Source organism: Gracilinanus agilis, chromosome 5 (genome assembly GCF_016433145.1).
Source record: "Gracilinanus agilis isolate LMUSP501 chromosome 5, AgileGrace, whole genome shotgun sequence".
Taxonomy (NCBI): domain Eukaryota; kingdom Metazoa; phylum Chordata; class Mammalia; order Didelphimorphia; family Didelphidae; genus Gracilinanus; species Gracilinanus agilis.
In genome coordinates, this window is record NC_058134.1 from 73,044,217 (window position 1) to 73,188,395 (window position 144,179).

Here is a 144,179-nt window from a genome sequence, read left to right on the forward strand (position 1 = left end):
TTATTCCTTTCCCCCTTCTATACTTGGAAATATGTTTGAATGTTTTGTTTGGTGAATGCCTTCCATGGACATAGAATTAAAAAAAAATCTCAGGCTTCAAAACACCAAAGACCATAATGCAAAAAATAAATTGCTTAGCAAAACTAATTTTCTCTATTGAAAGTTAATTGTTTTTAACAGCATGACAAGAGAGTAAGCAGCCGCTTCTACTATTTTAGTCAAATGTCATAATTAAAATTCACAGATACTTTGGGGATATGCGTCATGTCAGTCTGATACAGCTCAGTGAAACAAGCTGTAACCTCCTGAAAACAGAGATGGTAATCGAAAGGTTGATTAAGCTTCACTGAAGTGCTGGTACCTACCGTCCTGTTCACAAGTTAATAGCTACCCTGGGGCATCTTTCACATACATAAAAAGGTAAGTGGGATTTTCCTATAATGATTGCCCTAATATTTCAGAAAGCTCTAATTAGCAGCTAATTGTGATTGCATCCCATCATCCCAAGGTCCTCACATGGATGCTTTAGCTTCATCAGGTCTATCTTGGTGGAAGGAGATGCCAAGACTTTATAAAGAGGTTTCGGACAGTAGGTCGTATCCCCAAAATTGTCTGACTAAAAAATTCAGAACAGTTGCTGATCTGCATTGAAAGAAGTTTCCTTATAGAGTTCTTTTTATCAATGAAATCATAGGTTTAGACATATGTGTATTTTTGTAAGCACATGACCATGTGTATATATGCACATATAATGTGCAAGAGTCTCAGAACATATACATAATAATGTAATAATGTAATATCATAGTAATGCTAAATGCAATATATAATAGGATACATTCAGAAAAAATCCTTATAAACCACTCTAGGAAAATTTGGGAAAGAAGAGAATACTTTCAGAGAAGTTGTCCCATAGGCAGGAACACCTAGACTGAGCCTTGAAAAAGAGAAGGATTTGCACTCTTTTTTTTTTTTATTTACCTTCTGTCTTGGAACCAATACACAGTATTGGTTCCAAGACAAAAGAGTTTTTATTATTTTTTTTACACTCTTGATTAGAAAAAATGCAAATTAAAACAACTCTGAAGTATCTCCTCACACCTATCAGATAGGCCAATATGATAGTAAGAGAAAATGATAAATGTTGGAGGGGATGTGGCAAAATTGGGACACTAATGCATTGCTGGTGGAATTGTGAACTGATCCAACCATTCTGGAGGACAATTTGGAACTATGCCCAAAGGGCTATACAAAATGAATATTCTTTGATCCAGTAATACCACTGTTATTGGTTTGTATTCCAAAGAGATTTAAAAATGGGAAAGAATCTATTTATACAAAAATATTTATAACTTCTCTTTTTGTGGTGGCAAAGAATTGGAAACTAAAGGGATGCCCTTCCATTGGGGAATGACTGAACAAATTGTGATATACGATGGTGATGGCATACTATTGTGCTGGAAGGATGAACAGGATGGTTTCAGAAAGATCTAGAAAGACCTAAATGAACTAAATGATGAAAAGTGAAGTAAGCAGAACCAGGAGAACATTGTACACAATAAAAGCAATATTATGGAATGATCAAAAGTATATGATGATGTGAACTGGAAAGACCTCCAGGAATTGATGCAGAGTGAAAGGAGCAGAGCCAGAAGAACATTGTACACAGAGACCAATACACTGTGGTAAAATCTAATGTAATGGACTTCTGAACTAGTAGCAATGCAATGACCCAGGACAATTCTGAGGGACTTATGATAAAGAACGCTACCCACATTCAGAGGAAAAACTGCAGGAGTAGAAACACAGAAGAAAAACAACTGCTTGAACACACGGGTTGATGCAGACATGGTTGGGGATGTAGACTTGAAACGACCACCCCAGTGCAACTATCAATAAAATGGAAATAGGTCTTGATCAATGACACATGTTAAAACCAGCGGAAATGAGCATCAGCTATGTCGGGAGGGGGGTTGGAGAGACTAAAAGGGAAAGTAAGAACATGAATCATGTAACCATAGAAAATGTTTCCAAAAAATAAAATTTAAAATAAACTCTTTTTTTTTTAAACCCTTGTACTTCGGTGTATTGTCTCATAGGTGGAAGATTGGTAAGGGTGGGCAATGGGGGTCAAGTGACTTGCCCAGGGTCACACAGCTGGGAAGTGGCTGAGGCCGGGTTTGAACCTAGGACCTCCTGTCTCTAGGCCTGACTCTCACTCCACTGAGCTACCCAGCTGCCCCTAAAATAAACTCTTTTAAAAAAAGTATATGATGATCCAGGACAATTCTGAGGGACTTATGAAAGAGAATGCTATCCATCTCCAGAGAAAGAACTGTTGGAGTAGAAATGCAGATGAAAATATGATTTATCACTTATTTATTTGGGTATATGTTTGGGGGTTTTGTTTTATAAGATCATTAAATTACAAAAATGAATAATATGGAAATGTTTTGTGTGATAATACGTGCATAACCCAGACTGAATTGCTTGCCAGCTCTGGGAGGGAGGAGGGAAGAAGAGATAGAGACAATTTGGATCAAATAATCTCAGAAAACTTATGTGGAAATTTGTTATTAAAATAGAAAAATTAAAAAATAGAAGGATTTGGATAGCCGGGGATGAGGAAGGAGTGCTTCAGGGACAATCTTAGAAGGGGGCAAGTGGGGATGGGGGAACATTCAGAAGTTCTGAGCAATTCACTTTCTCTTCTGCCAGATGCTTTCTACCATCTTTCTGGCTGTGCCCTTAGTGGACATCATTAATTGAACTAAACCAGTGAGAGAGGAAGTAACTTCTTTTCCTATTCTCCATGTTGCACACTGACTCCAAATGGGGGGCAGGGGTGTTTATTTCTGTTCTGTATTGTTTGTCCTCAGTTTCAACTGCCAGAAGTACACAAGATGGGAGTTCCAGACATGGCAACCTTGGAGCCAAGAATGCAAGTGGGATAGTCTGTCCAATCCATCTGGCATGGAAGCCCTGAAAAGCCAGAGTGCTTGGGAAGCAAGCTCGAGGGAGGTTTTGGACTTGGAGCTGGGATTGTACTCTATGGCAACCAACCTAAACTGAGAGCCCAATCCTTTTTCCCTCCCCAGAGACTGGAGGAGATTAGGGGGAAAGGATTGCGTCTCCTGTGTGTGGGGTGAGTAAGTTTGTATATTTCTGATTATACCTTTTGAAGTAAACATTCCCTTTGTAAAAGCTAAAATAATAATAGTAGAACAAAGGAATTTGAAAAGCTTAATCATAGCTCAGCTCGTGGATTCCTTTCTACCTATTTGGGCCTGTAATTAGTTTTTTTTTTTCTTGGTAAAATGTTTATAGAATGTTCCCTGGACAGGAACTAGATAAAGAATTTTACAGAACATTCCTGTAGAGCATTGTTAAAATTAGATGAAAAACTGTTACTATGAGCCATCCTCCAGGATATAAAAATAGGGTTTTCATCTTTTTTAAAAAAGCCACAAGCAAACAAAATCCTTCTTTGGAACAGTTAGCTATAATGGCAGGTTACCTGTATTTCTCTTAGTTCTTTACTTTATGCCACGGAGTTCTCCAAATGCAGAAACCGAGAAGGGCCTCCTCCTCCATCACATCCTACATCTTCCATCCCTGGTGGCCTTGACAGCTGTTACCTTTTCTATACTATTCCTAGAATGAAACCAAACATGCACTATTGCTTCCGTGTGTTGGAATGCTGGTCTTGAGAAGAGCAAATATTTGGTTCCCTGGCCCCACAAAATCCCACCGAGGGCTAATTACTGGAAGATGCACAATAGAGCTTGGTCTGTTTCAGGAAGGTCCCACGGAAGAGGAATGGGAAGAGGAAGTAAGGACTTGGTCCTTCTTGACGAGGGTTATTCAGATCTAAGTTAGGATGAACTGACTGGCGTTAGCTCTGTCTGCTTGGTGTGAAACATCTATTTGGAACTTGAAAAATTCAGTCAAACATTCCAGGGTTTCCAAATGGTCGTGTCTTTAGCATCATGTAGACAGCTGCTGAATGATGTGTGTTGGGTTTTGCAAAGTGATTTGATTTAGTAAGTTCTGGGATGAAAAAGAGTGAAATATTAGAGCTAGGGAAGAAGAACCAAAATGAACAAATATCCTATGTGTGACCAAGTCATGAAGCTTCATGGGAGTAGTGGGTAGAGACCTACGGTCAAATCCTGCCACAGACACGAAGGCTCAATGAGATCCTGAGCAAGTCATTTCTCTGAACCTTAGTCGACATATTTATGAAACGGGGGTAGTAATATCTGAACTACATCTCTCACACGGTCTATTGTTAAGATCAAATGAGAAAGCTGTGTGACCCTGGGAAAGTCCCCATTGCCATCATATTGATTCTTTTTTTTAAACCCTTACCTTCCGTCTTAGAGTCAATACTGTGTGTTGGCTCCAAGGCAGAAGAGTGGTAAGGATAGGCAATGGGGGTCAAGTGACTTGCCCAGGGTCACACAGCTAGGAAGTGTCTGAGGTCAGATTTGAACCTAGGACAAGTCTCTAGGCTTGGCTTTCAATCCACTGAGCTACCCAGCTACCTCCCCATCATATTGATTCTAAGGTGAAAGGTAAGGTGTTTGTGTGTGTGTGTGTGTGTGTGTGTGTGTGTTTAGAATATTTTTTCCATGATTACATGATTCATGTTGAAATGTAAGGGTTTAAAAAAATCAAATGAGAAGATGTATATAAAAGGCAAATTTTAAAGTGTCATATGAATGTGAAACATTATTATTATTGTTATCATTATTATTATTATTGCATTCCAATAGGTAACATGTACAGGAAAAGACTGAAGATCTGTACATAGGATTGGTTTTTTAAAGAGGTTGAGAATATGACAGCAAAAACACTGAACTTGAAGTCACAAAACTTAGGTCCAAGTCATAGTAGAACTCCTTTACAACATCATCGAATCACAGAATTTTACATTTGGAAGGAAACCCTCTCAGCTACCATCTAGCCCAGTCTTTTCTCAACATTCCCAAGAGACCATCGTCCAACCATCCTCTCCATCTGAACACTAATCTTACCCATAATGCTTTACTTCCTTGGTCCTCAGTTTCTTCATTTGTAAAATAATACCTGAACCACCTATCTCACAGGGGATGACAAGAATCAAAAGAGAAGGTATGTTAAATGCTTTACAAGCCCCCAAACGAGAACAATAATGAGCATTTATCAAACACATACCATGTGTGAGGCAGTATGTTGCTTGCTGGGATATCAAGAGAAAGCTAAGCAGTCCCTTCCCTCAAGGAGTTTGCATTCCACTGAGTGGGAGGGCAGCCAGGTGTCGAGTAGAAGGGCACTGGGTCAAGTCAGGGAGACCCGAGTTCCAATCTGACCTCACACACTTTCCTAGCTTGGGCAAGTTACTTAACTCTGCCTCAGTTTCCTCATCTGTAAAATGAGCTGGAGAAGGAAATGGCAAAACACTCCAGTATCTTTGCCAAGAAAAGCCCAAATGGAGTCACAAAGAGTTGGACAGGACTGAACAACAACAAAAAGAGTCAGGTGGGGAGGGGAATGTGTGATATTTCCACAGATAAATAGTGCAAGATAAAACACTTTATATATAATGCCAACTCATGTTGTTCTTATTTAGCCTTAGAAGGCCAACATAAAACCCACCTTTTCTCTGCCTCCTTTAGTAAAGGAATGAGTGTCCTCCTAAAGAACGTGACTGTCAAGATGGCATCATCCATCTTCAAAGTATCCTCCAACACTTGTGCCATTAAAATGATTACTGGTTCTGCCCACAGGCAAATATTTAAGCTATTCATCACAATCCCAGGTACTCATCTTTTCACCATTTCAGGAGCGTGTGCTTCCAAAATCCCTAGAATTAATCCTTTAGTTATTTCATCCGTTTACTCTAACTCTTGTGGAAGAGACAGAAGAATCTTCTAAAGCTCCAGCCCAATCCAAGTTTGGACAAGTTCTAACAACTAGATTAAGTAGTCTTGCTTAATAGACAGCTGTCATGAAAGCACTCTGGAATTCATTATTAAGATAAGAGTCTTACTGATAGGACAATTTTGCATAAAGTCTTGATCAGTATTATAATTACTGAAATCCAAAAACTGGATAGGCCACAATGCAACCCTTTATCTTTTTATCCAACTAACATCAGACATCTTGCCTATTTCTGGACTATTTAATTTTGGTTTTTAAGAAACATCTCAACATTAGAAACATGGCTTGTAAAAACTAGAGTAGCTGCAGGCATTTCCTCATGTGTGGGATTTGTGCTACTCACTTTATGACAAGCTCATGAAATCTGATTATGTCATTGTTTTTATTGAACTCATAGAAATTAATGTTTGGCTGAAAAACATGGACTCATTTGGGTTTGTTGTAAAGGAAGTAGAGCCATGCTTGAAAATATTTTTCAAAGAAAAGTAAATTTAAGATTTAGAGGTAGGTATTTTTTAAAGCATTCCTATGCTATTTATCCTTGTGATGCTGATAAAATGAGGCTGACGAAAGATAGCTTTTTCTTAGATCTCTTCCTACCTGTTTGTCCACACCTTCTCAGTCTCCCTTGCTGGTTCATTATCTGTGTTCCACCTCCTAATTTTGGATGTCCTCTGTATCTGTGTTCTCTTTTCTTCTCTCCTTATATTCTCTCTCTCTCAGCGATCTCATTAGGTCCCACAAGTTGAATTATCTTTATGAAGATAACTCTCAGATCTGTATATCTAATTCTAATCTCTCTTCAGAGCCCTTTGTCCCACATCACCAGACTTCTAGGTCTGCTATTGGAGACCTCCAATTGGATGTTCTATAATCATCTCAAACTCAATATGTTCCAAACAGAACTCATTCTTTCTCCTCATACCTTCACTTTCTCGAAACTTTTCTATTCTTTTGAGACCAGTGCCTTTCTTTCAGTCACCCTGGTTTGCATCCTTGGAATCACTTTTGGGCAGCTAAGTGGCGAATTGGAAAGAGCACTGGGCTTAGAGTCAGGAAGATTCATCTTCCTAAGTTCAAATATGACCTCAGACACTTACTAGCTGATACTTTACCTTGTTCACCTCAGTTTCCTCATTTGTAAAGTGAACTGGAGAAGGATATGGCAAACTACTCCAGTATCTTTGCCAAGAAAACTCTAAATGGGTCACAACGAGTCAGAAAGGACTGAAAAACACCATCGCCAATGCTGCCATTACCGTCATTGCCACTATGACAATAATCACTTTTGACTTATTCTTCTCTTCCCCACTCCCAATCCAATCAGTAGTCAAGACTTTTCAGTGGAACCTCAGGACCATTCTCATGATTATCACCCTAATTCAGGCCCTCAGCACTTTTTATTTGTACTAGGATCATCCTCCTAATTGGCCATCCTGCCTTAATTCTCTCCCCTTTCCAATCCATCTTCCTAAAATATGGATTCAACCATATTAGTGCCCTTTTCAGAACTTTTTAGTGACTCTCTATTGCCTAGAGGATGCTGTATAAATTCCTGCTTGTCATTTAAAGCCCTTCACAATATGACTCCCTTCGACCTTTACAGACTTATTTTAATTACTCCATATTCATGAACTCTCAGTCAAACTGGCCTCCTTACTTTTTCCCCAAACTTGATATGTCGCCTGATTTTCCAGTCATTTATACAACTCCATCCCACAAAACCCATTTCCTTTTCACCTCTGCCTCTCACAATCCTTGATTCCCTTTAAGACTAAGTTGAGGGGCATCTAGGTGGCTCAGTGAATAGAGCCAAGCCTAGAGATGGGAGCTTCTGGGTTCAAATCTCAGATTCTGCCTACCTGGGTGATCCTGAGCAAGTCACTTAACTCCAATTGCCTAATCACTCTTCTGCCTTGGAACCAGTACTTAGTATTGACTCCAAGATGGAAGGCAAGGGTTTAAAATAAATAAATAAATAAAATCATGGCCCACTGGTTCAGAATTTCAGTTCTAGATGAGTCAGCTCCATATGCTTTGGTCCCATTAACATCAAGTAAGCTTTTAGGTATGAATCTGACTTCCTAGATACTTCACTGCTAGAATGAGGGTGGCCTGAATAGGAGACGTGAATTTCTGGTCCCTAAAAATGTATGTCCTTCATAGTAAATTAATAACTTTGCCTTCTGTTGTAAATCAGTGCCCTACAAATTTGTATAATGAAGCTATTTTCTCTAGGGCTCAGTTACCCCTGGATGCCCTGAAAATGGAGGAGCAGATATGGGAAATTACCTGAAGAAAGGTACAGAAGACATTCTGTCTTCTGTGAGTTGTCCTCTCTAAGAGGAATAGTTCTTAGGCCAGTCTGACTAGGACAGAAAGTGGTTGAAAGAAAATTAGAATGGAAAGGTAGATGGGAGGCATAGTGTGGAAAGCTTTTAATGCCAGGATATCGAGCCCCCTCAAATTCCAGTTTGAATAGAGAATTGCTCTAGTTTAGTGGGATCTATATTACAGACATATCCAATTACTGCTGAATGGAGAATGGATTAGGGAAAAGAGAGATGGGGTCCTAGAACTCTGGAAGTTTACTTAGGCACCCACTGTAAAAATCCAGGGAAGAGGTGGTGAGGGCTTTAACTAGAAGGAAAGCTCTGTTCTGTACCTTCAGGACACATAATAAGGAAGTCTGGAGGAGGAGTGGTTTTTGAGAGAAATATCAGCTTTACTTTGGACATGTCAAGTATGAGATGTCTACAGGACACTACTAGAAGAAAACCAGCACATAGCTACTGATGTGAGCCTGGAATTTCAGAGATATTAAGGCTGCTTTTGCAGTCATCCATATAGTGATGTTAATTGAATACATGAGAGTTAATGAGATCATTTACCCTGAGAGAGTCTGTAGAGGGAGCAGAGAAAAAGGTGTATGACATAGCCTTGGGGGATACCCGTGATGAGGAGAATACAGAAGATGATGTAGCAAGGAGGCAAGGTGCAGTCTGACCAGCAGCCAAAGAATACAGTGAGAGCAGGGTCACAGTAGTAAAGGAAGGGGAAAATCTATACAAGTGGTCAGCAGTGCCTAAAGCTGTTGAGAAGGGGCAGCTGGGAGGCTCAGTGGATAGAGAACCAGGACTGGAGATGGGAGGTTCTGGGTTCCACTCTGGCCTCAGCCTCTTCTGGCTGGGTAACCCTGGGCAAGTCACTTAACCATAATTGCCTAGCTCTTACCACTCTTCTGCCTTAGTAGCAATTCTAAGACACAAGATAAGAGTTTTCTTTTTTTAACAGTTTCATTTTTTTTTTACCAATTACATATAAAAACAGATTTCTACACAAGTTTTTCTAAGTTATATGACTGAACTTATCTCCCTCCCTCCCTTCCCTTCATTCCCCTGGTGCTGGCAGGCAATTCAGTCTAGGTTATACATGGATTATCATGCAAAATGTATTTCAATATTGTTCATTTTTGTGAGTAATCTTGAAAAACCAACCCCCCCATATATATATGTGTGTGTGTGTGTATATATATATATATATTTGTTGTTGTTTGAGTATATATATATATACTCAAACAACAACAAAAAAATCATATGCTTTGTTCTATATTTTGACCAACAGTTCTTTCTCTGGAGGTGGACAGCACTCTTTGTCATAAATCCTTCAGAATCGTCCTGGATCACTGTATTGCCAATAATGTCTAAGTCTATCCCAATTGATCATTTCACAATATTGCTGTTACTGTGTACAGTGTTTTCCCTCATCCTGCTAATTTTACTCTGCAAAGGGTTTTCTTTTTAAAAGCTATTAAGATATGGATGATAAGTTTGGGAAAAGACCATCAGAACTAGCAGTTTAGGTCATTGGTATTCTTTGAGAAAAAGTTTAAGTATAATAGATCAGAATCCTGATTGTCAGAAGCGGAAGGGGAATGTGTGTTGGGAAGGGATGAAGAAAGAACTGCTGTGCTCCTATTGGGCTGCTGGGCAGAGGGACAGGGCATGTGAAAAACGTTGTCAGGCATGGTGGAGAAAGGTAGGGGAACAGCTCCACCTGAGTCCCTCCACCTTTCTAATAATGAACTCTGGGGGTGGGGGAGGGTGACCACGTGTCCACAGAGATTGCTCTTCGTGCCATCTCTAGTACCTGTGTGATAGGTTCACCATCACTGGGCTAGGCAATGGGGGTTAAATGACTTGCCCAGAGTTACATACCCAGGAAATATCTGAGGCCAGATTTGTACCCAGGCTTGGCTCTCAATCCACTGAGCCACCTAACTGCCCTTTTGTTTTCTCTTGTCTTTCAGAAAGGGGGAAAAAAAAAGCTCCTTGGCCTTATTCTCATTCACTGACCTGATTAAGTTAACTTTAGTGAAGTTCTATCCATTGGAGGCACATTTAAGTTTTTTCTTGCTATTAGCTAATGTCCTTTTACAGAGATAAGTGAGAGTCCATGGAAGGCTATAGATGCCAGAGAGATATGTAGTGACTCAACAACTTCAAGTCAACCTACTATGTTCAGTTCAAAGTGTCTACTATGAATAGGGGAAGACACAGCTTGGCATAGAGGTCCAGCCTTGAAGTTAGCAGGACATGGATTCCTATCTTACCTCTGATTTGTCATAGCTGTGTGATGCCTACCTAGAGAAGATACTAACTTCTCAATGCCCAAGGAAACTTTCTAAGGTTACAAGGTACAGAAAAATTGCCAATTTGGAGGGAGTTTCTACACTTAGAATTTCCTGATGAAATCACATGGAAAAAAAGGTGAAGAGCATTGTGCTAAGGTACTGAAGTTATTGAAAATAATAGAGGAGAAATAACAATTCATCATTCTGAAGGGTTTCCAGTCTCATAGCCCAATAAGAAAATAATCAACCAGTTGATCAATATGTATTAAACACCAACAGTGTGCCAGGCACTGTGCTGATAGCAATTTAATAATAATAATAATAATAATAATAATAATAATAGTGTTAGGTTATGATTGCATATATAACAAGACAATGACGGAGCAATAAAAAAGGTTTTGGAGGAAGGGAATACTTTTAGTTTAGTCTGTTTTGGTTTAGTTTTTGATCAAAGAAGACCTTGTGAAAAGGTAGTCATCCCAGGTGTAATAAAAAGTTGGGAATCACTGCCCACTGGTGAACAGGAAGTTCCTTGCTGCTGCTCTACTCAGTCCTCCGGAGAGGCATTGAGATTCTGTGACTCCTCCACATTAAAGGAGGGGTGAGGAAAGAAGTCCCATGAGAAGAACAAGATCTGAGAGTAGAGATATAGAGAAAGAAGAACAGAAAAAAAATAATTAATCACCCTAAAGTCTAGGGTAGAAGCTGAGTCGTTACCTGAAAGTGTAACTGAGGGAGGTCCACTGAAACCTTTGTATCTGCCCCAGACGTGGGAGCAGAAATAGGGTCCTGGCAACTGCTTCACCAGAGTCTAAGAGCAGAGGAATGAGAAGCTGGGATGGACAGCAGAAGTCAGAAAATAATCACCATGGAAATGGGAGCAGAGCTGCAGCAATGAAGTCTCTAGTGCTGGACTGCAGGACCATAAGACATGTCTGGGAACATCCTGGTTTTGCCGACTTGGGGGGGGGGCGGGAAGGAACCAATCCAAGATGGTGATTCCATTTCCCCTCTTCTCCATGTTTATTCCAAAGCTTACCTCCATTTCTTTAAAGTTTATTTACATTCTTATTCACTTAAGTCTTTAAAGTAAGTGGAACTCGGGTAAATCTGCGATCAACCATGATGTTACTGATCTGTGTGTGTTTTCATTGCTTAAAGGCAGCTGAGCAAGAGGCAGTCAGTGGTGAGGTACACAGGGAGAAAGAACAGTTTTATCACTGATGGTATTTTTCCTAGAAAAATAGGGGCTCAGAACTGAACAGAAGTTATTGATTCCCCAAAGCAGGAGGGCACTGTGGATCCAGGCTGTACAGGTAATATAATACATATGTAGACTCACAATTGCACATATTGGCTCCCTTAAGATTGTGCTGATGATTTTCTCAGACAATTTTCCAACCTTGATCTTAGTTTCCTGAACTTTGCTTCTGTTTTCCCTTCCCCACGCTCCCCCCTCCCCCCAAACCCTTACCTTCTGTCTTAAAATCAATACTGGGTGTTTGTTCCAAGGTAAAAGAGTGGTGAGAGTTAGGCAATAGGCGTGATTTAAAGTGATTTAAAGTGATTTCAGAGATTGAGGATTTTGGTGATCTGGGGGGGGGGGTGGACAGTAAAAGCTAGGAGTTATTCTTGCTGAGGTGATCACTTTAGGCAATTCCTTTTCCCATTGTCTTCCCTATTTAGGTTTGAAAGGAAAACCTTTACTCTGGGGGGGATAAGTGGAGGGAGTTGATTGGAGAGAAAGTCAAGCCCAGAGGCAGGAGATGGGAGAAAGTAACTGCCCACACAAGAGAAAGTGTCTGCCAGAAGGAGCAGGTAGATAGATTGGCTTGGAGGTTAGGGGCTGGGGGATAGGGTTGATGGTGATCCAAACAAATGCACAGAGATGGGTGAGGACAGGACACTGGAACCCTTAGGGGGGTCAGAGACTCTCAAGACCAAAAACTTTATGTATCTCTTGGGGAATTTTCTCATTCAGGTGGCTCATACCTGCTATTCCCACCCTAGATACAATATTCTCTACACCACCAGCCTAGAAATGCAGTTTGAAACTAGGGATCTCCTTGCTTGAGGCTATTCCTCTTTCTCACAAAAACCTGTCCTAGAGCAAACTGTGAGGCTTCCTTTCCAAGAGAGTCCAGGTTGCCAATTCTGGTTTTAGCTATAGTAACTGTCAATCTTAGTGTGTTTTGTCCCTCAGACTCTTGGAAGTGGTGGTGCCCCCCTGCTACAGGAGAACTATCCACTGGCATTGGAGCTGAATTCCTCATTTCTCCTTGTCAGAGAGCTGACAGTTAGCAAAGAGATTAATAAACATTTTCATTAGTTAAGTGAATGAGACTTGCATCAGTCAGATGACACAAAATGGATATTATCAGGCTCTGGAAGTATTTGATCAGTGCCTCATTCCAGTGCTGAGATTTCAAGGGCTGACCAAAGCATGATGGCCCTCCAGCTCCTGGAAAATGATATTCCAGGACTCTTAAGCCGGAACCTTGCTACCCTGCTTGCTTGTGGATCTCTGGCCATGAGAAACAATGGCATTTCTACATTCTTTTAAAAAATGGTCATGAGTTAACTTCATGCTTCCTCTTCCCTTTAACTACAAATCTAAAATAAGACACTGACCTTGCAGGTCAGCTCTGATTCATGGTTCAGGGGGGAGGGGATGAAGAGAAGAAGAATGCTGCTAGAATGTGAGCTCTTTGAGGGCCAGAACCATGATTTCTTCTTTCTTTGGCTCTTGAGCACTTGGCAGAGTCTTTGGCACACAGTAAACACTCAGTAAATGTTTGTTGACTGAATGAGTGATCAAAAGTCAGGAGGCCTAATTTCGGATTGACTTTCAGGCCCTAACAGCAAAGTCATCTATTCTCTCATTTTTCTTATTTTCCTCATCTGTGAAATGGGGATAACAATTCTTGCACTTCCTACCTCAAAGATTTGAAGCACCAGAACCAAAAAAATCTAAGCCATTTTGTGAAAGCAGAATAGAACTGGAAGGTCGGTTTTACTTCCTCCCTATCATTGGCTATTTTGGAGTCATTGGAAAAGAGAATTCAAGTCGAGTGTCTTAAAAAAAACAACTGGGTGGTCTATTTCTCCTTTCTAGGTGGGCATGCTGGGAACTCTCCTGGGACAAGGTGGGCGGGTGATGAAGAGGGCCATTGACTTAGAAATCTGAATGTTTCCAAAACAGTTGGAAGCCTGCTTTTCATGCTGTTTTATAAAAAAAGTTTTTGTGTTGCTAGCACAACAGAACCTACTTTTTAAGTGTGCTGTGGGCTCACCTTATTTCTAGGGCAATAATCAATCACTACCTGCTATTGTGCTCAAGAGCCTGGGGTCTTAATGGGCTTCTCCAACAGCAGCTCTCCAGGAAAGGACTATTTTTTGTCAGTCCATAAAAGAAGCCTTTCCTCCAAACTAGAATGAGAGTTAAAAATTTTGACTCTTCTTTTGCCTCAGGATACATTTAATATAATTGGTGTTATTTAAAATTAAATGCAATATTAGTTCAAATCCCCCAAATATAGGCTATACTCCTAAATTAGACCTTTTTAAAAGAGAAAATGTTTGCTGAAAAAATTACATTGATTATAGGCTTCAGTGAGCTAGATTTTTTTTTTTGGTGGGGGATGGAGAATGGGGCTTATATTTGGACCACTATAATAGCTGTCCTTCCTCCATTCCTCTTTCTTTCTCTTCCTCCTTTCTTCTTTTGCTCCTTTCTCCCTTCTTCTTCCATTGCTTCCTAGAGGCAGTTAGGTGGCGTAGTGGGTAGAGTGCTGGCTCTGAAGATTTAAGAGAACCTGTGTTCAAATCTGTTTTAGACATTTATTAGCTGTGTAACCTTGGCCAAGTCACTTAACCCCTAGTTGCTGCATTAACTGTAAAAGGTACTTAACTGTAAAGTGGGGGTGATAATAAAATCATCTACCTCCCAGGGTTTTTGTAAGGATCAAAGGAGATAATACTTGTAAAGCTCTTAGAATAATGCTCAGTATATTATATGCACTTAATAAATGCTTATTTCCTTCTTTCTCTTTGTAAGAGTGGGGACTTTTGATCAAATCAAGGAATTAGTGGTACCAACTAGGTGTGAACAAGACCTACACTTCTCTATAGATTTCTCAATCCAGGTCTCTTTCCTTCTGGAAGTGGTAGTGGTGGTAGTAGTGGTGGTAGCATTTGGTCCACAGGGCCATCTTCTAGCAGACTTACCTCAGTCTCCTTCAGTGGAGAGAACTTGAGTCAGTCTAAGGTATTATCTATTAAAGACTAAAATACCTGAGGAAAGACCTCTAGTATATTTGGCAAATTATCTGAAGAAAATTTATAGAATAATATGGCTTTCTATCATTCAGGATGAGAAGGACACAGATAGGTAATAACCTATTCCTGGTGGAATGAATGCTTGCACATATGAGATGCCTGATCCATCCATATATTGAAGTATCTTTAGATCAGCAGCATGGATTGGTTACCTATAAGTCAAATCCCTATAATGAACTCAACTTTTAAAAATCAACTTCCACTACAAAATTTAAAATGTGTATTCCTAGAAAATTTCTAGAGTAACTCTACAAAGATTGCTATCTTGGGGTTTCAAGAAATGTGGGGAAATAGAGCAAATCAGAAGAAGAAAATATGGTGGCAATTCACCTATTTTATTTTCTTGCTAATGTGGTTGTAATTGGAGTTAGAGAAATTCTGGGTGCTGGGGAGCTGGTATGTGTGTGTGGGAAGTAAAGGAGAAAGAAGCTACAGTAGGGGACAGTTAGGTGATTCAGGGGATAGAGAGCCAGGCTTGGAGAGGAGTTCCTGCTTTCAAATGTGGCCTCATATACTTACTAACTTGTGACCCTGGGAATGTCACTTAACCCCCATTGCCTAGCCATTACTGTTATTCTACCTTGGAACCAATACTTAGTATTGATTCCGAGAGAAAGTAAGGGTTTAAAAAAAAAAGCAGCAGCAATAATGACAACAACAGCAGGAAGGCTAGTGTGACAAAACATGAAAATGGAGCCTTGTCTGTGTTGCTGCTCCTCCATGGACATTGCCTGGATGCAATGGATAGGATGAAAGCAAAAGACAGAAAGAAAAGGCCAGAGAGAGAGAAGATGTGAACGTACACTGATGATTCAGAGTTTCCATGAAAGTGAATCAAAGGAGATTAAGATGTTGAGTGTGGCTGTAAACCAATGGGTCTGCCTTCCAAACTCACAAAACCCCATCATATTACAGCCAATCCTTAGCTTTCCTGGGGGGAAATATTTCTAGAAAATGGTGTGAAAGTCAAAAACACAAATGTCAATATTGAACCTATGGGAAATAGGGTTCCCACATCCACCAGAAACTGTAATCTTTCACTAGAGATTGCTAAAAATATACTTTTCTGTATATAATTCTTTATAACAAAACATTAGTTCTGATAATGTGTACTTTTTCTTACACAGGAATTATGAGATAACCCATTTTGCTACATGCAAAATAAAATTGGTAACATGCAAAACATTTTCCTCATTAGTAATTCCCTAGAATTCTGTGACCTTTTGTGTAAACATTTCAATAAAAACCATTCATCTCAGATAAGATTCACTTTTCATTACACACAAAATCTCTAGTACCATAAAGACTACACAGCAAAGAAAATTCTGGAAAGTAGAACATTTTAAAGTTTGAATCTTACCTTCCTCTGTTTTAGATATGGCATTGTGAGGGCTTTTTACTGTGTAACAAATTCTCAATTTGTAACAATGGCTATAGATATACCTCCATGAAGTTTACCTAATGCTTTACATTTCTCACTAAGTCGAATCATTGACTTTGTATACTTGGGCTGAGAGCCCAAGGGACTTAACACTGTGCTTTGGAAGCAAAATTACACACAAAACTTGAAATTTATTTATTTTTAAATTAATTTTTATTTTAAAATATTTTCCCATGTTTGCATGATTAATTTTCTTCCCCTCCCTCCCTCCCACCAGAACCAACAAGCAACTCCACTGGGTTGTATAAATATTATCACTTGATACCTATTTATTTCCATATTATTCATTTTTGCTACAGAACGATCTTTTAAAGCCTAAACTTCAAATCACTGTTGCATTTCTACTCCCATAGTTCTTTCTCTCAATGCGGTTAGCATTCTTTCCCACAAGTCCTTCAGGAGTGTCCTGGCTTGTTGCATTGCTACTAGTGGCAAAGTCCATTACATTGGACTGTTCCACAATAAAACTTGAAATTTAAAGGTATTTTACAGTATATATACAGTAGTAGGGAAAAATAAAATCATTAGTGCACCTAGTAAGATACCAGCCTCCCCACAAACTTGTATGCATTTCATCTCTCATTTTTTTCTCTACTGAGCATAGCCAAGAATGTGCATGGTTGCCAACTTGAAAATTAAAATGAGGTTAAAATCAAACAAATGTTGGAAGCCATGAAAGTTAAATTTATGAATGTTGGAGACTGGCTGTACCTTAGAACTGCATGAATTTTTTCATGATCTAAACATTCTGTAACCATTAAAGCATGAGTAATATCTGTGACTTTTCCCTAGTAAGAAGAAATGTCAGTAATGATTGATCTACATTCTTCCATTTCAAGAATGGTTATCATTTTCTAAGCTTACAGTAAAAGCAAAGATCACAAATAGTATAATTACTTTGACTATATGCTAGGAGAGAGGGGCCAATCTTGATATGGAAGAATGTCAATCAACAGTTACTGATTGCTTACCTCTTCTTTTTATTTTTTATTTACTTTTTATAATTAACAGCATCCTATTTGCTCTCTCTACTACCTCCATCCAAATGCAATAAAAAGATAAAACCCTTATAATAATATTCATAGTTAAGTAAAACAAATTCCCATCTTGGTCATGTCTAAAATTAATAATGTCTCAATCTGCATTCTAAGACCATCACTGCTATCCAGAGGGAGGAAACATATTTCATCATGAGTCCTCTGGAATCATATTTGGCGATTGCATCGATCAGCATACTTTCAAAGTTGTCTTTAATGTTATATTGTATAAATCATTCTTCTGGCTTTGCTCGATTTCATCTTCATCAGTTCAGAGAAGTCTTTTCAGGTTTCTCTGATGTCATCTCCTTCGTCATTTTGCATAATATGTATTCCATTACATTTATAGAACATCATTGTTTATTTATTCCCAAGTTGATGGGTTCTCTGTTTTCAGTTCATTGCCACAAAATAATAATAGCTAATGTTCATAAAACACTTAGTATGTGCTGGACACTTTAAAATTATCACATTTTATTCTTACAAGCTTTGATCAGGTGCTATTATAATCCTCATTTTATAGATTAGGAAACTGTGGCAAATGGGTTAAGTGACTTGCTCAGGGTCACACAGCTTGTAAGTATCTAAGAATAGATTTGAACCAAGATCTTTCTGACTCTAGAACCCAGTGCTCTATCCTCAAGAATGAAACCCAGGACTTAATTATTACGAACATAACAAGGATACAGGACAATTCCAAGAGACCCCCCCAAAAAAGAGATCTACCACCATAGGAGGAACATTGCAAATTAAAACATACCATTCTTTACTTTATTGCCTCTATGACTTGGAAGCAATATGTGTTTTCTTTCACAATATGAAGAACCTGGAAATATGTATTATATGATAATATATATCCAATCTCTAACCTATTATTTGCCTTCTGGGGGAGGGAGAAAGAGAATTCAGATCACAAAACATCATAAAACAAATATTTAAAACTTATATTTATGTAATCTGGAAACAATAAATATTTATTATAATTTTAAAACAAGAATGAAGCCCAGGAAAATGGCCACATCTCCACCTGTGTGTTCAACTCTGTTGGGACGAATGATGAAGGAGGAACAATCATTAAGACACCTATGGACCAGTTTTAGCTAAATGTGGATTCAGGAAACCAAAAGAAACACTAAGGACTCAATGAAACACAGTCTCCATCAAAGTAGCAATGGCAGAGAGCGAGGAGAAGAACACTGAAGTTTCCTAGGACTCCTTTGTTCTTCCTGAGGCTTAGAGCCAGCAGAAAGTAGGCAAACAAAGTTACGGATTGCTTTTCAGATAAAGGACTCAGCCAGTAACCAAAAGTAACCAAAATCTTAAATGTAACACAACACAGAAACAAACCATAGAATCCCTGCTGGATAGGATTTCCGAGGTCAGTCTATCATTTAATCCAATTCCTTAAGCACCTACTATGTCCTGGAGAAAACAATAACAGACCTAACGTGTGGCTGCCATTGACTGCCCTGCACCAAGGGGAGCACACAGTAGATTGGCTCTGGTGATGGAGTCATACGGCAGTTTTCAAGTTTCAGTGTATTTTGCTCTCCAGCAGAGACCCCTGAGAGGTCTGTGGATAGACTTCAAGATTTAAGGGAACAGCAGACTTGGGTGGGGGGAAATCACCTTATTATTTTCCCTAGTCTCTCATTGAAATGTGGCATTTTTGAGGGCAGCTGGGTGACTCAGTGGACTGAGAGCCAGGCCCAGAGCTGAGAGGTCTTGGGTTCAAATGTGGTCTCAAACACTTCCTAGTTGTGTGACCCTGGGCAAGTCACTTAACCCCCATTGCCCAGACCTTGTCACTCTTCTGCCTAACCCATACACAGTATTTATTCTAAGACAAAAGGTAAGGGTTTTTTTTTTTGTTTTGTTTTTTTTTTAAAGAAGAATGAAAAGAAATGTAGAGCATTTCCTCAATTTCCAATGTAGGCAACAAAACATGATCCTGAGAAAAGGTCTTCAGGCTTCGCCAGATTTCCAGAAGGGTCCTTGACACAGACAAGAATAAGAACTGGACTAGATCTCTAAGGGTCCTTCTAGCTCAGAAATTATATGGTTCGGTGACAAAGGAGATAATACATTGCCATTCATTTCATATATGTCCTCTATAATTTAGGTTTTGCTAAACGAAAAAAGGATTCTCCCAAAGAGAACTGAAAAAAATAACATATATATATATATATATAAAACATTTTTTTTATCCTATATGTTTTACTTGTTCAGGTGGATAGAGCTGAAGACCTGGAGTCAGAAAGACCTGAGATCAAATCCTGCCTCAGATACTTTCTAGCTGTGTATCTGGGCAAGCCACTTAATTTGTTTGCCTCAGTTTCCTCATCTGCAAAATGGTGACAATAGAAGCACCTACCTGCTAGGGTTGTCATGAGGATCAAATGAGACAATAATTGTTATATGTTTTATCTCTACGGTCTATTATCACCGAGCCAGGAAGCTGAATGACTTCCACTTGAATCGTCTTGGGAAAATTCAAAAGGTCATTTGGCAAGCTAAAGTACCAAAGACTGAGGTCCTCCCTTGAGCAGAAGCCAAGCCTTCAAAGTCTACCGCCGAGAACACACCTGAGACGGGCTGGCCTCGTACCTTGTACCCAGAATCCAAGCGCACATTTATCATAAGACTATTTTATGGAGAAATTGAACAAGGGCTCCCGTGGAGGTCAGGAGCGATGCCAAGGACCCTCTCAAGGTCTCTTTGAAGAACCTTTGTGTAGATTGTGAGACACGGGGGACATCGGCATCAGAGAAGGTGATACGCTCCAGAGCACAAAGGAAAAGGGAGATGTGCAAATCTAGAGACACTGGCATTCCCAGTGTTCCAAAGGATGATTTGTGCCTGACCTGAGCTCAGCATAGCCTTCCCAGCTCGTATCAGATTCATCAGCCAGTTGGACAACTTTGTGATGTCCTCTTTGAGTAGGAAGGACAAATAACAACAAAGCATTTGGCACAGTGCCTTAGCACACAGTAGGTGCTACATAAATGTTAGCTATTATATTTTTATTATTAGTTTCCAAAAGATTAAATGAATGAGATAATTTATCCCCCCACCACTGTCCTTTCCCTCCAAATTAAATCATTGTTAGAGTATATTATTAAAAATTTATGGAAGAAAAAAATTGGCCATAGTTCAAAATATAAATCTGTAAATGCCCCCTAAAAAGATAGCTACTGTATAAAACATGCGAGGAGTGGAGCTAAGACAGGCAGGTCAAGATGCATGGGATATTGGGATTTGCTTCATATTTCTTAATGTGACAAATATTAGGGAAGAAGAGAGGGTTCTCTTTGTGGGTCATATTTCTCTTTGTCACTGTAACTGTTGAAAGCAAAAGTAGCCCTTAAGAGTACCCGATTCATCTCCTTGGCCTTGAAATATTTGTTGTTGTTGTTGTTCAGATTAATTCGCCCACATTTTTGTATAAAATAAAAATGCATTTTTGAAGCAACATGTAGGGTGAGGGGCATGCAAAATTCCAATTATTTCAAGAAAAGCAGTATGCATAATTCACCATTCAATGGGAAGATAATGTACCCTAGAGGTTAACGTGGGTGTTTTCTGCAGTTCATTCTGTTAGTATCTTCTCTATCTCCCAAGGGACAATGGACATTTATTTGGTATTGCTCAGCTGTGTTATGCTCCTTTCTTAGCCCTTTTAAAAAGCTCATAAGTCTAAGTGGGTGTAAAATGAATTGCTTAAATCATTTTAAAATGGTTGCTATGGTTTCTAAGGGCACATGCAGGGAAAACGAAACATCTCATGTTTGTCATATTAGTATTACGACATCAAGTTAAATGTGAATAAAGTGACTAAAGGTCATCAAACAGACCTACTCCTTTGGACCAGGAAGCTAGTATTTTTGGCCAGGGTTGTTTGCTTTCTTACAGGACTATGTTTATTGACTCATTATCAGTGAAAACCAAGATAGAAAAAATTCTCGTGAGACAGAGGGGAATCCTGACCTGTAAGCTGTTGGAAGGCAGAAGAATGAATGTCAGGGGGACACGTCTGAGGCTCCCCTGAAGAACAGGGAGCTGGATGTTCTGAGGAATGAAAAAGCAACTCCACAGATATCATTTGGGGAGAGACCGTCCAGGGAGGGTGTAAGGGAGATTGAGGAGTGGTGCTGACTTCCCCCATATTCCAGAATCACAGAAATTTAGAGTTGGTAACCACAGTTTCCCCTAGAATCTAAAGAGAGTGACATATACATAGGGGCAAACCTACAAGTGAAACTTAGGGGAGTAGCCTAGTGCATTCAATGTGAACTGCTAGGCACCAGTATTCTAGGGGTGAAAAATCCACACTGCACATAGGAAGAATGGACACTATAATACCAAAAGACATCAGTACTTAGTCATTCAATTGAGCAACTTTTATTGAAAAGAAATTTATAAAGGAAACACAGCAGAAACAGATTTTCTGATTTTAGTCTAAAGGAAAAGAAAAAAAAAGCTAATTTTTCTGTTATTGAGAAATGAGTCCCTACAGTGTTCTGGGTTATTACATTTGAACTTGTGGGTTGGCAGGAGGCAACTACCTTGGGTTCTTGGGATAACCCTGTGGGTCTATACTCTCAACACTCATGTTCATGAGCCCTCACCAGTGTACTTTTCATTAACAATCAGCCATTAGACACAATTAGCTCTCAGCAAAGGTATTAACTAAGAAGGCATAGAAAGATTGGTAGTTAAAATATTTATTAAACATTTACAGTGTTCCAGGCACTGTACTGAGTAGTGGAGGTTCAAATACAAGCAAGACAATCACTATTCTCAACAAGTTTATATTCTGTTGGGGAAGAATATATAAAAGATAGCTGGAAAGTGTGTATGTTTGCTGGGGGCACACAGTAGCATGATGGAGTGGTCAGGGAAATTGCACAGAGTCGTAGGTCTGGGCAAGGAGTCAAAAGCTCATGTGTTTGGTAATGTAGAGCTAATAGCTTTGTGAAATTTGTAGATCAGGTTTCTGGGTGAAGTAATATTTTGTCTGCTCTACTCATGTTTGTCATATTGGAGCAGACCACAAAATATTACTTGAAAAAATATTATTTCACCCAGAAGCCTGACATACATTCTTTTTTTTTTTTTAAACCCTATCTTCCATCTTAGAGTCAATACTGTGTATTGGCTCCACGGCTGAAGAGTGGTAAGGGTAGGCAATGGGGGTCAAGTGACTTGCCCAGGGTCACACAGCTGGCAAATTTTCTGAGGCTAGGACCTCCCGTCTTTAGGTCTGGCTCTCAATCCAGCTGCCCTCATACATTCTTGAAAAGCTGGTATCAGTGGCAAAAGTGGGAACAAGTTTAACGTGCAGTTGCAGTGAGGTGAGCCTGTAGGGAACATGTGTACCAAGTCAACTCAGGACTGTGATATTTAAGGCATGAAAGTCCCCTCTGCAACAAAATTCCTCATTGTCTTTTCTCTGTGACCAAGAGTCCTCAAAATTGCTTCCTTCTCCATTTTTGTTTATCTGGAGTTTCTCTCTGCTCACTTAATTGGGTCTGAAGTTCCCTTAAATAACTTGTCAGTTTTGGATGGGCAGTCTCATAGGTAAGGAAATCTGCTACTAGATCTTATGATTGATTGATAGAAAAAACCCTCCTCCCTTCCAGCAAGGATCTCACTCCATGACTTGTGTGAGTATTGACTGCCTCTCAAACTTAAACAACTTTCCCAAACCTTGAATGAAAACTTCATTTATATTACATTTGGAAATGGTTGAATAACCAGGCTCAAAGGACAGTCATTCATTTCTGGGCTTGGAGAAAGGTTTCAAGAATTGTCCTCAGGGATCTAACCTTGGCCCTATGCTAATTTAAAAATATCAACAATTCAAGTAAAATCATAGATAGAATGACTATTAAATTTATAGATGACACAAATCTTGAAGAATTAACATGTTGGACGACCTAAGACACTGATAGGTTAGAATGACAGGCCAAAGCTACACTTGACTTACCAACTTCACAAGTACAACAGAGAGGAGGTATGATTGGCTAGTCGTTCATCTCAATGAAATCTGGAGGTTTTAGTGGGCAGAAAACCAGTGTGACCCAGCAGGCAAAAGAGCTATTGCACTCTTAGGTTCTGTTAGAGGAGGCATAATGATTAGAACGTGGGAAGTGAGATTTCTATTTTTTTTTTCCCCTGCTTGGCTCACATGTGGAGTATTTTCAATTCTAGCGCCACATTTAAGAAAGGACGATGACAAGTTAGAAAGATGCCATCAGGAAATGAGGATGGTGAAGGATCCTGAGAAACTACTGCTCTATGGGAGCTGCTTTCAAGTATCTGAAAATATATGCAGAAAATTAAAAAAAGTAAGAATTGTCTGTTGAGGCCCCGGAGTCAAGACTGAGCAAATAATGCATGGCTTTATGTGAGTTTTTATAGAGAGGATTCACAGTTATTGTGAATTACCTTGAGAGAAATGTATGAAATGCCCTTTTTTTTAAGCCATTAATGCTCTGTACTGAGAAGGCACTGGGCTCAATGGAAAACCTGCTACTAATTAGCAAGGTGACTTTGGACAAGTCACCCAATCTCCTTTGGAGGAACCTGAGTTTCCTAATTTGTAAAATGGGAGATGGAAGAGGGATTATTTTATATCTTCTTAGATCTTTTCCAGCTCTGTCATTTCTGTATTATTTTTTTTGGTTCAAACCCCCTCCCCCAGAATTAAGTATTCATACTTACCAATTTTAGATCAGCATGTAGTAGCTGTGGAGGCAGGATGACCTGAGATCAAGTCCTGCTTCTGACACATCTTTGGTTGTGACCCTGGGCAAGTCGTTTAACTTTTCAGGGTGCTACATATTTCTCTAAGACTTAAACTTATGGAACAGTTGCTCATCTGCACTGGTTGAGGGAATGGAGAACCAGTTCTCTACTATATCTGAAATCACAGGCTTGACCAAAAATGTTCTGAGTGATAATACATGTATAACCCAGTGGAATTGCTTGTCGGCTCTGGAAGGGGGGAGGGAAAAGGGGTGGGAGATAACATGAATCACGTAACTTTGGAAATCTCATGTGTGAATTTGTTAATTGAATAAGATAAAGAAATTTTTTTAAAAAGTAATGCAATTTGACTGGAACATGATGCACAAATGGGATCAGTTAATTGTCTTATTGAAACTCAAAACTTGAAATCTTAATGTCACTAGATATAGAAGGATATAAATAGTAATACAAGTATTCTACATAAATGTGGATTTTTAAGCACAGTATATAAAGTGTAACCAAAAGTTATGGGAAGATAGACTATTTGACCTTTCCCATTTACTATTTCATAATTCTTCTTTCTCTGAGCACTCTAGGTCACATCAGATCACAGCCTTAGCATAAAATGGAAAAATATGCCAAACATTTTAGAATAACCCAAATTTATTTCATTCATGACTGCCTGCTCCTATCCGATAATTTTGGTTGGACTGTGTGAGGGGAGGCGGGATGCTCAAGTGAATCTCCCCAGCAATTATGTATGAGATTTTCTAGAATAGCAGCTGGCATTTATAGACCACTTACTATGTGCTAAGAACCACACCAAACACTTTACAAGTATCTCAGTGGATCCTCATGACAACTCTGTGAGGAAGGTGCTATTCTTTTTATTTTACAGATGAAGAAACCAAGGCAAACAGAAATTAAGACTTGCCCAGAGACACACAGCAAAGGGCCTGAGGCAGAATTTGAACTTAGGACTTCTCCTGGTTTCGAGTCTGCCATTCTATTTACTGCACCACTAACTGCCTCCCAGCTTCCAATCCTACTTCTAGAAGAACCTAAAAGGGATTTTGTGGGTTATTATTCTAGAAGTGGGAGACTGAATCACATGCAATTAAACAATTTGATGGGTCAAATTTTCCATGGCCTGTGAACTTTTTCTTAAACAGGTTCTTAAGCCCTGGTCTACGGTTCCAGTAACTATAGTCCAATATAAGTGGTTTCCTTTGCAATCTCATTTAAGCATTCAAAAACATTATTCCATGAGACATGCTTAAGTACTCCTGCTCTGAAAAGGGAAGAACTTCTGCTCTTCCTCCTTGTTGCTCCAGTCAGCAGGTCATGGCAAAAATGGACACAAACTGCCCATCATTACGGTGTAGTCATAGTTTGGGCAGTTTCATCCTTTTGTCTTTTGAGAGTTTAGTAGTGATGGGCAAACTACAGCCTGCGGGCCAGATGAAATGCTCTATCCTACCACACGATATTATTCCTAATCTGATGAATGCAATGAGTAGGATACAATACAATGAAACTTTGAAAGAGTTGCCTTAGAATCAGACTGAGAGATGAGCATTTCCTTTCCTTTGGCCCCCTCTTTAAAAAGTTTGCCCATCACTGGTTTAGTGGATTTTTGTTTTAGTGTTTCCCCTTATAGTTTCCCTATATTCTACTCAATCATTTGAATTAGTTGTCAGCTTGGGCTATAATTAAAGGGAGTTATAATAATAACCCACATTTATAAAGCACTTTACAGTTTACCAAATGCTCTGATAGCAATCTATTAGGTTGTTTTTTTCCAAAGAACCCTTGGAAAAGTTATTCTATGAGCAGTTCATTTAGAAATCTAACAATCTACTCTCTCAATATGCAAATTTAGAAAATTCTTAACTTTTTATCCAACCTTTATAATTTGCTTTGCAATGGAAAATAGAGCATAATGGTTTTGATGCCTGATTTAGGGAAAGCCAAAAACCATGTTTCCATGTGGTTTTCAACAATGAGTATCTAATACACAAAATAAACATTTTTATTCTTTTTGTCACTATCCATTTCTCAAGATAAAGACAAGATTAATTTAGAGGAAACCAAGTTTCTCTCTTAAAATTTGGTTTTCCTCTTGGTTTCTATGTCCATTCAAGATCTGAAAAATAAATCTTCAAGCCACATTCAAACCTGAAACCTAACAAAGTAAGTTGTTAAGCCCAAATGAACTTTTATAATGGGAAGTGCACTGAAGTGAAATAGGAAAAATTAATAGCATGATCTGTTGTGTATAGATGCAAAGCATGGAATCCCTGCAAAGGTACAGGGATACCGGATTCCATGCTTTGCATCTGCACACAACAGATCCAATAGTTCAAAATTCCTGAGACTAGAGACATTTGCCATCTGCTCCTCATAACTGCTACAATAAAATTTTAGATCATGAACGTAAAGATATGAGTAATCTGTATACAACTGCAATCCTGTCAATATGAAAAGTAGTTTTGCCTTACTAAAATAGGACAAGAATTTCAAGGTTTTAATAAAGTCACTAAATTTCAGTGTTTTGTTCTCTCTTTATTTAAACACAAATACATTTACAGCATGCAGGTTAAATTAAAACTATATGGCGTCTTCCCCAAACCAATTATCTTTGAATGTATCTTCACGCACTGAAATTAGGTCAACATATTCCACAGGTAGATTCAGACTCTTATTGTCATCTCATGTCAAATTTAGAGTTACACACAGTAGTGAGTCAGTAACCTTAAATTATGCAAATAATTTAATTGATCACCATGAATAAATATTATTCTTTTATTTCACTGAGTTTTTCTTCTAAATCATTTAAAGAGACAATTCAGAGGAACATAAAAATAAAATCCACTCCATAAAAGGAATACTGCAAATTTAAACAGCATTGCATCAGGGTCCTATTAGAGATTGAAAATATTCATTTACAAACAGTAAATGTTCTGTTCCACTGACCTACCATAGCAGAACCAAAGAGTATTTCCTTTTAAAAATTTTAGATGTAATTCTTGGTAAACTTTGCAAAAAGTTTAAAATTAGAAATTAAAAAATTATTAAGATATAAAAAGGTAATCTAAATTTTGAGCTACATGCTAGTTACAATTGCACTGTTACACAGCAATGTTCAGCACCGATACCCATGATACTTTACTTAACAGGAATGAAACTACCATATACAGACAAAAAGAGAAAAAAAATCTGCTTCATTTATGTATATTTCCAAGGAAACCAGTTTTCAGTCAGAAGTAAAATACAAATGTCTAAGCATATGCATCCATTAGGCAGGCAATGATAAAAGTGTTTTCTTTTAGAAAACTCTTGTCTACATCACAATTGCTGAAGGATTTTCTTTCTTAGCAAAATCGCCTATCTTGCTGCACACAAAAATTTCAGCTTGAATTTTGGAGTGCTTCTATTTTGAACAGTCCTAAAAGCAACAAAACTGCTTTAAGGGCTACAGACTGCAACAGCCAGGATATCTGGCTGCCAATAAAAAAATAAATAAATAAATTCAACCTTTAAATCAAAATTATTATAAAAAGTGGAAATTACAGTAGTTAAGGAAATAGAAAAATAAGCCAATTAGGGTCTGAAACTTCTGACAATGGCTCCAAATTTCATAATACAAATATTTGTATATAAAACTTTGCTAAAAAGTTATTTTGCTACCAATATCCTAATATAGAACTTCAGAGTTCCTATACTATCTGATAGCTCCCATGCTCTGACTTTCCCCTAAATCCTGCTAAAACCCCTAAAAGAAGCAAAGATTTGAAATTTGTTTTCCATATCACTGATATTACTTTCTAAATGAAATTGCTGATTCGTTTCGATCCTCTGAGGAAGAATTGGGAGTAATAGGTAAAAAGTCTAGAACTAATTACAAAAGCATGGACTAAAGCCAACAAAAGAAAACCATTTTATTTCATGAATATGCTAATGACTCTTGCAAACAAGGCCAAAAAGAAAAGATTCATTTAATATAAAAGGTTTGGAGTAAACATCCCAATATTTCTAGACTAAACCAGAAATAAATTATAGTGTACAACTCAGTGTAGAACAGGCTTAAAACACACCTCAGGGATAGGTGACCAAAATAAACTCATTCCTACTATTTTATGTGCATCAGTGTGTTTTATTTAATTATCTAACTGTAAGCTACTTCACATTTTCTCAATTTCCAAAGGCTAAATTCAGGTCATTGATATAGTACTGATAATGCGAGAGAATAAGAAATTAAATTTAATTCTAGTTCTTTTTGCTATGTTAGAGATGATAAATTAACTGTCAGATTTTCGTGCTAGCTAGCAGGCTAACCGGAATGAAGCAGGATATTTTCACCCCCTCAAACTATATTGTATATAGAATCAGAAATGCATAAAAATGTTCCTTTGCCAAACCAACTCTCTTGTGTAAACTCAGGTTTACTCGTTAACATATAGTATTTATTTCAAAGTAACCTGGAAACAGGCATTTCATCAGATTAACAGTTAAGCAGCCTTGTTGAAACTGAAATGTCTAGTTATGCAGTTTCAAGATTTCAGTGCCCAAGTAATTTTCAGAAGCACACTAGAAACTATACAAATAATTTTTAACTTTGATGTAATTTTCAGGAGTCCTTATGTGCTGCCCTGATACATATAGTGGGACACATAGTGTTATAAGTGGTAAAACTTAAAATATCCAATCTAAACTCCAACCTTGTTCCTTGTTTCCTAAAACAAGAAAACACACACAAAAGAAGGTAGGTAACTGAAATGATCTTTTTTTAACCTGTAGAGTACATTCAACTTGGCACAGTGCAGACTAAATTTAAGACATGAAAGACAACTTGTGTCATGAACAGGGCTACACTCTGAAATTAAACATCAATTTTCCAAGACGCCAAAATTGCACTCTAGTTGTGCTGAGAATCAGCAGAATTTGCAAGATGAGTTGGGTGGGAAACAGCTGTACAGGCCAGGTATAATTTATACATTTAAAAAAGTTATAATCCTATAATCCCTGGAGGGGTGAGATTATAAGTCATGGAATGAGGCTCTCTCTCTGCTTGATAACACATCAACTTCAACAGCTGAAAGGAAAAAAGCAAAGAGAAATTAGTATTTAAATTGACAAATAATTTTTGATTTTCTGCTGTAACTAGGAAGATGTTGTAACTAGGTTTTGAAACAGATGATGAAAACTGATCAATAATCAAATACTTAAAAAAAAACCACTATAATGACCATCTTACTCTCCAAACTTAAACAAACAAGCAAAACCCTCCTTTTATTTAGCATCATTTGGACAGCCTGGAAAGGGAAAACAAATAAGCTAACAAAACCTAACAACTCTTTTAAATCTCTAGAACCATGATCATTTTAGTTATGTTGGCAGGCATGGCAGAAGGGAAATGAAAAGGCAGAGACAATAGAGAATGTAGGAAGAGCAAAGAGGCAAATGGGACAAAGAGGGAGGAGAGATGAAGGAAAGAACCAAAGAAAGGGGGTAAAGAGGAAGAATGTTACCCACAATTCTATCTGGTGCTGTAGGCCTGCCTACCCCAGAGAGTAGTACTGACTAAATTTAGCCCCTAGATAGCTTGGCAATAATAGATTCAGCCATAGTGATGATTGTCAGTGAGATTTCGAATTGTTTTTTCTAGGAGAAGGGACAAGTCTGAACTATTCCAGTCACACTGGCATTTTAAAGATAAGATGATCTCAGGTTACTCCAAGAAAACTTCTGCACTGTTACTTTACAGCTATTCTTTAGGTTGGTGGGGTCTTTAATATAAAGAATCAACAACAAAATGAATTCAGAAATGATTATTTAAAAATAGCTGCAAGTGCCAATCTATCTAAGTATAGAGAGAGGATTCTATCTCCCTCATGTGGTAAAACTGCTATTACACTCGACTCAATACCACTCAAAACTCAATTTAAGCACAATATTGTCCTTTCCTCTGTTCACAAGAAGCAGTTGTCCAGCTTGTATGTGATATCCACTATAAGGTCTGTCCACAAAAGCTGAGGGGTTGTTTTTAGTGCAAGGAATTCTCAGGTTTTCTAAAGAGCAGCCCACACAGGAAGCAAGCAGTCTAAATGATCATGCATCTCATTCAAATTGGGATCAATAAGTAAAGGCAAGCAAATATCAGAACTGCTTAAAAATAAAATTCTTTGAATTCTTCCTTCTAATCAAACAGATCAAGAGATGCTTCTTTGAGGTCATTTCTGAGCAGATGGGATGGAACCTATGAGCTTGTTCAGAGAAGGGTGGTCAGGTGCTGGCTGAATTTTTCTAACCAAAATAACTGAGGAAATTAGCCATTATGTCACCAAGGGATTATTTAGGACAGTGGTTCCCAAACTTTTTTGGCCTACAGCCCCCTTTCCAGAAAAAAATTATTTAGTGCCCCTGGAAATTAATTAAAAAAATTTTTTTAATAGCAATTAATAGGAAAGATAAATGCACCTGTGGCCATCACTGCTCCCTGGATCGCTGCAGCACCCACCAGGGGGCGGTGGTGCCCACTTTGGGAATCACTGATATAGGATTTGTAAAGATGGGAGTAACCAAAGTGAAATTACATATCTTTAAAGCATTCATGATATATCTGATGATAGTATTTTTTTTGAAAGATTGTGAAGGTATAAGACGAGATACTGGGCAGGGAGTCAGAAGTCAAATGATACTGGCTCTGGCAACTAACTGAATATCCTTTAAAACCATACAACTCTGGGCAAGTTAGTTAACATCTTTAGGCTTTAGTTTTCTCATTTGTAAAGGAGACAAAATAATTTCAAAGATTCTGTCCTAAGGGCAGCAAGGTGGCTCAATGGGTTGAGAGCCAGGCTTAGAGACAAGAGGTCCTGGGTTCAACTCTAGCTCCAGACACTTCCTAGCTGTATGACTCTGGGCAAGTCACTTAACCCCCATTGCCCAGCCCTTGCCGCTCTTGTGCCTGGGAACCAATACACAGTATTGATTCTAAGATGGAAGGTAAAGTTAAAAAAAATATATCTGGTCCAGCCCTAAATTCTTTGACTAATTTTTCTAAACAGGCGAACTTCCATTCCGTTTTGCTTTGTTTCTTACCACAAATCAAACAATTATTAGGTGATTACCATGCACCTGTACAGCCCTGTGCCAGGTTCTGGTGTAAGTGCTGCATCCATGAACCGCATAGCCTAGTAATGAGTTACACCAAAGACATAAACTGTACAGTAAAAATAGTGCAAGTTGAGCATGAAAAGCACCCATTCTGTCCTATGTCCTAGGGTCCAAGAGGAAAGGCTACAGAGGAAGTGGCGTGACTGCAGAATTAGGAAAAGAATTGTGAAGTCTCACTGGAGCTGTTCCTGAAAGGTTCTGCAGGATTCCCACAGGCAGAGATGGGAAGGAGGAGAAGCGGTGAAGAGCCTGAGAATGGTGTGCACAAAGGCTGCCTGCAGGACAGTGAGGTGTGATGGGAGAGGGAAAGGAGTTCAGCTTCAGGGAAGTGCAACACAGAGAAGGAAGGTGGAAGAGAAGGCTGGGGAGGGGAGGCAGTCTCCATTTTGGAAAGGACTTTGGAAGGGTGAGAGAGATAGATAATTTTCCTCATATACAGTTCAGAGCCATCATTAGCACAAAGGATGGTTCAAGGGAAAGGGGAATAAAACTGGGAAGGCAGATCGATCAGTTAAGAGGGGACATTCAGATGTGAAGATCAAAGTTGCTTGCTAAGGTGGAGGCAGCAAGAACACAGGATTATCTGAGGGAGTATGGGGGGAGACTGACATGACCTGACACATGGCTGAATGTCTGGGAAAGGCAAATGCCAAAATGGGGAAGAAATGATTAGAAAAGAGCTCCCCCCTCCAGAGCTATTTAACAAGTTAAGGAAGTCTAAAACTATGGACAAGTAATTATAAGAAAGTCAGATGACAATAGTTGCCTGAGAGAGGTCATTAGGAAGAGCTCTAGGAGAGATCTAAGGAAACAAAGATCGCTTCTACTGGGATGATGAGGGAGCATCTGAGGCCTTAATAACAGACTCTATATTTTTATTTCATAAGTAGTCATTATCAAATGTTTTCTACTGAATTCTTATCAGATTTTTCCATTAATTGTTTCAAACCTTGACTCTGACCCTCTCCTCAAAAGTAATTTATTCTCGTTTCAAAGTATCTTTGTCAGAGTTGCCAGAGCATAACCATTTCAAAGATAGAAGTATTACTTCCATCACAAATACACATTTAATTATGGATCTCTCATTCAGTACGAAGTCTGTTTTTCCAAGTAAAAATTAGTTATTAGATAAGTGTTTTAAAAGTACCTTCGATTAGCACATATGTACTTCACCAATAATAAAAATTAGAATCTACTTAGGAATCTTGATTCTAACGAGCCTTCAAAAAAAGTTATTAAAACATTTCAAAATCAGTATCTCAATTAAGTTTTTCTTTTTTTCTCTGATTCCCAAATGAGCAAGCCAAAAAACAAACAAACAAACAAACAAACAAACAAACAAAAAACCAGAAAATTCAAATGCTTACACTTTGTCTTGCCTGCCTCCACCACCACGAACTGCCACCGGCTGGCTATTCTGAGGAAATGCACCTCCCCCACGAATTGCACTTGGATGAGTTGGAGAAGCAGCTGGATGCTGTCCAGGACGGATGGGCTTAGCTAAATGAGAATAAAGAATGACTTTAGAATAACATTTATCACAATCATTTATCACAATTTTTTCAAGCAACTAAATTAGCACAAATTTTTCCTCCATCAGAAAATATCCCAACATCTCTTCTTAAAGAGTCTTCGTGTCTTTTAAAGTTTGAGCTGGGGAAAAAAAAGTGTTCTACTAATACATCCCAAAGTGTCCCAAAAATCAATCAGATGAGTTTTTCATATCTACCTACACACTACTTAAGATTCTAGAAACAGATCAAAATCTTCTTCATCAACTTCAATATTTGAACCCTCCTAGATGAAACCACAGCTCCTTAGAGGCTCCTGGACTTCTTCAGTTTCTGCTTACTTCAATGAACCTGCAGGCTAGACAAGGCTTTGGAGCTGGGTAATGATGGAGTCACTTCTTCTAGTCCATACTCCGCCTCACTCCCTTAAGCTAGTTGTGTCCTCCTCTGAGTATGTGTATGTGTGTATTTATGCACAACTTGTTGCCCCCAAAAGGGGCCCTCCTTATGGGGCAGGAACTTTTACTTTATTTTTGTATGTCTAGTGCTTAGCATATAATAGGCACTTCATGCTTCCTTACTGATTGAATAAATCATGAAATTACTTTAGAGGAGGAATATACACAATTTAGATCTTCCTACTAGTAATGGTGATTATGGGTAGGTTATTAAGTGACACAGAAGTCAGACTTTTATGAAGTGATTACAATAAAAAAGCAATTCATCTTCCTTAGAGATTAAAACATAACTAAACATAGTCTAAAATGTTCTGCCACAGAGGTGCTGACCATGCAGTATGCTGCACAAACCAGGTTAAAAATGTAATTATAGGAAATACTTAACAAAATAAACATAAAACAGAATATTACTTAGTTTCCTAAGTCAATGGGGCAGGAGCCCAAGAGGATCCTTATTTATGGTATAGGGGTTGAGTTTCTTTGGAATTAACTGAACTCCTCTACTTTTGAGTAGTTCATCGAAGTTGTAGGATATGTAACATTCTAAGAAAGGTTCTTTAGAGGGAAAAAAAAATCCCAACCACTTTCTTTTAGAACACCTGCCAACATCAGCCATGCTCTAGCTAAGGCACTTTCACCCTCCAGGCCTTCCTGCCTACTTAATTCTTAGCCCCAAGTCATGTGGCTTCTCCCCTCATCTCTGTTGAAATTACTCTTCCAAAAGTGCCTCCTCCTGACAGTCAAATCCAATGTCCTGTTTTTAGGCCTACTGTCTCTGACTCAGTGCCCAGTCTCAGTTTTTTTCCTGCCTCATTTTCTCTCTGCTGGGTCCTCTCCTTTTCCTGCACTTGAAATGTGGGCATTTTTGGAAGTTCTGTCTCACACCCTCTTTTAAATCATTCTGTAACTTAGAGGTAACTACCCATAATCACCATTACTAGTCTCCCATTTTGTGAGGAGCTACATTTCATTTCCCTAAGAATAGAGACTTTGTGTGATTACAAAATGTATGTGGGGTATGATCCCTCTTACTGGAAGAGTATTTATGAGAAGAAGGAGGAGAGAGTGAAGTAATTAGTTTCTGTATCTGTTTATTTCTTCTAGATGTTTAGAAGGGCCACAAATGGCCCTTCACTATTAATAATAATCCATAACTCATTGAAGTCAGTGCTTCCTTGGCATGTACCCTCAAATATGCTGCTTTTGAATAGCAGATTTACCTTCAGATATAGCTTAAAGTTCATTTATTGATAGCTATGAAAACAAAGCCTTAAGAACTCTTGGCATAAACAGATGAGAAAAATGAACCTTAAGAGGGGATGGACTAAATGCAGAGTAAGACACACATTCTTAGACACGGCCAATGCGGGAATTTGTTTAGATTGTCTATGCTTATTTATTATAAGGATTTTCTTCTGCTCTTCCAATGGAGGGAGAAAAAACAAATGCTTGCTAACTGAAATTAATTTTTTTAAGCAAAAAAAAAAGTATGATATTATTAACAAGGGTGAAGGATCAGAAATAGAAAGAGAGCTTGAAAGTTGTACTGGTACCTTCCTATTTTATAAGATCTAAAGGAAGCTCTCCATCAAGCTGGATGAATTCTCCATAGAGACTTATGCAAGGTCTTGGGCAAGAATCACATGGCAGGAAAAGGCACAGATAGATTTCAAATTGCTTTGTTAAAGGGAATTCCTAAAACTGGTGAAATTAAAAATCCCTTTCATTGATGATCTATAATATCTGCCAGTGGAAAGCATCCCCACCCCACAAACAAATATAACCCACCAAATAAATATGTTGTGATTTCATTTAACACTGTTTTTAGAGAATTACAAATTCAAGGATTAACTAACCATTTAGCAACATGAACAAAATACTGATTTAACAAATTATTAAAACAGTATTTTTTCATGCTGATGATCCATTTAATTCCATAGCAAGATAATTCAGATAGATAAGCAAATAACAAAGCTTGATAACTTAAGCATACTCCTATACATATATGTTTGCATTTGGCTTTACTTTTGGCATACTTTCATAGTATTTACTTCTAGAATTTCTGGTTCTGGTTTTAGTTTATAGTTTTTCTACCCACTACATATTGCACTCTGACCAAAGACTGTAAGCACAGAGGGATGTGCTTTTTATTTTTAAATGGAAAAGTGTTTTGGTTAATATTTTGAAGGTTAAGTAAAAGTCCTCTGAGTTTTTGAGCACACATAGCATATCTGAAAAAAAATCATTACTTGGATAAATGAAAATTATTTGGTTTAAAAAAAAGTTAAAAACTCTTCTCCATGCTCTACTAACCAATCTGTGCAGAATGTCCCCTCCTGGCCATGTTCTTTGATCTGACTGCTTCCTTAATCCGATCGACTTCTTGCTGATACCGTTTACGATCCCGAGAGGCATTCTCTTTGGCTTCTTTCAGAGCAGACTCCAAAGCTTTAACTCTCTCAGCCGTAGCTCGAAGTCGTTTTTCCAATTTTGGAAGCTCACAGCGAAGGTCTGCATTATCACGTACCAACTGAGGGTAAGTCAAAGAGAATACATTATTCTCTTCAGAAAACTAACCACATTTTACTAAAAGGCATTAATTAAAAAAAAAACACAATTAGGGCAGGGGCACAGCTGAGGATACACGTCTCTCCCAGAGAAGCCCTAGGAATGGAGGAGGAAGAAGAGCCTTTTGGCTGGGGAATCTGAAGACCTGAGCAGAAATCTCAGCTCTAACATCTACCCACTGATGACTTTTCCCAAGTCCATTGTACTCAGACATTCATTTATCCCCAATATAAAACAGAAAGGAAGTGTGGCAAAACGGAAAGAGAGCTGGCCTCAGCTGCTGCCTGGGACTCATCCTGTGCCATCCTGGCTAAGTGCCCTAGACTCTCAGGTCTTGAGACAACTCTCCTCTCAGTGAGCAGGTACAGCCATGTTATCGCCATTTTATTACCTGTTTGTGCACTTTAGTGAGCTGTTCAAGATTATTCTCAAGAAAGGAGATCTTCTGCTTTTGAGCAGCACTTCCTCCTGTGTCATCGGAATCAATCTCTGCACTCTGAGGACAAAAAGACAATGATCCAAACATATTTACTTATTTATTAAAGCCCTTACCTTCCTCTTGGAGTCAATACTGTATATTGGCTCCAAGGCAGAAGAGTGGTAAGGGTGGGCAATGGGGGTTAAGTGACTTGCCCAGGGTCACACAGCTGGGAAGCACCTGAGGCCAAATTTAAACTTAGGACCTAGGTCTCTAGGTCTGGTTCTCAATCTACTGAGCTACCCAGTTGCCTCCTTTAGTTATTTAATAAAACTAAGATAAACTAAAAGCATAAGAGTAAAATTTATAGATAAAATTAAAAGCCATTAGCAGAATCTCAATGGTGTTAAATGTAAATTACCTTTTTAACTCTCGTGGCCAGGTCTTGAACAAAGAGCTTCCGAAGGTTGTGTAAAGTCTGGAGTTCTTTTGCCTTGAATATAAAACATTTTTATAACTTGATATTTCATACTTTGGGTAAGTGTAAAAACCAAAATTTTAAAAATTCTCTTACCACAGTCTCTTCTAAACCCTTCAGGTCTTGCCTAGCTTGTTCTCGCCTGTCTTGCATAACACTAAAAATATCAAATTAAAAAATATATATTTACATGTAGATATGCATGTTCACGTGTCAATTTAATCTTTTGCTTCAACAAAATCTGATTTTATGTAATAGGGTGAGAGAAAAAACATCTTTTTTTTAAATAGAAGCAAGACTGTTGAGTGAATAAGAAATTTAAGCTGAAAATCTTCCATTTTAACATTATAATTTGTTTGGAGCCTAAGACCCCTATGGGGTAAAATTATTTGATTGAAGTGGTGAACAAAAAGAACCAATAAACGGTGTGAATTAAGTGTTCTTAAATCAAAACAACGATTATAGAATGAGGTAGTTAACTGGGAATTAAACAGTTTTATTATTATTATTAATTATCAGATATTAAATTATCAGAGAAGAGTAAGATATGTTTTGCACTAAAACCATACTGAACATAAACCAGTTATCTTTTGATGCATCAGAAGGCTCTATATATATGCTCTTACATGCCTTAGGGTATTTATTGTGACTAGTCATAGTTGAATGGTAGTATAGATACATGAGATATGGGTGACTGGGACTAGCCCTGTCATTACAACCCACTCTAGAAGATGATGGTTTTAAAATAAACCTCCAATATCAGCTAGTCTGTTCTCTTTTTTTATAAGGTAGAGGAGCAAGAACACTGTAGGATTAGTTATGAGAGTTTTCTATATCACAGACTATTATTTCCAAAGGGACCTGGTTGACTTAAAGAATAATCAAGCACTAACTATATCTGCTATCTAGAGAATTCTTAAGTAAAGAAAAACACCTCTCCTTAATGATTCATGTCTGGGAGCAATCAGCTCACCCAATGGCACCTGCAGGGGGCAAGTCCATATTGCTTATTAGTTGAATGTATTAGTTAAGCAAAATAATTATTGTTACTTTAAAATCTAAGAGAAGTTCCATTTGCCTGGGGTCAGGTGAACTTCATTTTCCTGTAGTCTGTATATTGAGCCCAGCTTCAACTCATTATTCCAATTCCATCTCATATTTTAGGCTTTGCTAAAATTTGTACTCACGTAAGTTCATGTAATTTCCTGCTTTTTTCTTGATCTGTAGCTTTCAACTTCTCATGTTCAACTCTTAGGCGTTCCTGCTCTAGCATCATTTTCTGATTCTGGCTATTAAAAAAAAGATATAGGTAATATTACCATTTGATAAAATATATTAAAATACTCAGAAAAGTGTTAAGGCTTTTCAAAGTTTTTATAGTCAAATTTTTCCCAATATTGCTTTCCTATTTTACTACGTGGCTATGTATTTTAAAAAGCCAAATATTATTATTCATAGAGCCTACCTTTTTGACACATATCTCATACTGTTTTACACCCAGACATGCATAAATGGTAATATATAAGTAAGGACAATAGTTCCTATGCATTTGTTTGGATTCTAATAATTATTTTACTTACATTGTCCCAGGATTTTTTTGAGGAAATTCTACCACCCCATTTTAAAATTTAAAAAACTTTCAAAGTTTCAAAAATTTTCACTCAAAGCTTATGGTATTTCTTTCTTTCTTTTAAACCCATACCTTCTGTCTTAGAATCAAAACTGGTACCAAGCAGAAGAGTGTTAAGGGCTATGCAACTGGGGTCAAGTGACTTGCCCAGGGTCACAGACCTAGAAAGCACCTGAACTCAGATTTGAGAGCTTATGGTATTTCAATACAAATTATTTTTCAGAAAAATATCTTGCCTGCAGTTTTGATTTCTGCATTTGTATAAAGTTTCAAAATTCAAAGAAAAAGCTATCCTAAAGATACTTTTATCTATTTATATATCCAAAAATTATTCTACTTTCCTCATTTAATCTCTCTAAATATACTTTTTTGAAATAATTTTAAATATATAAGCAACTATATTAAAAACAAAAATCAAACACTTACTCTTGAAGATCAGTGATAAGTTTTTCTTTTGCATCGACTTCATCTCTCAGACTACTAATTTGTTTTTGATGAGTCTCTCTATGGCTTTGTATCTGTTGCTCAACAGCTTGCTAAAATAGTAATGGTTTTTAAAACAACAACAAAAAAATTGGTCAACAATAAATACTGATGCATTAAAACAATCAAGATTAAAAGATAAGAATGAGCTTACTTTAACTTCATTTGCAGTCTGAACCTTATTTAGATGCTCCTTTTCCATTTCATGGACTTTCTCTGGTCAGAGAAAAGGAAAACAATGGGAAGTTTCTAATATAGATTATATAGAGAGTATATTTTTCTGTGGAAATAATTCAGTCCACCCCAAAACCTTCTCGATTATTCACAATCTAAATTGCAAATCTTGCCCCAAAGACATTAATAGTAAATTTTCTGTTAATAACCACAATCTCTATTGATAAACTGAATTCCTTAATTTTTTTTTACTTTACATATACAAAGTCTCTTGAAATTCAAACACTTAGTTCCTTTCCTGGTTCTAGGAAGGCTGAAAGAAGACAGACAATTCTATTCAGGCTGACGCTGCTTCCTATCAGACTGAGAATTATTTATTCTAAAATGCAGCAGTAGGCTATAGGGAAAAGGAAGACTATAATTCTTTATGGCTCAAGTGTTCAAAGCAACTTCATTAATATGTTTGAATTCCCAGATTAGTTATAATATCTATTAAAATGTAATTTCAAAAAAACAAGTCTCTGCCTCTACTACCTTCCATTTATGTAAATAAAAGTTGACTGAATGGAAGAATTAACACGGATGGTTTCTGAAAAGCCAGTGATACAAGAATCAAAATCACAAACCTGGCTTTGCTTAGACAGAGTGGGTAGCCAAAATTCAAAGGATGCTGAGCAAGTGAAATTTCTGGGGCCTCAGTTTGTTGGCATGAAGGGAATATCCTCAAAATGCATATGTATAATCCAAAATGAAAGAAATATATCCACTGGATAACAAGGAATTAACATACCTTGTGCCCGCAGCTGGACTAATTCTTCATTAAGGGAGTCCACAGATTCCTCCAACTGCCTTTTCTTTTGCTCAACATTCTGAAGGTATTCAGTCAATGACTTGATTTTTGCTTCATGCTTTCAAAGGAAAAAAAAAAACATATTTGAAGACATTTGAAGAGGGGAAAAAAATCTCAACCATTTTGGTAGTAAAAGAATCTTTTAAAAAATCAGAGTTGGGAGCAGTTAGGTGGCTCAGTGGGTAGAGAGCCTGGAGAAGGGAGGTCCTAGATTCAAATCTGGCCTCAGATACTCCCTAACTGTGTGATCCTGGCCCAGTCACTTAAATCTTATTGCCTAGCCCTTTCCACAATTCTGTCTTGGAACCAATACAAAGTATTACTTCTAAGACAGAATGAAGAATTTAAAAAAAAAAAAGAGTTCAGGTGATTAGTTAATTAATATCGAGACATATGTTTTTGGACGTGGCCAACGTGGGAATTTGTTTTGCTGGACTAGTTGTATTTGTCATTGAGGTTTTTTTTTCCTTTTCTTTCCTTTTTAAAAAAATTTTCATTATCGGCAAAAGGAACAAGAGATAATAATAAAAGTTAAAAACAAAAACAAAAACCCAAAAAACAAATGTCTGGCAAACTAAAAAATTACCTAAATTTGAAGTCTTAAAGCACTTGGCATGTGCCAACTAGAAAACAATAGTCTTGAAGGGAGGTCAATGGTGATGTTTCTATGCTTTTTTCTACTTCTCTTCACCTTGAGAATATTCCCCTATGCCTTACTCATTCCATTTCCAGGAAGTTACCCCACAGTAAAGCATAATTTTCTGACAATAGTTCCGTATCACTGGTTGTTAATTTGTTTACTATGATTCCCAAGACCCTTTCTTACTCCTAAACATTCTGTTTAATAAGAATATGAAAATGGACACATGAATCTATTAGTATTGTGAAGTACTGAAGAAACTCTAAGCATTAGCAGCAGATTCTCATTTCAACATTTACCAAAGCAACTACTCCAGACCTTCTCCATAACCCTTAAATCCCTTTCCCTGACTTCATTGATGAGCCTGTCACTTCCTTTATTGCAGAGGCTGTCAACTTGAATTAACTTTAAACACTTTCCCTCTTTTCCTGTTTCAAAATATGAGGCTGTTCTTCTTGCCAAAGCGAATCCCTTTCTATGTGTTCTGGATCCCATCTTGAGACCATGCTCCTCCTATTCATCATTTTTGGCTTTTTGCATCAGAATGAAAGAACTTCAGAGTTGAATAAAACCTCTGTGGCCATCTAGCCTAACCCATTTCAGAGATTCCCCTCCTCACTATACCACAGGACATATCCAAGGAGAAAACCACTGCCTCCCAAAGCAGCCCATTCCGTTTTTGTACAGCTGAATTATTGGGAAGCTTTTCCTGACATCAAGTCTAAATGTGCCTCTGCAACTTTCCCCTGCTGCTCTTAGTTGTACTCTTTGGGGTCAAGTAGATGACAGCTCTTCAACTGAAGGCATTCAGTAAACAGTACCAGGTGCTTCAGATGATCCTGATACAGCATGAATGCCTTTCGCTAAATGCCACTCAGCTTATTAATGCCATTCCTATACTGTGGCACCTGGAACTGAACATGCCATTCTGGGTGTGATCAATGCAAAATAAAATGGCATTGCTATTCCTGGCTAGCATACATTTCTTAACAACATAATGACTTTTGGTTACCATGTCACAATGTTGATGCGCACTGAGTCTGTTCACTAAAAATTAGTTCTTTTTTAAAGGATTATTATCTAGCCAACCTTTGCCATCCTGTACATGTGAAGTTGATTTTTTGAACAAATGTGAATCTTTACACTTATTTATCAAATTTCATCTTATTCAATTTAGACTGTTAAAATCTTTTTCACTGTTAGTCATTCCTCCCATCTACATGTCAGCTGCAAATGTGAACACATCACATATGCCAATATCCAAATGACTGATAAAAATGCTAAGTCATTTTTATGTCCTGTCATTTGAAGGTCTTCTTCTAAGCTGACATCAACTATGAACCCTGAATGACTATCTACTCTGCCTGTATCTTTAGAACCAATTTTGTACCTTCCTAATTGTATTTTCATTTCACTTTTATTACACTACATTTTCTACAATAGCATTATAATCATTATTGAATGTATTTAAAATCTAAAAAAACTAAGATCTTGCAACATTCCCCTCATCTACCTGTTTAGCAACTACTCTGGGAAAAAATGGAAAAGTCATTCTGACAACTTGTTTCTAAAGAAAAACCATGGGAGATCCATGATTACTTCTTTTTTCTAGATTCTCACTAATCATCCATTTACTGAGGTTCTCAGATTTTGCCAAAAATTGGAGGGAAATTCACTACCCTGGATATTATACACTTTATTTTCTTTAATTTTTCAAAGCAGGGACTTAGTCCTTCTTGAATCCTCCCCAAACTCTTACCTTTACGGCCTAAGCAGTTGGATCATATGGATACCAAGGGTATCCTGCTGCTTTATTTTCTTATAATATTGTGGGTATGCATTTTTTCTATCTGTTATATTTATTAAGTTCATCTTCCTTAACAGAGAAAACAAAATACAAAATAAGCCACTTTGCCTCTTCTATAATCAATTACCATTCCCTTTTAAGTCTCTTTTTCCAGAAGATAGCTAAAGAACCCTTTTGTTTTTAGCCTCTGCCTCGGTTTCTTCTGAGGTAGATTTCTGCATGACCACTCTTCAACCTTTACATTCATCCTATAATCTGCTTTTCTTCCTCTCTTCACTCAATGTCTTTTAAAAATCTAAACTGAATGTTGAGATTTCCTTGTGCACATGCTGGTTACTGATACTTTCTTTTTTCCTTCTTTTTATAATCTCCTTCCTTTTTTTAAAAAAACCCTTACCTTCCATATCAGAATCCATACTAAGTATTGGTTCCAAGGCAGAAGAGCAGTTAAGGGCTAGGCAATTGGGGGGTGGGGGGTGGGGGGGAGTAAGTGACTTGCCCAGGGTCACACAGCTAGGACGTGTCTGAGGCCAGATTTGAACCTAGGACCTCCCATCTCTAGGCCTGGCTCTCCATCCACTGAGTCACCCAGCTGCCCCCTATAATTTCATTCTTGAGAGTGTCTCATTCCTTCTGCGTGACTTTCCTCAAGAGTTTTAAGAAACTTCTGTGATTTTCAAGTCATACCCAGAAAAAAGAATTGTTCTTATCTCAAGGATGAAGTGAATTCAAAGAGTTCTTGAGGAACGTCCTAGATGGTCTTGTTTCAGTCTTTATTCTCCAGAATGGGTGAATGGGTTTTTTGATAGGCCTTATTCCTCAGAAACTTGTCTCATTCTGGGATTTACCACCAGAGCAGTTCCTAAATCTTACTCTTAGTAGTCTTTTTTCTTGGAAGTAAAAATATACTCTGAGGAGGATGACTTTATTGAATAACAGATATAAACTATTCAGAACCCTCATATTAATTTACAATGTCACCCTGAAAAAATAAAAATGATTGTTCTTTCTGAATTAATCTCTATGCATTTTACTTCAGTTAAATTTTGGAAATGTTTTCCAAAAGTATTTTCCAACAAACCTTGTTTAAAATTAAGACCATAAAGACATTTAAATGATTGAACTCTAAAACTACATGTTAGAATACATACTTGTGATATACGAAGCTGACATGCTGCTAATTCTTTCTCATTTTCTTCCATTTTCTTATTGCTTTCTGCCTGTGTGCCTTCTAACTGTTTGCAGCGTTTTACCATTGTTTTTACTTCTGATTTCATTTTACTAATGTACAGTCTTGCAACAGTAAATTCTTCATCTATCATGCCAGTTCCTTCAGGCTGCTAAGAAGAAAAATTAAATTGATGTGAACACCAGAGCAATAAAATATTTCAGTGAATCCAACATATCAATAAAATTAATATCTGCAAAATCTGTGTGACATTTACTTAACTTCTGTTTGCATTTCTGTGGTTTATTCCTTTCAAATTTTGCTATAAAACCCAAGTCAATGAATCCTATCCTGTGAGTTGATTGCTAGGATTTTTGGTTTTGTTTGGGAAGGTGAGAGACTAGAGACAGTATTGCTGTTGAATAATTCACATACACTGAGTGTTTTCATTATCATTACAAATTTTCTCAATATTACTATAATGTAGAGATCTATGAAATCTGATATTGAAAAATGGTTCTCATACTTGAAAAGATAGAAAATTATTCGCTTAACCTATATCCTGCTTTAATTTCTTCTTCTCTTAAATTTCCACCATTTAAGAATACAATATCAAATATACATAACCATAGATAGGTTAAGAACAAAATCTAATATTAGGCCTAAAAAATTATAATTAATTCTGTCTCTTAAAAATTTTTATGAGTAAAATTTTCAACAAGCTTAGTCATCTCAGTTATAATATTGCTAGACAATGAATTGTTAATAAGTAGTTTAAGTTGTTATGAGAAAATCACTAAGTAGATTAAGAAAAAATGGTATCTAAGTCATATCACTTACTTTTCCTAATTTAAGAAGAGTACAGAACTACAGATGGAAGCTCAATAAAAATCTACTAAAATAGTATTAAATTATGTTAGATTGTCTCAAATGAAGTTAATTTTTGTGTCTCAAAGAAAGAACTAAGTCAAGGATGGAGAATTTTGCTGGATATTTTAGCTTGCTACAAAAATCAGATTTCCTTGCCACCTTAATGGACTTTTGGTTGCTTCTAAGATTAAAAGAGGGTTTTTAGATCATATTACTTTTGGAGGAGTGTGTCATAAGTAAAATGGTTGACATCAATTCATGTAGGTATGGTTTATGGTTGGGGTATTTACTTTGTAGCATATACCCTCTTAAATATAGCTTACAGAACAGGAAGTCTTATTTTATTTAATGCCTCCTAGGAACAAGAGAAAGGGATCGACAGATCTCCCCGCAAAGGGTCTTTGGACAGATTTGAGAGTATCTGTAAACTTGGATTGGAAAAAAAATTTACATCTTTACTAATCAGTTGGTTTTTTAATAGAATTTTTAAAATGCATTTAAAATATGATTTTGAGAAAAGTTCCATAACTTTCTCCAGACTACCAAAAGGGTCCACAACACCACCCCTGGTCTACAGATATACTGACAAAAAATAAAATTCTAGATATGGGTGACGATTTTGAGGAGGTACCGACTCTTCTTTTTACTCAGAGATATTTAATGTTTCTTCATTCAGTTAATGTTTATTAAGCACCACCACTATGTGTAGAAAAATCATTAGGCCTATTTTCTGAAGAGTTTACAATCTGGTAGAGATTATTAAATGAGCTAGCTATCCGGGGATTAAATGAGTTATTTTCCATAAGATCCGTTCCAGCTCTAAAATGGCTTCATAATACAAATCAAAATGAGTTACATGTGGATTTTTTCCCCCCATGCATGACAATATAAAGCTCTCAATGTGAAGACTATGGGTTTGAGTCCAATAGTGGGCATTTCTGTTGAGGTGGCAATGACAAAAGATCTGAAGTCAGAAGGACATGATTTCAAATCCTGGCTTTTATTCTAAGATCACTAAAATGGAAAGAACAGTGGTAGCTGAATCTAAGGACTTCAGCATAAATGCCAATCCTGCCACGTATAGTTGTGTTGCCTTAGGCAAGCCATTTAACCCTGCCAGGGGTGCATGAAAAAAAAAAAACAAACTTCTGGACAAAATAGCAAACAAAATTTGAGAAACAAGTTAACTGAGAGATAAAGTAAAAGTTTATTTTCCTTCCTACTTCTGGTAGTTTTAATAATGTACTGCTAAAATTCCTTAGTTGATAAATGGTAAAATAGAATAAACTATAGCTATATGAAAAAATGCTTTGAATCAAGAATAGAAAAATAAATGAAAGAAACTAAGATTCTACCGCATACCTATCAGTTTGGCAAGACTGACTAAAAAGGAAAATGACAAAGTTGGAAGTGCTGCTAAAACATAGGTACATTAATAGGTAGTGGTATGAACTGGCCCATACACAGGAATGGCCTGCTAACTATGCCCCAAGTTGCCAAACTGTGTATATACCCTTTTACCCAGTGATACTGCAACTAGACTTTTATCACAAAAAGATTTTTAAAAAAGAGGAAAAGGTTCTAAATATTTAAAGCATCTCTTTCTATAGTGGTAAAGAACTGGAGACTAAGGATATCCATCAAAGGGAGAATAGCTAAATAAATTATGGTATATGAATGTAATGGAATACTATCAGGTTGTAAGAAATAAAAAGGTGGTTTCAAAGAAAGCTAGGAAGATTTATTTATATAAAATAATGTGGAGTCAAGTAATCAGAACCAGGAAAACAATTTACACTATAACATCAATACTGAAAAAAAAAGAAAATTCTTAACTCTGATCAATGATCAAACATAATTCCAAAGGAACTTCTGAGATGAAAACTGTTAACCATCTCATGACAAAATTAATGTGCAGAATGAGATACATATTTTTGGGCATGACCAATGTGGGAGTCTATTTTGCTTTACTATGTGTATTTGTTATAAGGGTTTTATTATTTTTTTATTCCCTCCAATGTGAGGGGAAGGTGAGATAGAGAAAAATAAATGATTGTTGATTCAATAAAAATAATGAAATAGGATACTGGCCAACAATTCTGTTAAATTTTCCCTTGAAGTTTCACAATGGTAATGGAATGTATAAATTGAACTTCTTTTGGAATTTAAGTTGGATGACCACTTGTTGAGGTTGTTGTAGAAAGGGTTCATGCTACAGATCACAAGTGCTCAGTACAAAAAAAGAGTTGCAATAAATGTTTCCTAAGTTGAAACTGGGTAGGTAAAATCGGAGGTCCTAAATACATCACTTATTTCAATATCCAAATTCTTCTTGCCTTAAATGCATGTTCTTTGCCATTAGATTGACTCATTTTCAGTCTTAGTTCTCTTCCTATCCCCTCAACTTAGTCATAACTTTTCACTAGGTTTAGTAGTGATGGCATATACAATGCCATTGGACATCAACAGCACTGGATTTTACTAGCTCATCTTTTAATTTAACTGACTGTCCACAGCCTGATCTACTTTACTCAATCAAAAATATGTCTGGATTCTTAGGATTGTGCAAAAATCTGAAGCCATGCAAATGTTTTCATTTATAGAAATGAAATGAGCTATCTCTTACTCTCTTTCTCTCAGAAGTCATAAGTTTAAAATTGCACTAAGACTCTTGAGATACCTTATAAAATTAGCTTTAGACCACTACCTATAGGTATTATTTGACCATTATATTTACCTTGACATCATTATTTCCCACAGCAATTCCAATTTCTGCAAGGTCTTTCAATAAAGAAGCCATCATCTCCGTTGCTCGTTTTTTCTGGTGATTTGTCATTTCTTTGAGTTTCTGAAGTTCAGCATCTATACTTGCTAGGGTTGCCTAATAGAAAAACAAAGTTCAAATATTCATTAAAATAACTTAATAACTTGGTAATTCAAATCAGAGGAAGCACAGTGTAGTAGAAGAATCTGGTATTGGAATCAAGAAGGCTTGGGTTTAAATTGAGCCAGGGACAAATCCTGGATACATGACCCTGGCCTTCAGTACTTGAGGCAACTCTCCTTAAAATTATAAATTATAAAACAGCTGGCTATCTGCACTGGTAGATAGAGTTTCATTGACTAAAATGAAATCATAAGTCTGGCTCATGTCTTCCCCACCAAAAAAAAGGAAGAAAATAAAATTAAGCACTTGTATTCGCACTAATCAAGTTGGGTTTTGTTTGTAACTCACAAAAGGATATTTTTTTCTTTCTTTTTTTTCTTAATTTGAATCTATTTGAGTATTAACTCCTGCTTTCAATGCTTTTGTTGTTTTTTTAATTTCTGCCAAATATGGCCAATACTCTGATAAAAACTATGACAGAAGAAAAATAACTGCCTGATCACATGGGTTGATAGGGATATGATTGGGGATACCGACTCTAAATGAGCACCCTAGTACAAATATCAATAATATGGAAATGGGTCTTGATCAATGACACATGAAGAAACCAGTGGAATTGTGAGTCTACTCTGGGAAGGGTGGGGGGAGGGAAAGAACATGAATCATGTAACCATGCAAAAATACCCCAAATTAATTAATTAAATAAGTTTCCAAATTAAAAAACAAACTAGCTTATGATAACCTTACTCTATTTTTTTCATTCATTGGGAAAAACATTTCCAAAATCAAGAAGCTTCAAAAAGAGTTACAAATGCAGGCTAAGACTTAAGTTTGAATCCAAGCAAAGGACAATGACCTTACTGTCAGGAATTAGAAAACTTTTAAAAAGAGGATCCCTGGGGGCAGCTGGGTAGCTCAGTGGAGTGAGAGTCAGGCCTAGAGACAGGAGGTCCTAGGTTCAAACCTGGCCTCAGCCACTTCCCAGCTGTGTGACCCTGGGCAAATCACTTGACCCCCATTGCCCACCGTTACCAATCTTCCACCTATGAGACAATACACCGAAGTACAAGGGTTTAAAAAAAAAAAATTTAAAAAATTGGATCCCTGATCCTAGCTCTTTGTAAATAGTAGAGAGGAGAAGGTGGCAGTGGCAATCAGCTTTGTGCTATCTTTAGCATCATGTCAGATTGCAAATCTGTTTTGTATAAATTTAATAGTTTTAGTAGACATACCACAGAATGAAATTGTGGTCATTTATATAGTTATTTCCAGTTATAACACTCTACATAAATTCCACCTATTTAGAAAATCATAATGAAAATAGTAAGCACCAACAAGTATTTGTTAGGTATATTGTAGAAAATATTTAAAATATGTACATAGATGTAGAACTCAGTAGAATTGTTCATCAGCTCCAGGAGTGGAGGGGAAGGGAGAGAACATGAATCATGTAACCATAGAAAAATATTTTAATAAACAAAATTATATTAAAAAATGAACTATGTATGTAATTATTTTATAAGCAAATTGTTTTTTAGCTAAAATGCTACTAAGAAATCAAATAACAATACCAATCAATGCCTTTTGAGAATAATTCAATGAAGTTGTAAATTAAATAAAACTTCCTTCATTACCATATTGTTTAATTTCTTACTTTAGAGTACAGTCAGTTTGCTAGTTCACTCTCAGCTGTACCCTGAAAAACGGGATCTATTTTTTAAAAAAGTTTTCTTCCCATCAGAAGGTTAGAGCATAATTCTTTTTTAACAGAACACAAACATAATGGAGGAATATAATGGTTATCTTAACACATCTATTATTGTTAAATACTGGAAGAATAAAGGACAAGAAGGTTTTGGTGTCAAGTAAGAATGGTAACTGAGAACTTAGGATGATGAGCCCCAATGTACAATTATTCCCAGACTTCTCTAGAAGCAAGAAATTCAAAAAGCTGCCAAGCAAGAACTATTAAAGACAAAAATTCATCAAATCATAAAAAGTGAAAAAAATATATTGTGATTTTCTTACCGATTTCTGATTTAGTTCATCACTAAGTAGCTCATACTCCTTGGCTTTGTCCTCAACTTCCTGAGACTTCTGGTCATAGTTGACTGCAAGCTCCTCTAGAGCCTGCAACACTTCTTTCACTTCTTCCTTGGAAGCATCATTTTCTGCCTGCAGACGATTCAGTTCAGCCTGCAAATTATCTTGGTCCCTTCTTGTAGATGCTAAAAGCTACAAAAATGGGCAAACATGGCCATTTTAAACAAAGTATTAATACAAGCACTTTGCTTTAATTCTAATCTCCTTAATTTATCTGTTCTTGAGTACAATCAGGAAGTACGAAGATGGGGATCCCAGTAAATCATTGACTATAGCAATCTTCACTGATCCTTGATATTCTCACTCCCATTTATTAAACATATGACTTCACCCTGAGTTATATAGTAATGAAAGATAAAATTAATGGAATACAGAGGAAACAATTCTTTCTTTAGGAATTCATCTTTGCTTATATATGAAAATGTATTTTTAGTGAGGCATGGGAGAGAAGTCAACAGGAAGTTCTGTAAAGAAATATGGTTTGAACTTACGTTGGTCTCATTTTTAGTTCATGATAAATTGAAACATTTAAGGAAGGATTCTGAAATACCCTAAGCAGATGAAATTTGCCTCTTTAAATAAAAATAGATACTAAATACCAATTCCAAGGCAGAAGAGGGGAAAGGGTTATACAACTGGGGTCAAACAACTTGTGCAGGGTCACATGAAACTTGCCTCTTCTTGATCCAACATTTGTGTTTTCAATTTCTCTACCAACTGGCTCTGCTGATTAATTTCTTCATCCTACAATTAAAATGAAATTATCAAAATTATCAAAAAACTAATTATAAAAAAACTCAAAAATGAGTTGTAATCATGATTTACTTTATAGATTATAAAATAATTAAGCACAGAGGTAAAATGGAAATAGAAAAATATTTTCTAAAAATTTCAGTTAAAAAAGTGCAAGTAAATCCTATTTTTAGATACTGAAAATAAAATTGTTTTTAGCCATGTTAAAAAAATGCTAGTTGAGACCAGTTAATTCTCCAAATTCAAGATGGCTTAATTTTTTCTCAAGAAACATATTCTAGTGCCACTTTTTTGAAGTAGCCACTGCTACAATGAAATGTATGATTATAGTATAAACAAGGAAACAAGTTTATTTTACCTATATCTTTTCTTAAAATATTTTAAATGACCATAATTTACTATTAATGCAGCAATTAAAAACACTTTATTTACATTATCTCATTTAATTTTGACAATGTTCATGTGAGATAGAGATAATCAGGATTGTTATCTCCATTTTCTGGGTGAGGAGAAAACTGAGGGAGGAGAGGTTAAGTGACTTGTCTGTGGTCATGTAACTAGTAAGTGTCAGAAGCAGGATTTAAATGTAGGTTTTATAAAATACAAGGTATGAGTGAAAAATAATGAATACAAATAAGTGTTAGGTTTTGCACAATTTACTGAAATGCTATGGCAAAATTATATCATAGAAACATTCCAAATTGAGGCTACACACAAGAAACACATAACTATTTCCCCATTTCCCTTTCCCTTCACTGTTTTTATCAAACTTTTCATATTCTAGTACTTTTAAAAACTATGTTTTAATATTACTGACACTACATGATGTCTTTGTACTTCCATTCTACTTTTCTCCCAATTTACTTTTTTCTTTTTGATTTTCTTGATATCCTCTAGGACTTCTGGATTTTCTCCTGTTCTGCTGGGTGCCATAACTCACTCTGCTATGCCCTGAATCATTATTCTTTCCCCTGTAAGATTTGGAGGAGTTATGAAAGGCTCTGAAAGTCAAAAAGAGAATTTTGTTTTTGATTCTGGAGGCAATAGAGAGCTACTTTAGCAAAACCCCAATAATGGCTAAATGGAATTGAGAGAGATCTGAGGCAGGCTGAGGAGATGAGGACCTATTCCAGGATGGTGGCACTGTGTCAGAGGGATAAGATACATATGAGAGATGTCACAGACATGAAACTGATAGGCCCTGGCAACAGCTCAGATATAGGGGGTGAGAGAGTGAGAAATCTAGGCTGACTTCTAGGCTTTTAGCCTGAGACCCTGGGAGAATGGTACTGCCCTCTACAGTAATAGGTTGGAGGGGGGGTGTCTAGGGGTTGAGATCTTGAGTTTGGTTTTGGATACATTGAGATGAAGACATCTACTGGAGATCAGTAGAGAAATGAGGGCCAGAAAGGTACATTTGAGGATCATTACTATAAATGATGGTAAATTATATGATAAAGATGGTAATTAAATCCATAGGAGCTGATGAGATCATCTCGTGAAGCAGTACAGAGGGAGAAGAGAAGAGGGCCCAGGACAGAACTTCAAGGGACAGCTATAGTTAAGAGGCAGTGATCTGGATGAGTATCCAGCAAAGGAGACAGAGAAGAAGCATTCAGACAGGTAAAACAAGACTAGGGAGAGCTGTGTTCCAAAAAACGTAGAGAAAAGAGAGTATCAGAGAGTGCTCAACAGTGTTGACAGGATGGAATGGGATTGCCTGAACAAAGAGAGGGCTTAGCTTTGGTAGGAATGAGGTACCTTCATCATGTGTAACAGTGAAGGAGAGTGTGGTAGAAGGCCTTCGAGTGACAAGAGATGGGAATTTGTGGAAAATGATCTCCATTTTTCCAGTAAAGTGAGTCAAGGTTCTTGCTCAGAGGGTGGGGGACAGGGAACTAGGGGAGGATTGAAGAGGGATAAAAGATTGTGGAGAGTGGAACAGGGAACTGCTGAGGTGGGATTGCCTAGCAGCAGCGAGGGCCCAGTTGAGGCTGGGAAACATAACTTTGTAGTGGGCCCATCAAAACGGTCGTGATTCTACCTTTGACCAGTAGCATGTGTGTAGGAGCAAAGGCCATGAGTGGTGGGACTGATCCAAGATGGTGGCTTGCCTAGGTAAAACCAGAGCTATGAGAAAGGGCCCATGGAGGCCAGTTGAATCGGTTCAGCAAGGAGAGAGGGTTGGAGACAGTCTGGCAGAGAACTGAGACGTCAAGGGACTAGAAATCCTAAATGTGGATGCAGAGTAGGGTTTTGTAAGGGAAGGCCAAGTGAGAGATTTATTTGTGGACAATGGCAATATTCAGAGTAGAATCACCTTTTTGTGGAGGTTGGGAGGAGTTGGGTAGATCATGGGAAGAGAGTAGGTGAAGTACACTACATTTGAGGGAGAGTTGATAGATGCAATGAAGTCCCCTAGGGTGAGGACAGGAGTTGGAGAAGAGAGTGACTCTGTAAATAGCTACCAGGGCCTTGATGGGGCGATAGGTAGAACAGCATGCGCTTCCTGAGGGATGGAGGCAGAGGGAGAACCTGGGCCTGGCAATGACAAGTGAGAAGTGCTCCAATCCCTCTGCTTTGAGCTGAGTGGAAATGAGTGAAGTTGCGACCAATATTGGCTGAGGGTGGCCAGGGAGTCGGTCACCAGAGGGGAGTCAGGTTTCAGTGACAACTAGGAGATTGGCATTCCAGAGGGCACAGTGGAAGCACTGGGTAGTTTAGTTGGAACTTTGGGATGGGAAGGTAGGGTCTGAATCATGATCCCCAGCAGCTCAGAAAGCTGGGGTGCCATTCTGCTGACTATGCAGACAAATTCTCAACTACTTGATCCCTTTGTCCCTGGGATTCAGAGCTTAAACAAAAATGCCCCCACCTTTCCGCCTAATCTGTACTCTCATCCCTGCCCTTCACAATGTGTATTTTTCTCTATTGTGCATTCTGGAATGCCTGCCCTACTGCTAACAAATTCCTCTTTGCTCTGATGAGTTAACTTTTACCTATCTTGAGAAAGTGCCCCTAAAAGGCCCAGGCCACTCTCCATGTCCCTCTGACAGCACTGAACCCGGAGTAGGTGTCCCCCTTGCTCCTCATCCCCACTTCCAGACTCTACATCATCACTCAGCAAACTCTCCCTTTAGGATTTGCTCCACTAATTTTTATTACCTGATCCAAATCCTTGTCATAATAATCTACTAGCCCCTAAGTCTCATTTTCCTTTCTGAGTTTCTCAAGGACGTCAGTATTGGGCTCACTATTTCCCTTTAGACATCAATCTTGGCTCTTAGGGATTTCAATACATACACAGCTATTTCCCTTGACACACCTGTTTCTTAGTTCATTGGCTTCCTAAACTCTCACCTCTATCTTCACTCTACATTAGCCACACAAAGGGAAAAGTCATAAGCTGAATCTGACCATCCCCCCATGAATATTCTATTACCATGACTTGGATTCCAAAATTTTTCTCTCCAATCACAACTTGCCCTTTTTCCTAATTCCTTCTAAAGCTACTGTTTTCACCATGACTCTCATTCTTCTACCTCTACCTGTTCCCAGAGACCCCTCTTTTGATATGCATCCTTTACCTCATAAAATTCCTGCTTCCTTTAAAGTTCATCAGAGATACCACTTTGCTCAAGAAGCCTTTCTTGATTCCCCCAATTGTTAAACTTTCTCTCTCTTCTGAAACTGAGTAGATATTTTTTACTTATTTATGTAATTTCTATTCCTCCTTAGAATGTAAGCTCTACAAGGGGAAGAGACTTATTTTGCTTTTATGTTTTCAGCACCTACATACAGTTTCTAGCACATAACAGTAACTTAGTGTTCTGAAATTAGTGAAATTGTCTGATAGAAAATTTGGTTTTTGAACTAGATATATAATTTTGCACAATGGTATGTATAGGCCTACTACAAAATTACACATCTGCCAGAGATAAAGATCCAAATTAAAAGCAAAGAATTTAACTGAAATGAGAGATATTAAAAAGCTGTATTTAGAAGAAAGTTACAAGAACCATGCTACTAATTCGTTGAAAATACATTCATATCCAAATAAAAACAATTTGTCAAGAGGTGATTAACATACAAACTCAAACGCGATTTTGAATAAGAAAGATTCCTACCTTATCATCAAGTTGTTTGTATAACTTAGCAATTTCTTCTTCGCACTTTCTTCTTTCAGCATCAGTAAAGTTTCCTGTAACTCCAATTGTGGCTGCTGGTTTATCATTGATGACAGTAATATCCTTATCTACTGCAAAGGCTTCTAAGTTGGCTTTCTCTTTGTCAAACTGTTCATCAACTGGCACAGTCTCCCCTTAAATAAGACATTGGAATGATTGGCTAATAAGATTAAACAAGTTCAAAACTGACCTCATTATCTTCCTTTTTTTTGCTTAGTCATATTTGACTTGTCCTTCACATTAGTCAATCATCAAATCCAGATGATTTTCCTTTAAAAAAGTTTTTTTCAATTTTATTACCACTACCCTAATCAAGGTTCTCACCACGTCACATGGAATATCTGCAAAGTTTCTCAGGAGTTCTTCTTGTACACTCATCCTCAATCAATGCTGATAATTCTAGTAATTTAATTCACCATCTTATCCACCCATATTGTCCCTTGCCCCCATACTAAGTCACAAAGGTATTCAAATCTCTCTCCCCTATCCCAATCTACTGTTAACCTGCCTATATATTTCTGCCATCTCTAACATGCCTTAATCAAATCTGGTAGTCTGTCCCCTACAAACAGATTACAGTTGTTCCCAACTCTGCCTTTACTCACATTGTTCTACAAAGAAATGGCCTTTTGTATGCTTTCCAAAACAGCCATCCTGTCTACTGTTGAAGACAAAGTTCTTTTACCTTCCCTAATTATTCTTGTAACTCTTTTTTCATTTGAATCCCAATAATATTTAGTCTATATTATAAAATTTAGCCTTTAACTCCATTTGTCTTGTTTGGTTTTGTTTCATATTTGTTAATCTTTTCTCTTCCCCAACTCAACTGTAATCTCCTTAAGGCTACCATGTCGGGGCAGCTATGTGATTCAGGGAATTGAGAGTCAGGCCTAGAGATGGAAGGTCCTGGATTCAAAGATAGCCCCAGACACTTCCAGTTGTGTGACCCTGGGCAAGTCACTTAACCTCCATTGCCTAGGAACCAATACACAGTACTGATTCTAAGACAGAAGGTATGGGATTTAAAGTGAGACAGAGACAGAGATAGACTGAGACCACAATGTCAATATGATCTTATACATATACCTTATACTTTTTGGTGCCTTCATTCTCACCAAGTACAATACCCATCACATAAAAGATACTGAATACTTGTTAAATAATTGAAATATTTTTGTCTACTTAATTACTAAGAAAATATATACAAAAACCTTATTATTCATTGAAATTCAGTCGTTAGTAAATAACTATATTGTTTATATGGTGGTGATTAATCCCATAATTATAAAATAATTCCTTTTATGTTACTTAATCTCATAAATATTATATATTTTTAAAATCATCAACATATACAAACTCCTGCAATTCTAGATTGTAGTCACTGTTTTTTAACCTACTATTTCTTCCTTTCTACTGAAAAGTAGACAAATGACCACCATATCTGCAAGTCAGCCAAGATAAAAAGTAAGTATTGATAGGGTTATGAAAAAGTAAATAAAGTAAATAAAGCCATATAATTCTGAATTAAATGGGATATTCAGCTGAACTTTGACGCTTTGTCAACTCCTTTTGCTTCAATTATTTTCAGTCATTTTGTAAGAGGGCCTAATGATAGTTTAAATAAGAGTATTTGACATTTTATTCTTAAATACTGAATTGAAACGACAACTAGTTTTGATTCTATTTTTATTTACCTTGGTTGGATTCCCCAACATTTTAAATGGCTACTCTATATTTATGGGCTAGCCAGCATGAAAAAGTGATAGCTTAATTTCATTACCATTGCGCCATCGATTGAGTTCATTTTCTAGCCACTGAATGGTGTTACGTAATGTCTTGTTTTTCTCTTTTTCTTTTTCGTATTTTTTCTTCCACTGTTCTGCTGTTAGCTCCACATTAACACAAACTGTATTCTTTATTGTCTTGGCTCTAGTGAAATTGGAAAAAAATTAAACAGGGATGAACTAGTTATTTTCAAATATATCTACTTTCTTACTGATCCTATAACTGTAAATAAAGTAAATGGACAATTCAGTTGGATATTACCTATTCTTGTCTAAATGCTACATTTTCGGATGAATAAGAGTTATTTACTTGAATAGATAACTACTTTGATGTATATTTGAGAGGTGACAGTATACAGTGTTTGCAAATCATGAGCAGCTTTTAGTGGGAAACCAAAGACAGGAAGAGGCTTGCAATTCTGTAAAGTACTGGCAGAACTGAACTTAAGCCCATCTGAAGGTTAATGATAATATTATGATTTTGACAAAGCATACAATGGTCACTCTAACTTAACAACCTGCATCAGAATTATACTGTTTAACTTTACAATCTGATCTAATCCTTGCAAAAATCTCAAGTCTCAAAGTCTCAAAAGTCTCAAAAGAACTGGGGGAAAATTGTAATATTTAATTAACTGAATTTGGTTCATCAGTATTTTAAATATAAAATAATAGGCACCAATATTATAAGGATATATATGACATTATATGTGAATCAGTTGATTTATTTTTTCCAAGAGATCTATAAAATAAAGTTTTATTAGAGCTTTCAGAAAATAAACATAAAAACCTTAAACTTCATTCAAATAATTAGAGCCTGTTATATGTATAATACACATTTTAAATAACTGACCTTTGTCCAAATAGGAGTGTAGATTTTGTTTCAGACTCATTATATGATGATGGAGAGCAACAAATGACAATAGTAGTTCTGCAGTTGCCACCTAGTGAATCTTGAAGGATTCTTGTCATTTTACTATCTCGATAGGGAACATATGTCTAAAAAAAAAAAGCTGGGTTCATATAGCTTTTATACATTTAGGATTATATATAAAGTTCTGAAATAAAACATGTGAAGGAATTAACAAAATTGATCATAAAGTAAGACTGTCTAAAATATTTTTCAGTGGGTCCATTTAATGTTAATTGTCTAATTTAGAGCTCTGAAATGAATCTTACCATACTGCTATAAAATGGAAATCCAAAACTGATAATGAAAATAAATATTTGAGCACCATTATATAGGCACAGAATCTTCCTATTATAATTTATATTATGGATCAAAGTTTTTGTATATATTTCTAAGAGTAGGTTTTAAAATTTAGAAACATGGCAAAGGCAAAAACCATCAATGACACTTACACTACTCTCAGCCAAAGCAGAAATAACATTTCCAAGAGCAGACAGAGACTTGTTGATGTTTTTAGCTTCATCCAGCACAGCACCTTCAGCTCCAGTTTTACTAACCTAGGTGTATGATTAAATATGTATAGTTAAAAAAAATTAAACCACAAGAAAAATTTAAGTTATAGATTAAGTTCTTTAAAGTTGCTTCTTCAATTGATAAATGGTCAAAGGATATGAATAGACATCTATTGTCAAAAGAAAAAATGCTCTAAATTACTACTGATCAGAGAAATGCAAATTAAAACAACTCTCAGGTAGTACCATCTCAAAGTTATCAGATTAGCTAATATGACAGAAAAGGAAAATGATCAATGTTGGAAGGAATGTAGGAAAACTGAGCATTGTTGATGGAGCTCTCAATGGATTCAACCATTCTAGAGAGCAAAGCGAAACTATGGCCAAAGAGTAATAAAACCATACATATCCTTTGACCCAGCATACTGTTACTATGTATCCCAAAGACATAAAAACCAAAAAAGTAAAAGGACCTCTTTGTATGAAGATATTTATAACAACTCTTTTTGTGGTGGCAAAGCAGTGGAAATGAGGGGATGTCCATCAACTGGGGAATGGCTGAACAAGTTGTGGTATATAATTGTGATGGAATACTATTATGCTAAAAGATGAACAGGATGGCCCCAGAAAAACCTGAAAAGGTTTACATGAATTGATGCAAAATGAAATGAGCAGAACTAGGAGAACAGTGTATGCAGTAACAGCAATATTGTACAATGATCAATTGCAAGTGACTTGGATATTCTCATTAATACAATGATCCCAAGACCCATTGGACTTATGGTAAAAAATACTATCCACCTCCAGAGAAAGAAATGATGGAGAATGGTTGCAAAGCAAAAGTATACTTTTAAACTTTATTCTTGTCACTTTGCTTACTTTTCACAGCACATACAACATGGAAATCTTTTGCATGTGTATAATCTATATCAAATTGCTTATTATCTTGGGGAAGGCGGGGGAAGAGCGGGAGAGAATTTGGAACTCAAATTTCTAAAGGGAATGTTAGAAATTGTTTCTGTATGTAATTGGGAAAAAATAAAATATTAAAATAAAGTCACGTTTCTGGTTTTTGAGATGAGCTATGGTATGGAGGCAGGTCCTGAAGACAGGAAAACATGCTTTCAAATTTCTCATCTGAACATATACTTAGAATATAACCATGGGTAAAGCCTTTAATCCCTCACTGTCCCAGACAATTCTCTAAGAGTCTACATTATCTACAAATTACCAACCTGTACCAATACATGGAGTTTCCATAGTAAGCATTCTTTATACTTTGAAATCACAGACCTGCCTCCCCCTCCCTAAATCCCATTATTATTCACTCCCAAAAAAGTCCTAATTATTTACTAATGATACTGTCACTTGTTACTTTGAAAAAAAAAAAAAAAGATTTTTTTAGAGGCAGAGGACAGAGCAGGAATGCCAACACCTTTATTAATATAATAGCACTTTTGCCACTCTCTAATATACCTGCCATTCTGTATTATAACTATTTTTGTTTGTATTTTATCCCTCCACTATAAGTGTCAAGAAGAGAGGGACTATATCATATCTGAAGTTTGGAAATTCTGGGGGCACTTTACACTTTGTTCCTAACACAGAGATGAAACTTTTGCTGTTATGGTGGCAGTACTTTATGGCTTAGAAGTAATACTTAAGTATAAACACTTAAATGTTTATTATTTTATTCTTTTATTGTAACTTTGGGCTTTGCATGTAAATCTACTGGTCTCTTCCTCATTCAATATACCACAAATTTTCATTTTTTAGTTTGGTGATTCCAGATTTCTGGAGGAACATGACAATATCTAACTTATTTTTGTTAAATAAGGTAAATGGACACATAGTACAATGGCTAGAAAATACTGTCTAAAATAATTTATTTAAAAAATAAAACCCTTTAAAAAACACAATGCTTTTAAGCATGAAGTGTTTGCATAATGATCTTGAATGAACTCAAATTCAATATTTATTCAACACTTCACAGTGCAGAACTGTTGAAAGAACAGTTTAGATAACTTCAATAGGGAAAAAGACAGATAATCTTAATCTCATTAAGGTTAGTCACATAAGATAAAAATAAAAATTATAATACAAGATCAATACACAATAAATGCAACCCGAGAGGAACAAAAGCAAATGATATATTATATATGAAGGGAAAAACTATTCTAACTAAGAATGGGGAGAGTCCCATTTTATACATGGGAACAGACTCTGGAAAATTAAACTGCTTGCTAGGGGTTACCTGGCTAGCAAGTGGTCCCACCAAGACTTGTATTTAGACCCTGTTTGGACTCCTAGGCCAGCTCTTTTTATTATATCACATGTTTTATCATTTGCTGATCCCACAGCAGGCACATTATAAAATATTATTGATTACAAAACAAATTAGATTTGATAAACATTTAATTGCTTATTATATCCCTAGTACTTTAACAGATGTTGTGAAAGGATGGCTACTCCAAGTAACTGTGAGGAAGTACTGGGAACATTTCCTATCACATAAATCACAAGACATTTGTGTCCTACCTACAGTAACATAGCTAGTATGTTCAAAGTACCAAAGACTGAGTTAGGTTCCTAGTGCTTAAACTGAGTCCCATGTGAGTGAAGTGATTTCCCAAAGCCATACAGATATAGCAAGGACTTGACCCTAGACCTAAGATTCCAGATCTAGTAAACTCCATATGAATTCCACCTTGTATCCTCTTGTATCCAGGGGTAGGGTTCAAACCTAAGTCTAACTTTTAAGTCCAGCATTTTCTGTTTCATGCCATATGTATCTCATATAGCAGAAAATCGAGAGCAAAAGGGGTTAAGGCAGGAATGGACACATATACTCACTAAACAAGTAGTGTATGTAAAAAGGTAGCTATTTAAAATAAATGGATTTGACTAGATGATGTCTAAGAATATGACTAGATCTACCATCATATATGATTTAATCCTAAATTAACTAGGTAATTAAGCAATGCAATCTAAAATAAGATGGGCTATTAATGGTGCTAGAGTTATCAGGGCTAATTTTTTGTCAGAGGTGGGATCTGAAATCATATTTGAAAAATTCAGACTTTGGATAAGCACAGAAGAGCAAGGAAAATATAAACAAAGTCAGAGAGGCTAGAATGCCCATTAAAAATATTGATGACAGTGAAAAGATGCCTAGCTAAAAGCAAAAGGTACATGTTGAGAATTAGGGGTGATAAAAGTTGGATAGAAAAAGGAGACTAGGTTATGAAGAGCTTTGAAAGTAAAATAATTCTCTTAACATTAAAATACAAGTACAACTAAAATGAGAAATTTATCCTTCAACGGACAAATATGACAACTTTTCAAAGAACAATTTCTAACAAAAATTTTTGAAGTATACCTATTAGGTGATAAGCATATTCATGTACACTATATTTGAAACAACTCAGTCATACAAAATGCAACCTGAAAATATTCACACTAAAAACTATCAAATATTTAGGTCATGTGCCTCGATTGCAAATAAAGCTATGGACTATCTTACAAAATCATATTTTCCTTATAATTCAATAACTCTGGTTGATTACCACAATCAAATTAATCATACTATGTATGACTTGTACAAATTGTTAGAGGGGTTAAACCAGAAAAATATAAAAAATAAATATTTACATATTTTTCTCCAAAAGACTTAATGAAGTATACAAAACACTACACAGGAATGAACTTAATCCAATTAGGTGTATATTCTTAGAGAAATTAAAAAAAAAAATGTTACCTTTTCACTACCAGCCAAATCTACCAGATAAAGTTTCCCACTCAGTTTCTGTTCTGTTTGAGTGTTTTCTTGTTTTACGTTAATAAGAAAGATACTGTGACTTCTAGAGCTATGTTCATTCATATCTATAATGAAAACATATTAAAACAATTAAACAAATCAGCCTTTAATTTTTCCTCTCCAAAAATTTCTTCTAAGATGACATTTAATGAAAACATAATTCAACTGACAATGGATTTTTAAAAAAAAAGTTGAAATAGTCTACTTACTTGTAACTGCTACATGTCTATTGGATTTTCCTTCATCTATAGTATCCATAACCTCATCTGGACTACATACAAAGCGCTCTGTGCAACCCTTAAAAATAAATTTTAAAGTGTTAAAATCCTCCCCCCCCATCATTATGTTTTTTTCCTTACAAATTATTCTATAGTCCTTATACTGACCTTTACATAGGGAACTCTGTTTTTATCCTCATGAACAGAAAGATTGGTCTTTGAAACTGAAATAAGAAAATACTACTTGTTACATAACTAATATCTTCCATAATGTAACATTAGCTGAGAACTTGCTATTACAACTTTTTCCTTATCAGCAGTATGACAAACAGGAAAACTTCACTGTACATATTGAAAAACCACTATTTTTAAAATGCCTGTCAAAGAATTGAGGGAAAATAAATACTCCATCAAAGCTAGATTTATACACTCGATAGTCAATATTTTTAAGTATACTTAAGTGTATGACTTAAGTTGTGTTATCTGTGATTGATAGGAATAATTTTTGACTATGATTTTCTATAATTTAAGGCAAATTTTAATAGTCTCAAATGCCTTTTCATCTATTGGCAAAAAAATCTTTAGGGTTCTTTCTAACAAGACATAATTAACTACTGCTATTCCAGAAGAGATAATAAATGGTGAAGAGTACAACTTACCATCCAAAAGATCCCTTATCTTATCCAGATATATTTCAAAATAAGATACCTAAAGGAAAAATTAAGATTAAATAAGGGCAGATGGGAAAAAAAATCACATCACTAAATTTCTAAATACATATTTCTAGTCAAGTTTATTTAGAGGTGGAAAAAGAATGAGTCCAAAGCCTTTTCCCCACTTTCTTTATTTCCTCTTTTAAAAGTATTCCCTCTTTTTAAAAAAGGTTCAGATTTTTCCACCTGAAAAGAAAAAAAATTAGAGATCACTTAGTCTTGTGTTGGCAAAGGGGTGGCATGCATGCCTCAGTGTGCTGGAGGGGGCTGCTCCCCTACCCCTCTCCACCTGCCTGAGGACATTTTTCACAAGCCCCGTCCCTCCACTCAGTAGCCCAATGTGAGCACTTCTTCCCTCCTCTCCCTCTGCTGTCTGGGGTAATGTGGGGGCTCACAAGCAGCTTGAAGGTACAGTTTGGGCATGCAAACTCTAAAAGGTTTCCCAACTTTAGCGGAGCTAGTCCAACTTTTTCACTTTTACTGTTGAAAATAAGGACTAAGTTTAAGTGATTTGCCCAGAATAACTGTGGTTCTATTGCTTCATCAGTAAAAACAGAAGTAAATTTGTCCAGGAGGCGTATTGGGCTTCTGCAAAAGAGAGGTTAGCAGAAAGGCAGCTCTGTGTGTTATAGATTGTTCCTGAAGGGATAAGAAATTAAAGATCTGCAGTCCAGAGTTATAAAATGCTCCAGGCCCAAGGGCTGTCTTGTTCCTGGGGCAATTTATGACTTGTGCTTGGGATAATTTATACGCTTCCAGTATACAGGTGCTTATTATTTCCCTTGTATATTGGTAGAGAACATCACCTTGGTTTATGTCTGAGAGATGATATATGGATTATTTATGTACTTGGCTTTATATTATATAACTGATATGTCTTATCATCAATGTGTAATGTTTAAAGAGTTAACAGTGGTGACTGATTTTACATAAACTGGAACATTGTAGTGAGAATCAGAAGTGATAGTAGTGAGTGTATATACAGGAGTGAATCTTGGCATTCCCCCTCATTATAATCATAAAAGAATTTAATTTGTAGGCACATGGAAGTGGTTCTTCTACAGAACCAAGATCTGCTACTGTTTGGGCAGGTTGCAGTGAACAAGCCAGCTCAGAAAACAAGTATGGGAACCACTTCACATAGGTACTGAAAAAAGAAAAAACTAAAAAACAGTTGTCCAAAACCTCCAACATTATGGTTAAGGTAATTTAAGGCTGAGGCATTGTGCAAGTTGCTATCAATAGATATAAATGAGATACTGCCCCTGCTTCCTAGAACCTCATAATTTAATAAAGCATAAAGTATATACACAAATAATAATAATATGAGACTGAGTATGATGAGGACAGTAAGAGGTCTAAAGTGCTGAAGGTGATTTCTACAAAAATTTATTAACTACAAACTTGACAAGTACTAATATGCATTTTAAGCATCATCCTGAAAGTTGAATGAAAAGAAATCTCTAACGTTTACCTTAATGTGAAACTCCAAATTTTCATCCATCGAGTAAATATAATTAAAAATATCTTGTACTATTCTTGGAATAATACCCATACCATCTGGATCATGGAGTTTGCCCTGAATGGAACAACAAAAAACATTTACTAAATTTTTTCATTGAGTTATGAACATTTAATGCAACTAATGAAAAATATCTATAGGCAAATCTTTTACAAGTAAAACAAAGTAACAGTGAATAGGAATGACAGAAAGAATACAAATATAGCCAGAAAACTAACTTCTGAACTATATGGCATATAAATACCAAAATACATGAGACCACCACTATGATCTCAAATATGAACATTATGTTTTACCTGTCCTTAGAATCACATTCTAATAATCAAGCTTGGATTAGCTCATTGGAATAATGGGTATTGTAAAAAGTGTGGGGCACCAGGGATTTAAATGTATCCTACTGGTTTGTGGGTACGCACACTGGGTTGAAGGAGAGATAGAACCAGCCAGGATAGGGAGACCAAGAATCAAGAATGGCAGTTAGCCCCAACTGTCACTCTGCTCACCCTAGGCCAGGATCTTTGGAACCAGCAGGCAAGGTAAAGGGTTTTAACAGTTTTAATTATGATTTACTAATAAAGGCGGGATAGGGGATTCTACACTTGAAACCCTAAAGGGCAAATCACAGGGCAAGGGGACTTGTCTACTCTAACTCTAATTGACCCAGGCCAGGCAGGGCTCAAGGAGCAGTACTGGAGTCTCTGGGAAGGCTGCTTCAAATCTGGTTCCAGCCAGGTTTGACCAGCACAGTTAAAGGGCTGAGGGTAGCTTGGAGGGTTCTCACGGTAATCCAAAGATGATCACAGGATGCCAAAAGCCAAGGTGGTCCAAGGTACCCAAGTAGAGAGAGTGTGCTTGAGATGCTGTCCACCAGATCCCAAACCTCTCCTCCACTTGGTGCAGCTCTGCAGGTCTTGTCCACTTGCTGAAAGCCACCACCATTCAGGATCCCAGGGAATCAGGATGCAGGTCTGAGATCTCCCAGGGCTAGCAACAGTTTGTGCCAACCACTAATGGAATCTCTCTCAGAGCACAAACCCATACTTTTCTGCTTCTTCATTCCATCTTGGAATGCTCCAGCCCTTCCTGCTAGGTCCATATAAACTATATGCAACCAATACTAAATAATCTTCCTCACAACAGTATGTACAAAAAGGAAAACTATTTATAAAAAATAGTTCTCCCTCAGTTCAATTCAAATGTATTCAAATATTAGAAATGCCTCATGGGATTTTAACTTTTGTAGTCAAACTAAATCCCTAAAAGCAGATGCTCAAACATATTGTTTTCTAAAGAAGTGGATTGTGCTCAGAATGGCATGGGTGATTGAGGCAACCTCTGAATCAGAGGAGGCAGCATTGCTTCTTTCTAAGAGTAGGTGGGAAAAAATGCAAAAACAAACAAACCAACCCTGCTCCACTTCACCACTCTTAACTTTTAGCATATAAACATTTAAAAAATCTCCAAAAAGTATTTAATAACTGCAGCAAATTACTTAATATAAAGTGACATAAATGGGCCATTCTGAAAGGACCCAGTTTTTTAGGTTCAATAGGATCAAATTTTCATCTTATATTAAGTATATTACTGTCTAAATTGGGCCAAAAAAAACAATTTCTAAAGAGGAAAATTATTTCAATTCTGTACTTTGCTATTCTACCATAAGCAGAAGCCCAAATTCTTACTATTTTGTGTCTATCATAATAATAAATTATCATTTAATAAAAGGTTAATAATTTCAAGTACATGGCCTCCTAGAGAAAAAAGTGAAAAGTCCAAAATAATTGTTAATATTATTACTGTTAATAGAAAAATAATTAACAGCATTGACAATACTACTCAAAAAAGGAGAGGGATATTTATTTTACAATTTGTTACCTCCATTGTATGGGTCTTCCCAGAGGATGTCTGTCCATAGGCAAATATTGTACCATTATATCCCTCAAGTACATCTATAAGTAAAAAAAAAAAAGTTATATATTAGGGAATTTTCCTTCTTGAATAAAATTCAGATTGCTTTTAAAGTGTTGTAAAAAACGTCACAAACAACTTGATGAGAAAAAAATATTTATTTTTCTTCAGATTAGATGACATATAAGTCTACCTAAAATTATATATAAAAATTATAAATTTAACCAAGCTTAGATTTAATTCTCACTTAAAAGAACACAAATTACAAAAAGGATTTTTCATTAGAGCATGGAGAACTTCCTTTGCCAGAGTAAAAGGCAATTTCTCTAAGACTGTTCTCCAGATATCTGTTTCATATTGCAACTTTCCCCATCAAGGTTTCAATATATTGTTGGTTGGCATAAGAAATGAAATAGAAATTTTTTGGAGTAGATTCCAAATTAGAAATTCAGAAATGCATAAAAATGTATATACAGTAATATCAACATACTTTATCTTTTAATACCATAAGTATAGCCAGCAGATGACATAAAGAGGCTAGAAATGTAAAGATATCTTTAAAAGTTTAGTAATTAATAAATGCATAAAATCTACATACTGATGGTAAATTATAATATTGTCAGAGTTAACAAATAAATATTAATTTGGCGATAATGTTAATAAAGTTAGTGATAATATGCTTCCATATACAGGATACAATCTAATAAGTTATTAGTATTTTATAGATGACATGTGTGCATCTTAACTGTATGGCAAGAATTGTATGTCCGATACATGGTTATTATGTATGTGGTCATTAGCTTGTGTTGTCACTATCATCAACTAGCATTCAACAATCTTCAGTAGATTGCAGAAATGTACCACTGACTAATGGTGAGAACCAATAGGGAATTTCAAAGGTTATTTTTTTTAATGTCTTTTTAAACATTTATTTTTCATAAGTATTTTTACTTAACACTGATGTACAATAGCCTATGACCAAATACTTAACCCAAATTTTGCAAGAAGATACTGTAACACCCCATAAAAGAAAAAGAAAATAATTCAGACTTCTTTGGTATAAAGAGAAGGCCAAAAAAATTTTTAATGTGAATCTTTCAGATTGTATGGGGCTGGGTTTAACCCCTGTGATGTAGAAGGGATACCTTTAAGTCCTAGGGAGCCATTTGATAAACACAGAGGCTTAAGTGATTTGCTCAGGGTGACAGTGAAGGTTAATGCCAGAAATGAATTCTTTCTTTCTAATCAGAGACTATTAGATTATTTCCCCTCTTAAAGGTGGAAATACGTTTGGCACATAATAAGTATTTAATAAATGTTCAGTTTCTGTCTAGCCCACTACCCACTGCCTCAGTACCTCTATGAAAAAAGAACAAAACAAAGCCACTACCTTCAACATGACCTTGAAGGAAATAATAAAATACGAAATATTATGACTAATGGTGTTAGTGGCAAATCAGAAGGATGTTATAAATAATGCTAAAATTTATAATCTGGTAGAAATTTCTCTTATAACATTCTTATAGTTATTCTTTTATTATAAATTTGAGAAACAGGGAATTTCACAGGTCTAATTTGTCTTAGCTTTAACTTTGGAATAAAATAATGATATGCATTTATTAAACTATCTACTGCAAGGGATACAACTATAAACCTGTGACAACTGCTGTCCTTGAGGAATGTCCTTTCTATAGGAAAGAAGTAACATGTTCACAAATAAATAAATGTAGGCTATATAAAAAGTGATTTGGAGGTTAGGAGATCATTCATAACTAGGAAAAAGCAAGAAAGGCTTCTTGAAGAAAATGGTACTAAAGCTAGGCCTTGAAGGAAGCTATAGATCCTAAGAGAAAAAGGTGAGAATAAAGAACATTCCAGGTGGGGAAACACTCCAGTTTGGGAAACAGCATCTAATATGACTGGGGTTAAGAGTGAAAGAGGTGGAATTATATGCAATAAGCCTTAAAAGATAGGCTAGAGCTAGACTGTGAAAGGCTTTAAATGTCAACATGGCATATACTTGGTTCTAGAGGCATTGGGCACTTGAGAGGGAATTAGAGGCATAGAAACTTCTGAATCAGGGAAGTGATATGGTCAGGGGGAGGGGGCGGCGGGGGGGAGACTTTGCCCTCAAAGAGATTATCCTATTTCTTCAACCTAATGAGGCTCCTTGCATCTGGTCTGGGAATGTGCTGGTTAATGTTTAACAACTGGTTTTTCAGGAAAAATATATCCATGACATACTTTTCAGTTTAATCTATATTATTAACATATTCTCATCACTTTAAGTTGAGACAACAAAAAAACAGTAAATCAAAATTTAAAATATTATATATGTAATATATAATAATAAATCAGATTTGGCAATTTCTGAGGTTCAAATGCTCAAAAATCAGTTCTAGCCAGGATGGGTTGGGCCGAGCACACCACTAATCTAGTCTTTCCTTCCTCAGAACTATTCTTTCATATGATTTCCAAACTAATCTTCCTCATGTCAGGGTTTGCTCATGTCTAGCCTACTGAATATAAAATAAAGTCCAAACTTCTTAGCCTGGCATCTAAGTTACTTCACAACCTGGTGTCCCTATAATTCACTAAATCATGTTAAGTATCCACTATCCAGGAGGCCAGATTAGGCACTAGGGAAGATACAATGTGTGGGTAAGACACAGTCCCTTGTCCTAAAGGACAATCTAGTGGGGGGTGGGGCACAACACAGAGGTAATGTCAGGGTCTTTGTTAGAGTGAAGGGCCCCAAAAAGGGGAAGAACAAAGTGTTCTAATAAGGTTCAAGGTCCAAAGTCACTTATAATCAGTGGAAAGAGAACATTTCAAGGAGCCTTATCTTCCACTTTTCCATTCTACATGAACCATGCTCTAGCCAAAGTGTAGTCTTCATCCCACATAAACATTAAGTACTTCCTCACTCCAGTGTTTCTGCGCATATTACTCTATTTACCTGAAAGTCTTTACCCTTAAACAGACCTTTTAAAATCCTAAGCAAGCTTCAAGGTCCTGTGCAAAAGCCAACTCTCCCACAAAGCCTTTACTGATCCTATCACTTGGAAACAGGGCCTTCCTTGAATCTCATGTATATGGTTCCTTTCATGTTATATTTCATACTAATTACTGTAAAGTTATTACATAATGTATATTATGTATATGTTATAGTCTCTCTGACAGCTTATGAATGCCACAAAGGCATCTTTGTATTTCCTTTAATAAATGAGTGTACTTCAAGAAACCAGTATTGCTACTCAATAATCTGTGTGATGTACTGTTATTTAAAGAGGTTTGGACAAATTATGGAAAGAGGTAAAAAAATCAAGGGCAATAAAAAGGTAGGCTAGAAGAATGTTACATTAGTTGAGTATTTTACAGTTTTTTTCAAGTGATTTCACATATATTATCTTACTACATTCTTAAAACAGTCCTGAATTAACAGGCATATAATATTTCACAAAAAAGCTGTGGCTTAGCTCACAACCAACACTTCCCACCTGGCTACTCTCCTGGACTTTCATCATTATCTCCAGAAACTCATCTTCCTGAAAGATTGCATCAACTCTGAAACTCAAGCCTCCTTAAATATCCCCTGCCCCTGGGGCTCCTTTTCTTCCTTTGATTGGAGAGAGTGGAAGGGTGGACATCACACTCACGCTCACACTCACTCACTCACTCTCTCACTCTCTCTGTATATATATATATATATATATATATATATATTTTCCTCTCCCCTTTTTTTGAGTGATGTCTTCTCTAATCAGGTTGTGAGCTCCAGGAAGGCAGGGATTATCTTTTGCCTTTCTTTATATCAATAGGACTTGGCATAGTGTCTGGCCCACAGTAAGCACTTAGTAAATGCTTATTGAGTGACAACTGTTAAAGACAAAAAGGGCCATTTTAAAAACATGATCAAAGCAAGGAGTGATAGGAGCAGTACTCAAGGGAAGTAAGTCTCTAGTTCCAGAAGAATTACATATCAAGGTGCTGAAAATACTTGCAAATTTGTACTAGCAGGTACTTCCAATAAATTTTTTGAGATATCTGGAAGAATAGCCTGAAGACTGCTATGGAAAAATATCAATTTTAAAAAGGAAAAATGGTATTGATAATATAATAATCAGGAGGAAGGTTTCTAGTGGACTCTTGACAAAGCTCTTTTCTTAATATATTTTTAAATCACCTATATGAAGGCATATGGCATGCTCATGAAACATCTACTAGGTGCAGGCCATTTTCTTAAGTTGATGAAAGGCAGAGAGCTAGCTAATAACTGAAATTCAAAACAATTTTTAGAGGTTAAAATATAGTTGTTTGAATCAACAAAAGTGAGTTAAATGCTTGCCTTTAAATTAAAAACTCAATTGCATGAGTGAAGAAGTATAAGTAGAAACCTGACTTCATAAGAATTCACCTGAAAAAGATTTGGGGATTTTAAGCTGAATGCAAAGCTCAATGAGCCAACTGTGTTATGTAGCCACTTAAATTGTTAAACAATCAAAGGCAGCATTAATCAAAATGATTATGAGAAGTAAGGGTACTATCCCTGTGCTCTGCATTCAGGCATCTTGAATACTACTTTGAGAAATTGGCAAACTGGAATATATCCAAAGGAGAGCAATCTAAATGTTGAGGAGTCTGGAAATAAAAGCACAAGAATAGTTTTTAAAAAATTAGAAATGTTCAGTTTGAAAAAAGTCATTAAAAAGATTATTCATGTGAATAAAGAAGATTTGTTTTGGGTTGCTCCAGGAGGCAGAACGAGGTTGAATACAGTTACAAAAATGGAGGTGTCAGTTCAATGTAAAATTCAGCTTTTTCATAATGACTAGTGCAGTCAAGATATAGAATGAATGTCTCACCATTGAACATAACTGGGCAAGGGCTGGATGGCCATTCCATTTGTTAGGGTTGGCAGAGAAAGGATTCCTACAACAGAAGTTTAGACTAGATAATGTCTAAGATCCTTTCCAATATTAGGATTTGAAGGTCAGCTAGGCAACTCAGTGGCTTGAGAGCCAGGCCTAGAGATGGGAGGTTCTTCGTTCAAATCTGACCTCAAATCCTAGCTATGTGATCCTGGGCAGGTCATTTAATCCACATTGCCTAGCCAGTATCGTTCTTCCTTAGAACTGATACTTAGTATTAGTTCTAAGATAGAAGGTAAGGATTTAAAAAAAACCAAAACCCTAAGATTCTGTGAATCCATGGAATGAAAACAAGGAAGGGGAAAAAACCCCAGAGAACCTGGGTTTGTAGTAACATAATTTTCTGGCCTAAAATACACTTACCTGGATCATCTTTGTTGCTATTTAGCAAAGCTCCCTTGGAGCTTCCTGGCTTCCTACTGGAAGGGGACTTTGGGAAGAAGATAATGATGGAACAGAGGTATAGGAATGTACCGACAAAGATTGTCACCTTCTAGAAACTCTTGGCAATCTGCCTAGTGATTGTTTCCCTTGGCATGTTGCTTCAATTCTAGTTTATTACCTTAGAAACTATTTTGTGATATGAATGTTAATATAAAAGAGGGAAATAAAGTCAGTTTTCAGGTCTAGCCTTTAACACTAATATGCAGGAACATTTGTACCATATTAATGCCAAATAATAAAATATTTATTAAATGTAATTACTGTATTCATTTTGTATCAAATATATAACAATTTCCCTCCACAATTATTAACTTAGAAGAATAATCAAAAACTATGAGAATGTAAGATGATAAGAATGCCAAGATAAGGCCTCAGACAAAATAATATTCTTGAACATAGATAAAAATAAATTTACCTTTAACTATCTTCTTTGCACAGTCATTGTATACTTGTTCCTGTGTTGTGCTTGATTGGAATACCCGATCAAATGCATAAGGCTTGGACTGGGGGGGGGAAAAGACAATTTAAATTTAACAGAATTCAATAGAAAGTTCACCAGAGATACAAGCAAAACACTTTATGAGGTCATCTACAGAGGGTCAAACTTGCCTGCCAAACTTTTGAGAGCAGCTCAAACCAGATAAAAATGTAATTGGCAAATGTTTAACAAAATAAATAAAAATATAGTGCAACAGAGATATTAATCTGTGGCATGTTGCCATCAGGAAATCTGTTTATTTTGATACCTCTGAACCATATCATCTAAAATAGTGGCCATACTAAGTTCACAGCAAGTACTAATCGATCTTTCCTTGGCATCTAGTACCTTAAGCAAAGGCTAAGATCCTAGCAAAGCCTTTGCTTTGGATTTCATCTAGGTAAGTAATCAGTTCAATTCATTTCTCATTTTAAGTTCCTACTACATTGTAGGGCTTTAGAGATGTGTCTGATACAGTGATATGACACAGACCTTGGATTGTGGAGGGTCCAGCTATGATTTCTCCATGTTTCCCCAGTAGGCTATTCTAGATCATGTATTTAATAAATCTCCCTCACAAGACCGTTCCAAATTCTCAAAGGCCTTCTGTTGATTTTTAAAAAAATCTTGGCACTATACTTTGTTATGTCTAAAATTGAACTCATCTTCTTCTCTAAACCTGCTGCTCCTACAAATTTGCTTCTCTCAGTCACTCAGTAACTTCAAAGTTACCTTTGAATCTTTCCATTCTTTTATCACTCGTATCCTTATAGATACCTCATAGAATCCTGTCAATTTGACCACCTTGGTTATCTTCTATGTCCATCCTCCTGCTCTTTTCCAGACACAAAACCACCACCCTAAAGCCTTCATTTTCTTACTTGGGTTATTACAGCAGTATCCTAACTAGTTACTACTCCACCTCAAGTATCTTTCCTTTCCATCCCACTCTTTATAAAGCTGACAAAATAACCTTTTTAATGTATTGGTTTGACTGTCACTTTGTTGTTCAAAAACTTTCAGTGGCAGTTTGGCCAATATGACAGCAAAGGAAAATAATAAATGTTGGAAGGGATGTGGCAAACTGGGACACTAATGCATTGTTGGTGGAGTTGTGAATTGATCCAATCATTCTGGAAGGCAATTTGGAATTATGTCCAAGGGGTTTAAAAGACTGCCTGCCCTCTGATCCAGCCATATCACTGCTGGGTTTGTACCCCCAAAGAGATAATAAGGAAAAATACTTGTACAAAAATATTTATAGCTGTGCTCTTTGTGGTGGCAAAAAATTGGAAAATGAGGGGGTGTCCATTGATTGAGGAAGGACTGAACAAACTATGGTATCTATTGGTGATGGAATACTATGTTGCTAAAAGAAATAATGAACTGAAGGAATTCTGTGTGAATTGGAACGACCTCTAGGAACTGATGCAGAGTGAAAGGAGCAGTACCACGAGAACATTGTACATAGAGACAGATACACTGTGGCACAATCGAATGTAAAGGATTTCTCTACTAGCAGCAATGTAATGATCCAGGACAATCCAGAAGAACTTAAGAGAAAAAACACTATCTACTACACACAGAGAAAGAATTGTAGGAGCAGAAATGCAGAAGAAAAACAACTGCTTGATCACATGGTTCTAAGGGGATATGATTGGGGATGTTGACTCTAAATGATCACTCTGTTACAAATATTAATAATATGGAAATAGGTTTTGAACAATGATACATGTAAACCCCAGTGGAATTGCTTGTCAGCTCCGGGAGGGGGAAGTATAGAGGGGAGGGAAAGAATATGAATCATGTAACCATGGAAAAATATTTTAAATTAATTAGATAAAAAAATGAAAACAAAACAAAACAAAACAAAAAAAACCCCTCCATTACTGCTATAAAATTCCCCCCTCCCCAGTGGTCTCCTATTATCTATAGTTTAAAATGCAATCCATGTAGCTTAGAATTTAAGGCAAAGTACAAATTGACTCTAATCTACTTTTCCTCTACTTACAAAGTAGATTCTAATTGATCCTTGACTGCAACTCCGCCTCCATGTACTCAATAACACAGACCATCCCTCATGATAGAAATACACCCCCTTCCTTCATGTTCATTTGTTAAAATAGCTCTCTTCCTTCATGGACTACTCCAAGAAGCTTACCCTGGACATCATTCCTTAATTCATTCTTTCCTCAAAGAAAGTCCTCATAGAATTCACATTCTATTATCAGAAATGGTCACCCCCAGCCCCTGACCGGTACATTTTCCTAAATAATTCTTATTGGTTCTTTTAAAAAAAAAATCATGTTCTTCCTTATATTATACTTTTTTGTGTACATGTTATATCTTTGTTCACCTCTAAGAATAGAAAATCCCTCACTGGCAGGGGTTATGTCCTCTGTTCTATTGCCTCTGACACTTCACACATAGATATTGTGCATTAATGCTTATTAAATTTAAAATGTATCATGTTAGAATATTTGAGATTTAACTTATGTTTCACTATGTACATTTTCAGCATTTATAAACTTGTACTAGGAAATTATTGACACAAATAGCATATCATAATATCATTTATTGTACATGTGTTCTACAAGAAATGCAACTAGTTTAAGAAAATCAGCGAGAAATTATAAATTTATCTTTTTTAAAAAAATCATCTGGATACTCCCCACAACTCTGACTTGAAACAATTAGCCACTGTTTTCCTAACACTGAAACACCAGTGTCATAATGCTGATTAACTGATTACCACTAGCAACCATCAGTTTTCAGTTATACAAGTTCATCTTGAGAAGGTAGCCAAAGTAGGCCAAAATGCTTTAGTTCTTTTTAGGTACACTGGGTTGAAGCTGTTTTATGTCTTTTTTTTCCAGCTCATATTTCCTCCTTTAGATACAATAAGATAAGATGGATATAGTTTCTGAATGTATTTCTTTTGAGAAAGTGCATTTTTCTAGTAAGTCAGAACAGTTATCAAAAAAAGGTTACTAGATATAAAATCCAGCCATCATCCATCTGAACTTTTGCTGCCTATATGATTGAATAAATACTATTTAAATAACAAGTGTGCAAAATATTCTTAATTTAATCCTTACTTAGATCCAGGAATTTAACACAGATCAATTTATTCCTGATCACCTGCTAGTTTCTGAGACAGAGTTCATTTATAATGTAGGTTTGACAGAGATTATATATTTGATATTCAGTATCAGGTAGGATAGGCAGTTCAATTCTCACCTCTGACATTTAATCTGTGACCCTAGGCAAAACACAACCACTCAGTGTCCCAGGCAACTCTGTAAAATTATAAATTGAAAAGAAGGTACAGATAAGAGTTTCCTCATAGGAAGTTAACACTATTATCATTACTACTACTAACTACCATTTATTTAGTGCCTACTATGTGCTAGGCAAATATGCTAAATGCTTTACAAATAGGTCAAGCCCTTTCTCCTTGTTCTTTCCCTTTAAGGACAGTGCACTCTGGATATTAAATTTAGCTCTAGCCTGAGTTCAGGACTACATATCTACAAGTTTCTAGAATAAAGCTTTCTTTGGTCTTAAAACACTTTAGAGTATGATATAATGAAAAGAGCCCAAATTTTGGATTCAGAGGGTCTAGGTTCAAATACTACCTTTAATATTAACTACCTATAAACCCATGGCAAGACTCTGGGTCTCAGTTTCTTCATCTGTAAAACAAGGAGATTAGATCAGCTGGTCTCTGAGGTCCCCTCCTTCTATGATTCTATGTGAAAATTAAGGACCTGCTTTGCTATTATTATTTTAAAGTTTTAAAAATTTAGCAGTATATTTTTAGAATTGGAAGAGGCATTAGAAATCACTTAGTCCTCTCTACTAGCATCAATGCAACGATCCAGGACAATTCTGAGGGATTTATGAGAAAGAAAGCTATTCACATCCAGAAAAAGAACTGTGGGAGTAGAAACACAGAAGAAAAACATATGATCAATCACATGGTTCGATGGGGGTATGATTGGGGATGTAGACTCTAAATGATCATTTTACTGCAAATATCAGTAATATGGAAATAGGTCTTGATCAATGACACATGAAAAACTCAGTGGAATTGCTTGTTGGCTACAGGAGGGGAGGTGAGAGGAGGGAAGGGAAAGAACATGAATCGTGTAACCATGGGAAAATACCCTAAATTAATTAAACTTTAAAAAAAAGAAAGTAATCACTTAGTTCAAAATTAGCATTTTACAGATGAAGAAAACTGAGGACTAGACATGTTGGATAACTTATCAAGTTCACAGATTGCAATTGGGAAGTGATAACAATGAAAGCAACTAAAATGAAAACTAAAAGGAAGATGAGGTCTTTGAGGAACAGGATGGCCATTGCAAATACATAGAGGTAAAAGATGGAATATGGAATACAGTGAACATTTAATAATGTTTGACAACAAAGTAGAATACATGAAAGTGAATAATAATTACTTAGGCTATGAAGGTAGATTAGAAGCAGATTGTGTGAAACCTTTAATGCTAAGAAAAGGAGTTTATTATTTATCTTAAAGACAAAGGCACTCAAAAAAATCTTTTTCTGCCTTAGGATCAATACTGTGTATTGGTTCCAAAGCAGAATAGTGGTAAGGGCTTGAAGTTAAGTTACTTGCCCAGGGTCACACAGTTAGATCGTGTCTAAGGACAGATTTGCCAATAAAGGTTTTAGAGTAGGGGAGTGACAAGGTTAAGATCCATGCCTTAGGAAGAACTGATAACTGTGTGAAAAATGGACTGGAGAGAACAGAGACTAGACTGGAAAAAGGAAGACCAATTAGGAAGCTTTTACAGTAATAGACTGTATAAAAGGTGATAAAAGTCTTGAATTAGGCTAGTAGCTAGGTAAGTGGAGAGTGGTAGGATGTAAGAAATGCCAAAGAAGTAAAATCAAAAGAATATGGGAACTGGTTGAGATGAAGGGCAATGGGAAAATCAAAAATAATTCTTGAGGCATTAAATTGGGAAATTAGAAGGATGGTGGTTTTCTCACAAGAAAAAAAAGGTAGTCTTTAAGGTAAGGCTTAAGAGCAAAGATATCCAGTACCACCTTGGACATGTTACTAATAGGATACCCAGCGGGAAGTTTTGATCAAATGTTAAAAATATCCGATATTGAAGCTCAGGCAAGATATTGGATTTCAAATCAATCAACAAACTTTTTTTTAGCACCTCTATTGGGTTCTCACTGTGGTAAGGCAATCATCTGACATCCTAATCAATTCTCTAACTCACTCACCACAGAAGTTTTTGCAAATCTTTTCATTCCTCCTTACCTTATAATTCACTGAAAAAAAAAAAATTGAGGTCATTGAAAAAGAAAGCTCCCTCTTCTTTGTTTCTTATTTCAAATCACTCAGATGCCTTCTCCAATATCTCCTCCATCACTGTGGTTTCAGAGTGGTGGCCTTTCTTCCAAACACTCCAAGTACACAACTGATCCCATTCAATTCTACCTCCTAGCAAATTTACCACTCTATTATCTCTACATTCTCACTAAATCTTTATTTTCTCCCTATCAGCTGCTTCCCTACTACTTACAAACATGCTCAAGTCTCTCTGCCCTAAAAAAAAACAAAAAAAAAAAAACCTAACTGGATCCATCTATTCTCATTTGCTATTGCTTTTTAATCTTACCTTACCTTGAGAAGGTCATCTATAATAGGCACTTCTACTTCCTTTCTCCTCACTCTTCATTCTCTACAGTCTCCCTTTCAATTTCATCATTCAACCAAACCCTTTTCTCCAAAATTACTAATGATCTTTTAATGGCCAAATTAAAACAAAACAAAAAAACTCCTTACCTTACTCTGTATTGATTCCAAGGCAGAAGAATGGTAAGGGCTAGGCAAAGAGGATTAAATGACTTGCCTGGGACCACACTCAGTTAGGAAGTGTCAGAGATGAGAACTTCCTGTCCCCAGGCTTGGCTTTCAATCTACTGAGCCACCTATTTGCCCCTCAATGACCAAATCTAATGACTCTTTCTCATTCTCCTCTTCTCCTTCTCTAATCTGAAGCCTCAGACACTACAGATCACTGCTCTCCTCCTAAATACTCTTTACCAGTGACGGGCAAACTTTTTAAAGAGGGGGTTAAAAGAAAGGAAATGCTCATCTGTCAGTCTGTTTCTAAGGCAACTCTTCCGAAGTTTCATTGTACTGTATCCTATTCATTGTATTCATCAGATTAGGAATAATTTCGCGTGGTAGGAAAGAACATTTCAGGGGGCCACATCTGGCCCGCGGGCCGTAGTTTGCCCATCACTGCTCTTTACTATATAGGTTTTCATGACACAGGTCTCTCCCAGATCTTTTCCTAGCCATTTGACTGCTCCTTCTCAGTCTCCTTTCCCAAGATCTTTATCTAGATTATACCCATTAAGTATAGTTATCCCCCAAGGTTCTGTCATGTGCCCTCTTTTCTTTTTTGTTATTTCTATTATTCATCTCATCAGTTCCCTTGGATTCAATTATCATTTTTATGCAGAAGACTCTCAGATCTACTTCTCCAGGCCTAATCTCTCACCTAAACTTTAGTTTCACATTTCCAAATGCTTATTGGACATCTCGAGCTGGTTGTCTAGTAGATCGCTTCAATTCAATAGGTACAAATTTGAATTAATGTAATTATCTTTCTAACCTTCCCTTCTTCTAAACTTTATTATTGTCAAGAGTACCAACAACCCAATTAACCAAGCTTAAAACTTAGCTGTCATCCTCAATTCTTAACTCTCTTTAAACCTTCTAAATCCAATCAATTTTCCAAGTCTGTTTTTTATCTCTGCAATGTCTCTTGAACAAGCCCCCTTCTTTCCAATGACACTCTCACTACCCTGGAGTAGGCTCTGAGCACCTCACACCTGGACTACTTCAATAGTCTGCTGGCTGGCCTCCCTGCCTCAAGTTTCCACTCAAGTTCCTAGTCGGCTTAGCTATCAAATTAATCTTCCTAAAGTGTGGATCAGATCAAATTACCCCTCTATTAATAAACTCCAGTGGCTCCTATTTCCTCAATAATCAAACATAAAGTCCTCTGCTTGGCTGTTACAGTCCTTCATAACCTGGCTCTTGTCTACTTTTCTACTACCTTACATTATACCAGTGGTTCCCAAACTTTTTTGGCCTACCACCCCCTTTCCTGAAAAAATATTACTTAGTGCCCCCTGTCACATACTATCACTGCCCCCTTACAGTTATTCACTGCCCCCAAATGCACCTGTGGCCATCACCGCCCGCCCTGAATTGCTGCAGCACCCACCAGGGGGCGGTGGCACCCACTTTGGGAATCACTGCATTATATTATATCCATATATACTGGGATACTGTAACACTTGGCCTCTTTGCTGTTCCTCTAACATGACTCTCCATTTTAGGCTCTCCTTTTTTTTCTACCCTCCCTCTCTTTCTTTTTTCATCCTTACCTTCCATCTTAGAATCAATACTGTGTATGGATTCCGAGGTAGAAGAATGGTAAGGGCTAGGGAATGGGAGTTAAATGGTTTGCCCAGGGTCACACAGCTAGAAGTTTCTGTGGCTAGATTTGAACCCATGGCGTTCCCCACCTCCCCCAATCTTCAGGCCTGGCTCTCTATCCACTGAGCCACCTAGCTGCTACCACTTTAGTCATTTTCACTGGCTGTTCCCAATACCTGGAACATTCTCCCTCTTCATCCCCATCTTCTAGCTTCCCTGTCTTTCTTTAATTCCAGCAAAAGTCCTACTTCTTCAAGAAGTCTTTCCCATGGAGTTTTACTTTTTATCCAGGGCAACAAAATTCATGTAGACACACACAATAAATACAAGACAGAGTTAGAGGACACTTGGGAGGGTGGAGAGAGAACGGGGAAAGGTTTCATGCAGAAGCTGGAGCCTGAGTTGTGTCTTCTAATGAGGCAGTGGTATGGAAGAATGGGTACCAGGCAAGCGGGGTTGGCCAGTACAAAATAATGGATTTGGGAGATGGAAGAACACATGTGAAGAAGTGAAAGAAGACCATGTAGGCAAAACTAAAGATGGCAGAAAAGGGAAATGTATATAATGATGCTGAAAATATAGATTGAGGCCAGGTCATGAAGGGCTTTAAAAAACAGAAGAGTTTCTCTCTGACCCAAAAAGCAATAAGGAGCCACACAACGTGGACAAACTTGATTCTAGAAAATAAATTTGATGGACTGAAGGGGCCAAGGCAGGAAAACCAATCAGAAGACTATTACAATAGTCCAGGAGAGAGGTGATAGGTGTAGGCCAGAATTCAGGTCATATATGAGTGGAGGGAAGACAGATTTCACATGGGGGCAAAATCAATAAGATCTGATAGATGACTGAATATGAAGGTGAGGGCAAATGAAGAATAGAGGACAATCTGGATGTTGATAACCAGAGTGACTGAGAAGATGAAAGTACTTATAACAACAAAAAAGAAAAGTTTGCAAGGCAAGCTGATTAGGTTTGGGCTACAAGATAATGAATTCTATTTTAAATAATTTTAATTGGAGATGTCTGGAGAATATCTCATTGGAAATATCTAATAGTCATTGAAGAGTAAGGACTAGAACTCAGGAGAGAAACTACATACAATCTGGAAGTCATCTGCTTGGAGATGGTAAATGAGCCCATCAAAGAAAGGAAATAGAGAGGAGAGAGGTCAAGGAAAGATACTCAACATATAGCCAAAATTGAGAGGGCAAGACATGGAAAATCATCTAGCAAAGAATACTGAAAAGAAGCAGAAAAATTGGTGGGAGAAAACCAAAAGAGAAAGCAGTCAAATATCCAGGAAGAAAGTGTGGCTGACAATATCAAATGCTGCAGAGATCAGATGAGGACAAAAGAGTTTCAATGGAGGTTAGGGGAAAAAGGTTGGTATCAAATTAGAGGGTAGCGATAGATACTAAAACACACACAATGAAACAAAAAAGTACAAAATGGTATACAGATGTCAATTTTGGTATTTAACTTGTTAAATTTAACATAAACTTTAAAACAATTATATAAGAAAAGTTTTTTAAATTAAAAAATTTAATGAGCATTTATTAAGTAGCTACTATGTACCTACCAGGCATTGTGCTGTTTCCTAAATATCATCTCACTTTTTATCCTCAAAACAACCCTGGGAGGTAGATATGATCATTATTTTAAAGATGAGAAATCTGAGGACAGCCAGAGGATAAGTTCCTTACTAAGGTTACCAAGTGTCTGGGACCATATTTGAACTTAGGTCTTCTTGACTCTAAGTCCAGGGTTCTATGTACTGCATCCTCTAGCTGCCTCTGAAACCATTTATAGTTTCACTTACAATCCTCTTTTTTGTTTTTCTTTGTATATCTAAATGTTTGTACTTGTTGATAATTTAGTTCATAATAAAATTTCTTTTTAATTTCAAAAAGAGAAAAAGAGAAGCCCTAACAGTGGTGAGAAAATCCAATTGATATTGCCTCTATTTTTGTAATTGATTCTATTCTGTATCATTGCCAACATATTGTATAATCACCTAAGTCATGTTTCTTTGCCTTTGAGTTAAATTCAGAAGTTCAGTCTTCCTCTAAGTTTAAAAATTTGTTTTCTCTATAAATCACTTTAATTTCAAGATCTCTACACCACTAGCATCTTTGACCAATTAGAGGAAATCTGATATAGTCATGCAGGTAGATACCATCAATGAGCTTTCCATATAAGATAGAGAAGTTGTTACTAGCTTTACACATCTGATATTCAGCCAATCACATTGTCCCTCATATCTATGATGTTTCTGACTTTGTAACCAATCATACTGTTTTCCCCATTTATGACAATGACCTTTCTTTTTTTTTTTTGGATGCTACTCAGTCTTTCAAAATGATCTGTCTCTCCTCATTCAGGATCTTTTGGCTTGCTCAGGAGCTAAAGACCCCTTTTATTAGTAACTGTTGGCCTTACTAATAAACTGAACATGCTCAGAACTCCATGCCTCAGTTTACTTTAATTTGAATTGAGAAACCTGGGAAACCACTAATGAGTAGAGAGACAAGAGATCACAGTGAGGATGAAGAATCTCTTTTGGAGAACTGAAGGATATGGCAAAGATAGAATGAAAGGAGATTATAGTCAGATAAGGATTTCAAAGTTCTTGAACTTGATAATAGGGGGCAAATGATGGATTTTGATGATGTAACAAAGGAGACTGAAGAGTAGTCAGTCAGGAAGCAGAACCGAGAGAGAATGGAGCAGTGAAAACCCAGACAAGTATTTAGGAGGAGTGACCAGACAGAAAGAATAAGGGGGAACAATAAGCACAAAGTTGAAGTTGAAAGACTTTTCAAGAGTGTGTGTATCAAAAGTTGCAGGGAATTGGAAAATGAGGGAGTGGTCCATCAATTGAGGAATGGCTGAACAAACTGTGGTATCTGTTGGTGATGGAATACTATGGTGCAAAAAGGAATAATGAACTGGAGGAATTCCACATGAACAGGAATGACCTCCAGGAATTGATGCAGAGTGAAAGGATTAGAACCAGGAGAACATTATACACAGAGACGGATACACTGTGGTACAATCAAATGTAATGGACTTCTGTACTAGTAGCAATGCAACGATCCAGAACATTTCTGAGGGACTTATGACCTTGATTACAAGGTTCGATGGGGATGTGATTGGGGATGCAGACTCTAAATGATCACTCTATTGCAAATATTAATAATATGGAAATAGGTCTTGATCAATGATATACCTAAAACCCAGATAAATTGCTCACTGGCTATGGGAGGGGGAGGGAAGAGGGGAGGGAAAGAACATTAATCATGTAATCATGGGAAAATATTCTAAATCAATCAATTAATTAATTTTAAAAAGCTGTAATGTAAGGGATTGAAAATAAAAACTTATTGACTTAAAAAATAAATTATGTTTCAGTAAAACAAAACAAAACAAAAACCATGCCTGCATCTCCTATTATTAAATATACTTTAAAAAAAAAGTTGCAGGGGATGAGGATCAAAAAAAGGCCATCAGATTCAGCAGTGAAGAAATCATTGGTACCCTTTGGAAGAACAGGCTCTACAGAACTGGAGAATAGGGTAGAAGCCAAGTGTGCAAAGAGCTGGGAGCAGCAATTGTAGAGGCTTGGTACCAAAGGGAGGGATTTCAGTGATCATAGTTTGAAAGGATAGAAGAGGAGTCAAAGAAATTTTTTTTCTTAAGGATGGAAAGATATGAGTGTTTGTAGGTAGCATAGGAGCTGACAAATTAGGAGACACTAAATATGAGGGGGAATGATTTATGAAGCAACTTCTTATAAGTAATCAGTATAATCTGCAAGGGCAAAAAATAGATGCGTTAGCCTTGGTAGCTGTAACAAGACAATTTATTCTATAACATATAGAGTAATTTATGAGACATGTTCAACTATTGTCTTTCAATACTTCACTCTATACGTCACCAATATGTCTCTTGACAATTTATATTGTATTAACTCACCGTGAATATTGCAGGAAAGGAAAAATAATCAAGAGAAATATTCTAATACATGATCTTCACCTCTTTCCCCCCATTATGAATTTCCATGTTTATCCAGATTATCTCCATCTGTAAGACCTCAAAGAGGCTAAAAGGAGTTACAGAACCAACATGGGGACCACAATAGACTTCAGGATAAAAATAAAGTTATCTAAAGGTTCTAATAATTTTGTATTTTATTCTATGGCACACAGTAGACTCTTTAATTAATGTTTACTGTTGATCTAAGTACATGACTGAGTATCCTGGCTTCAAAAGAGAACTAAAGTGTAACATTTTGATCCACTGTCATCTGAACCCATATATAATTCCAAAGCAGCATGGATTATGGAAACAAACAGTGCACTTAAATCCAAAAGACCAAAGTTTAAATCTTGATACTTGTGACTATGTATGTCACCCTTGAGTAATTTGTAAAAATGAGAATACTTCCTCATAGAAATGAGAAAAATACATTTTAAACCATTGCAAACCATATAGCTCTATATAAATGCTTGCTATTTTTATGTAACCATAAAATGCTATATAAATTTGAACTCTTACCAATATCCCTGGTTATAGGCCCAAAGCATAAGAGTTAGGAGGATAAAACTGGATAATACTTATTCATGTTTCACCTATGTGCAATTTTCTGTCTCCCTAGTCCTTACCTATATCTTCAATTCCTTTCAAAAGCAGGAATAAACATAAACGATTCTGGAAATCATTAAAAACAGGATACGTTGCTTAGTTACTTAAGAAGACAAGTGATTAGACACTATTATCATCCTATTACTATAATACCTAAAGATAAATATCAATATATAACTAACTACTTAATTATCTAACAAATTAAGTTAATTTTTAAAATGAAAAGTTCATTTTCATATCATAAGAAAAAAATATCTTTAATTCTTTCTCCAACAGGATTTCCAAGTTAATACATTAACCTAGGAGGCATGCCGTTATGCTACAGTTTAAAGAACCTGAGAACTGATTAGTTTAGAGAAGGTAACTTATAGATCAAACCCTTCGTTTTTTTTGTTTGTTTGTTTGTTTGTTTTAATTTTTTAAACCCTTAACTTCTGTGTATTGATTTATAGGTGGAAGATTGGTAAGGGTAGGCAATGGGGGTCAAGTGACTTGCCCAGGGTCACACAGCTGGGAAGTGTCTGAGGCCGGATTTGAACCTAGGACCTCCTGTCTCTAGGCCTGGCTCTCAATCCACTGAGCTACCCAGATGCCCCCCCAAACCCTTCGTTTTTATAGATGAAAAAAAGTCAGGCTCAGAGGTGAGCAAATTGGGAAAAGTCACAGACTTATTAAGTCAAGGGATGGTAATGTGAACTCACATCCTTTGATTCCAAATCCAATGATGCTCTTGTGACAGCTACTCCTGAGGCTAATGACAGAGTTAAACCTAAGAAGTAAACTAGGAGTATGAGATCATCTGCTGAATGATCGTGAATATCACTAGTCGTATGATCTAAAAGACAAGTCATCTACCTCTTCAGACTGTTTCCTTAACAGTAAATAAGGTTGAACTCAATGATCTCTATATCCTCTAATTCTGTTTCCTCACCTGTAAATTGAGGCCACTGGATCAGATGTTCCCTAAGGTCCGTTCACATGCTCTGCCTACCTTCCAATATAACTAGAGAATCATTTAGCGCCTCTTACACCAAGGCAGTGTTGGCACAATGAGAGCTGTAAGTAATAAATACTAATGTCAAGTGCCTCCAAATTGAACTAAACATAATAAAGAAAACAATGATATCACCAAAAGCTATGAGACAAGGCACTGAAATATTTGCAGCAAAATCTTTCAAATCCACTTGTTCTAGTTAAATGGAATACAGTAATATGTATCTACTAGAAATCTTGGCCTTTCTTTCATTCAACAAATATTTACTAAAAGCCTATTATAGGAAAGATACAGTGGTAGGCCTTGGTAGGGGATACAAATAAGAATAAGACATAGTACCTGTCCTCAAGGACCAAAAGACTAATAATGACCTACAACTGAAGATTATATTACTATGGAGGTAGAAATCAGAAACAAAAAACATAGAGTACTCAATGTTATTTGAAAATAAATAAAGATATGGATTAAATCTCACTGACACTCAATAAATGTCTATGAACCTCAGTATTTTTAGCTGTAATATAGGGATATTTGTACTACTTAGTTCAGAGTTCTGAGAAGAGTGATTTGTAAACTTTAAAGTGCTATATAATTATGAGGTATTATTATTAACCCCCATACACACATGACACAACAATAGTCTTTAGTGATATAAACAGCTTTAAATTTACTTTGAATGTCTTCATTAAGAAAAAGCAAATTAGCTCCAAAACACTTTTCTAACTCTGATAAAAATAGCGAATCCTCAACCTGTCTGCTTTCTTTGTCTTCATCTACCTAGAAGGCAATCTTAACAATTGGTCTCCCCCAAACCAAGGGGACACAAAATATCTTGAATGTTGCTACCCAGGTTACAAAGAAAAGATGAACACTGCATTAACCAAAGATTAATTAACCGAGGGATCTGAATTTGAAACATTCTGCAACCTTTTTCCTTCTGAAGTCAAAACAATAAATACTTCTAGAAAATATAGCACAGACAAAAAAGTAAGACTTGTAGTACCTAAGAATCCTCAAAGAAATAGCTAATTATTGTGATTATATATATTGGACTTTTTAAGCGCTTTGTAAATTGTAAAGTACTTCATAAATATGAACAATTGTTATGAAAAAAATATTTAATAATCCAATCTATGTTATTTAAAAAGCAGTCAGCTCTTGTATACTTATACTTTACTTATACTATACAATTAAGGTAGACCAAACTTGACAGTGAAGTAGGGACAGGTATGACAGAGTAAATGAAAATTAAAGAATTTAAAAACCTTTCAGTCTCTTAGGATGAATAATATACAGGAAATGTCATATATGTAGAGAAGCCTAAAAGGGAAATGGAGAAGTAAACCATAACTTGGATTCACCTTTACTATCTCAGGGGAAAGTCTAAGAAAAATTTTTTTTAAATTCTAAAAGGAAAAGCAAGTAGTCATTCAGCAAGACCACTGTAATCACTGGTCTCCTTATAGTTCAAACTTAAATGAAGTCAGGATTAACTGACAGTTGTATAAAAAAAGCTTCCAGCTCTTAGCATAACACTTGGCATATAACAGATGCTTAATAAATGTTTACTTATCAACTGACAAAATTAATATAGAGCAATTAAGGTAGACCAAACTTGATAGTGAAGTAGGACCTGAATTTCTTTTATTTTGAATGTTTTGTGGATTGTATGAAGAACAAGGAATATTATGCCATAAGTAGGAGCTTCTGATATTTTAAGATCCTTCAATATGTTATTTTATCAGGAAGATATTTACTTAACTTTATCTTCTAAAGAAATCCCTTACTCATTTAAAATTTCAATAAAAATTTATTATGGCTAATTCTGTAGAACAAAAGACAGTGAACTGTTTTGATGATTTAAAAAATTCTGCAGCAAAAACAAACCAAAAAACAACCTCCACAGGTTATGATATTGTTCTTTTTTTGTTTGCTAACCCTTCCTAAGTAAACAATAAAAACATTAAAAAAAACAATAGATTTATCACATTGCTTTACAAAAATCCAAGGAAAAATGTAACACTTTCATTCTTTAATAATAATATTGCAATTACAAAATGAGCAAAATCAAAAGAAATATATAAATTTAATATATAGAATCTTACAGCTATAATGAATCTTGGAGGTGAAAATAAGCTTTCTATAAGGAATTAAAATAATTTATAATTTTATATTATAATTATATTTGCACTATTCATTCAAAGTCTGATATGTGGAAGGCACTGTGAAGTAAATGGACAGTTTGTAAAACACCAGTTTTAGTCTTCAAGAAAGATGAGACTACTAAGAATTTAAACTGTATTCAAATAGCTACAATACAAAGCAGTTTGTGTTAAATGCTGTTAGTGGTACAAATTAATTGTTATAAGAGTAAAGGAGGTGGAATTACTTTTGGCTCTGGTGATCAGGAAAAGCATTATGGAGAAGGTGTGGCATTTGTATCATAGGATCACAGAGGCTAGAATTTGAACTGGGACTTAAAAGATGAATAGGATTTCAATAGCCAGGATTCGGAAAGATTCAGCAAGCAGAATATATTTTGATCAGGCAGTCTTGATTGTTTAGAATGAAAGGTTAAGGGTAGGGCAGAAGTGATACAAGGCTTTGAAAAGGACATTGGAGCCATATCACTTTAAGAGAGAGAATAAGGAGTTTGGACTCTACCCTGTCGGCAACAGGTAACCAACCATCATCGGCTTCATAGAAAGACTTCAAAAAAAATTTAAAAGTTCAGTATTGCTCTAGGAAACTTGACCTGGCTCATCTTTGGGGTGGAGTGTAGAGAGGCAGATATATCAGCTAAGAAATAAATGCAAAAAAATATAGGTTAAGGTATGGGGCACAAATTAGAGTGGGAGCAGGAGAAATGGAAAGGAATGGAGGATGGAGATCCTTTTTTTTTTTTTTTTTAACTGGGGTGATGAAGCAGAATTAAATAGAAAATCCTTGAGAAGATAAGCACTTCAAAACTGTACTAGATTAAGCATAACATAATATCGACCAAGAACCCCACATATACTTTATACTTCAATTCAATGGAAGCTGGTAAAGCTAATACAGAAAAGAGATTAAGGAAGATTCCAGAAAACAGGAAATAACTACATGTGGAGAAAAGGGTATTCCGTAGTTACTTGGTTTAATAATCTGGCCCAGTGGTAGAAATCACAAGGTCAAGCAAGAGTCAAGGTTTTATTTAAACTTATTTTTGGAAACCTAAACAAGTTCTCTCTCTACCAGCTAGTTTGTAAAACTTGGTTCTTTCTAAAACAAGATTGCTAACTTAATAGCAAGCACATATTCAATTCTGTATCCTCTTAAAAAAACACAACCATCTGAAAGACAAATGAAAACCAGAACTTAAGAATATATCTCACAATTCAAACCAGGAAGAAACAGAAAACTGGTATTTTGGGACTAGGATGGCTAGTTTTTCCAAAGTGCTTTTTTCATTCTTTTTAATTGTCTTAGCTTCTAAAAGCTTAAAATACTTTGTGACAACTGGTATTATACTAATTCTAAATCTTATGTCAAATGGACAGCAAGGTGGAGCAGACAGGTGCCTTGGAAAAGAAAAAAAGGAATGGACTGGCAGCCATCTGCACAGTAGAAAGGATACAGATCCATTTGAGTTTCCTGTTTGAAGAATTAGATGGCTTTATAGAAATGATACTTTATGCTTAGAAAGCAATTTAAGAAGTGTTAGAATTACTGATCATGTTTGGTTAGTCAAAAAAAATCTATTAAATAATATATACTGTGCTTAAGAGTAAGGATACAAAGACAGGTAAGAACAGTCCTACCCTCTAGGAGTTCCCATTCTAATGGAAACTACCTGCACAGACAAATACAAGATATACAATTTAAATGGAAGCTAAGTTCAGAAGGATGATGCTACCACTGGGGAGCAGTGAAGAGGGGACTGGGAAGAGCTCTGGAGTTTAGTTGGATCATTGGATGATCTGGTCAGACATGTTGGCAACTGAATGGAAGAAGAAATGAAGTGAGGAGAGGAGGTTATTGCAGTTCTCTAGGCATGAAGTGATGAATGCCAGAATCAGGGCAGCAGTTGTGTGAGTTAAGGACAGAGAGGAGAGCCATAAAGGTAGAAAAGATAAGACTAGGCTGGATGAGTGGACTAAGTGGGAATAGACCCATATCTCTTTAAAGTTTAAAAATCCCTCACTTTGAAGATTGAAAAATGGTATTTAAATGAAAATTTCTCTGATAGTTATGTTATATTGGGTGCCTTTTAGCATACTTCCATTAATGATCTACATTCAAGAAATAGTGTAAGAAATATCATTGAAAATGTATAACTGAAAAGGAGCCTTGAAGCAAAGATTTATGAAATTGGAACACAACAGAGAATGAGAAAGAAGATAATATGAAAATCTGAAAAGGTAGGCTAAAGACATATCTGCAAAGGGTTTTAATGCCAGATTTTGTATTTTATCCTAGAATTAATAGAGCACTAAAATTTCTTGGAACTTTCAAATTTTAGTTTAAACAAGAGAAAACTTCTGACAAGCCTATTCTTTAGAAACTGGTCCTTAGCCACAGACATGTCCTTAAACATATACATTATGAAACTTCCATTTACCTATCTTCAGACATATTCAGTTTCAGATTTTCTGAATACACACACTCAGTCACAAGACGAATTCACATGACTGAGAGCCAAAGGGGGAGGGAGGGAAGGAATGGGTCAATTACCTGTCCTAATGCTGTATCCTATATTTTTTATACATGATTCTTTCTCAAATTCATATAGGCAAGCTGATTATCAAATTTAGTTATTAACAAATTTAATATATACTCCTGGTAAGGTATCAGCCTTCCTCTGCAATTCTAAATAGAAATCATTTATTCCGACAATATGGGAGTCTACCATTACATTAGGTTTTCCTCTCTTAGGTTGATACTCTGGCAAATCCAAAAAAACAACTATGGTTTTAACTATCACAACCTTATTATTCATTTTCTTGATCTGTGAATTGAAACCAATTTTCTTGGCTTTTTATTAACAAACAAAAAGTATGTCTAGATAGTATTTCCCTATATTTTTCAAGGCAGAGGCCTCTCTCTTTAATCTATCAAATATTCTTCTTAATCTAGCCCGAAGTATGAAAAACCAAAGCAAGCACTTCAAGTTGAAGCCACAGTGTTCTCCTCAGGCAAAGGGATAGTCAAGATGATCTAATTGGATTTATCCACCTCTCAATTCAAGAGCTACAACTGCCTATACTTGGTTCTGGCAGACTCTACTATATGAAGTCATTCACCATAAAAGGAATGCTTAGCAAAATGATGCAAACTAGCATGCTCCACCTAACTGGCTTAACAACAGGTAGGAAGTACTTTTTCCTATTCATTTTTGTTGTTTTAAGGGAACTTACTTTTTCCTATGTCTACATGCCTAGTTTCTCCTATACAGCAAAGGCACTAACAGTGATGCAAACTAACATGCTTTCTTCCAATGTGCCTGAACAGGTAGGAATTGTTTTTCTTATTGATGTTTAAGCAAGTCTATGTTCCATGACTAAACATATTGTTTCTACATAGGATCATCTTATTTTTCAAACTTTAAAGCAGAAAATCAAAATATATTAATTCTCTGAACCATAATCATTTATTTTCCTAAAACTCAAGAGGAAAATGCAGGTATTAAACTTTACACTAGCTGAAAATTTTTTATCTAATTCTTTTAGCAAACTTAACTCTCATCCATTATATATATTGCACTTATGGGAATAATGAATCAGGCAAAAGACAAAGGCTACAGGGAGCAGTTGAAATTAATCTGTGTGCCTGTAAAAAGTATAGAAAAGCATTTAAGTATGGAGTATAGAAAATGAATGCTGAAGAAAAGCAGGATTCTTATATTAATTTCTACAGGAGATTCAGAATGCTGGAATATTTCAATCCTAGAAGAATTGGAATTCCTTAAAAGGAGAGAACTGATTTCATTTTTCTGTTTTTGTTACCCCCAAGCTATCTTGCACAGTAGGTGATTAATAAATGTTTACTTAATTGTTGAATGGAGACATGTTTAAGAATAAATCATGGCAAAAGATGGTTACATTAGAAGAAACTGTTAAAAAAAGAAAAAACCACATTTAACTACCTACTTAAAAGACATAATCCATTTACTAGAATTCACCAAAAATATATGGCTCTGGTCTTGAAGAATTAAAACTCCTAGGTATGTATCAAAGAATTTAAATCATTCTAAATCAAGAATTGATATGTTACTGATAATAAAAAAAGGTCAGTTCTTAGCTCTATGTAGTCAAAACTCAAGGCTATCTTTGCATTTTTGCATACCCCTGTACTGTATTTTTTTCCAAACCAAATTATTTCCTAGTTTATCTGAATGCCAGATCTTCTCAACTGTTAATGAGTGATTCATATTTGGTCACCTGTCCATGTTTTTTGCCTAACCTATTTCTATTTGTTTACACCAAGGAAATCTTATAAGTAAGAGTGAAATATTAAGGCATCTATGCTTCCTAGGAATAATTATTCAATAGTTTTTTTCCCCATTCTTCCCACACTGTCTGACATTTGAATGTAAATAAAATTTCCAACCTAATTTTACTACATTCATGACTACCAAATTCTCCGATAAATACTAGAATTACTAACTACAATCTTGGAAGATATGAAGAATGTTTACAAGAAAAAAGTTTATAATTATCATGTAACATAAACTGGGCAAAACCTAAATATTTCCTCATTTCTTAGACTTTTCAGCAAAAGCTTTTGATCTGAAGTTCTATCAACTAAGAATCAGATTGACATCAATCCTTGAACATGCCATCTGTTGGAAGTTAGTGAACTTTTATTTGTGAAAGACCCAGACCACCCAGAAAAGCTACATATTGGAGCTATCATTCATTTGCTAAGGTTGAATTTGGGAAGAATAACTGGGGGGAAACCCAATACTTTACCACTGTATTTTAAGGCTTTTCTGCACTGTTCCAAATGTCATGACTCTGAATTCCCTCCAAATTAAAATGCCCTAAATGTATTTTGTTAAACATGGAATATCAGTAGCTAAAATTTTGTCAGTGGCTAAAATTAAAATAAGTTAAAATACAAAGAAATCAGCATCACAGACTGTCCTAGAATCAACAGGAAAACAAATATTAAGTTCAACGTAAGTTCTTACTATCCACTTTAGGGATTATCACATACATGGGAAAACAAACTGAAAATAAGATTCCTAAATGTTCAATCTAGAAGCAACATAAAAAAGCATTCTACAAACTTCGCTGCCCAGCCTTATTAGAGAGAAAGCTTAGTCACTGCTAGCATCTTCATGCAGGGAGACAGTACAACTGCATTACTCCGGCTTACTTCCCTTCACCAAGTTAACTTTGTAATTTCCTTTGTGGAAGGCCTGGGCTGTATGGGGAAGCTTGGCTACATTTTCAGGTATATAGTTAATAAAATGGAAGAAAAAGTTAACTGAAAGATGACTTCTATAGAAAAACCTCCTTTAGATCAAAATACAACAGTATTTTACCTTTTTGAAATGAAGATTTAAAACTCGGATGTTTCTTTTTGACAAAGAGCAAAAAGATGGGGGAGGAAGAGGAGGGATCTATCCCTTTCTAATCACTTAGCTATTTCTCGTCTAAAAAAAAAATCGGTCCGCTTGCTTCCAAAAGAAAGCTGCCCCATTTTTACAGTCACTTTGAACAAGTATGCTAACAACATTCGGCAGTTCGACCCAAAAAAGTATGGGGGGCCTGGGTGGTGGAGTGAGAAGGGGCAGACCCCAAATTCAGTCGGAATGTTCCTTTCAGCCCCTCCCCCCAGCCCCAGGACCCACAAGGAAAGTGACAAGCAGTTTCCTATGGGGACCAACAAGTAGCTGGAATCTCGCGTGTAACTCGCCTCCCGTGGAATTTGGGGTTCAGGAGAATGCGGGGGGGGGGGCAGGATCCCGAATCCAGGCCGGGAAGGGCGTGGGGGGAGAGCTGGAAATGGAACACCCCGCCCCGGCCTCCCCCCACATCCCGAGTCCGCTTCAAGAGGGACAGATACTCACCGCAACGATGACTGTGTCCTCCCCTTGGAACTTGGCGACGTACTTGTCGCCCCGGGCCATCTCGGCCTCGTTGAGGGGCCTAAAGCGGCACATCACCTTGATGTTGCATTCGGCCGGGTCCGCCATCTTCCTCACCGCCGGGGCCCACGGCCCGGAGCCCTTCCCCGCAGCTCAGCCTCCGAGCCCGGGAGACGGGGGCCGCGCGCAGGGGCCGCGCTCCGCCGGCTGAGCTGCTCTGCTCCAAGACGCGCCGCGTCGCGCGCCGCCGGGCCGGGCTCCCCTGGGGCGGGGGCGGCCGGGAAGAGCCACACCAACCTCCGGCGCCGGCGCCGGCAGCCTCCTCGGCCCCCTCCCCGTCTCACTTCCGATTCAATATGGCGGCCATGGCGGCGGGGACCGGCAAAGCGTCCGGCGTGTCCGGAGGCGTCCACCACCCCCACAGAGAAAGCTGCAGAGGCGAAGGGGAGTCCCGCAAAACAGGGAGCGTGGCCTCCGCCCTGGGCCCAAAACGACAGACTTGGCTCAGCTTACTCCAGCCCAGCCCAGCCCAGCCAGCTGCGCTCTTCTGCCCGGCTCTAGGACTGCTCCTCCGCGCCGACCCGGCACGGCCCGCCTCTAGCGCGCAGCCGCCCCACACTGGGCGGCGGTGTACCTACGAAGCTGGGAGGGAGGGAGCTGAGACTAGTGCGCAGGCGCGCAGAGCTCCCTTCCCTCTGGACCTTACTCTCGTCCTGCCTAAATCCTGAGCACTTTTTTTCTCTTCCCGGCTTGTAGTAGGATTTCTATATATCCCATGCATTCATATATGACTCAACAGAACTTACTTTTTATCAATAATATCCTACCTTTTATGATTCTAAACTTAGAAAAAATATTTTTAATCAAAAATACCAACTATACATTATTTTTTATTAGATAGTCAGAAAAAACATGTCTTTAAGCAGGATAGGGATAGGTCCAATATATTCGGCCACCACACAGAGCTCAGCGCCAAGATCTACACAGAGCCTTCCCCTGGGGACTCTGGGGACATATCCCTGGGAGAAGGCACTGCCCTAGAAGCCAGCTCCGAAGAGGGTCGGAACTTGGGGGTCTTTTATACCCTCTGGAGAAGTTGCTATGAGAAGCCTGCATAGACAAACTGCAAGCAGGCTTCTGAGAGGTCTGTAGCCAGCCTCGGGAATAACAATTATGATTCAACTAAACTAAAAATCTTTTTTATCAATAATATATGACAACTGAACTTATCAATAATAACTATTTTATGACAACTAAAACTAAAATATAATTTTCATCAATAACATATATGGCTCAACTAAACTTTTTTTTATCACTAATGCCCTACTTTTTTAAAGTTTATTTAATTAATTTAGAATATTTGTCCATAGTTACATGAATCACGTTCTTTCCCTCCCCTTTTCCTATCCCAGTCCTGTAGCCAACAGCAATTCCACTGGGTTTTACATGTGTCATTGATCAAGACCTTTTTCCATACTATTGATATTTGTACTTGGGTGATCATTTTAGAGTCTACATCCCCAATCATAACCCCACTGGTTCATGGGATCAAGCAGTTGTTTTATTCCTTCTGTATTTCTGCTCCCACAGTTCTTTCTCTGGATGTGACTAGCTTTCTTTCTCATAAGTCCCTCAGAATTGTCCTGGATCCTTGCATTGCTGCTAGTAGAGAAGTCCATTACATTCGATTGTACCACGGTGTATCAGTCTCTGTGTACAATGTTCTTTTGGTTCTGCTCCTTTTATTGTGCTTTTACAACTTCCTGGAAGTTGTTCCAGTTCACATGGAATTCCTCCAGTTCATTATTCCTTTTGGCACAATAGTATTCCACCACTAACAGATAACACAATTTGTTCAGCCATTCCCCAATCAAAGGGCATCCCCTCATTTTCCAAACTAATGCCTTACTTTTAATGGCTCAACTAAACTAAAAATATGTTTGTCAATATTGCATACATTGTGACCCAAAAATATTTTTCTCAATAATATATGGCTCAACTGAACATATTTTTATCAATAATACTCTACTTTTTATGACTCAACTAGACTTAAAATATTTTAACCAATAATATATTACTTTAATATTTTTACAAATAATAGCTTTTTATGACAACCGAACTTTTAAATTTTGATTTTGATTTTTACAAAGAATGTCTTACTTTTTATTCAAGAATAAGTAAAATAGGTGGGGCAATGGGTAGAATGCTAAACTTGTAGTCAAGAAGACCTAAGTTTGAATGCTAATTCAGACATTTGGGTGATACTGAACAAGTCACTTCTTTCAAGTTTCAGTATCCTCATCTGTAGAACAGGGGAAATAATATCGCTTATGTCTCAGGGTTGATGAGAGGATCAAATGAGAATATCAATCAATAAAGATTTATAAAGCATCTACTATGTACAAAGTGCTGGGGATACAAAAAGAGGCAAAAGACAGTTCTGCCCTAACAGAGCTTACAGTCTAATGGGGGAGACAATAAACAATTACATACTTATATACAAACTATATACATGAAATGATAGAAAAGACCACTGGATTTGGCAACTAAGAGATCACTCGTAATTTTAGAGAGAACAGTTTCTGTGGCATAATAAAACCTGAAGCCAGATTATAGGGGAATTAGAGAGTGAGAGAGAAAGAGAAGGCACCTATCTAGACTGCCTTTTCAAGGAGTAGAAATTGCCTTTTCAAAGAGTAGAAATCTCATAGGATGATAGCTAACAGGAATGAAAAGATCTATTGAGGGTTTTTTGTCGTGTTTTTTTCAGGATAGCAGAGATATGGGCATGTTTATAGGCAGTAGGGAATGACCCAGTAGATGGAGAGAGATTGAAAATAAGTAAAAGAGTGGGGGATGACAGAGGGCAATCTGTTGGAGGGAAAGGATGGAGTGGGATTACTTGAACAAACAAAAAGGTTCACCTTTGTAAGAAGTAAGGCCACTTCATCATGTGAGACAAAGGTGAAAAAGATGGTGACAGAAAGTATCAGGGTGATAGGAGATAAGGAAGAGGGGAGAAGAGGGAGCTCAGGTAAATGGCCTCAATTTTTTCTATAAAATATGCCAAGGTTCTCATCTGAGAGTAAGAGAAGGGAGAAATAGGGAAGATAGAATAAGGGATAAAAAGGTTTGAAGTAGCTGCTATAGAGAATGGAATGGTGAATTGATAAGGGGGAGAGTATGATTGCCTAACAGCAGGGAGGGATCAATCAAGATTGTGTGACATTATTTTGTAGTGGATACAATCAGAATAGGTGTGTGTTTTTCTCCTTCATTCAGTAGCATATGCTTGCCACTGGTCTTGGAGTGAAGGTGACAAATGGTGGGAATGATCCAAGGCAGATCTTAAAACACTATATGAAAGTTATTAATATTATTATTAATGAGGGGGTTAGCAGGTCATAAGAAAGTTCTATGTAGGAGCCACTGTCATTCATTTCCTTCTGAGACTGTTTACCCAATCACGTAACTTTCTGTTTAGGGGCCACTGACAGTTAATATCACTTCTTTTATAGTTTTAAATCAAAGACTGTACAAAAGAAATGCTTCTTTTCTGGTTAGGGAGAGGAAGAATTGAAGCAATCTTTTTTATCAGGTTTCCAGAGCAAAGAAAGGACTGGTAAGTTTTGTGCCTCTATGTTCCATTCCTAGGAGAAAGTGTCTAAAAAGACACAGGCTATGGATGAAAGAAGACAAAAAGGAAACAAAAAGAATTCTTTTCTCTTCCACATACACGTACCAACAGCAGATAAAACGAAGATGATTGTCAAAGAAATATCAATAAAGAAAAAGGTGGTGAATTAGTACAAATAATAACCACCATTTATTTGAACCTCTCAATAACAACTCTATAAGTTAGGTGTTACAAAAGGTTTTGCTCACATGGTATAGATGAAATTACAGAGTCAGAGAGATTAAGCAATTTGCCCATATTGATAGCTTGTAAAGAAATGTCAAGAGTCAAGATTTGAATCCAGGTTTTCCTAATGCCCTCTAGTCATTAGGCCAAACTGTGCAATAATAAATATATGGAATTCATTTCTTCAAGTGGGCTAGAGGCATAAAGTAAAATCATTTTTTAAAAGTTTTTCACTGAATTAATAAGTCATAGCTGTGTATATGTAGTACAGTGATGGCCTTCAGGGTTAGTAAAGTGCTGGTCTTGGCATTAGGAATACGTTGGTTCAAAACCTACCGCTGACACATCTGGTTGTAAAACCAGTGCAAAGTCATATAACCTGCCAGAGCCTCAGGCAATATTCTAAGACTCTTGAATTACCCAGAAGGCCATGATCTGTCCTGATAGAGGATGTTACTCACTTGGATCTCACTACAAAGATGAAATCACATCATAGGTGGAATTAAGGGGGAAAAAAAGACAAGTCCATAAAGATTTACTAAGGAAGTTACTCAACATCAAAACAATTTATCTTTATTAAATTTATTTTGGAATCTATCTCTCCTCCTCTCTTGCCTACAGAGCCATCCGTCTTAAAGGATTTTTAAAAAGAAAGAAAAAACTAACCAACACATTCCCTGAATCTAACATAAGCATTATTCCACACCCATAGTCCCCAATGCCTGTAAGAAAAGAGAGATGTATTTTCTTATCTCTTTTTTCCCAGGCCAGACTTGGTCATAATTACATAGTGTTGCTCAATTTTGGTTTTTGTTCTTGTCATTTACATTATTGTAGTCATTATGTATATTGTTTTCCCAGGTCTCCTGCCCTCTTTCCATCAGTTCACATAAATCTTCTCAAGCTTCTCTATATCCTTCATATTCAAGGTTTCCTATAACATAGTCATGTTCTATTTCATTCATGTGCCATCATTTGTTTAGCCCATTCCCCAAACCATGATAAGCCTCCTACATTTATTCATTCATTGAGATTTTGTGAACTCAGAGAAGAACAATGTGATGTAAGAGTTTGATTGCTGACTTGGAAGTGGGAAGCTGCATTTAAATCCCATCTTAGATAAATGGTAGCATCAGCACTGGAGCAATCCGCTTTACTTCTCATAGTCTGTTTTCTTTTTTGTAAAATAAAGATAATGATTATTGTTGTTGTTTGTCCTTAATTTTCAAAGAGGACCAATGACCTCACAGGGTTATGTTGACTTCTGCATAAATTAGATTTAAATGAGGCAGAATTTCACCAAGTACTTCTAGAATCATCCAAGACCAGTGGCAAGACAAAAATTAGGATGATTGTAGATGGCTCAGGAGGCAGTAGATGTTCTTGGCATCGTGGATGTCTTAACAAGCTCTAAATACTCCATAGTTCCTCCTTTAGCCCTTCATGGCCATTGGAACAAATTGTCCTCATCATTCCTCCAGGGGAAGTTTTCACATACATGGGTTTGAGGACTGTTAGATACCTGCAAGCTGGTTTGGAACATCTGAGATAACAGTTTTATCAGGGTGCTACAGCTTTTTAGAGCTACAGGTGAGAGTAAAAATGATGATAACAATTTACTAAATGCCTCATTTGTTGTGAAAAAAGTGCTTTAAGGAACTAATATAGGTGGATTATCTTCTTTCCCTGACCACTTACCCACAAAATAACTCCCTTCAGAATTATTATTGAGTTGCTTTTCAGTCATCTGACACTGTGACCCCATTTGGGGTTTTCTTGGCAAAGATACTAGAATGGTTTGCCATTTTCTTCTCTGGCTTGTTTTACAGATGAGGAAGCTGAGGTCAACAGGGTTAAGTGACTTGTCCAGGGTCACATAGCTATTAAGTGTCTGGGGCCGAATTTGAACTCATAAAGATGAGTCTTTCTGACTCCAAGTATGGCACTCTATCCACTGAGTCACCTAGCTAACCTCTCTCCCACTTCAGAATGGGAATTTCTCTTAGAGATAATACTTTTTTTTTCTGGCTCCTACATTAAATACTTTGGAGAAGTCTTTAATTCTTCCTTCTTTTCTTATCTCTGTAAGGACTCCATTTCCCAGAAGCCCATTTTTGTACTCACATTACATCCTTATGTTTAGGAGATAAAGTTTCTGAAACGCCGCCTCTCACTCTCATCTCCTACTAATATGTTTGGGGAAAACTTCTTTACCCAAGCTTTTACTCTTGTTCTTTTTATTTCCTCTACTTCAAGTGATTGATACATCTTATAAAATATAATACTGGGAGTTATTGGACACTAATTTTAATCTTACATTTTTCTAATTTGTGAATACCCAATCTGAGAATGAAATACAAAAAAAAACAAGGTCACTTTGTCATCTAAAATCTTTTCTTTCTAAGGGAATTATTGTTCTGATTGAGTTGTGGGCTTTTAGGCAGATGGAGAAAGTGAGTTTTGGTACCCTGGAGAATATCAGCCACCTCTGCTTCTCCTGTCCCCTTCCCTCCATCTTTGAAGTAGTTAGTTACAATTCAAGATCTATTTTTACAGGGAAACAATATTACAGGTGGTATTTAGGTTTAGCTTCAATAGTGGTATGCTTCAGTAACACTACTGAATTAAACATGTTTTTGTAAGCTGGTCTGAGAATCTAACCACCATTTGTAATATTGTTCCTATGGGAAAATGTGTTTTGACTTCCAAACAACTAATTTACAAGCCAACTTTTAGAATACCACTTATTCATAAATTAATGACAATCTGTGCTCAATCTGCTACCCATTTTTTAAAATCATTTCTTCCTTTGAATTGTCTCTACAATTCATACCTTCCTCTCCATTTTGCTTGTTGACATTTATAGAATGCTTTATGGTTGGCAGTGTACTTTAGTACATTATCCCACTAGATCCTCGTATATTGCAGATATTATTATCCTCATTTTATAGATGAGGTTAAGGGGCTTGTCATAAGGGTCATAAAGCCTTTCTGACTTTCCAGGGCACTTTCTACTACTTCACAACTGCTTCCCTCACCCATTTCCTGCCTCTAAAGTGGTCCCTCTTGCTTCTAGTCTCTCCCTACCCCAGGCCATCTTGCAGACAACTTCTAGTTTAATCTGCCTATATCATTTTTTTCATGTATTTTCCCACTATAGAACCTAAAATGTTTCCTGTTAATTTAACTGCTGCATCACATCCAAAATTCCCTTTCTGAATTCCAAGGCTTCATCTTAATTGTTCAACTATATTTCCCACTATTCAGGCTCTAGTCAATATGTAATTTAGCACTTACTGTGTGCTAGGCACTGTGCTGAGCACTGGGGATACAAAGGCAGAGAGAGTCTCTGCTCTCAAAAAACTCACACTGGGATGGGGGAGACAACATGCAAACAACCAAGTACTAACCAGCTGTATACGGGATAAATTGGAAACAATCAACAGAGGGAAAGAACTAGCATTTAAGGGAATCAGGAGAGGCTTCTTGCAGAAGGGAGTGTTTTAGCTGGACATGAAGGGAGCATGGGAAGCCAGGAGGCAGAGATGATGGGGAAGAGAATTCCAGATTTGAGATGGGTACCACTACCAGTGAAAATGCTCCAAGTTGGGAAATATAATGTCAGATTTTAGACTTGGTCCTGGAAGTGAAGGAGTCTCTGAAGTTTATTGACTAGGGAAATGATATGGTCAGACCTACACTTTAGGGAAATGATTTTACAGCTAAGTGGAGGATAGACTAGGCTGGAGAGAGATTAGAACACCAACCAGCTGAACTTTGCAATAGTCTAGATGCTTCAGGCAGGTGGAGATGTCAGAGGAAAACAGAGGGCATATACTATGACAGTAAAAATGGCAAGAGTTGGTAATTAATTGAATATGGAGAGTGGGCAATCAAGAATGACATCTAGGTTTGGAGCCTGCATGATTAGAAACATCCTGCCATTGACTGTAATAGGGACATTTGGAAGGGGGTGGAGAATCAGAGGAGAAAGAGAATAAGTTCAGTTTTGGCTTAGTTCCTCTAGGATCCTTCTAGAGCCCCATACACATCAGATTTATTCAAATTCCTGTGCCTATGCTTATGGTATTTCTACTATGGATAGTGTCCACCCATCCAAATCCTACTCTTCCTCAGCGCATCCCCCTTCCTGAAGCTTTTTCTGAGCATACTGATTTCTCTTATTACACTTGTAATCAGAACGATTTGACTTAATTCTTCACTGTTTCACAAGTGATAATTCTGCCTCAACTAGATTATAATATGAAGGGCAGGAACAATGTTTTAAATCTATTAATTTTATTATCCTTAGAAATGCTAGACATGTAATACAATTTAATGAAATATCTATTAAAAAGAACTGATAAATGGAAGTATTCATAATATAGTTTGATGTATGCATTTATCTATCTATCTATCTATCTATCCATCCAACCATCTATCCATCCATCTATCTATCTATCTATCTATCTATCTATCTATCTATCTATCTATCTATCTATCTATCTATCTATCTATCTTTGTCAAATGGTGCCTTCTCTAGCACAGAGTGAGGAGGGAGGGAGATAGCTCAGAACTTTGAATGTAACAAAATAAATAAAATTTAAATCCCATATTTATTTACTTAAAGAAGGAAGTTCTAGAAACTCTTCCTAACATTTGAAGTTGGTGAAAGGATGGCCATGCCACCCTCCTCTTCACCCTGCCCCATAACATGTACCTCTCAGGTTGAATCTTGTTTCTGAATCCTTTGTAGCAATGCTCATGTTGAAGTCTCCCTTATTGCTTATGAAGCACCCATTGTCAATGGTGCCTTTTATAATGAGGAGGAACATTCATAAATGAGAAAGTGAGAAGGACCATAGTTCTAACAATACACATTTGGTACAATTTGGCAGACTTGGTCAGCTTTGCTGGTTCATTCAATTTAAACCGAGACACAGAGTATCTGTGACATTTAAATTCTACAGTTCCACTTTGTTTTGTATTGTTGTGACCTCATTCCTACACCTCCTCCTGCAAACTTGTTCAGAGATGTTCCCCGTGGCCAGTTCAGTCACTCCTAACTGCTAAAATATCAGGCCAGATTGGACATTAAGATGGTCCTCCCTATAGTGACCACTTCTCACCCATTGTCCTTTGAAGGGGCTATCTAGACTATATCTCTAGGGACTTCCTCCTCCCTTAAAATCTTACTTTCCATCTTGGAAACAATACTGTGTATTGGTTCCAAGGCAGAAGAGTGGTAAGGGCTAGGCAAAGGGGGTTAGGTGACTTGCCCAGGGTCACACAGCTGGGAAATATCTGAGACTAGAATTGAAATCATCTCTCAGGTCATCTAGCTTTTTTCTCTCTAAGGACTTTGAATGTGAATATGGCAAGAATAGCTCCTCTAAACCTTTCGCTTTTACCTCCCAAACCAGCATTACTGCATTAAGTAATCTCATCCATCCAACCATTTTTTTTTCTAAATTAAAGAAAAAAGCTTCAGTGCTTAAAAAATTTGGTTAGGAGGCAAAGGAGACAATGGCTTGAATGTTCATTTTCAACTGATACATTCTCAAAGTACTGGTACTTCCAGCTTTTCTAACTGCTAGTTATACTAGGCTTGTCCTCAATACGTACCTTAATGATGACGAACCTCTGGGCAGGGTCTTATTGCGTCACTATAGCCCATTTCCTATTCAGTTCTACTGGCTGCTGTCATGCTGAAAGATGAGAAGTCAAACAGAAGATTATTTAGAAAGATAGCATTACGACTCCTTTTCTTCCTTTGGAGACTTGGCAGCGAGACAGCTGCCAAAAGTTGAGTTATCTCTGTGAGGTCTTGCCTTTCATTATGAAAAGCTTGAAAACAGGAGACTATTTCTGGAGCCAGGGAGGCAAAGTTACTGTCATCCTAATCATAGTCAAGTTCTAACAAGCCCAATCTAAAACATTTTGCAGAAGGCTACTGCCTTAATCAGAGCAGCTACAGCCTCACCTCTGAGTTTCAGCTGCACAAACACTTTAATAATTATTATTTACTATGCCAAAAATGCGTGTACACTCTGTAAATGGGACCATGATGCTTTTCAAGATCCCTGAACTCTAAATATATCATTTAAGTGTAGAATTTGAATAATGTTGGTAGTAAAACAAAACTGTAACTCCCTTATTCACTGGCGTGCCCCAAATGGATACCTAAAACTTTATTCATAATGATAGAAATGGGTGACCTGTGTTTCTGAAGATTGTTTTCACTTATGGGATATTGTCAATAGGAAGGCATAAAAATCATGCAACTAAGAGTCACAGCTATATGTCTGGCCATCATTAGATTGAAAACCTTTTCTTCACTTTTGTCAACAGCAGAGACAAAGCTGTTAAATGCAAAAGTGATTCTTGTTGACTCATCTTTCTGCTTTACTTACAAAATGAAGAGAAGAATTCCAATTTATTTGATCAGTATTAAAAAAAAAGGTGAAAAATTGGGCCCCAAATTTTAATTTGAGAGAATAGGAGATAAGTTATATATCATGGTATCTAAACCAAGTGGAAGATTGTCAGTACTCTTCTTTTCCTTATGTTATAGAAACTCATCCCAAACTACTTCTTAGGAAAGTTTAAGCTCCTACAGAATTTCTTTATAACATAAAATTAGTATTCTGGCTTTTGGAGGAAAAAACCTAGACTATGCTCAAATTTAAGTAGAATTGTAGATTTAAATGCAACCTAAAAATATCAATTTAACAAGTCAGAATGGAAATTCCACATATAGTATCTATAATTCAAATTGAAGTAGGTCCCTTCAACCCCCATTTTATTGCCAGTATGCTGAGAATAAGCATGTGGCTTACCGGAATCAAAGTACAGTATGTGTCAAGACTTCAAAATCTGCAAATCAATATGTAGAAGTAGATTAAAGAATAGTTTGCCAAATTAGCCTTGATCTGAAGTATTTTGCTTCCTAGTGCTATTTTTTTTCATGAGTACTGCAAAGACAATGCTTAGAATCTCTCTGTGAATTCTGGATTTTCCTGATTATTTAGGTATTTGTGTTTAGAAAGATCTTGAGAGTTGCTGAAATTAACATTTTCTGAACTATAAGCACAGTCTAGAACTTCAGATACAAAGCTCCTCTTAGACGTTCTTACATTTAGAAGTAATTTCTTTTTAAAGAAATATTAAAATAGCAAAATTATTTTTGTGAGAAATATTTTTTAAAACAACAGAAAAACAGATTTTCCAAGAGAAAACAATTAAGTAGGTTGAAAAGCAGAAGATCTTTCATAAATGCATAAGTCTGGAGCTGGGGAGAACCTTAGAGTTTGTCCAGTCTAACTTCCTTATCTTATAGAGGACTTGCTTAGGTTCAATGATTTTCTCAGTGTTACAGAGGACACATCTGAGGGAAGGACTTCATTTCTCACATATCACGGATAGGGGATTGGACTTGATGTCAGGAATACATGGGTTTAAGACTTTGCCCAAACACTTATTAGTTGTGTGATCCTAGGCAAGTCACTTAACTTTTTGCATCTCGGTTTCTTCATATATAAAATGAAAGGATTTTACTTAATGGGATAAATCCACTAGTTTATGTTAATTCAGAATTGTCTCCAATGGGGATATTATTAGTAAATATTTTAAAACTACTTGATCTTACTTAATGTTAAATACATATGTCAAAGTTCTGCTGAAAGAAATTAACTTCTCAAAGAATGTTTCTGAAAACAAAGGACAAAAAATGCAATTGGTAAATTTTGGCATACAAATTGGGCTGGGTTCTAAAAACAATGCGTCTCTGAAAATGAATGACTATTTTTCTCCTTGCTTTTTGAGCCCAGATCTACCACCCTAATCAGAATATTTGGCTCTGGATGAAAGTTCCCAAGACTTCAGTTCCTATGACGTTTGTCCACCTTGGGCACAGGATAACTCCAACAGAAGGACAACTGAAACCCAAGAGAAATGATCACTATGAAACTGGGCACAGGATGGACAACAGCAATGCAGCCTGCTTGCCAGCTGCCCAGAACAAACTGGAAAGAGCTGAGAAAAGTCCTCCTGCTGTGAATGAGGGAAAGACAGAATGTGGCAGATGCCGTGAGTGCAGGGATTCAGACATTGCATGAGTGAATCTTCTCCCCCACCCATCCACCCAACCATGCAAGAAATATTTACATGCCCTTCCCTCCCCAGGGTATGAGGCTCAAAGAGTACATCATTTCCCACACTCTGCTTTTTTGGAACAAGTGCCTAATCCCCAGAATGTGTGCGGATAGATTGTTTCTCCTCTTCCTCTGCTAATTGTTTTACTTGTTTAAATGCCTTGTCTGTTCTGTTAGCCTGTACAAACTGAATCCAGATGATTTTAAAGGTTACCCAGGGAGCTTAAACCAAGTGGGTTACATTTGTCATCTAATATACCCCCCTCGCTGAACCTGCTAGATGCATGAATCCAGAACTGAGTGGGATGTGGGCTATACCAGCAAAAAAGATTTCAAAAGTTCCATCTTGTTTAATTCATCAAAGATCTTAAAAGACTGACTTTATCGATGCAGGTAATCCCTCCGCCAAGACCAACTATAGCCCCTCCATACCTTAGAAGACAAAATTCTTAAGTTTTTATGGCTGAAAAATCTGACCACCTATTGACTCTGGTCTCTGATTTTGAATACCTTATCAATGAGCTACTTCCACATCTTTACCTTCAAATGATTAGAAAAGGGGAGTTTTCCAGTAAAGAACCAGTGGCATAATTCACCCTCTGAATAGTAAATAAATGTGAGCTGGGTGAATGAAGGGGGCAGGGGCTTTAAGGTCCCTTAAAATATTAACAGTGAACTAACTCCAAAGGAGGGGAAATGTTAGTACCCTCATGAATCTGTAAGGGAGGCAGCTTTTCAACCAGGAATTCTTTAGAGCTTTTTAAGTGTTAGAAACATGATTTTTAAGAATGCAGAGGTTGGATCTCAAAGTAAACAGCAAATTCTACCCCTCCTTCTTAGTAAAGCTTAGTAAAGTATGAGGTAATGTTGAAACTTTGCTTCTGAAAAATAAACAAAGCAAAATTTTCCGGTCAGCTAAGAAGCTGTGTGCCGTCCATAAGAAAGGAAAGCACAATAAAAGCATTATAGGGTGACTCCTCTGTATCTGGCACTGTGTTCAGCACTTTAGAATTATCATCTCATTTGTTCCTTACAGCCACCCAGGGAGGCAGGTGCTATCGTTATTCCCAATTTATAGATGAGGAAACGGAGGCAAACAGAGGTTAAATGACTTTTCTAGAGCCATATAACTAGAGTTGTCTGAGGCAGGATTTGAACTTAGGTCTTCCTGACCCCAGGTCCATTCTGTTTCCCCCCAAAAAAATCATTACAGAAAGTGGCAAAAATTAATAGCCTTAAAATGTTTGCTTGGCTTTAAAATTTTATTTGTTTTTGTTTTTTAATGGGAGGATCAGAGTTTTAGAGTGAGAAGGGATCTTAGAGATCATAAGGTTCTGCCCCTTCCTTCTAGAAATGAAAAAAACAATTCTGAAGGACTTATGACAAAGAATGCTATCCACCTTCAGAGAAAGAACTGTTGGAGTTGGAATGCAGATCAAAGCATGCTATTTTTCACTGTAGCTTATTTGTATTTGTATTTTGGGTTTTGGTTTTTATATGAGTGTTGTCTCACAACAATGACCAATATGGAAGTATGTTTTACATGATAAAACATGTAAAACTCAGATCAAATTCTTTGCCATCTTCGGGAGGGAGGAAACAATTGAATCTTATAATTTTGCAAAACATATTTTGAAAATTGTTATTACATATAATTGAGAAAATAAAATATTTACAAATGAAGGAAAAAACCCCAGAGAGGTAAAGACTTAGTGTCAGAGTCAGATTCAGGTCCCCTGAATCCAAATTCAGTCCTCTTTTCACTATAATATACTTGTGTTAGACCTTGATTTGAAATTCTATTTTAATAAGATGAAATAAGTAACAGGCTAAGACTTAGAGAGAGGCAGAAAGGTGGTTCAGTGGATAGAGTGCTGAGCTTGGAAACAGGAAGACTCATCTTTATGAATTCAAATCTGACTTTAGATACTTATTAGCTGTGTGACCCTGGGCAAGTCACTTAACCCTGGTTATCTCTTTTTCCTCATCTGTAAAATGTGCTGGAGAAGGAAATGGCAAAGCACTCCAGTGTGTTTGCAAGAAAAACCTAAATGGGGTCACAGTGAGTCAGATAGGCCTGAAATGACTGAATAGCAACAAACTCCTCAGAAAATAAACTATACTGAAAATGAAACATCACAGAAAAGAATTGATGACAAAAATTATCTGGGTAGTATTGAGTTGCTGGTTAAATACTGGATTCCACACAGACCAATTTTAAAGTAGCTTGATGGCATCATCTCTCTTTGCCAATGTTTTTGCTATAAAGAATTATGCGATCGGTGAATTATGGTTTTCAACAACTCTCGATAAACGAATATGTATTTTGTATCCTGAAAAAACCTCTTATTAGCTAGACCAGTTAGCAAAAAGGAGATTTTTTTTTAATGTGGTAAGATTTTTTTTCATAATATAGTAATGAGTGTACAAATAGGTATTTAAACTTTCCACCCAACTCTCCCAGAAGTGTCACACTTCTCTATTGCCACCCCCAGAGCTTTTGAATGGAGTGGGCAAACACTGTTCCAATAACTTACCAAAATTTTTAGCAAAGGTGTCTATTCATTGCTCACTGAATTGAATCATTGCTTTGAAAGCTACGTCAACTTCTGTTTCGCCAAGTGCTGATTTAGCATAGAAGGAGCAGCTGAGCCAAGAATGGAGAATTGTAGGAGCAGATGCTGATGCTACTCTAACATAATTGATTCTTTTATAGACAATTACAAGGTTGGAGTCACACGTGCATTTCTTTGCAGTCTAGAATTCCTTTTGGTTTGGGTCTTTTAACTCAATTTATGAATTTTGCAGAATCTGTGCTCCTTCCCTTTTTGTTTTTTTTTTAATCTCATCTTTGATAGATAAAGCATTAAAAAAAAAAAGCAACAACCTTCCTTTCCGTCTTAGTAACAATTGTAAGACAGAAGGATAAAGGCCAGGCAAACAGGCAAACAGGGTTAAGTAAGTTACCCAATTTAAGTTAAGTAAGTCCTCCCAATTCCAGATTTGCCACTTTATTCACTGAGTCACCTAGGTGCTCCAGATTGTTAAGTGCTTCGGCTGCAGATGCAAAGATCCATACTCTCAAAATGCTTATAGTCTTGGGGCAGCTGGGTAGCTCAGTGGATTGAGAGCCAGGCTGAGAGATGGGAGGTCCTAGGTTCAAATCTGGCCTCAGACACTTTCCAGCTGTGTGACCCTGGGTAAGTCACTTGACCCCCATTGCCTACCCTTACCACTCTTCTGCCTTGGAGCCAATACACAGTATTGACCCCAAGATGGAAGGAAAGGGTTTAAAAATGCTTATAATCTCATGGTAAAAGATGATAATGCATAAAGGGGAACTCGAAAGAGATAAGAGGGTATGAAAGGGTGGTGGTAGGGCATGGCAGCTAGAAAGGAGAAATCTGGAGAGTTCCAGTTTTGAGGGAAGTGAGACATGACTGATAACTCTCCTAAAATAACACTTGGGTTAGATAGCCACCAAGAACGAAAATGAGAATGGAGAGCACAGGCTTTTCTAGAGTGGAAAGATGCAGAAGTATGGAGAGCCATCAGTCAACATAACTGAATTAGCCAGATAAATATTCCTTCCTTCCCCTCTCAGAGGCTGCTATGCTTTCTAGATCTCTCCTCATTAAATTTGTGTTCTGGAAGGATCCAAAAATCATGTACACTAAAGTGTTAATTATAACTGATGAGCTGTATACAGTGTTACCCCCCGGACCACACTGTCTATTCAAAATGTTGACCTTACGTCAAACATTTCCTCAAGTAGATCTGATCTCAGAATCTCATGTGGCTGCTCCTGGGCTAGCACAAGTTGCAGGTTTCACATACTTTCTATGTAATTCTGGATTGGGTCTTTCCATGGATCCATCCAATACATAAGAAGTTCTTCCTTGGTTCTTTTAATATTTTATGAATATCACTTTAACACTTAGATTGTTTATCCTTTAGTTTTTCTTTCCCTATTGATTATTTCAGTTTATTCCTACAACATACCTTTGAAATATGTAATGTTGGGATTATTTTCCACATTTTTACAGAAGGGGAAATTGAGGCAAGAGTTTTTCAAGTCAAACCAGCATCTTTTATGTGCCAGGTATAGTAATAAATGCTGGGAATATAAGCAAAGGCAAAAACAGTCCCTACCCTAAAGGAGCTCACAATCTAATGGGTAAGTCAACATGAAGATAACTATGTACTACAAGATTTGTACAAGATAAATTGGAGACGATTTCAGAAGGACTGCACAAACATTAAGAGGGTAGGCTTCTGGCAGAATTTTAGCTGAGAACTAAAGGAAGCCAGGGAAGCCAAGTTAGTGACTTTGCCAATGTCATAGATTGACTTAATGTTTGAAGTCAAGAATGAAAGGAATTTGGAAGACAAGGTTGAATGCAGAAGTTTCCAAAGTTCATATTGTGAAATGCGAGGGCCTTCCGGTAGATAATTTTCTCTAAAATAGATCCAAGGACAACATAAGTCTTTCAAAAGACTTAAAAGAATTAAAAAATAAAATAAAATAAATTAAGATTGCTCTATTACAAAAATGGATAATATGGAAATGGGATTTGAGTGATTATATATATATATATATATATATATATATATATATATATATATATATATATATATCCCAGTGGAATTGCTTGTCAACTCTGGGAGTGTGGAGAGAAGAGGAGAGAGAGACAACAAGAATCATGTAACCATGGAAAAAATTTAAAAAAGAAAATAAAAGACTGAAAAGCACTCTTTACCCATATACAATCAACCTAACATATTAAAACAACTATGCTTTGATCAAGTGGCTCCTCTGATGCTAGATAAGATTTCAATGGCAACTGATGCTTTCTCCCCACAGGACACATGTAAAATCTCTCTCTATATCCAGTATTATGCTTACTAAGGTCTGAGTTCCTAATGAAAAATTTTCTTAATTTTGCCTACAAAACATGTTTGCATGGATTCTCTGATGACAAACAATAGTTAAATTCAGAGGAAAGGCTGTCCCATCATCATATTAATGGAATTTCTTTCTAGTTTGGATGCTCTGATATTGAATGTGGTCTTTCCCAAATTCATTACATTTATAGGATTTCACACCAGTCTGGGCTCTCTCATGTCCAATGTAAGTGCTGAATGAAGGTTTTCCAATTTTCATTGTAGTGATTGGGCTGCTGCCCTATGTGTGTTCACTTATATTTACTAAGGTCTGACCTTTGTCTGAAAACTTTCTCACACTGATTTCATTTATGTTCTGTTCCCCTAACCCCAAAGTTCTGGGGTTTTGTTCTACTCTTCCTTCAGGTTCAAACACTTTTCTGAATATAGTACCGTAGGAAATGGACACACTCCATCTGATATATATATATATATATATATATATATATATACATATATATGTGTGTGTGTGTATATATATATTCCCAATTGATTTCATGTCTTCAGAAATTTCTCCCTTCTCAATTAACTCCATACTTTGGATCTTGGTTTCAGCAATTCTTTTGTAATGGGTAGATCTACTAAGTTTTCCATTTCAATTAGATCTTCCTGGATTTGTGATGGATACTTGGGGACAGCTGTTGTACTCATGAATGTCATCTATCTCTTCCAAGAGCACGTTCTGTCTCTGCTCATGAGCTGGGACCAGGAGTCTTAGTTCATCAGTTTCTCTCTCCAAATTCTCTAGTATAATCACTGCTTCCCCTTTCCTCTCTGAGCGAAGATCTCAGACTCAGCTCTTTAGATCCTTGGGACAGAATACACAGGAACTGTTCTAAAAAGAATTTCAACATATGTTCCTTGATGTGCAATTCTGGCCTCAGCCATTGATGGAAAAGCTTGCCAAGTTGAGTTAGAGCTCTGTGAGGCCCAACTGTTTCCTGACATCAGAGCCATGGAAATACCAATGGAAAACCTCCCTAGTGCGGGGGTTGTTTCTTTGCAAGCTGAATTCTAACTTCTAGTAATAGTCTTCAACATTCACTAAAAGAACGCTCCCCTTGCTCTTTGGGGGCTGTTAGGATCAAGGTATGTAGTAATTTTAAGCTTTTATAATGAAGAAATGGATCACTCTAATTGGTGCTGATATTTCTGATTTAGAATAAGTGATTCTTGGTTCTTTTTAAAGGATATTCCTGAAATCCAGCTCTACTGGATATAAATAAACAAATCTTTAATCAATAGCTAAACCCCATTACAAAAGGGAAATAACTTGGGGAATGGGTAGAGCTTCCAAGAGTAACTTTCACCACTCAGTATTATCTATGGTATGTTTGGTATCTAGAAAAAATTGTCTATGACTTTCATTTCTTATTCTTCATTCATGATGCATTAATAGGTCCAGTATTTCTTCCTAGCAATCAATCAACAGGCATCTACTATGCACCAGGAACTAGGCTAGGTACTTAGTATACAAATATGACAAGTGAATTATTATTATTATTCACAAAGAATTAGCACTCTAGCTATCTGTAGCCTTGTGATTATCAGTCATTGATTTTATGTATGTCCCCTTTACATATTTTTGTTGCCTTTTGGTGTATCCAAAATTTTGATTATTTTGACACTGCATTGTTCCATATTGTTCTTCTATGACATGCAGCCATAGAACATCACCAGAGGAGTCTTTATTTCATTACTTTAGGCATTTACAATTTACTTGGTGTGGGACTACCTTCACAAATGTTGAGAACATCTTGTCTATAACATTAATAGATAGTCTTAGAGAATTGTCATGGCTGAAAAAATAATTTACTTGAGTCTAATTTTGTGATAAAACCTTCCCAGAAAATATTCTTAAATACTCAAATAAATCTGTAATCTCATAGATTGAGGAGTTGCCTTGAAAGATGCTGATTGTGACCCATCCATTTTGGCCAACCTAGTGGGTGCTACTCCACCCTCCATCCCTTTTCTAAAAAAAAAGTTCACCAAAAGGATCTACCCATTTTCTGGAGATTTTTCTTGCTTTCTTCTGAAACTGAGAGTTTCTTTCATGGTAGATCACTCTAGTTTCCCACCCACCATCCCTTGCCCTCACCACATAACTTTCCCAACTACTATTTTTGATGACATTCACTATTTCTGTCTTTATTGGTTATATATATTGTTGCTTGCTCACATCTACCATATGCCTTTCCTTTGCCCTCTATGTCATGCTCACCACTACTTCTTCAGGGGAAGAGATATTCCAAGGGTCATTGCAGTAACACTGATGAAAAGTTTGCTTTGGAAAGATGGAACTTTCCTGTTATGGGAAGAATGGGAATTTTGCAACTTCCTCAAAGCAAGCTAACCTTCTCTTATCTGCCTTGACAACTCTGTGTTCAGGTGTTTTGATAGGGAATATCAGTACTTAAAAATAGGCTTAGGCAGCATCATGGATAGAAAGCCAGGACTGGAATTGAGAAGACCTGAGTTTGATTCTGTCCTCAGACTCTTCCTAGTTCTGTGACAAGTCAAGCAAAACCCTTAACGCCAATTGCCGTCTTCTTAGAATTGATATTAAGACAAAAGGTAAGGGTTTTATAAATGGACATAACAGACATATGATATAAAGATTTACTTACACATAAAAATTTGTGTTTATCCATTTTTACATTAGATGAATGTATATATGCATTTATTTTAAAAGCAAGTCAAAAGCTTGGTTTTGACTGACAGCTAGCATTATAATAACTAAGTCCTCTTATTTTTTATGTTGTTTTAATTATTATATCATAATATAATTCAGTCATATTATAGCATATTATTAAGTATAATTACAGTCTATTATTAGGCTGATATTTTCAGTATTGTCATGTAGTCATGTTGCAGTGCAATGAAATGTTGGGTTCCAGTGCCTTCCTTTCTAGTGACTATGGCCTTAGGCATACCATTCCTTTGAAGTATTTCAATGGAATTCCATTCATCCAAACCAAATTCTTCCTTTCCATATTTCAAGGTCCATATCATCCAGGAAATTTTATCTAATTAATCTAACCCATCTCTCAAACCACAAACACACTCCATGACCTACTGTTCCCCGCTGACATTCTTGCATAATTATATTTAGCTACTCATACTTACATGGATTTTAATTTATACACCTTGTCACCACTCTTAAACTGGAATTTTTTTGAAAGCAGAGAAATTTTTGAGATATAACTTACTAGTTCTGTGTCTGTGGACAGGTCCCTTTATTTTTCTGGGCACATTTCCCCTTCTGTAAATGAGAATGAGAATTGGTTAACAAACAATCATTAATCACCTGCCATGTGCCAGCCATTGTGCTAGGTGCAAAGTTACACGGACAAAAGAAAAATAGTCATTGTCCTCAAGTAGCTTACATTCTATCAAGGGAGACAACAACAGTATATATAAAATAAATATAAGGTAAATTGGGTGATAGGAGTGAGCCACATGCTGAAGAGATCAGAAAAGGTCTTATGTGAAGGTGGTACATGAGCAGTATTTTGAATGAAACAAGATTCCAGGAGGTGGAGATGAAGAAAGAGCATATTCTGAGCTTGAGAGGAAGACCCCGCAAAGGCATAGAATTGTTGGGTAACACTATGTTTGAGGAATATTAAGGCCAATTTGGCTGGACTATTGCATCTGAGAAGGAGAGTAACCAAAATGAAGTTGGAATGGGATTGTGAAGAACTTTAAAATTCAGAAGAGCTAGAAGCAACAGAGAGCCGTTGGACATTATTAAGTAGAGAAGTGTCATGAACTTTATTTTTTTTTAATTTTATTTAATTGATTAATTAAGAGAATTTCCCCTTGGTTATATGATTCATGTTCTTTCCCTCCTACCCCCCACCCCCACCCCCATAGCCAATGAGCAATTCCACTGGGTTTTACATATGTCATTGATCAAGACCTATTTCCATATTATTGATATTTGCATTAGGATGATCATTTTAGAGTCTACATCCCCAATCATATCCCCATTGAACCATGTGATCAAGCAATTGTTTTTTTTCTGTGTTTCTGTTCCCACAGTTCTTTCTCTAGATGTGGATAGCGTTCTTTCTCATAAGTCCCTCAGAAATGTCTTGGATCATTGCATTGCTGCTAGTAGAGAAGTCCATTACATTTGATTGTGCCGCAGTGTATCCATCTCTGTGTACAGTGTTCTCCTGGTTCTGCTCCTTTCACTCTGCATCAATTCCTGGAGGTCTTTCAAGTTCACATGGAATTCCTCCAGTTCTTTATTCCTTTGAGCACAATAGTATTCTATCACCAACAGATACCACAATTTGTTTAGCCATTCCCCAATTGAAGGGCATCCCCTCATTTTCCAATTTTTGAGGCATGAACTTTAGATTGGATCTGTGCTTTAGGAAATTATTTTTGCAGCTCTGCCAAGGGTAGATTGAAACAGGGAGAAACTTGAGGCATGGTAATCAGTTATTGCAATCTTCCATATGAGAGCCCTAAGTAATGTGGTGACTATGTGAGTGGAGAAGAGGGGATGGATGTGAGCAATATTGTGGGGATGAAACAACAAGACTTGGAAATTTGTTGGATATAGGTTTGAGGAAGCATGAAGATTAGACTATATATCCTCCAGCGTCCCTTTGAATTCCGAGAGTATGTGATGACTGGATCTTAATGGATGGTTAAAGTTTAATTAGTAAGAGAAAAAGGCAGAGGATATTCTTGATGGCTCAAATAAAAGCCAGGAAATAATTGGGTAATAAATGAATATAAGCCAGGAAATCTTTGAGTAGTAGACTAGTTAGCTAAAGAATAATGTTTGGGAAAGTGTGTGGCTCGAGATGAGACTGGAAATTTAAGTTGGGATCAAATTGCAGAAGGCTTTGAATGCTTGGTTCACTTGAGTTTGAACTTGAATTTTGTAACCAATTTGAGTCAATGAAGATTTTTGAGAAGAAAGTGAATGGCATGACCAAAGTGATCTATTAAGAAGATTAAGACAGGGGCAACTAGGTAGCATAGTTGATAGAACTCCAAGACTGGAATCAGAAAGATCTGGGGTTCAAATGTGACTTCAGATACTTCCTAAGTGTGTAACTCTGGGCAAGTCATTTCACCCCAATTGCCTAACCCTTGCTGCTTTTCTGTATTAGAATTGATACTAAAACAGAAGGTAAGGGTTTAAAAAAATTAAGATAATAATATTGTGAACAGATTGTAGAGGGGAGTTGTGAGAATCAAGGAACCTAATTTAGAGTATTTTGAAGTAGTTTGGACCTAAAATGATGGTGTGAGGTGGGGGTGGTTGGTAGGGAATGAAAATAATAAAGAAAATAATTTAAAAGTATATTAGAAAGATGGGCAAGACTTAGTGACCGCATATGGACATGGAAACAAGGGGAAGAGTCTCAAAAATTACTCAAAAATGTGACTCACAGAAAGATGGTACCATAAACGAAAATGAAGAATGTAGTAGAGAGAGCCCTACATGAAGATAGATGCTCTGAATTTGAAACTTGTGTGTGTGTGACCTGGGACAAATCACTTAACCTTCAGAGACTCAGTTTCCTCATCTGTATTTAACAGTAATAATCCTTGGAGAATGGATTTACCTGCTCCTATTCCATTAAGGAGACCATCTGCTCCAGTTCCACATATTGCATCTAGACTGGATTTAGAACCTGAACACCCAGAGGGATCAAAATCTTCATCTCATATTTTATTTGTTTCCAAACACACCGTAGTAGGGAAACCCTGGAAATGAGCTAAAATCTTAGCTTCAAGTACATCTTAGGATACTACTTCCTTTCAGGTAGTTAGAACAAGGGTGACTCAGGCTTGGCAGGGACAGCCTGGGAGAACATGAAGAAGTAGGAAATTGTGTATCATCATCAGGACACAGCAAATAATCTCTTTGGGCTGGAAAATATAGTTTGCAAAGTAGAACAATACAAAATAAGGTAGGAAAGGTAGAAGGAAGCCAGATTGTTTCAGTCTTAAATGCTAGGCTGAGGGGTTTGGATTTTGTCCTAGAGCCAAAGGGATATTCCCAAAATGGATGGATTTCCACACTCAAGAATAACTAATAAGTACAATAAAACACCAGAAAATCTCTAACCGGACTCCCTTTGTAGTTAGAAGCACTATACCTAGAAACCAGTTTGTTTTCTAAGCTTCATTAATGGATGATATAATATTAATGCAAGAGCAAGTCTATACGAGCTATGTTATTTTTTCCCCCATGGTAAAAGTCCTATTTCATGCAGAAGCAAGAAAACGAACATATTCTAAGATCTAGGTCAAGACTAGGTGATTATCTTTAAATGTTGTCATTAAAATCCAAAGCCATGACATTTGTGATGTAAGTGTAAGCACCTAAAGCTTAATAATAACATTAACTTCAAGTTATACATAAAACAAATAATAGCTTCAAGTAAAAACTCCTGAAGCTTAATAATAATGATAGCATCTTTTTACCCCAACCCCAGCCTGTCTTCATCCTTGGTAACTTCAATATTTATGTGTATGTTCCTTAAAAATACATGAGTCATCCTAGTTGTGTGACCCTGGACAAGTCACAACCCCCAATGCCTAGCTCTTCTGCCTTGGGGCCAATATGCAATATTGTTTCTAAGATGGAATATAAGATTTAAAAATTTATCAGCCTCTTAATCTCTATAACTTCCTTCTTCACCCTTCCTCAACCACTCACAAGGGTAATATGATCTTGGACTTCATCATTGCTCCAAAGTGTTCCTCTTCCTTGGTGCTGAACTTTGAAATAACCCTTTCTGATAACAATCTTTGATCTTTCCACTTCTTTCCCTTTCTCCTTTTGCTTATTCTCCTTACTGTAAATTCTAGTCCTTTTCTGTTTTCTCAATCTATCACCCCTTGTCTACTGCTCTCATAGAAACGTCACAATGACACAAAATGCTTTGGGTCACCCAAAAGGCAATGAAAAGACACAGAGTGGGAATGAATAGACTATGACATGTGAATAATGAGGAATTAATTAGAAGAAACTGTGTAAATGACATTTGCACACATTGAGCTGTGTGACTATAAAAAAAAGGTAGGCTGGTTTATATAAAAAGTATATATATACACATATATATATAAATCTAATCAAATGGGATAAAATATAAATAAAAAAGCCTACTTTGTGTATGTGTACAAATACATGATTCATATAGGCATATATATTGTATACCATATAAATTATATAACATGTAATCATGTATATAAAGCATTCTATGTATGTATATGTGTATTTATTTTTAATTTAACTGAAAAAAAACCTCACCTTCTATCTAGAATCAATAATGTTTATTGGTTCCAAGGCAGCAGAGCGGTAAGGGCTAGGCAATGTATTGCTAAAGAATGAGTTGGACAAGAAAAACTAAGTTCTGGGACCTCCTGCCATTAAATGTTCTGAGCAGCACAATTCATCAGAATGTGCTCTCAGGCAATTATTTATATTTTTAAGATGACCATTTATTGAAAACCAACGTTTAAATGACCTTATTTTTAATTCATCAAACAAATTAAAATCACCAAAAAAAAGCAAACAATTAATTTTATACTTAATTTTAAATTAACTTTAAAAAACACAACTATTTGCCATATAAATATGAACTTAAAACACAAGATATCGAAATAACTTTTGGGGCTATCAGGGTGTACCTGCGTCCATTCTGCATATCATATGGCATTGGTGCTTGAGCATCCATATTGTAAAACTCATATTCTTGGAATCCTTTCAGGCTCAGTCAACAATTGTTGAGTTCATTGATTGGAAGGACGATCAGGAAGTTTCAGGAAGAATGATTAAGTATGACCTTCTGGATTCACTCCAAGTAAGATGAGTGATTCTGGAAGGCAGAGAGAATATCAAACGTTGCCTGGATCCTTATTTGGTAAGTATGATTCATCAATGAGATGCACATACTTGGTGTTCTCTAAACTCGTAATACTTCCGGAGTCTCAAAAGGACTGCTGCAAATAGGCTTTTTTTTTCTATCTCCTATTATTGAAACTTTGACTTTTTTTGTTTAAGATGTGCGCCTAGTCAATCATCCATCCCTCTGAGATCTTTAGGATTGAAGTAGAACAAGGTATCTGTGGGTAGACTTCAGGGAGAGCCTGTAAGCTTAGATGGGGAAAATGTACATCTTTATTTTTACTAACTTTTGTAGTGCTATGTATTTTATACATTATTCTGAAAAAGATTCCATAGATTTCACCAGACCTTTAAAGCAGGGTCCATAACACAGACCCTTCAAGTACAGCTGCATTTCTTTTGCAGAATCAAAAGAATTTGTATGAAAAAAACTGGTGTTGACAAGCAAAAATGAAGCTGTTTTGTCTTTTGATGAATGATAAAATCCAAACTTGACAACACCATCGGACATTGATTAGCTACAAAGGTTCTTCCATTGATGTTTAGTCTGCTTAATGACTGCTGGGGACCACTGCAAAGTACTGGATAACAAAACACTGCACATTACTAAATCATGATTTGAATATTTCTCTCCTCTGGTGCCTTTAATGCCTAGCCCTGCACTTAGGGATTATTGATTGGTTTCTTTAAATTTAAGATTTGTTGTTTGTTTTTTGTTTGGGGTAATTTTTTTTCCATGCTGGAAGTTACTTCTGGAATTTTATATATAATAATAGTCGCTGTTGTAATGTGTCCAGTTAACTTAGGACAATGGAACATTGTTCCTGCAGCTAATGATTTTTCCCTACATGGTATTAGATTCATTTCTTAAAGTTGAACAGAAGTAAAAGACTAAGCATTTTAAAAGTTAGGTTGCTCAGACAATGCTGTGAGATGTTTAGTATAAATTTTGAGTGAAGTTAAGTTTAAATTTTAATTTTAAGTAAGAAATATCAAATGTTTTTCGTGTCTATATTAAGATGAGTTGTATCTTCTGAAAATTCTAGCTGAAAGGTCAAATCATTGATATCAGAGTTATTTAGTTTTAACTGGGTTGTATTTTTGCCCCAATCAAACTAAAATCTAGTCATTAATTTCGGGATTAATTCTACAACAATAATAAGGGAACCTGAGATCTTGGCCTTTATTGCTTAGATTTTTTTAAGTAAATTCTAATGACAGAAAAGATTGAGAAAAAAGGAAAAATAATAATGAAAAAGAGCTCAAATTAAATAAGATATCAGGTCTATACCCTTGTTGTGAGAACAGAAAGGAGGGTTTTGAAAATAAATCCTAGTTAGCAAGGAAATAGAGTAAATTCAGTATATTAAAAAATAAAAGGGGGCAGCTGGGTAGCTCAGTGGAGTGAGAGTCAGGCCTAGAGACAGGAGGTCCTAGGTTCAAACCCGGCCTCAGCCACTTCCCAGCTGTGTGACCCTGGGCAAGTCACTTGACCCCCATTGCCCACCCTTACCACTCTTCCACCTATGAGACAATACACCGAAGTACAAGGGTTTAAAAAAAAATAAAAGCCCATCCACTGAATCATCTTGGAAAATTATCAGCAAACATGTCCAGAATAAAAGGAAAACATAATTATACATTAGGGATGACCAGGTTTTAAAAAGCTAACTTCCTGAAAGGATGTATTTGAGAATATTCAAGACTTCTCTCTGCTCTGGAAAACAGAGGGCCCAGATGTTTAACCTGGGGGACCAAAAGTTGGCGAAGAAGATCTTTACTTGGTACTTGAGGTCAAATCCATTCATTTGTCAGGTACATTAAGTACCTGCTGTATACTGAGCACTGTGCCTGGAGCTAGGAGTACAAAGAAAAAAAGGAACCAGTTTCTCTATTGACTGAAAACAGGTTTTTACATAGCACTTTAAGGTTACAAAATATTTTATGTATATTGTATCATTTGAGAAAATGGGGAGATATAGGATTTACATGAGAAGTAAAAATACAAACTAAATATACATTAATTTCAAAAGATAGAGTATCAATAACTGGGGAATCAGGAAAGACCTCCAAGTAGGGGACATCTGCGTATGAGAAAAAGAGATTAAGGCTGAGAGAAGTCCGTTAAAAAATTGAGCTGTGCTATGGCCAATATGGAAATATTTTGCATGATTTTACATATATAGTTGATATCACATTTCTGGCCTTCATGTGGAGTGGGGAAGGGGTGAGTTGGAAAGAATTTGGAACTCAAATTTTTTAAAAAGCATGCTAACATTATATGATAAAATTTAAAATTAAATATTAAAAATTAGATAATTTAAAAAAATTGAGCTGTACTTCTAGAATGCCAGATTGAAGAAAAAAGCAGATGAATATAGGGAATAGGGTCTTGGTGGATGGGGATGAGAGGATGGGAATGGAATTAGGAGAAGGCAGCCTGTGACTTTCTTTTTTTTTAAATCTTTACCTTTTTACTTAGAATTGATACCAAGTATGGCTTCCAAGGCAGAATGGCACTTAGGGCTGTGCATTTGGGTTTAAGTGACTTGCCTAGTTTTACACAGCTAGGACACATATGAAACCATATTTGAACCTAGGACCTCCTGTCTCTAGGCCTGGTACTCTATCCATTGAGCCACCCACCTATCCTAGTTTGTAACTTTCAATTGCAGGGATCTGGAGAGAGAAGTGAGTTTGTTAGTCATAGGGAAGTTAGTTTTCTCAGATTATTTAATAAGCAACATTTGTTCCACCCTAGGTCCTGGATCGATAGCAGTGGAGTACTTTAATGGAGAAGCATTAGAGATATTCTCACCCATCCTAGTAGAAAGAAGGAAGTGAACTATTTACTACAACCTTTCCTTGGATATCTCCAGCTTCACTTGACATCTAGCTGTTATACTCAAGGTAGGAGAGGGTGAAGGATGAAAATGTAGTTGCCATAGAGATTTCAGTGTCTGGTTTCCTCAGCTGTGCTGAGATGCATTTTAGTCTTGGGTTTGACCCCAAGGAGACATCTACTTTAAAGACTATGGTCATATGAGGCAAGATGATTTAATCAAATAATGCCTGGCAAAGTGCCCATGCCTTTAGCTATGTGCTGACAAATCTCCTTTTTCTATTTCTTGCCCCATCAGAATATGCCAATGCTCCTTTTTCCACTCCCCCAAAATAAGTCAAACTATTGACCAAGGTAGAGAGAAACCAAAAGTGAGGCAGTAATTATATATTCCCTTCTCTTCATTCATGATCCCTAGTCTTTCCTCTTGTATATCTCTGAGCAGGACAATTGTTAGAAAAGAAATGTCCTTAGGATGGTTTTAGCTAATTGAAAAATGGAACAAAAAAGATCTGGAGATAAACCTCTAGGTGTTTCTCAATCTCCAAGCCCTACCCAAGATGCTCTTGCCATAAAATAAATAGTGAAAATGAAGTAATGGGCAATAATACCTTTCTCAAAGAAAGCTTTATTTACAGAATAAACCCATTTCTGACAGAATATCCCAGGGGATTTCTATGTCCCTTGAAAGGCAGATTCTCTGCTTATTATTTTTTGGGCTCCATTTTTAAAAAGTCTGATTCTTAATTATTAAAAATTTCACCAATACTACCCTAGGTGTTGGTAGCACTCATACCAAATGCTATCTTTTTTTTTAACTGAAACATTTTACTTATTTAATTAAGACTATTTTTCCATGGTTACATGATTTATGTTCTTTCCCTCCCCTTCAATCCTCCTCCCCATAGCAGATATGTAATTCCACTGGGTTTTGCATGTATCATTGATCAAGACCTATTTCCATAGTATTGATAATTTCACTAGGGTGATTGTTTAGAGTCTACATCCCTAATCATATCCCCATCAACCCATGTGTTCAAGCAGCTGTTTTTCTTCTGTGTTTCTACTCTCACAGTTCTTCCTCTGAATGTGTGTAGTTTTATTTATTTATTTATTCAGCCATTTCCCATTTGAAGGACATTCTCTCATTTTCCAATTTTTTGCCACCACAAAGAGCATGGCTATAAATATTTTTATATGTCTCTCCCCCTGTGATCTCTTCAGGGTATAAACCTAGCAGTTATATGGCTGGGTCAAAGGGCAGACAGTCTTTTAAAGCCCTTTGGGCATAGTTCCAAATTGCCATCCAGCATGGTTGGATCAATTCACAACTCCACCAACAATGCATTAATGTCCCAATTTTGCCACATCCTCTCCAACATTTATTACTTCCCTTTGCTGTCATGTTAGCTAATCTGCTAGGTGTGAATTGGTACCTCAGAGTTGTTTTAATTTCAAATGCTACCTTTTTATTTTTATTTTTATTTTTTAAACCCTTACCTTCTGTCTTGGAGTCAATACTATGTACTCCAAGGCAGAAGAGTGGTAAGGGTAGGCAATGGAGGTTAAGTGACTTGCCCAGGGTCACACAGCTGGGAAGTGTCCAAGGTCAGATTTGAATCTAGGACCTCCCATCTCTAGGCCTGGCTCTCAATCCACTGAGCTATCCAGCTGCCCCCAAATGCTATCTTTTTAAAGAGCTTCCTTAAATAAAATCTAAGTCAAATCATAAATGAAGCATCCCCAGCAAACCAATTGGACACAAATTCTTTTGAGTCTTAAAAGCTTCTCTCCCAAATCTTGAATGAAAATGGCTACAGATGTGATGACCATGCTGTCTTTATTTTCACTCAATTGACCAGGGACCCTGGAAGCATAGGCAATGAAAAATTTAACATTCTAATAGACTTGCAATAAATTCTCAATTCTCATTCAAAGGTCCAGCTTCATAATAGTTTTATATTTCTTGATGACATTAGAGGTTGAGTGCCCTAAGCTGTTCTCTTAGTTTCTTTCATAACTTATTCAGAATGGAACACTTCCATTTTTAGAGTGAATAGCTGACTGTGATTGCAGTTTTCTGGGCATACTCCAATATTTTGTTTCTACTGGTGGAACAAATGAAGTCGTCATACTTTTAGGGAACATGCGTCACAGTTGGAATTTTGACAATATTTATCATCCAATTATATGAGTTGAGCAGCTCCTGTCCAATTAATCCATCAACAAGTATTGATTGAGAAGGGGTTTACTGAGTACAATGGTAGATTGTACTGAGGTGAGAAATCATTAGCCATATTCCCTTTGCCCAAATAAGTCCCAGACCAGTGGGATCAAACTCAAATAAAAATGGGAACTACTAAGCTGTACAAAAGGATCAGAAAACTAAATATTAACTTTATCTATGTTTTATATATATATGTATATATATTTAGAAATTTTGTTAAATAATTCCCAATTACCTTTTAATCTGATTCTGGTTGCACTGAGGAACATTGCCTGCTTATGGCTTAAACAAGCTATGTGGCTGATAGCTCTGTTCTGGACTCTATGTAAACTCTTGACTCCATATAAACTTTACTATTATAACATTAGTAGATTCTTCTGCTTATTCCCACCCCCAACCTCAACTGGTCCTAGATCATCCACAATATAAAGTACTTTAATAAAGTCAAGCCAGTTCCAAAGATGTCTCAGAGCCTGGATTGGCCGCAAGATGTTTCAATGATGATCCTAGGTGAGTTTCAGGTCATAAAATAGGTAGGAATCTGGGGTTTTTCTTAATATTAGCAACCTGAATTTCTGATTCGGCTAGCTCAGTTTCCCCTTGGATTCTTCAGACTACAGATGATCATTAGTCAGGCCAGACTTCCTAAGCATCCCCTAAGATCAGACCCAGAACATCATGAATAGGTCCAAAAGGAGCCAGTCTTCAAGGAATGTAATGGTATTTAGGATGAATTAATCTTTCTGCATTCTGTGCCATGTTTGCTGCTATCTTTCCTCTTTGAGAGACTTTCTTTATAGCATTTAATCAAAGGAGATAGTAAACATAAAGCACTTTTGCAAACCTCAAAGAGTCTTAGAAATACTAGCTGTTATTATCATTATAGTTATTCCAATACTTAAACTTTTCTGGAAGATTCTTCTAGAATATTTGAAATGTTTAGCTAGGAGATAGAAGAACCATTATTTCATGTCTTGACCATAATTTATGGTTTGTGAATATAAGTGGCATCTTTAGCATTTAATCCTATACCCAATGCAGACTCTGGACCTTGATGCCTTTGCTTATTCATTCTTTCAACAAGCATATATTGAATACCTATTTTTGTAAGAACTCGTTGATATTAACTGGATGAATGATGCTGGAAATAAAACTAGATATAAGACAGAATGAGAAACTCCAGCCCTGCAAGGTAACTGTATGATGATACTTTGTGGGGGAGATGTAGTTAGCCACCTTCTGAGGACCCAATTTGCTGATATAAGTGGGGATTAGAAGAATGAGCCCAGAGGAACAGACCTATATATTCATTTATCCTCCTCCTCTTAATTCAGTACAATGTAAGCTCCTTGAGTACAGAGACTGTTGCATTTGTCTCTGTATCTACATTTTTGTATCTTTGTATCACCTAATACATAATAGGCATTTAATAAATGTTTGCTGATTTGAATTGAATTTTTTATTCTCAAAATTAATGCAACTTCTTTTAATGTCTACAAGGAGTATGACACCTTCCCCCAAAGATCAAATGTTTTAGGATGGTGGCTTATAGTGTTTCTGAGTAGCATTCATATAGATGTGACTTTTGCTTAAATGAGCCATTTTTTTAGGCTTCTTTCTAATTAGGAAAATCTTCCCTCAATTTCAAAATTTTGAAGAATCATTGTTGATATATTATTTTAAGGCATTTTTTAATAGATTGTGTGATTAAAATGTTATTTGACCAAGTGAAGAATATCTTTTGTTTTAACACTGTTTGAATGGCTAAAATAGGTGGGGTCTAGCTCACGCAGTGCATGTCTTTGTGTACTCTTGGCCTGATTACTGCCATTCTTGCTTCTCCAACATTCCAGAGGCTTTACTTCATAGATTACAACTGGTTCAAAATTTTATCACATATGTCTCCTCACACTTGTTCAGTTTTTACATCTTTGTAATAACTTGACCTCTAATGGGGTTCTTAGTTTATTTTATTCTCTCTCTCTATAGCATTTGTCTGGATAACTTAGTTTCTATGTTTTGTTTTTTTTAAACCTTTACCTTCTGTCTTAGAATCAGTACTGAGTATTATTCCAAGGCAGAAGAATGGTAAGGGCTAGGCAATGGGGGTTAAGTGACTTGCCCAGAGTCACAAAGGTAGAATTTGTCCTGTGTTCTTGTCTGTGACTTGTGTGGATTATTAAAAAAAAAGACAATAATGATAGCAGAAAAACATAATAACGGAGAATATATATACATACATACACACATACATGGTCAGTCCTCAACATTTACAAATTTAATTTTCCAGACTTCAATCTTTCCCATCATTTCACTTTTGTATTGGTAACTATGCACATTTTTAGTTATGGATGACAGAGGAAAAAAATGAGAGATGTGATGCGTGGAAGTTCATAGAGTGGCTAATATCCTATTAGGCACTCCACAGATTTTATTCACCTTACTTTTTATAGGAACACCCCATCTGTTGTTGCATATTTTTATTTTTGCCTTTAAAATCCAAGTTTTATTTTGCAATTATGCTCTCAAAGCATCATGTAAATCCTTTGGGCTCTATACCCAAGCATTGCAAAGCCAATGATGCAGCTTAGTGAGAAAATAAAGATGCTTGGTAAACTTTGTGCTAGAATGTCTGCAGCTGCTATTGGCCATGAGAATTGGTGTTAACAAATTGATTATTTGTTATACCTACAAAAGGAGAAAAGTACTTATGGTACTGTAGATTTCATATGTCATAGGAAGTGAATAATGTCTAAAATAGAAAAAAAGATTTTTTGAGAAATTAGCACAAAAGGTCAGAATTTCAGGTTATTACTAGTGAGGAAAAATGTTTTGCATGTTACCAATTTTATTTGTACACTGTATTTTACAGATTATTTCATGGTTGCTGTGTAAGGGAAAGTGTATATTATCCAATAGAAGGGAAAAGGACTTATTGTACAAAAATATTTATTGTAGCTCTTTTTGTTGTGGCAAAGAATTGGAAACTGAGGAAAAGCCCATCAATTGGGGAATAGCTGTATAAGTTGTGGTATATGATAGTTATGGAATGCTATTGTGCTATAAGAAATTAGAAGCAGGATGATTTTAAAAAATCTGGAAGACTTACCTGACTTAATGCAAAGTGAAATGAGAACCAGAACATTGTACACATTGACTTAAATATTCTTGATAAATAACTATGAGTGACCTAGTTATTCTCAGCAATGCAATGACTGAAGATAATCTCAAAGACTTGTGATGAAAAATACTATCTACCTTCCAAGAAATAACTGGAGTCTGAATGCAGACCGAAATTTACTCCATTTCATGTTCTTTCTTCTTCTTTTTTTTCTTTTTTAAGTTTGAGGTCTCTTCCACAAAATGACTAATATTGGGAAATGTTTTATATGATTGATTACACATGTAAAATCTATATCAGATAGCTTATTATCTTAGGGAGGGGAGAGGGAAAGGAAGAGAGAGTCAGAAGAAGGGAGAGAATTTAGAATTCAAAAGTCAAAATAAAGAATATTTTAAAATTGTTTTTACTTGTAATATGGGAAAGATAAAATATTGTTTATAAATATATTTTAAAATAAGTTAGAAATTAAAGACCTGAATTCAAGTTCTACTTTTGAAATATCTTGGCTATATGATCTTGGGAAAGTCAATTTAATTTTCTTTGTTCTGGGCAACTTTCTAAGGCTTCAGTTGTAGAAATAATGTTCACTTACATTGGTAGAGGATGTTTCCTTGCCTGGGAATTCTCTATAACGGTGATGGTAAACTACTACGACACACATGTCAGCATTGACACACGTAACTATTTTTGATGACAAGCAGCTGCATTGGCCGCATACAGAGAAGTATGGGGCCACATGCTGAGGATGAAACATTTGCTGTAGTATAGTGTAGACACTCTGCACTATAGATGACAGTTCTACCTATATTAATTTACCTATTTAGGTTTATTAAATACAGTTATATATTACAATTATACATTTTTGTTACTTAAACTATAAATATCATGAAATTATGTTTTTTTTCTCAAAGTGACACACCACTTGAGTTATACTCAGTTTTGGGGCGAATTTTGACACACCAAGCTCAAAAGGTTGCCCATCACTGCTCTATACAATTAAAATTATAGGTCTAGGGGCAGGTAGACACAGTGGGTAGAGCACCAGGCCTAGTGTCCGGAGGACCCAGGTTCAAATTTGGCCTCAAATACTTCCTAGTTTTGTAACCCTGGGCAAGTCATTTAATCCCAATTGCCAAGCCTTTTGCTGTTCTTCTGTCTTAGAACTGACAATAAAACAGAAGGTAACAATTTACCTAAAAAAAAATATATATATATATATATTTACAGGTCCAGTCCTGTCCCTGTCCTTATATAATTTACCTTCATTCTACAGAATATTTAACTACCACCTTGTGATAGTTGAAGCAAATTTCTATAAAGCCAATCTAATTTTCTCAACTCTTTTCTCATTTCTGTGCTGAAAAACCTTCAGTTATTTATTCTCCAGCACATCAAGTTTAAAATCTCTTTTGTTATTCAGTCATGTGCGGCTCTTCACAATCCCATTTGGAGTTTTCTTGGCAAAGATACTGGAATGGTTTGGCATTTCCTTCTCCAGCTCATTTTACAGAGGAAGAAATTGAGGCAAGCAGGTTTAAGTAACTTGCTCAGGATCACACAGCTAGCTTCTGAGACTGGATTTGAACTCAGGAAGATGAGTTTTCCTGGCTCCAGACCTTGCAAATCCTTTATCCCTATCAAGGCCTTTATCTCCACCTAGCTGCTCCTTATCTTGCCCTTTTTAAATCCTTATCTTTTAAAGATGGACTCTATACATCTGGCCTTCACTACTTAGTCAACCTTATTTCCTACTACTATTCAACAAATATGTTCTGCTTTCTAGCACCTACTGTTATAAGTAAGCAGAGAACAAGCCCTCAATAAATACATTCTTATTGAGTAATTAATTAAAAAGTCAGGAATTCTACTGGAAAAAAATCTTCCCATCCACTGAATTAAAAGCTTTTGACAAAGAAGTGGTTAAGTTGTTGTTTAGTACTTGCTAAGTATCTTGCTGGAAATGCATTTGCCAAGTTTGGGAAACTGGCTGCACATTCTTATGCTTTTTTGACACAGATTTTCTCTCTGCTGTTCTCTCCTCTTCTCCCCCTCTCCCCCAAAGCACTACCCCAGATAGAGAAAATTTTCCCATGATTGAAAATTGTCTTATTCCCTATTTACATGGATGGAGAGTTGGCCCTAAATATAAGTGGATTTAGTGGCAACTTAAATGTAATGCTTTGAAGGGGAAAGGGCCTCTTATCCCAAAGTATTTTTCTTGGGAAGTACCTGAAATTCATTTGGAATTAAGGTATTGGCTCCTGTTAATAGGCGATATGATTATAGAAACTTGCCTTATTTACTCATGCATGTTTCAATTTCTTAGCTCAGTGTACAGCATGTGGCACACTTGAATTGAATAGATGTTTATTATGTGAATGAATATTTCAGTATAGATTAACTTAAATTAGTTTCCTTCTTCAGTATAACTCTCCTAAGGGATAGGAAACAAAATAGAAAAATTAGAATAATCAAGCAGAGCTAGGGAGGTCTGAAGCCTGGGGTGCTGATGGCATTGGACAGAATGCTATATGGTAGGGGTCCTATGGAATGGATGACACTATGTACCTGAGGAAGAATGCCAGAAAATTATACGGGAGAAAGCACAGGCAAATGTTACCATTTTTGTAATGCTGTTTTCTTACCGTGCTTCCATTCTGGAGATAATGTATTAATTCCAAGAAATTATTCCAGATGTGAGCGAGCATTTACTATTCTTTGCACTATGGAAGAAATTCTTTGACCTAGTAGAACCTTGTGTCACCCTCAAATCAACCTTTGTAGGCAGGTATCAATTCTACATATGTCTATGGCTCTAATTTGAAAGCATTAACAAAAATAATGCTTGTTTTCTGGTGACTCTTGTTCTCTCTGAATTGTTTTTCTGTATGAATTATTAAAGGCTGTTTGGTGGAGTGCTCTGTCCAAGCGATGCTGAAGAGCTGAAGGACATTTGGGCCTGAGGAATTCTCCTTCTTGTTTAATTGGTACACTAGAAAATTTTTCCTTTCTAAATATTAGATTGTGGTGATGATGGCATGCCTGAATCAATGTCATGTCCTTCAAATGTGTTATTAGAGGAAAACCTAAGAATGCCTTCCTTTTGAGAAAGAACTTATTCCAGAAATTCCCAGAATAAAGAACCCAAGATTATGGTCCAGATTCTTCTTCTTTTGCCCTCTCTTTACAAAGCAAAATTTTCAATAAATTTCATCCCCTGTGTAAATTAAGGTTACACAGGAGACAAATTCCTTTTCCATTAATGGTAGGAAAGAAGCCAAACTAACAATGGCTTCTTAATTCACTTCCTGAAAGGTGGAAAAATCATTCTTATTTTCCAGATGAAACAAAAATAGGCACAATAATAACAATAATTAAACTTCCTTCAGCTATTTTACCAATGTAAAAAAAACACAAGAGAAAAGTTAGTTCAAGAAACCTTTAGGGGATATCTGGGATACCATGTTCCCAAAATATTTTAGGGTGAAGAGTCTGTTTCCCTAAGCAAAACATCCAAGAGTCTGTGTGAGACCTTATTCTATTCATTTTAAAAGGAGGATGAGAGTCTTCTAGTGAGATTAAGGTGGGGGATATAGATTTTCAAGAGAAGCTAACACAAGAGAGCAGAGATGAAGAGGGATGGAAATAGTTCTCAATCAGGCAATGTGATACTATCTGCCTCCATAGATTGATTGCACATTGCTCACCTTCACATACTAGGTTTTGGCTAGGATGTGCTGGAATTGGTCCATATTGGTTAATGGGGAGCAGATTACAAAATTTTCATTGTGAGCATTTACACCTTGGAAATCTGCCAGTGCTACAAATCAGGTCTTGATTTATTGTTTTGTTGATCGTCTAGATTTAAAGTGATGGAGAAAATGTAATCCTGAAAGTGTGTAGTGCATATATTCCCCACTTCCTCTACCCAAGCCCTGACAGAGAATCAATTGTTAAACTTTGCCAGCACACCCTTGGCATTGACCAATCTGGTCTACTTGACATTCCACTTCCTATCTCTGGGCATTGCAACATCTCATGACTGGAATGTCCTCCCTTCCCATCTTTACCTCTAGCTTGTTTCAAATTTCAGCTCAAATGGCAGTTCCCACATGAGATTCACTCTGATTTCTCCAGTTGTTCCCTGAAATTTCTTTGCATTTATCTAGCACACACACATATGTTATATTTACTTGTTTGTATTCAGATTGTTTTCTCCCAGAAGAACAGAACGTCTTTGAAGTCAGGGACTGTTTTTCTTTTTATATTCCCAGTGTCTGGAACTAGAGATGGATGACCCTATGGATGACCTCCTTCCCAGGTCCTTTTACTCTGTTATGAAAGCTTCCTTCCTGTTCCCCCTTCCTTCATTATCCTTAATTAATATCCTTAATTAATAAATATTCTCAAAAAATCATGATCTCAGACAAAAAGGGTTAATTGAGAGCCGAGGTTAGTGCTTTAGAAGAGATGAAGGGGAAAGGAATAACTTTTTATGTAGCACCTACTTTGTGCTGTGTGTGTGTTTTTTAAAAACAATTACTATCTTATTTGATCCTTCTGGGAAGCAGATGCTGCTTTCATTCTCATTTTACAGATTAGCAGTCTGAGGCAAACAGGGGTTAAGTGACTTGCTCTAGGTTTGAAAGCCAATAAATATCTAAGGCTGGATTTGAACTTGATTCTTCCTGATTCTAGGCCTGGTGCTCTAACCATTGGGCAATCAGCAGCTTGACTAGTGCTCCATGGACACAATGCTTTTTCCATTTCTTTGCTATTCACCTTGCATTCCCTTTCGTTAAATGCTTTCACCTTAGGTGTTTGCTGGATTGGCCTAGGGAAGAATGACTAGAAATAGGGGTTGGGCCAGGAGTCAGAGCTGTGATCTGAATAGAGGATAAAATTTTGCTTGGTGTCTATGAACAAGTCACTTAACCCTTTCAGTGCCCCCAGGCAGCTCTCTAAGACACTAAATTGACTACAAATTTGGGGTCTTCTTCTTTGGAGGAAGCTTCCATACTGAAACTTCCTTGAGTGGATGGGATAAACTCACCCAATAAAATGGAGGCAGATAGCAGAGTGTATTAAAAACCAGAATCCTACAATGTGTTGTTTATAAGAAATTCATTTGAGGCAGAATGACTCATCCAGAGTAAAGTTAAGGGGCTGGAGCAGAATTTATTGGGCATTATCTGAAGTAAAAAAATGCAAGTTTGGCAATCATGATCTCAGACAAGGCTAAAACAAAATTAGATCTAATGAAAAGAAATAAAGAAAGAAATTATATCTTGTTAAAAGGTACTATATACAATGAAGTAATATCGATACTAAACATACATGTACCAAAAGGCTTAGCCTTAAAATTTTTAAAGGCAAAATTAAATCAGCTTCAGGAGGAAATAGACAATAAAACTATAAATATATATCTGGAGAAAATTGAATGAGAATAGAAAGGAATATACAATCTTTTTCAGTAGTACATGGCTCTTACACAAAAATGGATCATGTACTAGGGCACAAAAATGTCAAAACCAAAATGCATAAAGCAGAAATAAGAAATGCATCCTTTTCAGATCATAATACAACAAAAATTATAATAAGGGTCTGTGGAAAGACAAATCAAAAATTGATTGGAAACTAAATAATCTTATTTTAAAAAAGGGGTGAGTCAAAGAACAAATGATAGAAACAATCAATAATTTTATTAAGGAGAATGACAATGAGGAGACAACATATAAAAATTTACGGGATACAGCCAAAGCTGTATTTAGGGGAAATTTTATATCTCTACATCTTATATCAGTAAAATAGAGAACAAGCAGATCAATGAATTGGACATGGAACTAAAAAAAAAGAAAAAAGAACAAATTAAAAATCCTCAAATGAAGACTAAATTGAAAATCCTAAAAATTAAAAGAGAAATTAATAAAATAGAAAGTAATAAAACCATTGAACTAATAAATAAGACTAGGATTTGGTTTTATGGGGAAAAACAAATAAAATATATAGAACATTGGTTAATTTGATTGTAAAAAAAAGGAAAGAAGAAAATAAAATAATCAGTATCAAAAATGAAAAGGGTGAACTGATCACCAATAAAGAGGAAATTAAAACAAACATTAGGGGCTATTTTGCCTAATTATATGACAATTAATTTGTTGCTATAAAAGAAATGGATAAATATTTACAAAAATATAAATTGTCTGGATTAACAAAAGAGGAAATAGAATACTTAAGTAATCTCATCTCAGAAAAAGAAATTGAAGAAACCATCAAGTACCTCCCTAAGAAAAGATCCCAGGGCCAGATGGATTGAAAAGTGAATTCTATAAAATTTTTAAAGAACAATTAATCCCAATACCATATAAACTATTTGGGAAAATAGGCAAAGAAGGAATCCTACCAAATTCTTTTTATGATACAACTATGGTATTCCTAAGCCAGGAAGAATGAAAATAGAAAAAGAAAATTATAGGCCAATTTCATTAATGAATAAAGACGGAAAATTTTTAAAACAAAATACTAGCAAGGTGACTACAGCAATATATCACAAGGATCATTCACTATGACCTGTTGGGATTTATGCCAGGAATTCAGCATTGGCTTAATATATTTTTAAACATTTATTAATATTTATTTTTTAGAAGAGTTAACATGGTTACATAATTCATGCTCTTACTTTCCCCTTCACCCCCCAAACTCCCCCACTCATGGCTGATGCGTATTTCTACTGGTTTTAACATGTGTCATTGATCAAGACCTATTTCCAAATTGTTGATAGTTGCATTGGTGTGGTAGTTTCAAGTCTACATCCCCAATCATGTCCACCTCAAACCATGTGTTCAAGCAGTTGTTTTTCTTCTGTTTCTACTCCTGTAGTTCTTCCTCTGAATGTGGGTAGTGTTCTTTTCCATAAGTCCCTCAGAATTGTCCTGGGTCATTGCATTGCTGCTAGTACAGAGGTCCGTTACATTCTATTTTACCACAGTGTATTGGTCTCTGTGTACAATGTTCTTCTGGCTCTGCTCCTTTCGCTCTGCATCAAGTCCTGGAGGTTTTTCCAGTTCACATGGAATTCCTCCAGTTTAATATTCCTTTGAGCACAATAGTATTCCATCACCAGCATATACCACAATTTGTTCACCCATTCCCCAATTGAAGGACATACCCTCATTTTCCAGTTTTTTGCCACCACAAAAAGCACGGCTATAAATATTTTTGTACAAGTCTATTTATCTATGATCTCTTTGGGATACAAACCCAACAATGGTATGGCTGGATCAAAGGGCAGGCATTCTAGCATTGGCTTAATATTGGGGAAACTATCCATGTAATTGACTATATAAATAACCAAACTAACAGAAATCATGTGATTATCTCAATAGATGCAGAAAAAGCCTTTGACAAAATACACTACCCATTCCTATTAAAAACTTCCTATAAAAATTCCTATAAAAATCCTATGAAAAAGCATAGGATTAAATGGACCATTACTTAAAATGATAAATAGCATCTAACTAAAATGATCATCAAGTATCATCTGTAATGTGGATAAGTAAGAAACCTTCCCACTATTATTTAATATTGTATTCAAAATGCTAGCTATAGAAATTAAAGAAGAAAAAAAGAAATTGAAGGAATTAAAGTAGGCAATAAGGAAATTAAACTATTACTCTTTGCAGATGATATGATGGCATACTTAGAGTCCTGCTATACCATCTTATCCTATACTAGAGAATCAACTAAAAAACTAGTTGAAATAATTAACAACTTTAGTAAAGTTGTAGGATACAAAATAAATCTACATAAATCATTAGCATCTCTCTATATATTACCAACAACATTTAGCAGCAAGAGATAGAAAGAGAAATTCCATTTAAAATACTCTAAACCAGTGATGGGCAAACTAAGGCCTGTGGGCCAGATGCTGGGGGGGGGGGAACCCTGAAATGTTCTATCTGGCAGCACGACATTATTCCTAATCTGACGAATACAATGAGTAGGATACAATACAATGAAAGAATTGCCTTAGAAACAGACTGAGCATTTCCTTTCCTTTGGCCCCCTCTTTAAAAAGTTTGCCCATCACTACTCTAGACCATTTAAATACCTGGGAATCTACTTGCAAAGACAAACAAAGGAATTATCTGAACACAATTACAAAACATTATTCACACAAATAAAATCAGATCTAAACAATTGGGAAATATAATATATAGTTATGTTATATATTATATATATGTATATTATATAGCATATGTGTGATATATAATATGATATATAATAAATAATAGTTTATGGTTAGGCTGAGCTAATATAACAAAAATGACAATTCTACCTATATAATTTTACTTATTCAAGGCCATACCAATCAAACTACCAAATAATTATTTTATAGAACTAGAAAAAATAATGAGAAAATTCATCTGGAAAAACAAAAGATCAAAAATATCAAGGAATGAAAAAAATGTGAAGAAAGGTAGCCCAGCAATACCAGATCTCAAACTGTACTATAAAGTAATAATCATCAAAGCAGCCTGGTACTGGCTAAGAAAAGAATGGTAGATCAATTGAATAGATTAGATATACAATATACTGTGGTAAATGACCTTAGTTACCTAGTGTTTGATCATCCCCAAACTCCAGCTTTTGGGATTAGAAGTTACTATTTAACAAAAACTGCTTGGAAAATTGGAAAACGGTATGGCAAGAAACTAGGAATAGATCAATATCTCATACCCTATACAAATATAAGGTCAAAATGGGTATATGATTTTGATATAAAGAATAATGCTACAAGTAAATTAGGGGAATATAGAATAAGTTTATTTGACAGATCTATGGAGAAGGGAAGAATTTGTGTTTAAACGAGATAGAGAACATTATAAGAGTTAAAATGAATAATTCTGATAATTAAATTAAAAGACTTGCACAAACAAAACCAATGTAACCAAGATTAGAAGGGAAACAACAAAGAGAAAAATTTTTAAACAGATTTCTCTGATAAAGGGCTAATTTCTCAAACCTTTAGAGAACTAAGTCAAATTTGTAAGAATATTGGTCATTCCCCAATTGACAAATGGGGATATGAATATGTAATTTTCAGATGAAGAAAATCAAAGCTATCAATAATCATATGAAAAATGTTCTAAATAATTCTTGTTTAGATAAATGCAAATTAAAATGATGCTAAAGTACCACCTCACACCTATTAGATTGGCCATTATGACAGTAAAGGAAAGTGATAAATGTTAGAGGAGACGTGGCAAAATTGGGACACCAACGTATTGTTGGTACAGTTGTGAACTGATCCAACCATTCTGGAGGGCAATTTTGAACTATGCCCAAAGGGTCATAAAATTGAGTATACTCTTTGATCCTATAATACCACTACTTGATCTATATCTCAAAGAGATAATAAAAAAGGGGAAAGAACTTACATGAAAATATTTATAGCAGCTCTTTTTGTAGTGGCAAAGAAACAGAAATTGAAGGTATGCCCATCAATTTGGGGAATGACTGTACAAATCATGATACATGTTGGTGACAGAATACTATTGTGCTATAAGAAACAATAAGCAAGGTGACTTCAGAAAAAACTGGAAAGATCTACATGAACTGAAGCAGAACAAAATAAGCAGAACTGAGAGAACATTGTACACAGTAACAGTAATATTGTATGATAAACAGCTGTGAAAACTTGGCTACTCTCAGCAATGCCATGATCTGGGACAATTCTGAAAGACTTATGATAGAGAATGCCATCCACCACTAGAGAAAGAACTGTTGGATGAGTGGATATGGATCAAAGCATACTAATCTTTCACATCAGTGTATTTATAGTTTTATTTTAGAGTTTTGGTTTTGTATGAGTGTCCTCTTATAACAGTGACCAATGCAGAAGGGTGTTTTGCATGATAATACATGTGTGGCCAAGATCAAATTACTTACCATCTCCAAGTCGGGGGAGGAAAAGGAGGGAGAGACAATTTGGAAAAGTTATGTTGAAAATTATTATCGTAAGTTATTGGGAAAATAAAATGTCTTTGAATCAAAAAAGAAAAGAAACTTTCTTAACCTGGCAAAATCACAGATCTAAACCAAAGAAAAATAGATGATAGACTTTAAAGAGTCATGAGCCTTGGGATGGGACAGGGTGGAAATAGTGGGGTTACCACATATCTACCCAGTGAAGTTCTTTCTTCTGTGAATGCAAACTCATTGATCAATAAAGGAAAAGTCTCATTGTTAGTTTTTTCCTCCATAAAGATTTGTTTGCCCTTGTTTAACTGTTTACATGAGTATCAATAATATGGCAGGTGCTATTGAACATAACAGTCATTTAATTACCTACTATTAAACACAAAGAAAACATGAGTCCTTTGGTTCAGGGCAAAGAGTCAGGAGAGTGTGATCCAATTACTGAAACAAGGACCCAAGTAAAGAGGCTTTCATTACCACAATAAGTTGAAAACCACAGCTAGGAAAGAACAAAGCACCCCCTTTTCCAGATGCTTTAAATAACTTGACAGCAGTGAGGAGCTCTGTAAACAGTGGCTACTACCAGAAATAACCCCCTCATCCAATGCATCCATCATTGGAGAAACATCTGGCATGGCGAGAGTGTATGGATTTAGAGCTTGGAGGGATGTCAGAAATAATCTAGTCTAATTGACTCCCTACTTTTTATAGAAGATGTGAGGCCCAGAAGGGGAAGTAATTTTCTTAAGGTTCTGTAAGTAGTGAGTAGTGGAATCCAAATTCAAACCCACAACCTCTAATTCCAAATTTCCACTATACCACTTTCTTTCTTAAAGAATTACTAAAGCCTTTTTTTGTGTAAATATTTGAGACCCTTCATGGGCAAAGACATGAGAAAAATTGCATGGACAACAATGTGGAAGAAAGGAACAAATAGAGAAGACAGGAGACATTTTGAGCAGAATGAGAAATTTGAGCAGGGAAGAGAAAATACTGAAGGCAGGAATGAACCAGAGGCCCACTGTCTCATTTTTGTTATGTTGTATCTCATTAAAAAGCCTTGGACAATATGCTAAAAAGGATTTCAAAGGGAGATATTTTACAGAAGAAATGACTTTCCAAAGCCCTGGTCTTTGGAGAAAAGCAAAAGAGGAGGTGGTTTTCTGATACTTTGAAAGTAAGTTCTGCATCTTCCTTTCAGTCTTAAACTCAGTGGGACTTGGATTAGAAGTCTAAAGGTGGGGCAGCTGGGTAGCTCAGTGGATTGAGAGCCAGGCTGAGAGATGGGAGGTCCTAGGTTCAAATCTGACCTCAGACACTTCCCAGCTGTGTGACCCTGGGCAAGTCACTTGACCCTCATTGCCTGGCCCTTAACACTCTTCTGCCTTGGAGCCAAGACAGAAGATAAGGGTTAAAAAAACAACAACAACAAACAAACAAACAAAAAGAAGTCTAAAGGTAATATTTGGTTCATAGATTTTAAAAGAAAAGACCATTGAAAGGAAGACAACGCTATATTTTTCAAATATTTATCAGTCATTTTTTTCACTGTGCTAACTAGAAAGGATATAGATGGAGATAGCTACCTTTCAGGTCTGATCTAAATTAATTTTGTGAATGCTGGGTTGTGAGGATCTCAAAGATCTCAAAATCTTCTTTAGCATGTTGTAAAAATGTTCACACTGCAATCATTTGTCTGAAATATCCCAAGTATTCATGTTCCTAGCACTGAGCACCCAAGAAAATACAAGTTGTTTCATAGTTCTCTTCGACCAGTGGATAGAAATGGACCAAAAGATGTCAAAAGGTAAATAGCCAAGCAAGCTTGTTGCTGACACTTATTCCCTCTTTTCGGACAGGAAAGGATAACTGTAGGATTATCCCCCTGATTGAGACAATTTACTGTTAGCACCCCCACCCCCGTTCCAGTCACAGATTTCATCTTCTCTATGATCTCAAGGCTTTTGGAAAATGAAAGGTAGCTCCAGCTCACAGAGATGTTGGGATATCTTAGCCTTAACTGCCCATCACAAAATTTCAAAATTTCAAAATTAGACATTAGATAGAGTTTACATATTCCAAATGGTTACAGAGTGTTACTGTGCACTATTATATAGATTCCAGACTGTATTATAGTTAGTGGTATTTCAGTTTTGCCCATGGGAATACCCTTACTCTGAGCTCCCCAGGTTGCTATTCTAGATAGTTGATATTTTATGGACCAGAATTCTATCTAAACCACAGATCACAAACCCTCACCAATATGATTTACTTTGACTTGTTTAGCCATAGAACACACTTAATTCTTTTTTTTAAAGTTATTTATTTATTTGATTAATTTAGAATATTTTCCCATGGTTACATGGTTCATATTCTTTCCCACATTTCTTCCCTCTCTACTCCCAGAGCCAATGATCAGTTCCACTGGGTTTTACATGTATCATTGATCAAGACCTATTTCCATATTATTATTTGTAGTATTGTGATCATTTAGAGTCTGCATCCCCAATCAAATTCCCATCGAACTATGTGATCAAGCAAAAGTTTTTCTTCTGTGTCTCTCCTGTAGTTCCTGATGTAGAACACACTTAATTCTTTTTTTTATTTTGAATATTTTCCCATAGTTACATGTTTCATGTTCTTTCCCTCTCCCCCAAACCCCCTCCCCCCATTGCCAATGCATAATTCCACTGGGTTTTACATGTATCACTGATGAAGACTTAATTTCATATTATCGATAGTTGGACTAGAGTTATTGTTTAGCATCTACATCCCCAATAATATCCCCATCAGCCCATGAATACACTTAATTCTTAAGGAAGGCATTTTAATGAAATAGCAATGCAAATAGATTGCAAAAAGGACTGGACCTGTAGTTTCATTGGTATAGAGCAGTGGTTCCCAAACTTTTTTGGCCTACCACCCCCTTTCCATAAAAAATATTACTTAGCCCCCTGTCACATACTATCACCGCCCCTTACAGTTATTCACAGCCCCCAAATGCACCTGTGGTCATTACCGCATCCCTGGATCGCTGCAGCACCCACCAGGGGGCGGTGGCGCCCACTTTGGGAATCACTGGTATAGACTGGGAGGTAAGGAAAACTCCCTCTATCAGTGCAGGTTGACATCTTATCTGTAACCTATGTCTTAGAGATTTGTCTAGAAAATAGAGAGCTTCTGGACCTCTCCAAGGTCACACGAACCAAAATGTTCCAGAAGGGTAACCAGCTCTCCATCCACGATGGCGCCCTGCCCCTGACAGCTATGCAAACAAAGTAATAAAAATGTCTGAATAATAGAACATACAGTATAACATTCCTCCCCATAAATTTTGAATTTACTTTTTCATAAATACACATATATTTGTTGGGATTAGTGGTCCTTTAAAGAATTAAGTGTGGGACATACACACTTGCAGAATACTTGTGGTTCAAGCATCTGTGTGAGGGAATGTACACGATCTATCACATGAATAGGGTACCTGTATGGAGGGCTACTCAAGCTACTGATGCTTCAAGGGTGCAAATGTCTTCTCAACTGGTGGCTCAGAATATACTGTTTCTAGCCAGACACCACTTCTCTGAAATGGGCTGCTCTGGGCTCCAGTTGGTCGCTAACTCGAGCTATTTTTAGGATTGCCTCATACCTTGTACAAAGTACATGAAGGAAGCTGTGGGTACAGATCTTTCACCAACTTTTAGCCACCTCCACCATCTACCGGAGTGTGTGTGTGTGTGTGTGTGTGTGTGTGTGTGTGTACACTGTGGTTAACAAGTCCCTCCTCTGCAGATAAGGTTCTAGCTGTCCTTAATGAGTAGTCTCAGTCAATAGATAGGAAGATTTCTCCAGTTCTTTCAGCCTTTTCAATCAATCCATGTGAAGAGCTCTAAGGTTCTCTTGGAAAGCTCTCCGCCAGTGGCTGAGAAAATTTTGCTTTCAAACAGGCTGCGTCAGAAGGTACAGAGTCTAAGCTGAGATAAGGTTTGGCCTTTGACATCTTCTTATAATCAGAATCACAGAATTCCAGATTTGGAAGGAACCCCTTCTAGTCCAACTTATAACCTATATAAAAATGCTTTCTCCTAAAAAAAGAGAGATAAGAAAATGCAGCCTTTCTGTATGGCCGAGGTGGCAGTGATGGGAATAAAATATGGAATATGATGTCAGACTCAGGTGATGTTGGGGTCAATTTTGTGGAACTATTCTTTTTTCCTCTACTTTAAAAAATTCTTTGTTACAGGTGATGATTCCCCTAGGTAGAATAATGAAGGGATATATTAAAAAATAATCAATAGTTGCTTATCATTTGCTAAACTGTTTTCTGAATTTCTTTTAATGGAGTTATTCTCTAAACTGATCTGAACTGAATTGACTTTTACTATCTCCCCTGAGACTCTCAGTTCAGCTGCCACCTAACTTATGTTTAGAAACCCAGTTTAGTACAATAGTCCTTCTGGAAAGTCTGGACTGAGTGCCTTGGAAGGAACCTACTGAAAATAGGTCTTATCATATCCCCTGACTGACAGATATCTCCCTAGGGCTTTACTTTCCCAAATAGAAAAGAGTCTGAGACATGCTATGGTGTCTTAATTTATCCAAGCAGCCTTTCTACTATATGTAAATAGTAACTTCTGTATTGGCTGGAATATTTGGAAAGTTTTATCCTGCTTCTCCCTAAGAACACATCCCAGTAGATCTTTCTCTTACTTCTCCAGATCAGAATTTGGGAAAATGATACCAGGAACACTGGGTCGTAAAGTCAGAACGGACCTTAAGAATGATTTGGTACAACCCCTTAATTTATAACTGAGGTCAGTGGAGTCCAGATAGGGGAAGCAACATGCCCAGGCTAAACAGGTAGTAAGTGTAGGGTGTATGTGTGGCTATGTGGCTCATGTGTGTCCACATCATTCTGTTTAGATTGCAAGATGTGAAAAGATATCTCCAAAGTCTTCTCTGACTACACTTCTTCAAGGGAAGCTTTGCTGCCAGGAGGAAAAATGAGACATTGGTGCCAAAGGCTCTTCTCTCCTCAGAGAAAGGGTACCAGGCTGGAATTATATTTAACTATCCACTCCCCTTGCCAAATACTGCTTGTCTGCTGAAAATAATTTTTAGGTTCAAACTGCCATTACTGATCATTATTCCTTAATGGGGAAGGAATGCCCCAAACTAATTTTCCAAGACTTGACCCTCTTCCCATCAAATGCCTGTTACACAAAATGAAGCATAACAAATGAACCCATTTATCCAAGCCAATAGTAAATAGAATTCAGAAAGGGTATTAAATGAGAATATTAGACAGTACGGAGCATAGAACATCTCCCACTTGGAAGTATCTCAACTCAACCAGGGGAGAAAGTCTAGATCTTACCTAAAAGGGAAGTTCCCAAAGTTTCTACTGTGCCAAGCCAGTGATAGGGATATGATCAAGGTACCAGGTTCTCTACATGAAGATTTCTTCTCAGAATCTCTCCCTTTGGATAATCTGGAATCACCTCTCATTTCTTTTGAGGCTGGAAGACAGAAGACTAAGATCTCTCCTCTCTCAGACTTTGATTAACTTTGTCCTTCATTCAGGTGTGGAGGACTGAGTTATTCAATCTCCACTCATAAGGAAAGACTTATGAGTTTCTGCTTACATAAATAATAGGGCTGTAATTTGAACCAGATCTTCCAACTCCAATCTCATTATAGTGTAGATAATCCTTCACAAGGACACTATGAAATTTAGCTTGTGATTTAAGGGCATTTGAAGAAGGGTGGTTTATTAAAAAAAAACACCAAACACAAAAAACCAAATACTTTACCAAAAATTCCAAGTTGCAGCTTCTTTTTTTATATTTTATACTTTTAATATTTTCAAATACAGTACTGTAGCTCAAGAATACTGAGTCACAATCATTCAAATTCCATTACACAGTGACTACAGTCTCAAGACATGCCAACCAAGCATACCCCAAACAGCATCCCTTCAGCGGAGGGCCATTTATTGTGGAATTCACAAAGGGCAAAGGGAATTATTTTCAAATTACACAGGGAGGCTCAAAAGTGCATTTCTGATACTATGCCTTAAAAGTATATTTCTGATGCTATCTTACACCCTGACAAATGACACTTAGCTGAATTATACAACTCTTCCCTTTTTGCAAGATTCTCTATAGGTCTGCATCGATAAAATACAAAAATCAAAAGTCAATTCAGCATTTCAATTCAGGAGTCAGTGAAGTGAAGGGAATATGTGTATAAGAAAAAAAATTACCTGGCTGAATTCTTATGGTTTCAACTGGTTGCTTATTATAACACAGGCACGAGTCCATAATCTCTAGTATTTCCCACCCGGAGAATTTAAGGAGAATAAACTTGAATTTAAGGCTGTATTTTGTTTCTTGGCTATACTATCTCTTATATTTCAAAATTCCCAGTTGTAGATGATTTGATCTGGCTAATTTGTGGCAGTGAGATTCCTCTCAGGAGAACACTATCATTTCCTTTGCTTTTCCTTTGAGGCTTCATTATTTATCAAAGTCATACTTTGGCCTTTCATTGCTTAGGATTTGTTTTTCTTCCTACCTGAGGTTTTCGTTTGGGTTTATTTCCTTTGATTCTATACCTGGGCTTTAATAAGTTCTCTTTATATTGCAGATCCCAAAAAAGGTACATAAAATACACGAACAGGTATTGTGCTAAACAAACGAACAGGTATTGTGCTAAACAACTGTAGCTATAGAACATATTTCCTCAAGGTCTGTGGCCCACGCAGGATTACAATGTGAGAGCAATAAATTTAAGTCATTGTGTAGCAACTAAAATGCTGAGTTAGAGTCAGGAAGAATCAGAAGCTCATAGAGTTGAAAAAGACCTTCTAGGTTATCGAGTCTAACTTCCTCAACTTGTAGATAAGGAAACTGAGGCATTAAAAGGTTAAGAAGTAATTTGCTTGGGGTTAAATGTCTTATAAAGTCTGAGGTGGGATTTGAACCTAAACCTTCCTGATTTCAAGTCTAATACCTTATCCAGTATGCTAAGCTGCCTCTCAAAACCTGGCTTTAAATTCCACCTTTGATGTTTCTCATCTATATGGCCTTAGTCAAATAATTTAACCTCACTTGGCTTTATCATCTTAATCTGTAAAACAAGGGGCTTAGAACTAAATGATCTCTAAGGTCTTTTCCAGTTCTAAAGCTATTATGATCTTACTATCTCTGAAATATAATTGGTGAAAGTAAATGTACATAAAGTTGTCCTTTGTTGAATCCAGTTGTAATCACCATGGTGATATCACTAACCTCTGAATTTGTGCAGACCTGCTAAGTTTGGATCCCACATATGTCGGTTATTATTTTCTTTCTCTCTAAAGATGCTACCAGAGTGAGTGTCTTCCTCTCCACCAAGAAGTATTACTGAACTGATCCAGACATAAACAAATGTCCTTTCTCTTCTCATAAATAGGCAGTCCATCCTATGTCAAGCAGTTGAAACTGCTCCTGGCAAAGACTTTCCTTTGTGCTGCCTGGTCTATTTGGACTGACTTTACTAAAGATGAAGTGTTAGAAAAATCATATCATCCTAGAGTTGGAACCTCTAAGCCAGTGAATAATTTCTCTACAAACTTCTTGCTTGTCTTATCTGACTACCACATATCAGGTTGGTTTGTCTTGTTTCCCCAGCCATAGAGTTCTTGGTGCACTGTTTCAATTTGGGCTTTAGTGTATATTTATAGAGCACTTTTTTGGTGGTCCAGGGTGGTGAGATACTCTTCTCACAAAATGACTTCAGCTCTGGGCTTACATGGATTGGATTTGGTCCTGAGGGAAACTTTTTCAAAAAGGGGAGTTAGGTTCTTCTTTCACTCTCTAGATTATTATGTCCCAATCTTAGAACTCTGGAGAAAATCTCTATTTTGCCTTTTTTATTAAATTAAATTTTTAATGAACAAAATCTATATTCTCTCTCAATTCCCCATTAAAAAAGAAAAAAAAAACTCTTGTAACAAATACGTGTAGTCAAGCAAATTTAATTGCTACATTCTCCATGTCTATAAGATACATATATTCTAAATCCTGAATCTCTTAAAGTTTATATTTGGCTCATGTTTAGAGTATCTCCAAAAATTCCTTCTAAAAAGAAATACATACATGATGCACATAGTATATTATACATAATATACATACATAATTTACGAAGTGTGACAGATATAGGACAGCTATTTATTTCCTCCACCACAAAAAAATGCTTAAAATACAAATCACATGACTATGCACTGATTGATGCTTAAAACATAATACAATACTTCATCATTCCTACTATATTCTCTTGGTTGATTCTTAAAACAATAAAACATGAAGTATTTTATAGAATTGCTAAATAGGCATTCATCTCCGATTCATTGTCCAAATAAGTCACTTAAG

At 36.5% G+C, this 144,179-nt stretch overlaps 1 protein-coding gene across 1 annotated transcript; it reads right to left on the minus strand.

The window, feature by feature from the left end:
* Positions 1-26,668: 26,668 nt before the first annotated feature.
* On the minus strand, positions 26,669-92,952 carry KIF5B (kinesin family member 5B). The gene is made up of 26 exons (XM_044678621.1): positions 92,727-92,952; positions 71,463-71,550; positions 65,640-65,713; positions 63,717-63,821; positions 62,189-62,237; positions 61,698-61,753; positions 61,521-61,608; positions 61,252-61,376; positions 57,435-57,539; positions 56,926-57,071; positions 56,069-56,217; positions 54,229-54,422; positions 50,024-50,092; positions 49,274-49,480; positions 47,096-47,239; positions 43,472-43,660; positions 39,814-39,931; positions 39,004-39,065; positions 38,793-38,902; positions 37,924-38,025; positions 36,833-36,893; positions 36,680-36,751; positions 36,232-36,336; positions 35,586-35,802; positions 32,671-32,803; positions 26,669-29,219 (listed from the first exon to the last, which is right to left on the minus strand). The coding sequence occupies exons 1-26, from the start codon at positions 92,850-92,852 to the stop codon at positions 29,213-29,215; spliced, it is 2,901 nt and encodes a 966-aa protein (XP_044534556.1). The 5' UTR covers positions 92,853-92,952; the 3' UTR covers positions 26,669-29,212.
* Between the last annotated feature and the right edge of the window lie 51,227 nt (positions 92,953-144,179).

Coding starts and splice junctions, on each gene's coding strand:
- KIF5B (XM_044678621.1), bottom strand. CDS start 92,852: ATGGCGGACCCGGCCGAATGCAACATCAAGGTGATGTGCCGCTTTAGG. Junction 61,609..61,697: donor ACAGAGTTCCCTATGTAAAG/GTCAGTATAAGG, acceptor TTTATTTTTAAG/GGTTGCACAGAGCGCTTTGT. Junction 49,481..50,023: donor AAATGTTGGATCAAGAAGAG/GCAAGTTTCATG, acceptor CCATTTTTGTAG/CTTTTAGCATCTACAAGAAG.